Source organism: Tiliqua scincoides, chromosome 4 (genome assembly GCF_035046505.1).
Source record: "Tiliqua scincoides isolate rTilSci1 chromosome 4, rTilSci1.hap2, whole genome shotgun sequence".
Classification (NCBI taxonomy): domain Eukaryota; kingdom Metazoa; phylum Chordata; class Lepidosauria; order Squamata; family Scincidae; genus Tiliqua; species Tiliqua scincoides.
The window spans coordinates 185,709,234-185,817,362 of record NC_089824.1 but is presented as its reverse complement, the minus strand read 5'-3'; the positions used below and the strand labels follow the sequence as shown (position 1 = coordinate 185,817,362).

The following is a 108,129-nucleotide window of genomic DNA, read 5'->3' as shown; positions in this document are numbered from 1 at the left end:
ATGAGTTGTCTGCCATCTTGGGATTCCTCCGGTACAACAAGGGAGATCATTGGTCATTAAAGAAAAAGATTTTCTATTGTAGAACAACTTCTTCAGGAGGTGTGGCTGTGCTCTTCACACCTTGTGTTTAAGCAGCTACAAAAGGAGGCCTCTTATTAAGGAAATTCTTAGGGTGTAAAGATTTGCTAGAGTTTGCGTCAGGTCATTCTAGATCAGTGATTCTCAACCCACGGGGTCACCCAACTGCCAGGCATATGATGGGACGAGGCTCAAGATGGAGACATGAGCAAAAAAAAGGTTGAGAAACCCTGTTCTAGATCATTTTATTGCTGCACTTTATGACATTTTTTTTTGGGGGGGGGGTTGTAAGTGAAGACTGGAGGTCAGGTACATACTGCCTAGCAAGCAGCACCACTTCTCCATCCTATTAAACTGGGATGGTAGTTGAGGAGGAGCTCATCCTGTCATGATACTGCCCCCATGTGGTTCCTGAATCATTGGTTGAAGCAGCTGCTCAGATTGAATTGGCTCTCCAGGCCTGCGGCTATGCACCCTATGAGCTAACCTTCCTGGACTGTTTCAGGATGCTTGCCAATCAGAGGTCTCAAAATCTCCTCTGGCACCACCCACCTAAACTGTTCCACCTTTGGGAGAGATGGGATCTCATCCCTTATCTAGTCCCACATGTCTGTCACCCACATTGCACAGCTGGTTCAGCTGAGAGGTGAGCTTGTGGGGCTTTCTCCTGATGTTACAAAAGTGCCTTCATGAGGTGAGTCTCAGTGAGCTTTGGGTGAGTCTCAATTTGACCATGGCCCATTCCTTGAAGAGATCATAATCATTCCTTCCTGCGCGCCCCCCAACATTTGATAGCAACATTTACTACATCCAACAGTATACTGCAGCCTCAGGTGTTTCAGCCTTGGAGAAACCATAGTCTATAGTACTAGCAATTTTCAACCCTTTTCAGCACACTGACAAGGCACTAAAATTGACAAGGCACACCATTGGTTTTTTGACAATTGACAGGATATACTGCACTGCTGGTGGGGGGGGCTGGCTCACATCTCCCAATGACCTTCACCCAAATTGCTGCAACACACCTGTAAACCATTCACAGCACATCAGTGTGCCACAGCACAGTGGTTGAAAATTACTGGTCTATATACTATGGCATGTTCAAGGTTCAGCATGTCGGAGTCTGCATCACCCCCTTCACAGAATACAGGAAGCTTTTTGGCATCTACAGAGACTGAGGTGGGAGTGGGCAAAGATAGCCTCTATAGGGCATACGTAGTTCAAAATCAGGTGGAAAAATAAGATAAAATCGGGTTTTCAGCACAAGAGTGGTTGAGGTTCTGCCATTTAAAATACGGTAGTGTAAACCTTAGAAAGGTGCTGTAAAAATGGTTTCCATAACAATAATAAAAATGAAAACAAAGGCAACAGTCTCTTGTATTTGGAATGCTACTGGAACAAATATATTTCTATTTGGCATCCTTGCTCTTGGAGTGATTCCTCTCAGAGAGAGTATCTGAAGTAACACGGAAGTCTTGTTTGAAAAGACCCATGTAGAGCTGCATATCCACAATATTGAGATGAAAAGTCAGGATGCCTCATTGAGCGAATGGTCATGCAAGTTATCTGAACGCCATTCACAGTCAGAGAATGGTGCTGATTCCAAATCAAAAGCATACGGTCATGGTCATGATCCTGGCAGTACTCTCTTATCTGCTCAGGACCAACAGAGTTAACCCCAAGCCTGAGGTTTGCTTCACCTGTTACAACTAAGACTTTCCCTGACTGGCTGCAGCTTTAAATAGTCTGTTGCTTATTTCTCCACTCCTTTTAGAGTAGGAGAGTTGGGTTACAGGAGTGGAGATAAATAGTAAAATGAGCATTTGGTGGTTGTGCAGCTTTGCTCCTCCACTTGCCTGCCCCACAGTCAGTTCCTCAAGATTCCTCCAAGGTGATAGGAAAAATGCCGAAGGTAAAAGTTCCAGGTAGGTCTAACCCCCACCCCCATATAACAGTAGGCAAATGTGAAGCTCCGAACAGAGAGGCAGCCTGCTAATAGTTGCATCCTAAAATGAGTCCATAAGGAAGCTTCTTGCCATTTTTGAGGTAGTGGGGAAGTATCGAAAGTGGAAAGAATGGAAAGTTGAATAAGGAGCCAGTAGGTTCCAAAATGAGTAATGCAGACAGAAATGTCCAAAATGACTAATGTGGACAGAAAGTCCAGGCAGTGGCTGCTGTGTCAGATAGCCGCAGATGTGAATTGGGCAAGACCCTCAACTCAGTTCAGCAAACTCAGTCAACCTCATTATGTGAAAAATAAATTGGAGGTAGTGGAAAAATACACAGATCACAGGATATCAGGAAGGGCTTCCCTTATTGATCCTCGACTGATCCTCTGAATTGTTCAGACTTGCAGAAAGGTAATTTTAAGGAAAGGCCTGAACTTTATGTCTCTTGGTCCATTTGCAAATCCTTTCAGGAATATCTCAAGCTATTGTAGCCGAATGACAATATCTTTAAGGCACTTGGGGCAGAGTGATGAGAATGAGATAAGATTTATGGTATTGCATTTTGAACGAAAGAAAGAAAAAGAAAAAGAAAGAAAGAAAAGCATCTACATAGCTTATGAAATATAAATATAATCTTTAATAGAGACTCCAGTTTAAAGTCACATTCTTTCCATATATATCCCCTTTTATGTTGTGTCCATTTAGCAATGTTCTGTAGCATTGAATTACTTCTTAAAGTATTTTTGCCATTGTCCAGTATTTCAGAGTTGTTACCAAAGAGTTCAGCCATTTCACGCTAGTGCAGGAGTATGTAGGGCATAACCCTTTTAGCAGCTCATGAAGAAAAATAACAAAACATATAACAAATGCCTCCAAGTAATTGTCAAGGACTTCTATAATGTTCATGCCATGTGAACATGTCGTTTCTTGGTAGATCGGTTTTTGCCATCTCCCATTCAGGACTGTGGATTTCATCTTTGAGAATATTAATGGTGCAATAACTGCCCACTGAGTCAGATAGATATATTCAACAAAAGCAACTCTGCTTCAATTTGTATTTTGAAAAAGGAGAAAAGGGGGAAGTCTTGCTGTGCCGGTCTTTCAAGGGGCAAGCTTTACTTCCTTCTCTCAAGCAAACGGTGAGAGGAGATTAATTCCAAGAACAGACACATTCATACATTCTTGGGGCAGAACTGAAACCCCTGATGAATCTTTGCTTTATGAAGGTAGAAGTGCTGACTCATCTAGCAACTGCAGATAACCCACTTTTAGAATTGCTAGCATTCTTAGCTCAAACAGATTGTGTGTGTGATAAATAGATAACACCACAAGCAACTCTATAGTTACCCAAAGTGTGACAAGAATGGGGATATTGTTATTAATAGTTAACTGGTATAGTGTAATGGCTAAGAGACTGACCTGTACATCCCTTCCCTAGTGTGAAGCTCACCTCTGCCTTGCACTCACCAGAAGCCCTGCTCCATTTCAGTCTAAAATGCAATGAGAGGATCATAATACAGAACTTGCAACAGTACTGTAAGGACTGCATCAAGATAATGCATGTGAAGTGCCTTTGCACACACTCAGGAAGTGCTATTCATTATAATTCTAGCAACACTGTGCAATGACAAACATGTGCACATACAGTTAGAATGGAAGGTTTGGGAGGCTGCAGTCTTATAACACTTTCCTGGGAGTAAGCCCTGTTGCATACAATGGGACTTACTTCTGAATAGACATGCATAAGATTGCACTGTTACTGCCCAATCTGTTTCTCTGCCACATTATAGTATGCAGCCACGACAACAAAGTCTGCGCTACATGCTATGGTGGTGGTGGGGTAAAATAGCTACCCCTGGTAGGCTGCTTGATTGCCTATGGGTCTCCTTGCGCCTATATTGCTGGCAAGTCTGAGGAGAGCCAGGGGTGGGTAGAAATGCAGTTCCTCCCTCCCTCCCTTGCTCCTTCCCAGTTCCTCTCCCAACATGCCCTGTTACTTCCTCTCCTGGCCAACACCTCACCTCTGCTGCCAATTTACCAGTGTCCACATGGAGGGGAATGATGGTGATATGCTTACTTACCTCGCCCCAGCCTCCTGTCATTCAGAGGTACCATTTGTTATATGTGCAAGATCCAGAACACTGCAAAATGAAGGATACCATATTGTACATACAGGCAGCTACATGCCTGCAAGTGCCTATGGTGACTTCTGTGCAAACAATACCTGTGAATGTGTGGCAGTCAAATACTGGGCAAACAGGAATCTATCCTAATATAGTTAGTTTGTATAGTTGGTTTACATGGCTGGGGTTTGGAATATTGGAATAATATTTCTGTATTAAGATCACTTCAAGGCATATGGTCATAAAGAAAGAAAATTATTTATGAGATCTTTGTACTTGGGGAGAGAGAGGTCCTAAAGCCTGCTATGTGGCTGAAAGTAACTCTTCTGGGAAGAAGAGGGAGAAAGAAAGAATAGCCTGAGGTTAGTAATCTACGAGGTTAGTAATCTCGTACATATCAAGGAGAGCTTGACTGGAAAAATAAGAGGCGAAACATCCCACCTGGCTAGCTCACTAGTTCTATTGCCCTCTTCAAGATGCTTGTGCAGTGTTGTTGCATCTTTGTCCACTTCCAAAACCTATTGCCCCTCCCCATACATTCCTTTACACCCAAATCAATGTATGAAAAGAGCTGTTACCAATCAATCCCACATTCTAGCTTACAGCTGCTAAAACTCCGATATAGGATGAAAGGACTACAAACCTTTGGAAGATCAGTCAAGAGGCCTAGGCAAGCTGCCCCAACTCCTTTCTGAATTGTAATTGTTTCTCATTGTAGAGCTGTCTAGAAGCTATTGTATGTAATATGTATAAGTAACAGTTCTGATATTCAATCATAAAAATGTAATTGTTTGTTTCTCTGTTTGACTATGGACAATGAGTACAACCTCTGTCAAGTACTACGCATCCTAAGATTTGATGACATTTGTTTTATTTTATTTTATGTTTTAATCTCATGCAGCAGAGGAGAAACGTGAGTATTACTAGATCTTCCATGTGCCACCTGCTGCCTTGTTGAACAAATGATCATTGAGAATATACAATTAGATGAATGATCATGGCAGCCCAGGGACTGCTCATTTCTCTGCAGCAATTGCCAGGAGCTAGGGACACATTGGAGACTGACCTTGCATGGCAGAAGTGTGCCATGATGGGGCCAGCATAAAGTGCATTGTCTTCAAGAATCTCTGTGAAATGCAAGGATGCTGCATCACACCCAATATGTAAGGGAACTTCTCCTGAACTTCAGACTACAAATGAGATGAAGCTCTGTGTACCCTGTATAAACTTACCACTCACTCATGCATAAATATTAAAGAATAGTTATAATGTCCTAGGTTTAATTACACCATATGCTCCATTTAAGCTTGCATTGACTTCACCCAGGAATGCATCTGTGAAGCTGGAAGCTAAAATTCATGGGATGAAAAGGTGACTGAAATGTATCCTTAAGCCACTTGTTGTTGATTCTTCTTCATCTAGCTACTGCCTTCATCAAAGAAGATCTTTCAAGTTGAACAGCAAGATTTAAACATTGGCAGGGTGTGTGTGTGTCTGTTCATTTGGAGGTCTCTATAAAAACTTGGAACAGAAACATCCACTTAATTCAAAACAACCATCCCTAACTCCTAAAACCAGTAATGAGTGGCTATCCTGTACAATTCTTACTGAGGGCCCAATCCTAACATACCCCACTGCTGGTGCTGAGCTCTAGCACCAGCGCTCAGTGTCACAAACATGCCATAATGCATGTCTGCAACACCCTTTGAGGAGTCAGCTATGGCACCGGCCGAGCACCAGTTGACGCTAAGCTCAGTGCCAGACAGAAGCCACCCTGAGCATGGTAGGTGCTCCAGGCAGTGGAGAGGGCCGTGGGGCAGAAGGGAGATTCCAGGGTGGAAGGTTCCAGGGTGGGGAGAGGAACCAGGGCGGGAGAGGGGTGGGACCAGAAGAACCTGCTCTGCTGTATCCTATGCTCCATGTCGAACTGAAAAGCAAAATAGCCGGCACCGAATGGAGACCCATTGCTGCTCTTGCGCCCTCACTTGGGGAAAGGGGACAAAAGTTCCCTTCCTCCAAGAAGGCCTCCGGCAGCCCCGGCAGTACTGATGGGTGCATCAGTAGCCATTTGGGTGTTGCTACACTGGGCGGAGCCACCGGGGATAGGCTTGGGCTGCCCATCACTTGCAAGGCATTCTTCAAAGCTGGACTCAAAGAGAAACCTTCATTATGTTGTGACATTGAATTAAAAAAGAGCCCAAATCCTCCCAGCGCCCACTGCTATAAGCTGGATCCCTCTTCTCCAACACACCTTGCTTGCTAGGAAAGCAGGAACACAGTTGAATTTACCTGCTGATGGTAAATTCTCTCTGATCCTAAGGTTGTGTACTTGACCTCAGGTGTGTCTATTTCTTGGACTCCTGGTGGATTGCTGCACTTGAATCTGATAACTGGGCAGTGGCAGAGGTTGCACTGCTGAGAAATGGCCGTCTTGCTGAGTTGCCCAGCTTGATGCACAGCTGAGCATGAACCACTTTGCTCAGAAGTTCTTGTCTGCAAGAATGTTGCTGCTGCTAAATTGCCTCCTTGCGACAAGGTTGCTCCCTTGTTGTTGTGATCCCAAGGTCTGTATCAATGGCTGCTTTGATAATAACACAAAGAAAGTATCTCGTCTAAGCAGAAGCTGGGAGCTCAGAGATGGATGACCAGATTCCTCCCCTTATCACCAGCAGTCTAATCTGGTGTGGGCGTGGACCATTCCTGGCTCTTTCTCCATGTACGCTGTCTGTCTGGGAAGTGACATTGCTTGTACCTGTCATTAGCATGGCCTCAAAGCTTTCCCATCCTACTATCATGACATCCCATACCCATCCTGCTTAAACCACTTGCATACCTCCCGCTGAGTTGTTTCACGCTCCTGTTTCTTCTACGTCTATTGCAAGGGCAGAAGACAGCAGGTGTTCTTCTTATTAGTCCTGCCCATCACTGTCACAGCTTTTCCTGTGACATTAAGGCTGAAATTCTATGCCAACTATGCATACAATTCCAGTTAACTCACTTGGATTTGCTTCTGAATGAACATACATACAGATTGAAAGATCATACAACCCTGAAATGGAAGCTGCCTTGGTGGCACCTGAATAGTGGTGCCCAATTCCTAATTCCTTGAAGAGTCTCACACCCACCCATCCCCAGAGATTCAGAGTAACCCCTGGTGTGGCACAGATGTGTAAATGTGAGGTGTTTCCACCTCTGCCTTTCATGCAACTGTGCCTGCACACTCCAGCATTGCGGGCTGCAACAAGAAACAGAGTGTCATAATCTCAGTTCAGTGCCTAAGACTACAATGTTCCCTTCAGAAAAACTAGTACAGGTACGACCCTTCTCTCTAAGTAATTTGACTGCTTGTCAGTTTGGAACCCAGGCTATTGTGAAGCAGATGACTTACAGTACAATCCTATGCATATCTACTTGGAAGCAAACCTCCAATGAATTAAATGGGACTTACTCCCAAGTAAGTGTGAATAGGATTGCAGTCTTAGGTGCAGTTCACACTGGTCCTTGGTGGGTTGCGCAATGGTGATGTCATGTTCAGTTGCTGGGTGGGAAAACAAAGCCAATTCATCTCCATATCCCTTCATTCTCATCCTTCTTGTCATGCTATCCTATGCAATGCTACTGCATCAATGAGAGCCACACTTATTTCCAGGATATGGAGAAATACAGGCTCCAAAAATGCATCTATGTACCCATTATGTGTTGTGTGTTCTCCATCTCTCTTCATTTTCCTGGGCTTAATCTCTGGCATCTACAGTAAAAATAGGTAGAAATATTGAGAAAAATATCTAGCGTTCCGTACAGCCATTATCAGCTAAGGATGGATATTTACTATGCTTAGGTAGATAGGTCAATGGTATGACTCAGTATAAACAAACTCCTTCTGTACTTGCTGTCTTGCCTTCTAAACAAGTTCCATTTTAAATTCTAAATTTTTCATTTTCCTGTAGGAATTATGGTCTGAACTCTTTTCTGAGTGCACAGAGTTGATGTTCTGAGTCATACCATAGATTCCTTTCCCCCTGCCCCCCCAAGTGGTATTAAGCTGGTCTAGTGACTGTTTTCTCCCAACAGAGACAGATGAAGCCATACGCTCCTTCGCAGAGAAGGTCTTTGCCTCAGAGGTGAAGGATGAAGGAGGCCGGCATGAAATCTCCCCTTTTGATGTAGATGATGTCTGCCCCATCTCTCACCATGAAATGCAGGCACACCTGATCAAGGAGGAGACCACAAGTGATTCAGAAAAACGGTGAGAATGGGATGCGGGTTCATGGTGGGAGCATGGAACATTGGGGCTGAAGCAAAGGGACCAATGAAAGATAAAGTTGCAAAGAGATGGAGAAGATAGAACTGCATGGGCAAAAGTTGCATATTGGATATTCCCACAGGCACTGATTCCACAAAGAAATGGCTGAAGCCATTTTGATGCCTGAAGCAGAGACTTCAGATGGTATCTCCATCCTCCATCTCTAATAGTGGGAAAATATAACACACTGACTGTGCAGTCCAGCATAATTTGAGATTAGGATTGGGCTATAGGTGTCCACCAAATAAATACGTTGGTGTTATAGGAATGGCAGCTTTTGTGTTTCTAGTCATTGAATAGTTGTGATCACATATATTCCAGCCCTACTGTCCTCCCATGGAATGCAGAGTTTGACTGGTGCAGAGTTTTCCAGTGTTATCAAAGGGATGGCTAATTCTAGGTAGCATTCCACTCTAAGCAATTTTGATTTGCATCGATTGTCTATTTGTCCTTTGATTTCTATCACTGAGTCCATTGTCTTGGGCCAGAGGATCTCAGCACTGGAGCTTTGCTCTTATTGACTGGTGGTGGGATTGCTGTTACTTAATCCTGTCCAGGGTTCTACGTGTTTTACTTCACCATGGAAATATCCTTGGATTCAGAACGTAAGTTTAGTGAAAAAACCAGGGGAAGGTGCAAGCCATGTCAGAAAGAGAATGGATCTGTGTAAAGATACTTGCTTATGAATGTGGTGCTTAGCCCCCTCATTTGAGACCCCAGCGTGTCTGCCAACCTGAGATGTCAGACCTGAAATGTGGTTGGAGCCCCAAAACAGTAGCCATCAGAAGAATCTGCAGGGCCAAGATCTCTTGGCACCTGAGGTAGCATCCCAAATGCTGTTCCTCTCTTATCTGCCAGTATGCCAGCCACTGTCATCACTGCCTCTTCTACCTCCTGGATTTAAAAAGGAAGAGGGGAGTGAAGCCAGAAGTGTGGAAGAGAAAGAAGCAATGGGCTCGACTAGAGCATTTTCAGCACTCCAGCTCATCCTCTCCTCCTCGTTTCTTCTTTTGCCCTGTTTCACTCTTCATCTGAAGTGGGAGGGGCAGCAGAGGAGGCAGGCAGGCAGAGGCAGCTGCTCCTCTCCCAGTCTCCCACCTGAAGTGACTATCTCAGGCAGCCCCATGGATGAGCTGGACCTTCATGATGCCTATTATGGTTCCTACAGCATGGACAAAACTGTGCAAACTGGAGTTTGATGTTGTGTTGCTTCCCTCTTCTTCATCTAGGAGAAAGAGACTTCTGAGGCTGAAGACCATTGCATTGGTTGTTCCTCTTGTAGGAAAATCATCTACCAAACTATCCACCCTTGATGAGGTCATATCTACCACCGCTCTGTACCAAGCCGTGCCCAAATTCCAACGTGTGCAGATCACGGGAGACTATGCTGCAGGGGTAAGTAGATGGTGGTGCTCAGTCATTGCCTGCCAGGGCCAAATCCATTCTTCTGTTACGTCTTTCTCACCAGACAGTTGAGGTGTCTGCCCAGCCTTTATGCTGGGTACTAAACTACTCTTTATGCTCCGCATCACTTGAGTCCTTTTCAAGCAATTGCTGAAAAACTGGTCACTTTGACACAGTAATCCCTAGTGACTTCTCAGTAACAACAGGTCAATGTCCCATTTACACTTGGTAGCTGTGTAGAGTAGCCTTGTTGTGGGAAGGGGGTATTCATGTTATTGCTAGCCTGACAAATAATCTGGCTAGGTGTTCCCACACAGCAGCCACCTACTAAGAATGAAAACAAACAGTTTTTCTCAACCTTTGTCCTCCACCATACCACTTTACATGGTCCACCTCTTTGAAATACCACCAGAAGTATCTGGCAATGACATCATTGCCAGTTACTTCTGAGGTGGGAAGCCAGATGCAATGCAACAAACACCAGTAAGAAGCTCAGGGTGGACGGGAGGGTTTTTCCAAGTGCAGAAAAGCATGCTTTGGAGTTCTGCCCACTGAACCAAGCCTCCTACTGCTGTTTGTTGTGTCGTGTTCCTGGTCTCGCTGCTGGGCAGCAGGGGTCTCACAAGTATCACCAGGCAGCACCTCAAGTACCACTGGCGGTTCCTGTACCACTGGTTGAGAAACACTGCCCTAAAACTTAAGTTCTACAAAATGGCATGAACACTGCTGCAGAGTTGATGTGAAGAATGCACTGGGCGCAATCTTAACCCCTAACTTTGCAGCACTGACATAAGGGCAATGAAGCTCTGAGTTAAGGGAACAAACAGTCCCTTACTCTGAGGAGGCCTCCGTGAGTGACACCCAACTGCAGGATGCAGCACATGCTCCACTGGCACAGCTATGCCGGTGCTGGAAAGTGTCTTCCTTTTGTTTCCTATAGCAGTTGCCTAGTGGGGAAGTACAGAGTCTTCAATTATTAAATAAAATAAAAAAAGCCAAAATCCTTGGCAACAACAGGTTCACAAATGGCAAAGGCATAAGGTGGGGGGACTTGTGTCACTTCACAAACAGCATCCAATAGGGTCTGTGACACTCACAAAACCTTCCACATTCAATCCTATTATGAATGAATTGCTGTCTAGAGTAAAGGAAAGCTTTGCCTCAAGTGAAAATATTGTGACTGGGCTGCCTGGCAAAAGTGATTCTTCCTGCCTATACACATACACGGACCCACAAGCACATGCACATTTATGCACGCGTGCGTGCGCGCGCACACACACACACAGAACTGTCTTGAGAGCAGATAAATGGGAAACAAACTGCCTTGTACAATAAATGGAAACAAAGACACAGTTATCATGTACTAAACCTGATCATCCTTGGTAAACTACCTCTGCTTCCCAATCTTGAAATGGACTCTTGCTTTTCCCATGGTATGGAAGAGGGTGCAAAGGTTCTCCTATGCTCTCCCTTAGCTGTGTTGATTAGTGGCTGGATTGGTATTTTGCCTGGCCTAACTTGAACCCATGGGAAATAAATCAACCCCCAGGGTGGATTTGCTGGGTTAAGGGATATTGATGAAATCGAACCATTCTAGTGCTCAAAATAACTCCAGCAGTTGAGTCCTATCATAGCCCCTGATCACCTTTCACTGCCATCCTCAGACTGGGGGCCATTGGGAGAGATGGAATATGCCCTGTGTACTTGCTCCTTCACCAAGTGATTGCACTTGCTTGTGGGATCTATCCTCACAGCTGTTGCTTCTCTCCCATCTTTTTCCAAGCATGCTCAGATAGCACAATATATGAAGGTCTTCCAGTGTCCCCTCATCCCTTTCAGTACACATATCTTTGCATGCATGACTCTTTCTTCTCTGCTTGTCAGCTCTGGTCTAGCAATTTGAATGTATCCAACAGGTGACAGTGGAGGACTTTGAACTGGTCTGCCGAGGCCTGTACCGTGCCTTGTGCATCCGACAGAAATATATGCAGAAATCTTTCCAGCGGTTCCCCAAGACTCCTTCCCAGTTCCTGTGCACCATTGAGAATGAGATGTGGAAATCCAGTGACGATCTCTTGCCAGGTAATTATAGACAGTCTCTGGAGGCAGAACTGAATGGCCACTGTGGCGAAACAACAAGGTTGCCCAATCTGTGGTGAACAGGCTTGCAGAGGCCTTGGGGACTGGAGATACCATGTGGGGATACATCCACTTTGTTCTGCCAGAATTCTGGCTATGGAGAGACTTGGTGCTGAGGAGGCAGAACACTTTGGGATCTGGGATAGCGAGAGGGGCTTCTTACCAGTTCCTATTAGGCTTGTTGCTGGGAGGAATTTGCCAGTCCCTCTTTCAGGGAAGGACCATGGCTTCATGATAGTGCACCTTTTATATGCAGAAGGTTTCAGGTTTAATTGCTGGCGTCTTCAGGTTGGCCAAAGAAAACAGTCTGTCTGAAACCCTGGAGAATTGCTGCCAGTCTGTATTGACAATACTGCCCTTGAGGCAATATAACGCAGCTCCCAATGATCTTTCTTCACATCTTGATTTGAGCAGGTGTCAAATATAGCACCTCCGGGCAATGCACACCAGCGTGACCCCTCCACAGGCAGGCAGCCAGAACCTGGACAGCACACAGTCATGGCATTAGGCCTGTATTACTTGTGCTGGATCATATAAATATGCAACATGAGACTGAGTGTGGTACCATAGACCAGTTACCCCTTTCCATAATCTGGCTCCCATCTCACCTAGCTGATGTATTTTATTTCCAGGTGATTCCTTGTTTCAGGGTGCAGTCTGATCTAAATTATTCTATTTCAGTACTCATTATTACAGTATTTTAGCTTAGTCATTATTCTGTCAACATTTGGATTCAGGTTTGCCCATAATAGAGAGTTTGACTCTGGCTCAGACTTTAATCAGTTCTCTAGACTAGACTGTTGCCATTTGCCAGTCTTGTTCAGGCCTGTAAATCAAATGGGGGTATGATGCAGGCAATGAAAAATCTAGGCAGCCATCTGCCTGAGCTAGACAGGAGTCCTTGCACCTTTTCCTGCTACCCTTCCATATACTCTGGATTACCATATTATTTTGGGTAGGTAAGACTTCTGAGAATGGAGCAGAACTTTCAGATTTCCAGGTAAACCAGGAATAGTTTATTAAAAGATATTTTGTGAGTTTGCTTTGCATATATCTCACATTTAAAAAGTTATAGACTCTAAGCTGGATATCCATTTTTAAGAATAAACAGAGGATCTTAGAATTGCTACAAGCACCAACATCCAGCAAATACATGCATGGTTGGATGTCAAAGTTAGCCAGAAAAAAGAGACACAATTTGTAGCAAAACTTTCTGTTTTAAGGAACTTGATGCAGAAGGCTGATGGTGGGGGAATAAACACTGATACAGTTTCAGGCAATCCCAGTTCTTCTTTCCCAAGGTCAGGTGGTTTTCTAACTTCATTTCCTGGAGATGCAGAATTTAATTCTCATGGCAGCCAGCAATGATCATAGGATTTTATATAGACCTAAGCCTTTTCTGTTCCTTGCCCATCACCAGAGTGCTTCTTCTCTTACTTCAGTGTTCACTCCACCTGTGAAGGAAGGTGAAGATCCTTTCCGCTCTGACAATTTCCCTGAAAATCTGGGCTACCACGTACAAATGAAGGAAGGTGTGGTGTACGTCTATGCTGACAAAGCAGCAGCTGCCAGGGGTGAGCCCAAGGACCTGCCCTACCCTAACTTGGAGGTCTTCATTGATGACATGAACTTCCTGCTGGCCCTTATAGCTCAGGGGCCTGTGTAAGTGTCTTAGAGAGCCTTACCTGTGGTATGGCCTTTCCACACAGAAACAAGGCCTGCCTAAGACATGTTGGCGCTTGAGGCAGAAAATCCAGAGGGAGTCCACCCCTGCAATCACATGTAAAAGTAGATTCAATATCAGTTAACTTTCCTTTATTGACATCCAAGGACTGCTGTCTCAGGAGGCCACTACATTCTGTCTTGTGGTAGTGTTGACCCTGCTAGAATTGACGTGAGGGCTGAGTACACACACATATATATCCGTGCCATAATGGAGTCTGCTAACTCTGGTCACTCTGGAATGTGGCCTTCACTGAGCCACCTTGTGAGAGTAGCTGAGGTAACTCTGGTTTGTGGATGCAACAACATTGTCGGTGGTTCTGGCAGGTGCCCATTAATAGCTTTAGTGAACTTGCACTACATGGCTTATTCTGTGGCTTATTCTTTGGGAGGCTTATATGTGAGCCTGTCCTCTCTCTTTTGACTGTTCCAGGAAAACTTATACACATCGACGCCTTCGATTCCTCTCCTCCAAGTTCAGCGTGCATGAAATGTTGAACGAGATGGAGGAGCTGAAGGAGCTGAAGGGCAACCCTCATCGGGACTTCTATAACTGCCGAAAGGTGAGGGATCTGTCCAAAGAGTTGTCTTGTCATGACAGAAAGTATCATATCCTATCAGACCTAGAACCTGAGAAACAGCTCCAGCTGCAAGCCACCACTGGTACAGGTGGGAGAGCATATGGAGAGCCAGGGGCAGAAAAGGAATATAGAGCAGGACACAAGTGCAATGGGGTAGAGCCAACCTGTTGAATCAAGACAGGCGCTTCCTCCAGCTCCAGGCCTCTTAAGAATATCAGAGCATCTTCTGTGAGAACATTTTGTAACATGACACAGTAAGCATGACTGGACGGCTTCTCAAATGTTCATGGTTTGGTTCACGAGGTCCTTGTTCTTATATACTTGTAGTGATATAGCAGATATTGGAGATCATTGTGTACCCATTAAACTAATACTTTCAAATAACTTCTGCTTTGCATAATCTGAGGAAGTGCACCTTGAGATGTATCCAAGCCCTACATGAGCTTCAAAAGAGTCCAAATGGCACAGCATCTTCTCTGCCATATAGCAACAGTTCTCCAAAGTATTACTAAACTCTGCTACTTGAGAGCTCTAATTTCAACTGCATGTTTTCCTCAATATGCATTGTCTTCTTTTTTTTCCATTTCCCATAAAATTCCAAATTCTTCTGATCTTCCAAAACAAAAATGCAGAATGTATTATTGGTTGGTGTGTTTAGATAATTTCTAACAGCCCAAGGCTGTTGTCCAGGCTGCTGAAAGAGCCACCACTGTATCCAACAGGGCCAGTGAGGCAGTTGGAGTTTCCTTGAGGTAAGGGAACATTTGTTCCCAAGTCAAGCCCCATGTCAAGCCCCAGAAGCCATTATGGGTCTGTTCGATCTGGACCACCTCAATCACTGGTGTAGATCTGAATCAACCCATGTCGGGCTTTCAGGTGTGGGAGGGGGGGATAGGATGCAAGGCAGCCTCTGCTGTACTCCCCACCCCCCTCCTAGGCCTGAACCGCTCTCCTCCCCACGTTCCCCTGCCCAATTTTGCTCCTTCCTGCCTTCCCCCACTTTCCCCCCACCTTGGAATGCCTCCCTGCTACTTGGCAGGGAACTTACCACTGATGGCTCCTGGGATTCCTTTGACTAGTGCAGAGGCCCAGTACCTGCCCATACTGGCCTCCCTGCAGCAGCTCCATTGTTCTGGCTGCTGCGAAGTGCCTTATGTCACTTGTGTGATGGCTGAATCCTGGACAGCATGTGGGACACTGGTGCCGGCCCAGGATTGGATTGGTCTCCAAGTCTCCCTTTAGTAGAATACTCCAAGGGTAGCATACAATTCATAATAACATTACAACACTATAAAAAAGAAAAAAAAGATGAAGGGCGCAATCCTAACTGGCAGTTATGCCAGTATAGGTGGCCCTGGAGGGTCGCAAACGTGCCGTAAAGCACGTTTGCACCTTCTTAGGCGGGAGCTGCGTTGGCGCATTCAGATGCGCCGACATGCAGACGGAGGCAGAAGCCTCTGCCGCAGCTCCCATGCCGCCACTTGTGTCAGCGCACTCGCGGCAAAGGAAAGCGTAGGGGGCATGGGGAGGGGGCAGGAGAGGGCATTACTGGGTGGGGGAGGGCAGGCCTGGGAGTGGGGGTGCAGGGAGCCGGGGGCGGGACTGGGACCCGGCAGTTATGCCGGATCCCAACCCCTGTCCCCAGGGCGAGCGGAGCGGCTTCAAGCTGCTCCGCTCTTCTCGGACTTGCGCCACCTCCGGAGGTGGCACAGGTCCGAGGAGACTCATAGGGGCGTGCAGCCCTTACCCACAGGTAAGGGGAAGAGCTTCCCCTTTGGCCTTGGCTGAGATGCTGCTTGCTGCAATCCCGCGTTAGATGCAGCACAAGCCTCCTGGCTTGCCTGCTCCAGCGTGGGTTAGGATTGCGCCCAAAAGCACAGAAACGGCAGCCATCAGTAAAATCTAGCTGAGCTAGAATGTAAAACTTAAACAAGTAATAAACTATGCTTGAATGCCCATGCAAATAAAGAACAACAGGACTGGCAACAGGCAAACTTTCTTGGGCAGGGTATTCCATATATGGGGTGCCACTGCTGGAAAGATCCTCTCTCTGATCATTTCCTGTCTAACATGAGATATTGGGAAGATGTGAAGGATGGCCTCAGATGAACAGATTTGCCTGGTAGAAATCTATCCTCTAAGTTGCCAGGTCCTATGAGTTTCATTGATAGTAACCAAATTATGCCAAGTCATTCTATGCACAATGGCTGTATCACAGGTTTACCATTTTCTGAACAGAATTATAGCATTTTGTTTGTTTGCACATAATTCAATAATTCATAATTTCTGACCATTGTCTCCCCCAATTTAATTTCTGTGATGGCTTTGGGGTACAGGAATACCTTGCAATGACCACCCCCCCTTGGATTAACCTTTGTCTTCTATAACAGGTGGACACACACATCCATGCTGCAGCTTGTATGAACCAGAAGCATCTCCTGCGATTCATTAAGAAGTCATACCGGGTTGATGCAGATAGGGTGGTGTACAAGGACAAGGACAAGACTTTGACACTCAAGCAGCTCTTTGAACAGCTCAGCCTTCACCCCTATGACCTGACTGTGGACTCACTGGATGTGCATGCAGTGAGTGCCGCTTTTCCTTCTCCACGAATCAGACATCCCCATGTTCCCCACCCTTCCTTAGGAATCTCACAGTTGGGTGAGGACTAACCTTTCTGTCAGTCTATGCCCAGCAAGTGTTCTTTGTTATGCATCTAGCCTTGATCACTCCTTCATGTCACAGGGCCGCCAGACCTTCCAGCGCTTTGACAAGTTCAATGCCAAGTATAACCCAGTGGGTTGCAGTCAGCTGCGCGATCTCTACCTCAAATCTGAAAATGCCATTGATGGCGAGTATTTTGCCACTATCATCAAGGTTAGACAATATGGTATGCGAGTGTTTGGGCCTGTATGGATGGTGGTTTGAAGATGAGTCTGGTTCTTGAAGGGAGATTAGGCACAAGTTTTTCCTGTCCCTTCTGATTCTCAGGAAGTTGGCTCTGACCTGGAGGACGCCAAGTACCAGTTTGCAGAACCGCGACTCTCCATCTATGGGCGTTCACCAGAAGAGTGGCCCAAATTAGCCCACTGGTTCAACAAACACCGTGTCTATTCACCTAACATGAAATGGGTGATCCAAGTGCCCAGAATCTAGTAAGTGCAGTGGGTCAAGAGTGGGAGGGCCTGCTTACAAATTATATAAGAAAAGTAATAGGCCAGCAGAAGCTTGCTGGATTCTGCATATCACAGATATAAGATCGAGTTTCTGGGTTCTTTCTCTGTCACCATCTCACGTGATCAAGAGACAAGGGAAGATTGTGTGGATGAAGGAGTGTGGCTATGCAACTGGGGTAGCTTTGGTGACACTCAGTGGCTTCCTTTGATATCTTTGGGGCATAGAAAATGGGCAGCTACCTGGGACACAATTGAAAAGGGAAGAACCTGCTTCTTGCCAATACACTGGATTCATCTGGATTTGGGAGCAAATATAACCTCCTCTCAGGACCCCAGGTCCAATCAATGTGTTTTTTTTCCTTTCTCCTGTGATTCCCCATCCCAGTGATGTGTTCAGGTCTAAGAACTTCCTGCCACACTTTGGGAAGATGCTGGAGAACATTTTTGTGCCAATATTTGAAGCAACAATAAATCCACAAGCCAATAAGGAGCTAAGTGTATTTCTGCGCCATGTGAGTATTAGTGCCATGAAGACAGAGGGCACAGGCTCAACTTACTGGCCTTTGGACACTGGCCAAGTTCTTTGGAAATGTACAATGAAAATAATATTGGGCTACTTTAGACTGTATCGTTCCTTTAGATCCAGTACTGTTTGTTTTGGCTTTTCAGTATAATAACAGCAAGTTTACAACTTATATGACAATCCAGCATGCAAAACTATCAGAGGCTTGTCCTAGAATTCTAGTTGTGGTTAGAAATAATGTGGAACTTTGCATTTAATGGCTAAATTGATAAATTGTAGTAAGAGTCAATGAGAACAGACAAACAAGGTTTTAAGAAACTGGCTGCCCTCTGTTAAGTTCCCAATATACAATCCTTGTTTTTGACACTTTTGCTTTTATTTTTAAAATTATGTTTATAATGAGATAACTTCTAAATTTGTCGGTTTTCAATTGTGGCGTGTATTGCATTGTGTCTGCATTGCTGACTTAAAAAAAAAAGGCATTACAGAGAATATGGCTACTTCATGAGAAACTCAATCAGCCCCTTTCAGCACACCCTTAAACAGATTGGGTCAATCATCCATCTCTTCCATTATCCTGTTCCTGACAATGCCCTCTGACAGGTACGACACGTATGTAAAAGCATGCCTGACTCTCACTGGATCCAGCTGTTCTTTCCCAGAAAGGCAGCACCTTTTGACATTGCCCAAACTGAAGATCTTCATGGATGATGGGGATAACGGATTTTTAATGTCATGAAATTAGTTTGGTAAGAGTGGAGAGCATGCATTGGCTTTTAGATCTTGCCTCAGTACCAATTGTATGACTTTCAGATTACTGGCTTTGACAGTGTCGATGATGAGTCCAAACACAGTGGACACATGTTCTGTACAAAGAGTCCCAAGCCAGAAGAGTGGACACAGGAGAAGAATCCATCCTACACATATTACTTGTACTACATGTATGCCAACATCATGGTGCTCAATCACCTCCGACGGTGAGTCTCAGCTTGGCAGGGGGATTTGCTTTTGTATTACAGGTGTGCCCAAATATCCACAGGGATTCCATTCCAGACCCCCCCCCCCCATGCAGAAACCAGAAGCTGTGAATATGGGGAACTCTATAAAATAGTGCCCCCCTGTCCACCCAAGCTCCCATTAGGTTTACTTCTGATTTTTGTAGTTGTGCAAGTGTGTCTTGCTTTACTTTCTTGTTAACAGAGCCTACAGGCAACGAGCCTACATGCTACAGAAAAGAAACTGAACATTAACAGGAAGCAGGAGCTTCCTGTTAATGTTCAGCTAGTCACCCTCTAGTGTGCAGGCTGGTTGTCTGCACACTCTGTTCTTCAGTGTAATAAGAAAATAAAACAAGACAAAATTCACACTTGCAGCATGACTATAAAAATCAAAGGTAAATCTAATGGGCATGCAGAGGTGTGTGCACCCCCCTGATCCAGATACAACTGAATCTGGGGATACCAGATGGGCTATGGGGGCCTGCCCGTACAAGCTTTTATATTCCAAGTATCTTGTACTTACTCGTGGTCAGAGGAGCACTTTTAGATTAGGAAAGGCTAATGCACTAATGTCAGCAAGCGCATCTTGTATTGCAGACATAGGTGGTGCTATTCTTGGACCTGTTAGAGTTACAGTGTTGGCAAGTCTATGAATTCAGACGATAAGGTCAGAATAGCTGAGATGTTTGCTAATCTGATAATGTATTCAGCTATGAGTGTGCTCTGCATTACACAAGGATGTTTAATTTGAGAGACTAGCTCTATAATTTCTTCAGGGGATACAGGAGGCTTCAGAGGATACAGGGGATACAGGGTGGTTGCTAAAAGGTTTATAGTAAAAGATGCTAAGCCACTTTCACCCTCTTGGAAGTATAAGGTGGAGAAGTAGCGGCACTACTCGTGTGAGGAGATGACCATCTGAAAGTGAGGTGCAGTTTTCTGAGAAGAGTTGGTGATTATACCCCAAAATTGCTTAGAATTTTTATGTTCTATGGCAGCTAGTAGTTTATACCACAAGCACGAAGCATAATTATGTTGCTTTTCTTGAATCAATTGTTTCAGCTGCTTCTTCAGTATAAAATATGTATCTGGAATTTGAATATCCCCTGAATAGCGGTACTGCTGGTACTGCTGGTACTAATCTGGTTTTTGAGTTCCATACAATCCCTATCAAACCAAGGGGATATTGTTTGGGATCCCTCCCCTGTACCACCTTTAGCGAAGGGCATACTAGCATAGGAGACTAAGGTGGATGAAACCCTAGAGATTAATAACTCATATGTCTTAATTAGTTCTATCGGATCTGACTCATTTAAAAGTTGGATTCTATAGCTCTTATACAGCTCCGTGTAGAGCAGTTCCCTCATTTTCTGATTTATTGTAGTATTCCACAAGATTTTAAGCCTAATTAAACTAGGGAAAGCTCCTGGGCCAGGTTTGGTATTGCCGGAGATCCTGAAAGTGGACCCCGAATGGTGGGCCCCTATTCTATCCTCATTATTTACAGTGGTGGACCAAACAGGTCTAATACCAGCTGAATGGACAAATGCAACTATAGTGCCTATTTACAAAAAAGGCGACCATCGTGATCCCTCCAATTTTAGACCTATAAGCCTTTTATCAGTGGGGGGGAAAACTTTTTGCAAAACATCTTTTAAACAAGCTGCTATCCTGGATGGAAGATCTGGGCCTTCCAGGGTGGGATCAGATAGGATTTCGAAAAGGATTTTCACCAATTGATCACTGTGCTGTTTTAGCTCATTTGATTGACAAGTACACAAGGCTAAAAAATCAAAAATTATATGTTGCTTTTCTGGATCTTAAAGGAGCCTTTGACTCTGTTAATAGATCGCTGTTATGGGACAAATTAGTTAAACTTAATATAGACCCTAGACTTCTGATTCTTATTCAGAAACTTTATACAGGCACCACCTGTCAAATTAAATTTACGTCTTCAGGGAAATTGACCCCAAAATTCAGGTCGAAAGGGGAGTGAAACAGGGGTGCATTTTAGTACCCACCCTTTTAAATTTTTTTCTATATGATTTTACCCCCTTTTTGCTCCAGATAGATGGACATATCCCTAAACTAGGTTCACTGCATATTCCAGCATTGCTTTATGTGGATGATGCAGTGCTAGTTTCCTGTACACCTATTGGACTTAAGCGACTTTCAAATAGAACTTCTATCTGAAATGTAACAAACTCGAATTGAACTCTCAGAAAACCAAAGTTATGGTCTTTTCAAAATCATGGCGCCCAGGCACTTGGTCTATTAGAGGAGAGAAACTAGAACAGGTCAAAAGTTTTAAATATCTTGGAATTTAAGATACCTGTATGATACCAGCTCCTGTACGGGTGCCCTATCTGGATCAGTGCTATAAAACACACCCTTGAGAGTATCCAAGCTAAATTTTTGAGGGCTATCTTGGGTTTACCTAAATCTGTACCATACTCTGCATTATGTTTGGAGACCGGACAATCGCTCTTAGTATCAAGAGCATGGCTTTTAACCATACGCTATTGGTTCCAATTACATTATAATGTGAAACCAGGCAGTCTTCTATCCAGAATGTTATCTGAGTCTGGTTCTTCTAAATGGTATAGCCAAATTAAATCAAAAATTGAATCAATTGCTTTTTCATTGGATTTTTTAAGTTTCTATCCATTCCCTGGAGTTTATCAAAGGGTAAAGCAAAGAATGCTAGACATTGAGGCACAAAATCTCTTTTAACTTGCTTCTAGAATTTGCTCCCCTCTTAATTTCTCTATCCCACTTAAGTATGGCCTTCTGAATGTCGTGCAATCTCCTTGGCAAGATTCAATGTGTTTCCATCCAAGGTCACAGAAGGCAGATATAAGCAAATACCATATAAAGAACGCCTCTGTCCTTGTATTTTGGGAAATTTTGACTCATTCATACACATTCTTTTTTATTGTCCTCAGCACACTAGATCCCACCACACTTACATGACTCCACTTCTTGGCAAAATGAATGGTCTTTCGGATAAGGCAAAACTGAAGCGTCTCCTAAATGACTGCTCACCAGATGTGCTAGAGGGAGTTTCTAAATTTTTACTTTTAGCGATTTCTAAGCCTTCTTAATGTAATCTGTCAAAAAAATTGATATTTTATGTTGAACTGTAAATGTACTATTAGTAATTTAGTAACTTAATTCCGTTTTTGATAAACTGGATTAGAACTGATTATGTTTGCTTTTATGGTTTCTTTATCTATGCCTAATAAAGGTTTATTCATTCATTCACAAGGATGTTGGTTCCTTAGATGGAGGGATCCTTCTGGGTCAGTCTGGCTCTTTCCCTTGATAATACTAGTTGCACCTATTGATCTGGGCTCTCTGTAAAAGACTGACTTGTCATTCTCAGGGAACGTGGTATGAACACTTTCCTGTTCCGTCCTCACTGTGGAGAAGCTGGTGCTATTACCCACCTTCTGGCTGCCTTCATGACTGCTGATAATATCTCCCATGGCCTAAACTTGAAGAAGGTGAGTTGCAACATCGCAGAGAGCACCATTGTGAATCCATTTTGTGAATATTGCTTTACATCTGAAATGATAGTAAGAAGCCTTTTACCTGGAAGGACTGATGAAGCCTCTCCATGAGGAGCTTGTTTCTCCTCAGTGCTGAGATTCTGCTATGGTTATTTTCTTGGGGCCATAACTAGGAAAGCCAGGACTTGGTGCTTTCAGTGACTGCTGAGAGTGGCTAACAAATGGTGCAAGCAAGTCATGGATCTATTCTGTGCAGACAAAGAGACTCAACTCTCAGAAGAAGCTATTCTATGGTTAGGAAGAATTGGAGATCTTGTCTGGCTTGATCTGACCCAGACCTGCTGTCTCTCTTTTCAGAGTCCTGTGCTACAGTATCTCTATTTCCTAGCCCAAATCCCCATTGCCATGTCCCCGCTCAGCAACAACAGTCTTTTCCTGGAGTATGCCAAGAATCCACTTCTTGATTTCCACCAGAAGGGCCTGATGGTGTCACTATCCACTGATGATCCCATGCAGTTCCATTACACCAAGGTAGGTAGTTGGGCCCTTCCCTAGGACACCCAGTTGCTCTCAGAGGTCAAGCCAAGTTGTCAGGGGAAAGAAGTTGAAGTCTCTGTGATGGTCTTTGCAGTGTATTGCATGTGTGCCCTTTTAAACTTCAGGAACCTCTGATGGAAGAATATGCCATTGCTGCCCAGGTCTTCAAGCTCAGCACCTGTGACATGTGTGAGATTGCACGCTACAGTGTTCTGCAGTGTGGCATGTCTCATGAGGTATGCTGTTTGCTTGGATATCTCTAAGGGACATAGACTTGCTGCTCAAGAATTTAATGACTGGGAAATGCCTAGGACTGGGCAAAGAAAGGGAATATAGATGGAGAAGAAATGGAAGAAGCAAATGGACACTCCTTATGTTAAACTGAGGAGGTTCGGAAAAGAGTGGGATAGTGCAAGGTTGAGACAGGATGTGGGAGGCCTGTGGAGGTCAGAGGGTGCTGACATGCTCTTTGAGGAGAAAGATGAAAGGAATGATGTATGAAAAGTGGCCCTCATTCACTGCCTCACTTCCATAGGAAAAGCTCCATATTCTGGGAAAGAATTACCTTGAAGATGGGCCACAGGGCAATGACATCCGCAAGACCAACGTGGCTCAGATCCGGATGGCCTACCGCTATGAGACGTGGTGCTATGAGCTTGATCTTATTGCTGAGGGGCTGAAAGCTGTTGAATAGGTGACTCTCGGCACTGAAGCCAGCCGTATTAGATCCCTGCCAGAGCCACAGAACAGGCTTCAGACAGAGATACAGCAGTGACACCAGGCAGTTGGAGGGGACAGGTGACAGGAGCAGGTGGATCTATAGTTCCAACACTGTTGTTTCAAATTACATCGACGAGTGATCTAAACAAACTGTGTAGTGTGTTTACTAAGCTTTGTGTTTCTCCATTCTATAAGCAGCATTTACCTAACCTCACACACTAGATATAAATTCCTACTATATATCTTGTTAGAGGTGTCCATGTGCTCTTGCTCAGGAACCTAGTCCCTGTTTCTGTCCCACAGCCCTGGTATGGACAATGCCTCTGATGTTGGTGAGCTCACAAAACAGAGACAACACAGAGTTGCTTTGCCTCCTGACACCAACACTCTGTACCACAGGATTCTAAGAAGTGTACTGTATATCTAAAGCCATTCTAATCCAATCTAGGATTGGGCTGGTGTGCACAAGGCTTTATGACAGTAGGAACACAGTTCCGCTGTGGAACTGTGGCTGCAGGAGGGAGTGGATCCTGTGGTAATGGTGCACACTGGATCCTATCCCTTCTTTTTTAGCCTCCCTGCCCCCTTTCTTTCCTTGTTTTGGAGAGAATTTTGCTGGTGCAGGTCCGAGGAGACCCATTTGCGAAGTGGGTGGCTTACGGTGGGTAGTAAGGGGATTTAAATCCCCTTTCCCCTCCTAAATGTCTAAGTCTGCCCCTCCTTCCAGATGACTGCCCATTTTTTACATGGCTGAACCAGCAGGAGGCAAAGGGTATAACTGGGCTCTCATTTATTGTCTTGCACTCTTAGCTAAATGTATGTCAGAAGTCAATGCAGGTCATCACTGTAATTTACAATGTGTAAGCATACCAATTCCCATGAAGCTTGGTTATTTTCCACAAAGCTCCAGCTCCTAGAATCCTGTCATTAAAGCAATATCTGCTCTGGAAGGAAATTTAACTGCAGGATACCATATCACAGATGGAAAACTAAAGAACCGATGGGCCTTGTGCAACACAAAACCCTCATGAATTTGGGGCCTTCTGAGTAGTTAATGATGCAGTTTCCTGCCATCAGTCTTGAAAACTAGAGGGCCCCTTTTCTCATTTCTCTTTTTTTTATGCACAGCAACCTTGGACTGTTCAAGTCTGTCAGAAACTGGAAGTGAGGCATACCCAATATTATGCAGCTGAGCTCTCCTTTGCACTCTTTGACCTCACTAGGGACCATGTTCCTTCTTCACCAGGCATGGAGCTCACCCAAGGCACATGAAGTGACAAGCAAAACTCTGTAACAAAAGCCCATGCATTCCTGACATGCTGAGGTCCTACACTGGCCTACAATCAGTTGTGTACCAAGGGGGGAAAGGGGAGGTGGTCCACCCTAGGTGCCAGCAATAAGAGGGTACCCATGTCACATGCCTGTTGCTCTGGGTGCTGATTTGAACTTCAAATATTGGATAGACCTGGCCTCACCCAGGGCATCTCAAGCGGGAGGTCAGGTCAACCCCCTGCCTCAAATGGTGGTAGCCCAGGCATCCCCTGTGCAGAGGGATCTAGATGCAGAGGTCAAGTCTACCAATGGTTTTGAGTGACCAAGAGCAGGGCAGGGGGAGCTGTCTGAACTGGGTGTCAAATATGCTAGGTACACCACTGCCTAGTACTCTGGAATTTTCCATACATATTCCTTTCAGTAACAAATTCCTGCTACAGGAAAGTAGCAGGATGCTGGGCCTTCAGTCTTATCCTATCATCTGAAGAAATGGATTTGAGAAAATTTGAGCAATGTAAATGACAAACTGGAGTCACTGCAGCAGAGGATTTACTTGTGAGTATGTCAGTCTGTCTTTGGGGCTCCATGGGCAGAAAATGACAGAAGGTTCAATCCTATCCAATTTTCCAATGCTGGTGCAGTTGTGCCAGTGGGGTGTGCACTGCATCCTTTGGTGGAGGGGCAGTCACTGGGGCCTGCCAGTGACTCAAGGTATGGAAATATGTGTTCCCTTACCACGGAGCTGCTTTGTGGCTGCACTAGAACTGGAAAGTTGGATAGGGCTCTAAATTGTTTTGAGTGAAGTAGGCGTGCCATGGAACATGTGAGGAGCCCCAAGAGCTTTATGTCTGATACCCTTGGGAGCGTGAGTAAAAATGCGATTGATTTTTCCCCATCCTGTAGTGCACATTTCCTTGTGCTGCACTTGGAATATAGAGCAGCAGCACTAATCCTTCCTCCTCTAATCTATATGGCAGCTGTGTGTGTATATATAGCTTTTGTGTGTTCTCAATCAGTCTCTCCATTTCCCTCCCCTAGGGACATTGCTTATTAAAAATAATGGTAGGTGATTTCAGGATGTCCAGGGAAACCAAAACAAATTAGGTGAGAACTTAAAGCATCCTATAACTATCAGGAGTCAGTCCAATGGCATTTAGGTGAGCCTTTAGTAGAAAGAACAACAAAAACATCCTGAACTGATAGTCCACAAAAGTTTCTGCTGGAATGCATTGGTTAGTCTTTAAGGTGCTGCACAATAGTTTGTTCTTTTTGCTGCCACAGACTGACATCCTTCTGGAAATTGGATAGAAAGGGTTTTTAAAAACAACAACACTTATAGTATGTAGTATAAGTAACACTTATACATAAGACTTTGAGTCTCAAAGGGCAACTTCAAGACCCTCTATTCCTAGGAGCTGGTTGGCATTGGTTATCATTGTTCTGTATTACTATTAAAGGATTTTTATCTTGACCTTCAGTCCTTGAACTCCAAAGTCAGGTTACAATAACAGAGAAAAACAATTACTAAAATAACAATCAAATGATCAGTTGACAACTCTCTCAGCTTAGGCAAAGTTAACTGCCTGCCAAAATAAATAGGGTTTTGTCCCCTTGTCTAAAAGCTGTTAATGAAGGCACCAGACAGGCCTCCGTTAGAAGGGCAATCTACATGTTGTAGTTGAAAACCCCGATGCTGTGCCCACCCGCCACACTTCTGGGACCCTCACCACACTTTGTATGGGGGACACATATAAAGCAGGTCTTTAGTTATTGATCTGAGCACACAAGCAGGCTTATGTGGTTAGAAGTCATCCTTCAGATGGCCAGGACCCACACTGTTAGCTAACTATGAAAAGCGGCTACCTATTGGAGGTATTTATAACACCGTACTTGATTTCCTTTGACATATCTTGCCCTTCTTGCAATGTAATACGGAGTTTTGCTGAAACTTGAGGATAAATTTGCCCCCTTCGGTTTGCCACACTGAAAACTGGAATGTGTGATTGAAAAGCTATGGATTGAATGTTGTGATTGTTGCCTCTGAGTTGCTCCTACTGTATCATGCTGTTCTTTTCCCCATGGCTTTTCTTTTCCACCCACCCTGTTGCCAAAAGCAAGCTCTGCATTTCCTCTTTCCTCCACCACCAGATGATGTGTTGTGCAATCGTACAGACTCATTTGATGAGCCTCAGTGGTCTAACTGAGGAGGAATAACACAAAGCACAAAAGACATTTGCTTGCTCGCAGAGCTAAATCTGCACTTGCCAGAAGACAAGGGGGATGGGGGTGGGAAAGAACAACATATAAAAACAGGCTGAATGAGCATTTGTACACTAGATAGCACAAGGCTGGGGGTGGGGCGGGTCAGAAGCAGTCAAAACAGGAATTTTAAAAGCGATAGTGGTTCTTGCGTGGTCATAGTCATTGTGTGAAGTACCACAATTCTTAGGTGCAAATCAGCATGGAGCACTGAGTGAAAATGTGTAACAAAGAAAAGTGCTTTTATTGCACTAAAAACCAATGGCGTGGGAAGGCCCAGGCCCAGCCAGATCATTGTATTGTTCAAGCAGCTGCTGCCTTCTCTCTGCGCTGTCATCACCACATGCAGGCCTAGTGCCCCAGATTCCTGTCTTTATATTCACAGCTCTCTTAATAGAAAGTGGCTCTCTGAGTGGACTATTTCAAGAGAAATGTCTGCGATGGAAGCTGAAAACCTCAGTCAGAGAAGTGATGGTCTCATTAAAGTCCTGCATGGACAACGCAATGGACAGACAACAATGAATACAATGCAAAGAAGGTTAGGCCTTGACTCTCTAAAGCAGTGATTTTCAACCTTCTTAATCTCATGGCACACGATCGGATTTTGACAACTGGCAAGGCTCATTGCACTGCCAGTAGGGGGCTCACATCCCCCAATAGCCCTAGTAATAAATGCGCCTTCCCCAAACATTCATGTGACACCAGTGTACCACACTGGTTGAAAATCGCTAGTCCAAATCATTCCAGTCTCTGATATGCTGCATATTATATCTGGCATGGCACTGGTACTAGAACCAGCAGCATCTCACAACCCAAGAGTACAATTGCTGGGAGCACAGATAAAATAATATTTTATTTATTTATATTTCTATTCTGCTGTTTCCCCACTGACATGGGTGCCTAAGGGCCCCATCCTATCCAGTTTTCCAGTGCTGGTGTAGTTGTGCCAGTGGGGTGTGTGCTGCATCCTGTGGTGGTGGGGTAGTCACTGGGGCCTTCTCAAGGTATGGGAACATGTGTTGCCTTACCATGGGGCTGTATTGTGACTACACTGGGGCTCAAAAGTTGGATAGGATTGGGCCCTATGGCAGCTAACATAAAATACACATAACAGATTAAAAATAACACAATAAAACTACAATATACATAATACAACCAGTCAAGAAGCAGCGGATGATATGAAAAGGATATCAAAACAAAGGAAGAAGAGCCCATCAACTAAAACAACAATAAAAAATGAGGATCATAAAACAGCACACAAGATTAACATTAATGAAAGAGGAATAAATAATAAAATGTCAGCAGAAATGTTAAACAATAAAAATAGTAATAAGAATTAAAATGGCAAACAGTTTAAAAAAGTAGGAAGATAGGAATCAATAGAGGGAACAACCAATCACAGAGACACCAAGCGAAAAAGAAAAGTTTTAAGACTACACCAGAACATGTTTAGGGAGGAGGTAGTTCTCAAATCCAACAGTGTTCCAAAGCTGTGGTGCCACTACAGAGAAGGCCCTACTTCTGGTCGCCAACCCTAATCTCTGTCAGGGAGATGTTTTATTTCTTTCCCTGCTTTCCCCCACTGATACTTCATGTTGCAGTCTTATGCATGCTTAACTAGAAGATTGCCTAGGTAATGTAGTTGGGCTTATTTGCTTATTTTTGAAAAATTATTTAAAACTGAATTGAATATTGTGCCATTTATGTGCATTGCATTTTACACAGACAAAACACCAGACACACAGAGTCTTTGCTGAAGGTTTACAAATCAAAAGAGACACAAGGAAGACAACAAAGAAAGGCGAGTGAAGGGGCTGCAAAACAAGTCTGGAAAAGGATATGCCATTTTTTTCCTATAAATATAGAACATTTTACCCACACATTCTGGTGCGTTGAGAAGGCTCAAGGCAGCTTACAAAAGAACAGAAAAGCACTAAAACAGCTCAAAATTAAAATAATAAAGCAACAGCAATCAACAAATATAATAAAACAGAGCAGTCAACATAAGAGTCAAGAATCAGCTCAATATACATATAGCAGAAAAGAAATGGACAGCCCAACCCTATCTGGGATGGGCTGTTATGCCATTTATAACAGTGGAACCACTGTTCCACTGTTATGTATATAAAGCCATTTATAACAGTGGAACCACTTTTGTAAAACGGCTGCATACTGTGCTGCGTCGGCAGTCATTTTGGGAGCACTGCTGCAAAAGGAGGCAGTGCTCCCAGTCCATTGGCAGAACCACCTAGATCTACCAGAGCAGGTAAGGCACTGGCAGGGAGAGGGGGAAACTGGGCAGGGAAGGAGTGGATCTGGTGGCAATGATGGACTTTCTTGAGCTTCCCTGCCCCCTTTCTCTCCTTGGACTTCTGCCAGCTCTCCTAGAGTGGCATCTCTATAGAAGTACACTTGTGAACAGAAGCTCCCTGCCACACAGAGTGGAAAGGACAGGGTGGGGAAGCTTCCAGTAATGGAAGCATTACTGTGGATGCCACCTTATGTCTTTAAGGTGACATAAGAAACTGTGTTGTTTTTTTGATGCAACAAACAGCTTAGGCCTATATATGTTTATTCAGAAGGAAGCACTATTTTGCCCAATGCAGTTTATTCACAGGTAAGCATGCACAGGATTGCAGTGTGAAAGGACAATGCACCTGGATGATGTTCCACAGTTAAACAGCGCCATCTACCGACTGTCATTGCAGTAGCTCCCTGTAGTTCGCTATCAGCCCCATTCTAACTAACTTTTCCATGCTGATGCAGCTGTGCCAATGGGGTGCATGCTGCATCCTGCAGTGGGAAGGTAGTCAGGGAGGCCTCCTCAAGGTAAGGGAATGTTTGCTGTCTTCCCATGGGGTTGTAATGTGGCTGCACTGGTGCTGGAAAGTTGGTTAGGGTTGTGCTGATGCTGTGTTTACTTGCCTGCTTCAAAAAGTCAATTATCATTGGAGCTTCCAAAGTGCAGCAGTCCAAAAATATGAGGTTGGTATGAAACAAAAACAGTGCCAACAACCCACAGTTCAGGGATGAGCAACTGCAGGTGACAAGGCAGGAAGACCTCAGGGGAGGGAACTTTTGATGGCTGTTGGTGCAAGAAGAGAGAAGTGCTCTACCTTCCAGCTATCAGTGTTGTTGTTTAAACAGACTGAGCCTCCCTGCATAATTAAGCAAAGACCTTTTTGGGTCTCCCAACATGTAACTAAGGCAAAACAAGGCTGGAGTCAGTGTGAAAGGCAGTGTGTCCAGGATAGTATCCAGCAGGCTACAATGTGCTTTAAGGCAACCTGCACAAGGGACCCACTGTGGCATAGTGCTTAACGTGCTGGATGAAGACCAGGGTTCAAATCGCCTCTCAACTATGAAGATCAGTGGGTGACTGTCTCAGCCTAACCTACCTTGCAGGGTGGTTGGGAGAATAAAATGGGGAGGGGGAAGAACAATGCATGCTGCCTAAAACTCCTCGAAGAAAGGGTGGGATAAACATGGGAAAAAAATTATTCTGATCTAGTCCTAGTTGCACAGCAAAAAAAAAAAAAAAAGGGAGTCAAGTCATAGTTTGCGAGCTGTGTTCAGAACCCCAAAAGCAGGAAAAACAGGAAGTTTCCCTGTTGGCACTTACAGCATTGATAACCATCATCTCAAATCTCTATCATACACCCCACTCACACTGTCTGGATGGTGACAAGTTAGCAGTATGCCACTTCTGACCCAATTAAAAGGCAAACCAAAACTGGTTTACAAAGAACAATTCCAGCAGCGCAGCAGTGTTGGGCTATGGAAGACAGAAGGACTACAGTGCATCCAGAGACTTTCAAAAAGTATTCTGAGGCAAATAACATGTAAAGAGGTTTGGTGTAGCAATTATCAAACACATCAGTAAACACCAAAAACTAAACCCGAAAAAATAAAAATTATCTATAAAAGTAACATAAAAATGAAGGCCCAGGTTCTTGCTGCGATCCCTCTCATCTCCATCAATGGCAGAACGGTTAAGAGGACCCCTCTGATGACCTCAGAGGATAATTTGGATTATATGGCAGGAGGTGGTCCTTCAAATACCCTGGTTCTGAGCCATAAAGAGCTTTAAAAGTCAAAACAAGCATCTTGAATTGTGCCTGGAAATGAACAAGTAGCCAGGATAGCCACCGAAGGAACAGCCCAGCTGAGTCAAACCACTGAGCTCCTGCAACCGTATGGGCAGCCGTATTCTGCAATAATGGCAGTTTCTGGACAGTATTCAAAGGCAGCCCCATGTAGAGAATGTTGCAGTAAACTAATCTAGATGTCACTAGGGCATGGGTCACCATGGCCAAGTCAAGTCTGAGTGAACCAGATATGGCTGCAGCTGTCAGATGAGCTGAAACTGAGCAAAGGCTCCCTTCACCACAACCATCACCTGGATGGTTGCAGCTGAAACTATCCAGGAGCAGCTGTACATTCAGGATAACCCGTAAGCTGCAAACCTGCTCCTTCAGAGGGAGTGCAACCCCATTCAGAGCAGGGCGATCACTTTTCTTTTTCAAATGTAAGCTGGTTTGGAATGAAAATAGGCCTTTCCCAGGGCTGAAACTACCTGCAGTTCTGGAAGAAGGCCTTTGTGAATAATGATGGACTTATATACACCACTCCTTACCAGAAACATACTATACAAAGGGTTGCCAACCCTCCAGGATTAGCCTGCAGTCTCCAGAAATCAGCATCAATCTCCAGGTGACTACTGAAGCAATCCTGGAGATTTTAACAGGGCCTCTCTGGTTTAATTGTATCACAAGGAGAAAAAAATATCCAGGAATAGTTCTAGCTAGAGTTGAAAAACCTGGTCATACACACCTACGTGCTTCCAGCTTTCACACACAACACACAACACAATCTATTGTCCACAGCCAAACCAGATGCAACCATATTTGCTCCAGTTCATCAGATAGGGACTCACACCTGAACGATTCCTGAAACTACAGCATTCACCTAATGAAGTTAAGAAACAGATTAACCTGGCTAGACTGGAACCCAGGAACAGCTGAATACAGGACAGACCTAGAAGAAAAAATGACAGCACTAGTTGTCATCTGGGCATCCAGCTAAAACCACTCCCAACATATCATCAATGAGCTACAGCCCCTCTTAGACTACTTCATTCATTCATAAATGTATAGGCTAATGGGTTCTGAGCTGTCTGTGACAGATCCAGAGAGAGATCTTGGGGTGGTGGTGGACAGCTCGATGAAAGTGTTGACGCAATGTGCGGCGGCGGTGAAGAAAGCCAATTCTATGCTTGGGATTATTAGAAAAGGTATTGAGAACAAAACGGCTAATATTGTAATGCTGTTGTACAAATCAATGGTAAGGCCACACCTGGAGTATTCAGTTCTGGTCACCACATCTCAAAAAGGACATAGTGGAAATGGAAAAGGTGCAAAAGAGAGCAACTAAGATGATTACTGGGCTGGGGCACTTTCCCTGTGAGGAAAGGCTACGACATTTGGGCCTCTTCAGCCTAGAAAAGAGACGCCTGAGGGGGGACATGATTGAGACATACAAAATTATGCATGGGAAGGATAAAGTGGATAGACAGATGCTCTTTAAACTCTCATATAACACCAGAACCAGGGGACATCCACTAAAATTTAGTGTTGGGAGAATTAGGACAGACAAAAGAAAATAGAAATGGGCTTTGTCAGAATGCCAGATGCAAGGTAGGGCACCAGGATGCAGGTCTCTTGTTATCTGGTGTGCTCCCTGGGGCATTTGGTGGGCCGCTGTGAGATACAGGAAGCTGGACTAGATGGGCCTATGGCCTGATCCAGTGGGGCTGTTCTTATGTTCTTATGTTGTTGCCCAAATGGGCATCCAAAGCAGCTTACAGGAATATAAAAACTATCTTATAAATAATCAACTTCTCTCTCATAAGTCTTGGTGGTAGGCCAGTTCTTGCTTACAGACTGCCCCTTAATCTCCAAAAAGGACTCATCAACAACAGCAAAAGATAAAACAGACACAGATGCAGGAAGCAGACCCTGCTGCAAGCCCCAACTCCGTCCCCATATCTACTCAGGCAACACCACTATCAGGACCAGCAATTTCAGCTACCTACAGTATCAGGGGCTTCACTTATCTGTCCTCTGACATCACACATGCTATTATCTGACACACTGTTCTGCTGTCTACTTCGGATAAATAGGTCAACCTCTAAGCAAAAGAATAAATGTACACAAATATGACATTAGGTATGGTAGGGGGTGATATACTGTATTGCAATCTCCAAAGACATTCTGCTGCAGATGCAAAAGTGACAATCCTTCAGCAGAAAACCTTGATAGGAAAGTTAGACAGAGAACCACCACCATTGCTACCATGAGTGGATGGAGTCTGAATCACTAGAGGGGGTTCTTATCTCATTACATAGTTGGAGCCAAACTACATGGCATGTGTCACATGTGATGCAGGTATAGCTAAACCATGATGGAAGGAGAGCTATAATACCCTATGTAATGGTTCCGACTGGGAATGTGTCTTTGCACTCTATTTACAGAAGGGAAAAAAAATTTCAAAAAAGTCCATGGAAGCTTTATTTCCTTTTAAAAATGTACAGAAGAGAAATATATTCCAAATGGAAACCACAGCAGGTGCAAGTATTAAAACCCTCTACCCCCCACCATGATTTTGCTGCACCCTGAATGCAATGATAAGGAAAAACTCCCAAAGACAAAGCATAAGGTGTCATTTAGCCCTTCATTAATTTAGCTTAAGCTGCAGGAGGAAAAGGCTGCAATCCTAACCATGCTTTCCTGAGAGTAAGCCCAATTGAACAAAATAGGACTTACTTCTGAGTAGACCTGGTTAGGATTGTGCCCATTGTTTACATTAGATATCAGGACGAAATTCTTAGCAGTAAGAGCAGTTCAACAGTGGAATAGGGCTGCAATCCTATATATGCTTTCCTAGGAGTAAATCCCATTGAACACAATTTACTTACTTCTGAGTAGGCATGCATAGGATTGTGCCCTAGATTACGGAGGAAAGTGGTGGGTTCTCCCTTGTGGGGAGGGTCTTCAGGCAAAGGCTTGAAAGGCACCTTTGGTGATGCTCTAGAGAGGATTTTCCTACTTCAAGCAGGGGGTTGGACTAGATGGCCTTGAAGATCTCTTCCACTTCTAGGACTATGTGATTCTATTACTCTTAGCGTTGTTATGAGGTTTTCAGTAGCTATGGTCACTGTGCATATTGTCAGTTTTGGTGCATTTCCTTTTGCTGTTTAAAAAAAGAAAATTTGATACCCCTGTACACCTACCTGTCTACTGAAGATTTCACTTCATGCATCTGATGATGTGGACTGTATTCCACAATAACTTATGCTGAAATAAATGTGTTAGTCTTTAAGGTGCCACAAGACTCTTTGTTGTTTTCTCAAAAAACTTTGAGGGCTTCAGGGACCAAGGGCTCTGCCTCTGCTAACTAGTCATGCCTTTTGTGTTACAGTGTGACATCTCACACCCTTGTGCTAAATAGCCTTCCACAATATCTATGTTTTACAATGGCTTGCAGCCATTTGTTTCTAATTGGTTTTCTCATTTGCAGACTTGAACACAGCATGAAATATCACCATTGATCCCCCTACTTTGATCAACCCTCACACTTCAGTGTGAGAATACGAGAGAGCGTGAAAGGGCTTTGCAGTTCTAGTAGTGTCAGGTCTAGTGGAGTCAACGCATCTAAGTGTGGGGCACCTGATTCCCAGTGCATTAACCACAGCCTGATATTTGTAGATGGGCACCTTGCCGCCACAGCACCTGAGGATGAATGTACAATGGGCGAGTCCACAAGGTGTGTCATTTGTGGGTGTGTGGAGCAAGATTCCAGGCTGTGTCTGTCAGTGGAAGTTTTGCTCAGATAATTCCAGCTTTGCAACAAACGCAAATTTTTCACTTTGTCTTATGTCTCCTGGACATGTAGCCATTTATGAGTGCATCCAAATGAGGCTACTGTATGTTTGATAGAGCCATGATATTATCAGCAGCTTTCATTTCTCCTGTGGTATAAACGTCTAGGTGCTTGTGGGTTTATTTATTTTTTGTTTTCTTTTTTAAAGGCTGGGACATAATTAGTCTGTGGTTTTTTTGTTTTTTTTATGCTTTATGTTTCTCACCAGTAGTAACTGGCTTTGTAAAATGTGAACAAAGAATCTCATGAGTTTGAGACTTCGGACAGAAAAATAAAGTTGTGACAGTTGAGATAGAATAGAGAGATTTGTTAGTATTAATTCCAGACTGGTCAGTGCAATCAGAAATTCTTGGTTTGCCCTTACACCAATGTGCTGCAGAGGATCCTTGACTGAAAATATTTATGTCTGATTGTATACATGTCATCACAAGGTGACTGCACCAAGCATGCATGAATGGGATATATCACAGATACAACATCAGGTTCTATTTCCCCATTATCTTCAAGTACGTACAATCTGTGTACAGTGTACATGATTATTATATTTATCCATGTATGTTTCACATTCATATATCATATTGAATGCACATATTGCAGTACATGTGATCTGTCTTTTACATTTTGGAGGGGGGCCAGTCACCATGTTGATTTTTAAAATGAGTATACACACATACAATCATTTGGAATTAAATGTACGCGCTCGAACAGACATGTATACTAAGAAACTGCCCTACAGCTTCTTGTTTCAAACACAGTCAAGCCAGTCCAAACATTCAGCAGTGCCTCATCAAGTAGGAAAATTGGGTGATTATAGAAAAGGGAACAAGGCTTATATCCCACAATGTGTAAGCAGTAGTTACACATTGTGTAGTAGTAGTACACTACTACTGTAGTAGTATGAGGTGGGCAGGGTCAGTCCAGTCCTCCATATGAGTATCAACATACAAGATGCTCAGTAGTTACAGTCAGTTCTCTTTATATGTGAGTTTGTTTATCTGTGAGGGGCAGAATTGCCACCTACCTCTCAGTTATCTGACACACAGTTCTCATCATCTTCAAATATTGTGCTGGCGCACTTGGAGGGCTTGGAGTAGCTACAAGCAGGCAGGCAGGGACAAGAGAGGTTGCTGGGGGAGGAGAAGAAGAGACTGTAGCCTTCTTGTGAGCAGAAGAGAGCACTGGTGCTGTGCAGGGGGGAAGAGGAAGAGATGCCTATAGATTATACAGCCAATGGGTGAGGGGATTGCAGTAATCACGCCAGCCAATTATACTTGTTTTTTTAGAAAGTTGTATGCATTGGGTCAATTTTCCTTATCAAAAAGGCATTGATTCCTTATCAAAAAGGCCCCTGGAAAATAATTTGTGTCTGCTTCCAGACTTGCCCCACCATCTTGGGGACTCCAGCTGAACCTTCACAATGCTGGTGATGATGAGAGGTCGCTGGAAGGCTCCCTGAGAGCTGCTCTGGGGCTGGGACAAGCCCAGGGAAGGAACCAAGAGACAGGTGGAGGACAGGTGAAGCAACCCTCTCCCCACTGCTGAACTCTGAGGCCTCATTGCTGGGCCGGCACCTTCAAGGAATCAAGACATACCCAGCATCAGATGTTGATAAACCATTGCTATCACCCAGCCCCACAGGCTTCAAGTTAAGATTCCGGTTCATAAAGTTCATAGAGTGTATGGTGAAGAGGGACCCCTGGAACCTAACCCCATTTTCCCAATAGGCTCAAGTATCAAGATTCAGTATCTGCTAATTCATTATCCATTAGGTCAGTGGTTCTCAAACTTGTGAGTCAAGGACCCGCTTTTTAGAATGACAATCTCTTGGGACCCACCGGAAGTGAACTCAGTAACCTGGAAGTGATGTCATGGCTGTAAGTGACATCATCAAGCAGGAAAAAGTTTTAACAATCCTAGACTGCAATCCTAGCCTCACTTACCCAGGAGTAAGCCCCATTGACTATCATTGTTAAAAGCATATACATATAGCCTGTTAAAAGTACAGATCTCCCCAAATGCAGTCACATACCATGGTGGCATCAAGTCTAATATACTAAAAATAAAACATTGAAATGAATGGGAACCCAAGCGAAAGAGGCAGTTTGAGAAACAGTGCACTGTGTTTTGCAGGAACCAAACCCTAAGCACAAGATGAGAACTGACTGTGTTAAGCTGAAAAATAGCATGAGGTCTGCACAGTCATAGGATGCTGTGTGCCTGTGAGAAGAGTCTAGTCTTGTGTTTGCCACTTCAAACAGAGGGGGAAGCCAGATTGGGGGGGGGAGGGACAGTGGGCTGGGGGCACAATCCTATGCATGTCTACACAGAATTAAGTCCCATTGCATTCAGTAGGGCCCAGTTCCAGGAAAGTGCATATAGGATTGCAGCCTAGGACAGCCTGAAGAAGAGAAGCCTCGAATCTCTTATTACCACTGTGGCGGCCACCTACAGCCAGGCAGGCAGCACAAGCCTATGCATGTCTACTCAAAAGTAAGTTCCATTATGTTCAATGGGGCTTACTCCCAGGAAAGTGTGTTTTGGATTGCAGCCAGAGAGTCTTCCTTATCCACCACCCACTGGGACACGGGCGCTGAGCCAGGAGCTAGCAAGCAAGCGCCTGCGGGACCCCCGCTTGCAGCCTCCCAGCCAGCAGCAGCGCCCACGTGTACCTCTGGGGGGAACAAGTGGGCGCGGCGGTGGAGCAGCCAGGCGAGGCGGGCCTCTGTGCGCGAGCGGCGCAGGCACTAGCCAATAGGCGCTGCTCGAATGTGTCAATTCGGGAGAGCGCGTCTGGTCTGCAGCAGCGAAGGGCTGGCTGAGTTGCGATCGGGCAGACGGAGCCAGAGTGGCTGGGAGCGCCGCGGGGAGCGAGTGGGTGAGTGAGTGTTTGCGCCTGAAGGGGCGCGGGGGCTGCCCCCTCCGCAGGACCAGCTGGACCCACCGCTTGACTCCTGCTGGCCTTGCACGGAGAGTTTTCTCTCCTTCTGCCTGCGCGGGCAGGACGGGGAGGAGAGGCATCCCTGAGTCACAGTATGCCTGTCTACTCAGAAGTCCCATTATAGTCAATAGGGCTTACTCCCAGGCAAATGTGCATAGGGTTGTAGCCTTACTCATCCTGCGGAGAACTGAAAGCCCAATCCTATGCATGTCTACTCAGACGTCCCACTATACTCAGTGGAACTTACTCCCAGGTAAGTGTGGATAGCACTGCAGCCTGAGTGGAGTTCCAGGGTCTGCTTGGGCAGCTCCCGCTCCTGTGCCAGTCATGCTGGCGAAGCTTTGCGTGGGGAGTTGGTACCTGGTCCATTCCCCAGTTCCACATTCCGCCTGGGATCGTCTTGTGGGGGTGCTGCAGGTTGGAGAGCTGGAGCATGGAGGATCTTCTACGTCTGCTGTTGCTCACTCAGATGGAACTAAGGGTCATTCTCAAAGTCGATCCCTTGAATGTCAAGGATCAGGCCCGGAAGCGTGTGAAGTGTCTGAGCATGTGCAGAGTGCCTCCCCCTCAATGCTGGCATCTTGTGACTTTCAGGGTTCCTCAAGTTGCTGGGCTAAATTGTTGATGGCCCCTTGGCAGGTACTTGGGTACCTAGAAATCTAAGCTTGTTTGTCCTGTTGCTCTTAAACCACCAGTGTAATGGGGTGTGTGGCAGATGCTTTATGAATACCAAGGCTGCTACCAATGAAAGGAATAATTAGTTGTAATGGCTCAAGTCTGCGGTATTGCCTGGTTAGGACTCCATATAGGAGAATGTTCTAAGGTGAAGATCCTATCTGTCTTCAGTAGTCAGGGCACACATGTGCCCTACTAGCTTTTGTAGTGTGCTCTTGTGCTATGTGTTACTGCAGTTACTTCACTCACAGCCCAATACTATGCATGTCTACTCAGAAGTAAGTCCCATTGCAGTCAATGGGGCTTACTCCCAGGAAAGTGTGGATAGGATTGGGCTGTCACTTGCTCAGGCCTTGGGACCATGTTGTCCTACTGCACCTATCCTACACACGTCCAACCACTGATGGGGGCAATTCTGAGTTTTTGCTGTCGGTGCGGAAGGGTTCTTGTTCTTATAAACAAGCAATATCTGATTTTTCCAGGGTCACTTCCTTTATTTCCTACCTTATATTATAGTCTTGAACTAGGAATAAAAGCAACTCATAGCCTCAAATGAGTAGGAAATCACTACCTGCCCTTTGCTGTTCTCTTCTTAAACTCTCCTCTTCTTTGACACTTTTGGTCTCTAACGTTTTAACCAACATTTTAAGAGACAGAGACTGGATCTGCTTGCTGTCCAGGGTTGAATCTGGCTCTTTTGAGCAAATGCTGAAGTGAGGGTGGAGATGCTGAGATCCTACCAGTGCACTTGGAAATACAAATGCTGGTATCTCCTGTGAAACATTTGTCACCCTGGACTAGAAAGAGATAGATGGCAACTCTTTGGGTGAAGGTGATGAAAACACTCTTTGCTCTAACATCTGTGCAGACTTGGCTGTTTGAAAAAGTTTAGGTTGGAGGAGAATCAAAAGTGTCTATGTTGTTGATTTTTTCCCCCTCCCCTTCAGTGTTTTGAAGCAGTTTCACAGCAAAACCAGGAAATGGAGTAATGGTGTCCTGTGACCTTTTATTATATTTAGGAGAGAATGACAATAGTGCTTTTCCCAATAGAGAAACAAAGGGAAAATGCTGGATAAAGATTTTCAAATAATGCCACAACAGGCTGGTTGGGGTCAAAAAGGACAGGACTTCTATTGAGTTGTCAGTTTCTTCAGCTAGTTGTGGACCTGGCTGCTGCTGTCTTAAATCCTTGTGAGTTAGTGTGAAGGAGGGACAAATGGAAGCAACTGCAGTTTTTTTTGTGTTAGGCTGTTGTGTTAGGAAAAGTATATAGTTCCGCTGTGGGTAGCTCAATAACAGATTTTTCTTGACACTTGGAGCTTGTGGGGAAGATTTTGCAGAAAGTGGATATTTTAGTAATATGAATATTTATGAATACTCATGTATTTTGAATATTATGCAGATATGCTTTGTTTTCCTAGCATGTGTATTTGACCAGTTTTTCAAACTGGGAAAATTGTTGGGGAAAATTGAGCCTCTCTTGTATTGTTAGCATTGATTGCCAATTTTTCTGATGAATAATTTCCCTTCCTTTCTGATCTGTAGAGTATTTACTCTCTCTTCCAATGGGAATGAGACCAATGTCTCTCAGCCTTACCTGTCTCACAGATTTGTTGCGAGGACAAAAGGCAAGTAGGAACTATGTACACTACCCTGAGCTCGTTAGAGGAAGGGTGACAAAAATGTGAAAAATAAAATACATATTTTGGGAGACATCGTAGAGATATTCAGTGTCAGCAAACTGATTCAAATATTTAACTTATTTAGGGTGCAATCCTAACTCACTTTTCAGCATTAAGAGCATTGCTGCTCTGAGGAAAGAGAACAAATATTCTCTTACTTTGAGGAGTACTTTGTGACGGCCACCCAACTTCAGCATGCAGCATATGTCCCATTGCCACAGCTATGCCAGTGCTGGAAAATTGGTTAGGATTTGGGCCTTAAAAGCATTTATTGCTTGCCTTTCTCACCCTAAGTGACCACTAACAGTGGGGCCAAATTAGGATTATTAACCATTTAGATTGCAATTTTATGCATGCTTCTGTGAGAAATCAGTGGGACTTCTGTGTTAACATAAATAGGCTCAAGATGCAGAAAGTATTATAGTATTTAACTTTTATCTACTTACTGAGAGTGTAGGCCAATATTACTGCCATTTCTCTATATGGCAACTGAAAGTAACCTGTATAAGGTTATACAATGAGATTATCTAAGCCAGTCATTTTTAATCACTGCGCTGCGGCATGCTAGTGTGCATCAGATGTTCTGCAGGAGTTTGGGGAAAGCTCATTTTTTAGTAGGGCCACTGGCCCTGCCGGAAGTTCAGCATGCCTTGTCAATTGTCAAAAAACTAATGGTGTGCCTTGAAAATTTTAGCACCTTGTCAGTGGGCTGTGCGATGGAAAAAGGCTGAAAATCACTGATCTAGCTGAACGCTTTGCCTAATAGACAATAATGGGTGCCTCCCTCCGAGAATAAATAACCGGGGGACCTTCGATATGGACTGGGACCATGGCAAGGGCAAGTAGTTAGAGCCACTCCCCCCTCCAGCTTCAATTTTGAGAGAAATTTCAAGTATATGCTCATCATAATGTGTAGTTTGCCCTAACACTTTGTCTGGTGCTCTAGCACTAGCTAACTATGAACATTTTTGAAGCAGTCTGTGAAACATCCTTCATAATCTGAATTTGATTGTAGCTTTAGCAATACATTGTGTTTCTGCTGTGTAAGATGCCTCTATAGTTGGTTTGATTGTCTCTCTTGCTGGAGGACTGTTTTGTTTATAAAACTGCCTGAACAGCCACTTGATTATGTCTTCTAGTTGGTAGCATTTTCCAGCTGAGTGGCTGATGTTTCCTCCTTGCAAGCATCTTGAGAACAGTTACAGGTTTGTTGCACTTGGAATGGAGAGATTAGTTTCAAGGATGTGAGTATGAACCAGAGTGTCCTTTCTATTTTCACTTGTTTGTATACCATCTTTTGGGCATTCGCCTCTTAAAGGACTTTCTGGACAGTTACAAAACAAAATAATCAGGTGAGTGTGTGAGAGAGAGAAAATGGCAACAGTCTTCATCCCAGCCTGTGTGCGCTGGCTAGTGCTGATATCTGAGGTAAATAATCTACTAGAAAATAGTGATCCTACGGTCCTCTTCAAAGCAACCCTGTGCCCCCCATCAGGGGCTTGAAGTGCGAGTCCTTCTGCCTATGCTCCAGTTAAGCTCAAAGTTAACCATGTCAAATGCCACAGAATATTAGTGGCCCTCCTGGCTGGCCTGCTTTCAGGAGTTGGCAGTTCAGAAATACAGAAACTGCTTGGATTTGTCCCGCTATGAATTGCTAAAACATAGAAGTCTTGGCTGGACATGTGGCTCTTTAGTTAGTGCATGTTTTGCTGAGCATCAGTTACTGTGATGCCCTTTGGTGACATGGTAGCATAATTGCTGTGACTGGTTACAAAAACTGTGGGTATGTCTGCATTTTTTGCTAGTGTTTATTTATTCTCATACATGTGATATATGACATCCAGCCCTTCAGGACAAGTCATCTATTTGTGTGCATTTGCGTGTTGTTAACCATTTGGGGTGCCACTCTCTTTGTTTGTGTTTGCACAGTGCTGAGTGTTAAGCTCGCCAAATGCTGACTTGAAGGAGACTCTTCTTTGATACCTGCAGCACTCTTATGAGGGGAGGGCTCTCATAAGAACAGCCCCACTGGATCAGGCCATAGGCCCATCTAGTCCAGCCTCCTGTATCTCACAGCGGCCCAACAAATGCCCCAGGAAGCACATCTGATAACAAGAGACCTGCATCCTGGTGCCCTCCCTTGCATCTGGCATTCTGACATAGCCCATTTCTAAAATCAGGAGGTTGCACATACATATCATGGTTTGTAACCTGTAATGGATTTTTCCTCCAGAAATGTGTCCAATCCCCTTTTAAAGGTATCCAGGTCAGATGCCGTCACCTTGCTTCAAGAGAGGAGGTCTTTCTGCAAGTCCTCTTTAGGTGTGGGCTTCTATAGTATATTATGCCCTTGACCCCATTCATCCGATTAATCAAATGTACTGTCCATTTACTTGGATTTACCACTCGGATCCACTGTTTCCCTTCACTTTCCAGCTTGCATCTGCCTTCCTGTTTTAATGTTTGAGGGGAGGATCCCCCCCCCCAGACCACGTGGAGTTTGCATTTCCATAGGTATTTTATGCTTGCCTGTAAGATGAAGAACTCAGCCACATCTGCTAGGCAGATGGATTACTGAAGGCTGGCAGGATCACTGCTGCTCTGTGGTCGTCTTGGTTGATGCAGCTGTCATCCTGTGCTGAGCTGAAAGAAACACTCACTCCAGTATAAACCTCATGGATGCTATTAATGTGAACCAGTGGAGGATGATGAGAGCATCATACAGACGTTAAGCATTATTATCAAGTATGCAAAGTGCTTTACATTTATTATCTTGTTGTAATCCTTATAATAACCTTCTATGGTAAACAAGCATTATTATCCCTATATTGCAACTGAGGAACTAAGGCTGAGAAGGAGTGGCTTACCTAAGGCCACCTCTTGAGTTCATGGTGGAGGTGAGATTTAAACCATAGACTTTCTGTCTCATAGACAAACACTGTTCTACCCAGCCCTTGCTTCTGGAACTTCTAGGCACCTATGTCACTAGATCCTGACGTGGAAACCTGCACCACTAAATAAGTTCAAAGGCTCATGGCTCTAGTCTTGTCCTAAGCGATCTTGTGTGATATCCTTGCATGTGTGCAGCGGGAATGAAGATAAACTTATTATTCTCACCATGGCCCTGCTGTTCAAGTAGGCATAATTCTGTAGTGCAAAAGACATATATGGCCTGCATAACAAGCGTTTTTGAATTATGTTCCTAGGTATTATAGAGCTCAGTTTAATTGCAAATGAACATGTTATAGCAATTAAGAATATGCACATTTATTTGGAAAATACTTGGATTGGAACGTGGAAAGCTTCCAGAAGGGTAATAACATGAGGTGAAATCCCCTGTAGACGAGCCTATCTGTACAAGAGTTTAGAGTAAAAGAATACTCAGCAATATTAATTCAGAGGAAGTGAAACGAGGCCAATCATGTAAGAAACTCAAAATTATACAAGATAAGCATGATTATATTTCATAGTTAACAAACAATAGTTAACAATCTCATAGCAGTGATAATCAACTCTGTAATGTGATTTTTAAAAACCCATCTGAATTAAGACCTTCTCCTGTAATGTGTATTAACAGCCCAATCCTAAGCGCCATGCTGCCCTCCTCCCGGCCCAAAAGGCCGCACTGTTTTACCTTCAGTGACCTCGCAGTGTCCTCCTCCTGGCACTGGGCCAGTACCGGCGCTTCTTACTCCAAAGGTGTCATAGATGTGCTTTACGACACCTAGTGCTGGTGCTACTGGCCCATGGGATTGAGCCCTAAGTCTCATAAATTCTTATTTCTCAGTCTAATTTCTTTTTGAAGTTTTTTTTTCTGTTGAAAAGTTGTCGCTTGAAGATCTGCAGCAGTATGCCTGGAAGATAGACATGTCGCTCCCCTGGTTTCTGGATTTTGTCATTTCTGGCGTTTGATTTGTGTCCTTTTATTCTTTTGCTCAGGGGCAGACCTGTTTGTCCTGTGTATTCAACAGAAGAACACTGTTGTTGGCAAATAATAGCGTATATCATGCGATATATCAGGTGAATGAGTGTGTGATATTGGCTGTCAATGGGTTCTGTAATGGTGTTACCTGAGTAGATACGGGGATAGAATTGGCAACATGGGTTGTGGCAGGGCTCAGCCCTTGTAGTTGTCTTTCATATTGTTTTCTATTTCTGGTGAGTAGCCTTTTAAGATTAGGGAACTACAGTATCTGTAAGGAAGGATAGGCTTGCTACCTACAGCAGTAAGAAGTGAGATAGGATAGGCTGTGGATCATTGATGAAGATGGGAAACATGATTCCAATCTGGTTTTTTACTTTTCTGGAAAAGTCCTCACTGCTTGGTAAAGGAAAAATCTGTAACTCTGGAAGTTGAGGGTAAGGAGCATGCATGACTGGTGTTCTGGGCCAAACTACATGTGATGTTAAATTAGTCATTTTATAGTTAAAAGTATCCCTTTACTTGTAGCTACAGTAGTAAACTGTAGTAGCTACAGTGCAGCATTTGGACTGTAACCACGGTACAGAGATAGGAGGTATTTAAGTACCATTTACTACAACGCTGTAAAGCGTAGATTGTAAAAACCCGCTTCCACCTGACCACAAGCCCTATTGTCATGTTCTCCTAGACAGCCCAGCCTTACAAATCTATCCACATCTAGATTGCAAGAGATTGTTTCCCCAACAAAATGCTTCCTTTCTGTTTTGTGGTAGTTGTGGATCTCTGGGCTCTTTGCCAGAGTCTTAGCCTGAATCTGCCTTAGCCTGCTGGAGGGGGGAAAGGGTGTTGCTGCGAGCTACTCTTCATGTCACAGTTGGGGCCAGGTCACTCAGTGGTCGGAATTTCCTCTTCAGGAGGTGCACCACAGAGTGACCTCGGAAGAGAAAGCTTTTTGCTTTAATCCTTTGCTGTTTGTCAGAAATAGTATCTACATGTTCTGTTGATGTTTAGCATGAGGCAGGCAGGGGGGCAGCAAATAGTCAGACCTCAAACTCTTAGGTTTACTTGTGGTATTTGCTTCTTTGCAACGCCTCTCCCCCAATTTGTCTTTTCTGTATACTAGAATTCACATGTATTAATGTATTATTATTATTTTCATTTCTAAAATGTATTTTCCTCTTTTTGGTAAATAAAGGGGCTTCGGTCTCAGGGTGGCAATCTACATTCGAACAAGAAGACACAAAATCTTCCAAGACTTCTGTCTTATTCTTCTACTTTTCTGCTAGCTATGAGAGATAGAAATGGGAGCCCAACATGTGTTTCGTAGTATGAGTACCGCAAAGTAGTGTGCACAGCTTGGTTCAGTTCTTTTGGCTGCTGACACTGTGGATCGGGCTGCTGCTGTGCACCAGTATTGACTTTCTCTCAGTTGTGGCTCCATGGTTACCTGTGAGACACATGGCATTTCAACAAAGAGCGCTAGGCTTTGTCCTTGGGTGGAGGAAATGTTGGAATTCCATGCACGAGCCAGTTGTGAGGACACACAGGTCTCTTTTCCTCTTTCTATGGCAGCTGCAGGCAGGTGTTCCTCCGGCTCCAGCCCAAGCCAGGCAAAGGTCAAGTCTGCTGTTTCTGCTTCTGAACCAGTGACTTACTTTATAGATGGGCGCATATGCGCTCTCTGTGTGTGTATGTGTTCCGTTCCCTCAGAAGAGAGAGAGAGGAAAGCCAGACATGTAGTACCTACTTCTGATCTTTTATGGCTGCTACCTAGGCTGCTGATTTCCCCCCCCCCCCCAGTTTTCTCACTTAGGGCTAGAACACCCTTCTTCAAGGCTTATGCTATACCAGTGATTTTCAACCTTTTTTGTCTCGCGGTGCACTGACAAGGTACTAAAATTGTCAAGGCACACCATCAATTTTTTGACAATTGACAAGGCACACTGGGCTGTTGGTGGGGAGTTCACAACCCCATTGGCCCTATTAACAAATGACTCTCCCCCAAACTCTCATGGCACACCTGCAGACCATTTGTGGCACACCAGTGTGCCACAGCACAGTGGTTGAAAATGGCTGTGCTATACCCATAATCAGGAAAGGGAGGCTGTTAATGGCCTTGGCCATTTGAGAGAACTTTGTGAGAACTGAAAGAAAATTGGCTTCCTTGAGTTTGCATGCATGGTTTTTTCCAAACAATGTGTTGGTGTGTGATTCTGCTACTAGGTGCAAGGGACTGGTGGTCTCTGGGAGAAATGGAAAGCTGTGTGTGTGATAGAATTAGAGATGAGTGAATTCCCACCCACCTACTTATATCGAGTTGTCTTGGAAAATAAGTCTTGTTACTTTCCCTCAAATCAGAAATAGCTCAGTTTATGTTCCAAACTAATTCCCCATTGGGTTGTCATTCCCCCCTCCCACTGTTCTAAATTGCAGAATGAATGAATGCAGGGATGTCCGGGGTGTGGGCAATGGTGTGGGTCAGCATGGAGGGGCTTTGCTAGGTGACATGCTTCCTTTCCCCCCTCCACATGTTCAATGAATATAGGAGAATACTTTGTGAACTCTTTTATGTGTTGTGTTTAGACACAGTGAATGAACTGTGCTTTGTCCTCTTAAGCACAGGTTCCAGATTCCCCCCACTTTCTTCCCTTGGTATAAGAGAAACCATGCCACAGGCCTGTAAGAAGACCTCAGCAAGGAGCTGTATAGACTCTTTGTTAAACTCATTAAGGGCCCGATCCTATCCAACTTTTCAGCACTGATGCAGTCATGCCAATGGGACGTGTGCTGCATCCTGTGGTGGGGGCAGTGAAGGAGTCTTCCTCAAGATTAGGGAACATTGCTTCTCTTACCTCAGGACTATGTCACAGAAACGTTCCAGCACTGGTGCAACCTCAATGCAACCCCAAGGTAAGGGAACAAATGATCCCATGCCTTGAGGAGGCCCCTGTGATTGCCGCCCCACCACAGGATGCAGTGCACACCCCATTGGCATGGCTGCACCAGCACTGGAAAATTGGATAGGATTGGGCCCTAAGTCTCCAACACTTGTGGCATGCTCAGGCTAGTAAATAAGAGTTTAATGGACAACACACTGTAGTATTCCACATGTTGAATGGACCGTGGTGAAGAGGCAGCAACCCTGGGGGAGTGAACGGGGCCCTGCAGTAAGAATATTGGATGCAGGCCAGAGAAAGTTAAATGCTTACCACACTGTTGGGATCAGTGCTTCTGAAGTGAACTGTGAAGTGCTTATACTTAATAGATTTCCATGGGACAGTGGAGCTTGTAATTTTTTTTTTTTTTTCTGAATTGGGCTTATTCTGAAAAAGGAATTGAAGCAGGAAAAAAGTTAAAATGATATATGTGCTTTCTGTTTCTAGCACTGGTAGTTCTCTGGTATTTTCTGTTATGAAGTTGTGACAGGACTTGTGACTGCTAAATCCAGTACATCCCAATCTGTATGTCTAGGAGCAAAGACTGTCAGCCACTTGACAGACTGGGGGACTGACAGGTGATAGATTCTGGGAACTAAACAGTGGAACTGAAGCCGAAACTAGTTCCAGCCCAACATGATGCCCTAGATGAGTCACTCTTCCTTCGCCCACACCTTTGCTGGGGATGGGTGAAACAGGGTGGGTCTTGAGGGCTGACTATTTACTAACAATGAATGATATTTTTAGGTAAAGTAAAACTGTTATTCCCTCGAGCAGATCACCTCCGATGATGAGGCATCATCGAGCTCTTGGCACCTTCCCTTGGTTGGGCTTATGATGAAGGCCCAAAATGACTACTTGCTTTTTTTGGATGCATTCTAGAGATCATTTAGCCTAATTTGTGGAACCCTTAACACGCTAAACCTGCTATTTTCCCACACTCAAAAGTGGTGAAAGCATAATTAAGGAATGGATATATCTGTCCACCCTTTCAGTGCAGTGTCTTTTGCTATGAATGAATTACCTTGGAATGATCACAAGGTCATTGCCATAAATTATACATTCCGCCATCAAATGCTCCCTGGGAAAGTAGGAGAATTTCACCCTTTTTGCTCTTGTGTATTTTGTGTAAATGAGTGATGAGAAAAAGAGAAAAAAAATTTTTATGCTGAACTGTCATTCTTCCATTCACTGTGATCTTATGAATGCCCTTAAGCAGCATCAGGGACATTATTCTTTTCTTGGATGAAGAATGGAGGGGGAAGGAAGAGCAGGGCAAATCAGTGGCATTCCTAGAGGGGCACCAGGGCACCATGCCTTTGGGGCAGCACCACCTTCCTTGTTCCCCTGCCGCCACCCCCTATTCCAGTCCAGGGTATGGCCTGGGCACCCAGCCTCTCTGACTCTCCAAAGGCCCCTGGATGGGGAGGGGCAGAACTCAGTGTAGGGGGTAGCACCCTGCGTTCCTAGCCCTGGGTGGCACAGGGGCAAATGGAATACTGTGGGGAGGGAGAGAGGTAGTAGGGATAATTTGAAGTAGAAAAATGGCTGGTGGAAACAAGAAGTAAACACTGCCTTCACTACTCTCATGATAATCCAAACCTCAAAAACTGCTTTTACTGTATTTCTTTAAAATACCACCAGGGTGACTTTGCATGCCTCAGTATAAAACATCTAGTCTGAATCTGAAGTTTTTATGATCTTCTGCTTTGGTGACTGGAGTCAACTGAGTTGCAGTAGTGGAAAGAAGCCCTTGGAAGTCTTAGGGTTCCCAGGTCCTTGTATTCCACTGCCTGGAGCAAGAAGGTGGGCCGCTCAGGAAGGGCAACCCCTGGAGATGTTAATAACTTAACAATGATGTTTTGCATTGCTTACTGTCCTTTGTGTCATTGGAGAGGAAACAACCCAACAAAACCCTATAGAAGAGCAAAACCACCACTGTGCAATTTCTCCAGAGGGAACTGGGAGGGGGAGGAAGATGGTGTTTCTTTATGCCCTGTCCCTGCTTGTGACAAGTTGCTGATCTTTGGAGAGTGGTGGTTGATTAGTGTTCCCTTCATTATTGAGGAACTGCAGTAGTAAACATTCTATGATCCTCCAAGCTGCTATTTGTCCCATTACAGAAAACATCAGGGGGTATATGGACCCAAATGTCTGAACAAACCCAGGGGAGATGTCAGTCATCTGAGAAACTTGTGCAACTGCTGCACCTGACAATCGCATCTACAAATAGGAACACCCTTCCTCCTTTATGCCTTTATGCCGTTTCCTCTTGGGGCCTTTATGCCATTTCCTCTTGGGGATGTTCCCATTGGACAGTAAGATGCAGGAACTGTTAACCACGAATGCTGTGAATGGGGGGGAGGCCAAAGATCCAAGTGCAGGGCTTTATTCCAGAGCCTCTAGCAACTCACTGTTAGCACTGGAAAAACATGCAGATAAACTGCAGCTGGGGTGAACAGTGCTGGGGGAAGCCTCTCCCAGCACTGTGCTCTCTGTGCAGTTCTCTTCCCCACTCCACATCTTTCCCTCTTTAAAGTTTTTTTTTTCTAGTTAACATCTGGGGGAGGCCAAATCCAGATCAGAACTGTGGTATAGAGAGAGGAGGGGTTAACCCTTTCCCCTTCCAGCATCTTCTATGATTATTTTTCCCTCTCCCAGCTGCTATTTCTCTCATTTGTAAAAACAGACACACAGGCTCAGTGCCCATATGATTTTACTAATGGGGTAAATAATGGCTTTGTGCAGGGCTGTTTTTCATTGGGAAAACAGCATGGGGAAGTGTCCCAATCCAGACTGACCACTGCCTGCAGCTGTTGTTTGAAGAAAAAGCTTAAAGAAATGGTGATTCATATGTTTTCCCAATCAGATGTAGCTTGACACTAATTCCATATCCAGGAAAAATGTTTGATGTTACATAGAGTGAGAATCCAACTGAATCTTAGTTTCATTTGTTCTAGTCCATAAAGCCATTCTCAGCTCTACAAATGTCTTAGGTATGATAGAGTATGGACGCCTCTCTCTCTTGGGTGCGCACACACATAGAAATGTCTGCTTGTGGGTAAACCTTTAAAAATAAGATTTAGATGGAACACTCAAATACCAGTGGAATTTGGGAGCCTGGATTTTCCAAATGGTAGACTGCTTGAAATGTGCTAGTTAGTTTCATCAAGCCCTAAAATGTTTACTTTCTGGGACAGGTACATGCCTCCTTGCATATCTGAGAGAAACCTCCTGTGAAAGAACTAGTCCATACCCAAATTTTGTTCCTGAGTCTTCCCTAGCACTAGTCCCACTGATTTTATAGTTGTATCCCAAACTGAGTTGATATTCTCTCATCAGGCTGAGTGATTAGTACAGTCATTTCATGACTGCTGTGATGCAAGCCTCTTGTTCATTTAGCAATTCCCTGCTACTTGCAGTCTGAAGATTCATCACAGGAAGTGTTGTTTGGCTCTTGGCCTTGCCTAGGCTGGTAGAGTTGAGTACGTGCTTTGGGGTCGGCTTGGAGATCTAATTTCTGCTCCCTGATTCATCTGCAGCCAGTCATCCCTGACATTTGATTTCACTCTTTGTGTGGCCACAGAGCAGCAAATGTTCCATTGGGAAGGTCCGTTGATTTGATACCAGCTGAGGGTTTTACGCTGGGTTTGATGGTCAAAATAAGAAAATGGGACTTTTGTTCCTTGAAGAGGCAAGTTGGCTGACTCAGATATTGCAAGTGGTGGAAAGGAAAGTGTGTTCCTGAGTCTAAGGAAGATTCAGCGAGTATTAGATACCCTGAACACCCCTCCCCCACCTTGGACCTTGACCCAGTGAATGTTCTGGGAACATCAAATGCTGTAGCATTACATTTATCAGCCATTCAAGCCTCTGTTTTTATCCTTTCTACCATGATGGGGGAGGGGGCTGCTGTTGTAGCCCTAAAAGGCTGCTGTCTGATTTATGAATGCCAAGGGCTGTGGCTATAATTTGGTAGCAGTGCCCTCCCCAATTTGCAGCTTGTTTAACCCCTGATGCCTAATCTGCCTTGTCTGTTTTGCAACCCACCAAAAAGTAGCAGCTTGTTTAACCCTTGATGCACATAGCCTAATCTGCCCTGTTTTCACAACCCACCAAAAATTGGGTTGCAACCCACTGGTAGATCCTAACCCACAGTTTGGGAACCCCTGATAGACTGATCAGTGCCTGGATAGGAAATAAGCTCCATGGAACCTGTTCAGAACTGTTCAGAAGCATAAAGAATTAATGAGTTTCTTTCTGCTTTGCATGGGAGACTGACAAAGCTGGTGCTGGAGCTGTAATTCTAATTTAAAACATTGACTCGGCATCTTTGCTTGCCTTGTTTCCTTGGAGGAGAGAGCACTGAGATCTTGACCAGGCAGGCAGAGAAGGTGAACAGTTTAGTCACTCTATATATGAATCATTCTAATTGAGCTGAGTTTTGCAATGTTTTACAATCTATAAGGGGAATGTTTTGGGACCTGGAAGAAACTGTCAGGATCTTCACTGTTTATTGGGCTGGGTTCCATGGACAAGAGTAATTTAGTTGGCCCCTCTCTCCATTCAGGGACAGAATATCTTGTCACAGGGCCACTATATAAGTGTGACTTGAGGAGGCTGTTCAGCATGCCTGTGGTTTTGCCAGAGGACATTGGCTTTCTTGCGGTTGGCAGACCCTGATCATTCTTTCTCAATGAGAAATGGACAAATTACCGTAGATATCAAAAATGACATTTAATTGTGGTCACTGGGCCTCTTTCCCTGTTCTCTTCTACCAGATGATGTTCACTTGTACCATCAGACCATCTATCTCAGCATTGCCTGTACTCATGGCAGTGGTTCTTTAGAGTTTCAGGCAGGGGTCTTTCCCAACCCTGCTTCGAGATGCAGGGAATTAAATCTGGGTTTCCATATGTACAGAATTTGTGCTGCACCACAGCCCTTCCTGAGCCTCTCCCATTCTCTGAGCTGATGTGCAGGTATTCCAGGGTGAACAGCAGCTCTGCTACTGATGTTTTCGGTTTCCTTTGCCTCTCATAACAGTTGGATTGTGTTTGCAACAACACAAGTTGGATTTGATGCAACAAGCATCAAACCGGACAATTTATGTCCCAACAAATCTTTTTACATGTTGGCTCCTGACTTCGTACAAAACATTCAGGTTTCAGGTTCATGCCCTGCTGCATACAAAACACTTGCTGCTACATGTGTCACTTCAAAGTGCACAAGACATATAAAGTGCATTGGGTGTCAACACTGGGCTGTAGGCAGTTGTGCAGACAGATTGCTGAAGATATAAGCTCTACCGTGCAATCCTATGCATGCCTATTTAGAAGTAAGTCCCATTGTGCTCAATAGGGCTTAGTCCCAGGAAAGTGTGTATAGGATTGCAGCCCTAGTCTAGCAGGATTGGGAACGAATTTGGAATGGTCTGGGACAGATTCATGGAAGGGTCATTCCAGGGGCAGAGTCATTATCAAGAAGGGCCTGTAAAGAGAAGTCAAAGCTAAAGGGGCTGGAATAAGGATGCAGGGAAGCAGTAGGTAGGCTGTGACACCTTGAACAAGACTAGGGAGTCCTGCAGTCTGGCAAGGACAGAATCTGTTTGTTCCCCCAGGCAATGACCTGGGCCAAGTCAGAGGCCATCAGTGGATTTCTGGGTAGTGGCACATTCTGGGACTTGGGAAGGCAGTACTACCCCTTTTTTTCTACTTTACAGGCACCTGCATGCAGAGCAGCAGGCTCTCTGTTCAAATCTTGACTGATTCGGACACCTGGAATCTTTTGTATATAGGAGAATGACTCTTAATTCCTAAAGAAGATTCCTGAAACTTTGCTGGTCTCTCCTATGGTGATCAGCTCTGGTGCTGAAAGGAATTGCCCATGAATTCTTCCAGGTAGCTAGAACAAAACAGTCCTGTGGTCGTCTGTGAGCAATGGTGAAAAGTTCAGGAACTAGCTTGAAGCTGCTGGTGACCAGGGGAAGTTAAATATGAATGGTAAATTTCTGCTTCTACTCTGGTTGTTCTCGCATAAGACTTTCTCTACCCACAAACAATCCTTGCCACACACTCATTTGGAGAAATATTTTGCATGAATTAGTGTTGCACATATACAGTACACCCAACCATTACTCCTGTGATGACAACACACTGTGGTTGGGGAAAGGGCTAGTTTATGTTGGTCTTTCCTCTCATGTGTTAGCAGGCCTCCTGAGCCATCCTTGGGCTCATACAATATTTGCATGCAGGAATCTTAGAACCAGGTGAGGGATCCATAATTAAGATCTCTCCCAGTTTCTGCTCTGCTAATTGGCTGCCTGGTGATGCTGCTTTGGAGGCTGGGATGTAGCCCTCTGGGAGAGGGTATAAGAGAGAGAGGGAGAGGGGTAAGTCATTTCTCTTCCAAAGTTGCTATTAGTTCCATAGAGAGAAAAATGTAGGCAAAGCATCTGTACCCCGTTCTTTGTCCTTGCAGAGCTAAGGGGTGGGGGAGAATTTAGACTAGGAAGAGAAGAGATAGCTAAATGCTGTCTCCCAGAGCACTACTTACTTGATCTTCAAAGCAGCCCCATGAAGTTTCTAATTAGCAGAACACAAAACCACAGGAGATTATTATCTCAGGTCACATCTCCTTTGGAAGTTGGCAAGGGCTTACCACTATTATAAAAATGCTTGTATCTTGATATGGATTGCTCAGTTCATGCTTAAGGTCAACTGCAAGTATGAGTATGTAGGAGGAATATTATTATTATTATTAACAGTATTTATATACCACTTTTCAACTAAAAGTTCACAAAGCGGTTTACAGAGAAAAATCACATAACTAAATGGCTCCCTGTCCCAAAAGGGCTCACAATCTAAAAGATGCAAATGAATACCAGCAGACAGCCACTAGAACAGAAAGTGCTGGGGTGAGGTGGGCCAGTTACTCTCCCCCTGCTAGCCAGGAATATCCTGTGAGGGGAGATAAAGGAGGCTGAAGATCAGTTATTGCTCTGATGGGGGAAATCTCTTGTGGAATTTGTATTTCCTGGAGAGTCTTTAGAATTGAAAACAACAGTCTTGAGGCAACTTAAGGACCAACATGTTTATTGTAGGAAGTGCTTTCATGGAAGGCAGTCAGCTTTATCAGATAGAGTGAACTCCAGTCCATGAAAGCAATGCTACAACAAATGTGTACATTTTCCCGTTCCACAAGACCTTTTAGCTGTTGTAGGGCTGACCCTCTGTAAGTTCTTCTTTGCCAAATGGCCTCATTACAATCATTCTCCTTCACTTTGATGAGCAATCATGCATCTTACTGTGAAAGTGCGTCCCCTGAGGCTAAGGGCCTGACTGGAGGATGTGCTGGCAGTATGAGGGATGTGCCAGCAGCATTTCACACCTTGCTACTGAACTTCCATGGTGGAAGAATGGGAGTCCAGGTCCCTTGTGGCTATCATTGAAGATTAATATTTAGGTAATGGAGGAAAATGATTCAGGCCTGACATGTTATTGCTTCTCCTTTGCCTTCCCTTTTTCTGATCTCTTCTATCATTCCTCATTGGTGCAAGCGTTAAGGATTTTGAGATTGCTGAGTAAATTAAAGCAATATGCCATAATTTGCTGCTCAAGGTAAAAATAGTGGCGACAGGCATGCCTGAGAAGAGATTCCTATTTATTAAATTCAGTTTGCTCTGCTTTCTGTAAAAGTTTTGTTTTTAGTACATGGCACGCTTTTCCTCAGAGAAAAAAAGATGGTTTTGTTTTTGGCCTTTGTGAACATTCTAGGTTAGCAATCCAAGTTAACATGATTAGACTGGATTCTTACCTGGAAGTAACACCCTCCCCAACTCATTGGGGTTTACTTCTGTGTAGACCTGCTAAGTATTATACGGTTAGGAATGAACAGGCTTGCTTAATGTACAATAAACTTCCGATGTTTAAGAGGGGCAAGAGAGATGTTTAAGAGTCACATTGTTTAAGAAGCATTTACATTCTTAAACATATTTACTCATCATGAACATTAAACATATGTTTTAATCTGGTCGACTGTCGGTTTATATCCAGTAAATAATGCTTGAACATTTATTTAATGGTGATGCAAAAAAAGGATCTCAGCAAATATATATCCATTATTTGACATTATGTGACAAAGATCACTTTGTGGCTCATGAGCTGTGGTTTGGCCATTCCTGCTATATTTATCTGAGAGTAAGCCCTATTGAAGTCAGTGGGGCTTACTTCTGAGTATATATGTATGGGGGCTCCGTATCCATGGATTCACTTATCTGCAAATTGGTGCACACCCCCTCCAGAGGGTCCTCTGAGTCCAGCAGAGGTTTCAGGTGTCCATTCATGGCCTCTGCTGGGCTCAGACTGGGCCTTAAAGGCAAAAAAAGCCAGTTGTATGGGAAAAAACTGGATACTTCGGATGGATGGGGCTAGGCATCCCCCATACCCGTGGATTTGGGTATCTGCGGGGGGTTCTGGAATGGAACCCCCATGGTTATGGAGGCACACCTGTATAGGATTATGCTGCTTGTTTCTCTGTAAGAGTTTCCCAAAGCAGGCCCCCCAGACTCTATATTTGTGGACAGCATAATGGATAAGAACAGGTTGGGTGGATAGGTGGTATTTACAGTAGGGCAATGCAGAATGAGGGATTGTTTAGACCTAAACTTCTAAAGAAGACTGCATTTACAAAGTTTAACCAATTTTGTTCTGCAAAGATGTCTCTGTGAGGCAGAGTTCTCTTCTCTCAAACAGTTAAGAAGAATCAATATCATATTTGAAAGGGGAGTTTCGAGAAGTGACTTGGAAAGCTGACATGGTCACAAGGAATTAATTTGTGTGTGTTCTGCTGGCTCCTGCACTGGCAGCCTGGTAATCTGAGACGATGTGTACGTGTGTTAATGCTTTTGTTCTACCGGTCAGCTGTGATAGCAGGATTGCAGCAAGGGAGGTTCACGCAGATGCAGAGTGCTTTCATTGGGTGGGCTTGACCTCAACAATGAGGAGAGCGTAGATATCCAATAATGCTGGCAGTGCTCTCGTTTTGGAACTCATGGCTTCAGGAAATTGAATCCTGTTGGGAATTTTTACATGGAAAATGCTTAAAATGTGTTCTGTTTCTGTGTTGAAAAGACGTTAGACTTGCCTCTTATACAATAACTCCATTTAATGTTAGGAAAGGTGTTCTCTTCTTGAGGTATGTGGGAATTCTTTCTTGTTTTTGTGTTGCTGATCCATCTCCAACTTAGTGTCTAATGCAGTGGTTCTCACACATTTAACATCGGGACCTACTTTTTAGAATGAGAATCTGTTAGGACCCACTAGAAGTGATGTCATGATCAGAAGTGACATCATCAAGCAGGAAAATTTTTAACAATCCTAGGCTGCAATCCTACCCACACTTACCCAGGGGTAAGTCACATTTACTGTCATTGTTAAAAGAATATACATAGTAGCTTGTTAAAAGTACAGGTCTGTAACATTTCCCCAAATGTAGTCACATGCCATGGTAGCATCGTCTAACAAGTGGTTCTCAAACTGGTGGGTTGTGACCCACCAGCTTGTGTAAAGACGCCCTGTTCCATTTAAGGGGTGGGGCAGGGGGAAAGCAGCAAAGCGATCCCCAGAATCACGCCCCTGCGGGAAAGTGGAAGTTCCGCTTTCGTTGCGCTTGGAACTTTCACTGTATAAAAGCCGTGGAGAGCCCTGCAAGTGCTGCATGGGGCTCCCCACATCCCCTGGACCTTGGGAGCACATATGGTTTGTGAAAAATAGCCCCCCCTCCCCCCGCAGGGGTGTGATCCTGGGGATTGCTTTGCTGCCCCCGCAAAGACTTACCCCCGGAGTAAATCTCCTGGGAAGTTTGAGAACCACTGGTCTAATATATTAAAAATAAAACATTGAAATGAATGGGGACCCCCCTGAAATTGACTCATGTCCCACCTAGTGGGTCCCGACCCACAGTTTGAAAAACACTGGTCTAATGTATTATTGTTCATTGTTGATGCAGAGCATCACCATTCATTTGTCTTTAATGCTGTTCAGAATCCAGCAAACTGAAGCAAGCTTGAGAAAGTGCTGGGAAACCTGTTTGTTAAAGCTTTCTGGAATCATTTGCTATGCCTGACACTACAACACCAAATCCAAGGCAATGGTCATTTCAAGGCTCCTGCATGAGACTTTTCTCCTTGAGGAACTTTACTGCTCTTTCTCATTACTATGTTTCTGCTGCCACTGAGGAACACAACTGCCCAACAGCAGAGGCCAAAACCAGCTTTCATTTGCCATCAGCCCTCATTTGTTATAGTTTCTGATATTCTAGGTCCTAGGACAATGTCAGCTGCCAGCAACAGAGATGAAAGGGATGCAAAACAAGGTTCTCAAAGTTCCATCGATTGATTTGTATGTTTGTTATACATTGATATTAATTGATGATCTTGTTTTGAGCAGTGCTGTTAAATTCCTTGAACATGCTGAATCTGGTAGAGGGGGAGGATATATAATTTTATCAGTAAGTAATGGGGGGGGGGGAACTTTGTGGATTTTACAGGAATATTGAATGCTGCATGTCGTTTAAAGGCCAGATCACAAAACCCTGAAAATGCATTGACGTGTTGATTGATTGTGGAATGACTTTAAGTACGTAATAAAGAGTTGTAGGGGCCCTTGTGTGAGTGGAACTCTCCTGCTGCTCTTGGAGGAAACTTTTGTTCACAAAATGTGCTCCCATGAGTGGAAGTGTTACTGTGGATGCCACTCCTAGGTTTGAGGTATTTTTCCTTGCAGGAATAAGCTACCACAAGTAAAGAACCATATCAGAGTTGTTAGACTTTCTCAGGGCTGCAGTATTCTGAAATAAAGAACATGTTTGTTTGTCTGTAATTTTCTTAATTAAGGGACAGTGCTGTGTAAAAAAGGGTGTTGGACAGCCCTAGCCTAGAAATACCTGGAACACCTGCTGTTGAAATTCTTCTGTGGTGTTTCAGGAGGTCAATGTATTGAAGAATTCAACTTTTTAAATATATATTATGTATCAGATTAAAACCAATGCCGTGTGTTAAATCTGAACAAGATTTGTTAGGTGTTGTCTGCTCGCACAGAATCTGAGCAAATTCTCTGATTCTGGATGAGGGAGGAACGAAAGGAGGGGTGTGGAGGGGGCAAGGCAATAGACTTGCAGCATTTTGATGACTTGGATCAATTTGCCTTTAGTAGCTGGCAAGGCCAATTTTGGATCCCCAAAGCTTCTGGCAATATGCAATCTTCAGTGGGAAGGACATAATTTGACACTCTGCTTCTTACGCTCCCAGTTGTTCTGAAACTGGAGGAGTTGTTTCTCATTATCACTGAAAGAATTTTATAATGACAGGTGGGGTTTTCCCACATGGAAATAAATTTGGGAAACATATGATGGGAAAGTCCTAAATTAGGTAGGCCAGAGACGGAGTGCTGATGCCTGTATTCCTTGCCCCTTTCATCTTCGGTCCTCCTGCATGCATCTAATTGTGACTCAGGTTCAACCATGTCCCTGGTTCCAAAAGGACGTTGCTGAATGGTAGGTCAGACATGCAGTCTTTGGTAGCTTGCAGAGTTTAACGTTGCTCCTAAGAACCTTTGAAAGGTTATTACTGCTCGTTTCTGCCCTATAGAGGGGAGTTGTGGTGAACTGTGTCTCAGATGGTGTTTGGGAGAATCTGGATTGAATTCTTTTGATAAGGTTGTCTGCCAGCATGTACAGCTGTGTGTCACAATAGCAGCTCTCCTTTAGAAATAAAGACTGGGCTGGCAACTCTGTGTTAAACACCTTACCAGAACAGGAAGAAAGACTCTGCCAAAGCCAAGCTATCTGCCTCAATGGTAGTCACAGCTTCCTGGTTTGCAAGCCCGTGCAAGTGAAAGCACTAACATATTCTATTCTTCCCATTGGGCACAGATTTCATAGATACTTGTAAAGGGCTGTGCTGCAAACCAAAGGAATAGCCAACTAGTTCACATGGTTATTTTTCAGAGACAGAAGATAGTCAGAGTGTATTTGAACCATAACCTGTTCCAAGAATGTGTGGAAGATTACTAAAAAGTCTGCTCCAAGAAACTGTTTCATAGGGAAGGGGCTAAGTCTTGGAAAAGCTGAAGCAATAATACTATGCCTATAAGTGTTTCCGGAGTGCCTTTTCCTACTTATTGAGTAAGCAGGGCATGGTCTGAAGGCACCTGATGATTAAAACCTTGCTAATGCTGGGCAGATTTGGTTCTGATGAGTGTCTTGATAGGACGCTCTTCAAACTGGTGGGATATAAATGTAATAATAAATAACAGTGTATGATTATCGGAAAGGGGAGGAAGGTTCGTGACAGCTGATTTCCCCCTCCCAATCCTATACTGGTACAAAGCTCACTTTATAGGGCAGATGATGGGGTAGGCTGGCATGAGCTCTACCAGCTCTGTTTTTAGAAACCAGTCACTGTGCATGTTATCTGTAAAGCTGTTGAGATAGTCATAAGGGACTGAACTCATTCTAAAAAAGTGTTGACTGCCTGTAAGGGGAGTGGACCTGTATTGGTTCCCTGCCTTATGCAGCCCTGTACTCATGGATATGACTCAATACTCAGGACATGACACTGCAGAGAAATTAGAGCATAGGAATTTGCATAAGGAGGAACCGGTAAGAGAACCCTGGCTGGAAAGACCCTTTTGTTCTGTTTTCACCCTCACTCCCTCTTTCCAGCTGAGGCTGCTTCTACTGTACACAATCTCTTAAAGGAGGCAATATACACAGAAAATGCCATGCGAATAGGCTTGCCTGCACAACAGATGTAATTGCAATGGCTTCTTCCAAAGCATCCTGGTAATTGTACCTCTATGAGGAGCTTAAGACTGAAGACAGATACCCTGCAGGAAGAGGTCCCAGCATGTTCTCTAGCTACAAAGTGGCTCGCCTACCTTCCCAGGGTTGGGAGTCATTCAATCTATCACCTGCTGGAACCTGTAGGAGCTGAACCAGCTTTGCTTGGTGCTTCTGCTGCATTCAGGGACTCATAGCTGAGCTCTCAGTTTCCCACACCAGGCCCAGACAGAGAAAAACCAACCACATTGGTGCTTAATGCAGAGTAGCTAGCACAACTTTGAGAGAGAGAGAGAGCGCAAATTAGGAGCACCTGTACCTAGAATTTTAGCAAAATGTGTGCTCAAAATGATCCCTTCAAATGTGTGAAGGGATCTCTGGGCCACTAAAACCAAAATAAATTGGTTAGCATTTAAGGTATTGCAAGTCTTTTTTGTTGTTTTGTACTTATTATGAAGTTTGCTTCCTTTTGCATTTATTTCAGATGGTTTTTCAACCTCACTGGTAACAGTAAGAATAATATACTTAGCATTTACATTGGACCATTTGGTGTGCTTCACATATTTTATCTTGGTAATCTTTACAAGAATCTTCTAAAGTAGGTCAGTTTTATTATATCCCTGTTCCAGGTGGGAGTGGAGCTGAGACTGAAATTACACATTATCTTGGCAGATACATATTTCTGCTGAGACAATTTGGAGGTGGAAGGGATTGTTTTGTTGAAGGGAGGGGTGCTTAACTCCTCCTGCACCAGTAAGTTAATCCCCTGAAAATGTGTTCAGGCTTCCAGTTTACTTCCAATTTGGGAGCCTGGGTAGCTTCCTTTTAATGTGTTTATTATTATCAGTCAGTGTTTGCCTGACAGCAGAACTGAATGTTCATAGAATCTATACCAGGGGTGTCAAACTCATTTCATATAGAGGGCCGAAGTTAGCATTCAGGGCGCCCGCTGAGGGCTGGAAGTGATGTCATTAAGCAGAAAGTGACATCATTAAGCAGCTAATGGCCAGAAATCAGATCCTGTTCTCATATAGAAACTCATTAACTGCAAATGACAGAAGAGAAAGTACACAAATGTTGATCATATTTCAAGATTTGGGATAGCCCAGTTTTCATGTAGACTGCCATTTCAGCTGTAACACCTCAGCAGCTGAGAGCCTTATGTTTGACACCCCTGATCTATACAGTGCTATAATACAGTGTATCCTATACAGAGGATACAAGCGCACAGGGACTTTGTAGCCACTCTGTTAATGTATATACACAGAGTGGCCACAAAGTCCCTGTGCATAAGCTTGTATCCTCTGTTAATTATCCAAAAAAGAATGAAAAAGGATTGGGGACTGAAGCCATTTAAGCCTGGATATGTTAATGAGCTTTCTAATAGTGACTTGGTTACTTGCAGCTATTTTTCCACCATTGAATCAAGATGCAGAGTCTTTTTTTAAAAAGAAAATTTTTTGTGCTATTTACCTTAGTAATCAATCCAGGAATGTTTATTTTTGGTGCAAAGAAAACTGACATTTTTATGAGGAAATTGAGCAGCATCCTCCTTGTGTCATGAAATGGGCATCCATTTTAGAAGATCACTTGATTGACACTTGCATAGAAAAAATAGTGCCCTATCACGCTACTTATTTCAGCATACTTCAGATGTGGTTTGTTCCACAACTTTATGAGAGAAGTCTCCAGGCAACAGATTGGATGTGAATCTGATATGATGGGAGCTCCTTGAAGTCCAGGCTTAACAACATGTTACAATTCCCTTTGGGGCATTGTGAAATAAATTTCTCAACTATGTCTAACAAAAGGCAATCGGAGGCAGACACTGTACATGTAGGGATGAAGTGTTCAGAGAATCACTGAGACCAGTTAGTTGAGATAGACAGGGGCTTCTGATTCTGGGGGCCTGGAGACTGGTTTCCTATGAATGGCATCATTGTTCTTCATGCAGAAGGGGCTTTTTAGGGCTATGTTTGGGGACTCTCTTTGTCAGTGCTGAGTGTTTGTGCTGTTGTTTATTACCATCAGCCTGGGAATGGTGCCAGACTGGGTGCTCCTGCTGTACCATAGTTCTCCATATAGTTAGAACCCTGCAATCTGACATACTCCCAGGCAAAGGCTGGTCTTTGAGAGTGCCTGCTTATGGATTTCCATCTTATTCTCCTGCATCATATTCCTGCTGGCCATGGGGTTTTGTAACAAAACCTGTTTCATATCACTGTGTCGTTTTCAGGGAAGACTGCTCCTTAGTGTCCACATAAGCTTCCTTCTGTTTCTTCTTCAAAGAAACCCAGTTGCGGAATTTACTCTTAAATTCTCACACCCTGGTTTTGTCCTGGGATTTCAATTATACTTCAACTGTGAAGCCATTGCTTAGTCATTTTATCTGCAAAGGACCCAATTCTGGACTGCCCAAGCCTATTGATGCTTTCCTCTTGGTCTGGTCTTGTCCAAAATGTTCCTCCCAACCATGGGGTTCTAATCTCACTGGCTCCACCCACTGGCACTGGGAGTGGCATTGTAGAAGCAACTCCAAAATCGTACTGGGAATTGCTCTAGCTGAGTGTGTATAGATCAGCCTTCAATTTAGATGACTTGTGGTGCTGAAAAGGTAAGGGCTACCAACTACATGGAACATTAAATGCGTAGTTTGGCCCTGCATGCATGTTTTTTTTAACCCTTAAATAACAGCACATGGGACCTAATCAGGACCAAGGCCATGGTGTGCAGGAGAGAGGAATTAAGAGTTTCCCCTTGCGCTTCAACCTTGACAACAGTGCCCCTTTGAAGCAGCTTTGTGAGAGGAACTTCCGTTGGTACTGATGAGATCTTCTTTCTCAAGGGTAAAAGCACATTAAAGAGTGTTTTCTTTAGAACCACAGCAGGAGGATAAAGGGTTGGGACCCCTGGATCCAAAGGGTATCTTAGATGAGAAGGACTATCTAGAACCCTTCCAATCAGGCTTCAGACCAGGTTTTGGAACAGACTGCCAGGGTAGCTCTGATAGATTACCTTCGCCAAGGATTATATAGGGGTAATGCATCCCTGCTGGTCCTATGGGACCTCTCAGCAGCTTTCGACATCATCAACCATGGTATCCTTCTGGATCGGTTGACCAGACTGGGGCTTGGGGACACTACTCTACCATGGTTCCACTCCTTCCTATCTAGCAGGTTCTAGATGTTGATGCTGGGTGACACCTGCTCTGCACCCTGGCCCTTACAGTATGGGGTGCCACAGGAGTCTGTCCTATCCCCTATGCTTTTTAACATCTATATGAAACTGTTGGGGTAGATCATCTGGGAATTTGGTGTGGGGTGTCACCAATTTACAGGTGACACCCAACTCTATCTCTCTTTGCCATCCCACTCTGAGGAAGCTGTGGAAGTCCTGGAACACTGTCTGAATGCCATTAGGGAGTGGATGAAAGCCAATAAGCTAAACTAAATCTTGAAAAGACAGAAGTTCTCCTGATCAAGAAATCTTCAATGCAGGCACTGAATCATCTACCCACTCTGAACCGGGCTGCACTCCCTTTCCAAAAACATAAGAACATAAGAACAGCCCCACTGGATCAGGCCATAGGCCCATCTAGTCCAGCTTCCTGTATCTCACAGCGGCCCACCAAATGCCCCAGGGAGCACACCAGATAACAAGAGACCTCATCCTGGTGCCCTCCCTTGCATCTGGCATTCTGATATAACCCATTTCTAAAATCAGGAGGTTGCGCATACGCATCATGGCTTGTACCCCGTAATGGATTTTTCCTCCAGAAACTTGTCCAATCCCCTTTTAAAGGCATCCAGGCTAGATGCCATCACCACATCCTGTGGCAAGGAGTTCCACAGACCAACCACATGCTGAGTAAAGAAATATTTTCTTTTGTCTGTTCAGTGTGCAGCTTAGGAGTTCTCTTGGAAGCTCCGCTGTCACTGGAAAATCAGATAGCAGCGGTGGCTAGAAGTGCTTTCACTCAGCTTAAACTGATGCACCAACTGAAACCATACTTGAGCCATTTAGACCTGGCTATAGTGACCCATGCTTTAGTAACCTCAAGACTGGACTATTGCAGTGTGCTGCATGTGGGGCTACCTGCTAAAAACAGTTCATGAACTGCAGTTAGTGCAGAATGCAACAGCTCAAGTGGTTACAGGGGCCAGGCTTTCTGACTTGGCTGAACCACTGCTTCAGCAGCTACACTGGCTGCCCATATGCTTCCGGTTCCAGTTCAAGGTGCTCGTTCAAACCTGTAGAGCCTTCCATGACCTGGGTTCAGGCTACCTGAAAGACCGCCTCCTTCCATACATTCCAGCCTACCCTCTCAGGTCAGCTGAAGGGGCTCTTCTAGAAGTACCGCCTCTGTCCCAAGTGAGAGGGGTAGCAGCCCAGGGGCAAGTCTTCTCTGCAGTATCACAACAACAACTATGGAATGTTCTCCCAGGGGAACTGAGAACAACTCCCTCTCTCATGGCTTTTCAGCAAGAAGCATATCTGTATCATCAGGTGTTTGGTTGCTGAGGCCCATCTAAAGGCCCATCTAAGCCAAAGGCCCATCTAGTCCAGTTTTCTGTATCTCACAGTGGCCCACCAGATGCCTCAGGGAGCACACAGGACAACAAGAGACCTGCATCCTGGTGTCATTCCCTTGCATCTGTCCACAAGGTTTCACATACATATCATGACTTGTAACCTGTGATAGACTTTTCCTTCAGAAATTTGTCCAGTTAAGGCATCTAGTCCAGGTGCCATCCCCATATCCTGTGACAAGGAGTTCCACAGGCTAAATACACACTGGGTAAAGAAATAATTTCTTTTGTCTGTCGTAACTCTCCCAACACTCAATTTTAGTGGAAGCCCCCAGGTTCTGGTGTTGTGTGAAAGGGAAAAGAACACCACTCTATACCCTCTATCCATGCCCTGCATAATTTTGTACATCTCAGTCATGTGTTTTTTTTCTAGACTGAAGAGCCCCAAACACTTTCCTCATAAGGGTGGTGCCCCAACCAAGTCATCATTTTGGTCACTCTCTTCTGCACCTTTTCCATTTCTGCTATATCTTTTTTTGAGGTGTGGCAACCGGAACTGTACAATAATCCAGGTGTGGCCTTACCATTGATTGGCACGCAAGACCATTGAGTTGTACAATAGCATTATGTTGGCAATTTTATTCTCAATATCTTTTCTAATGATCCCAAGCATGAAATTAGCCTTCTTTATAGCTGCTACACATTGGGTCAACACTTTAATTGAGCTGTCCACCAGCACTCCCAAGATTTCTCTCCCAATCTGTCACAGACAGCTCAGAGTTCATTAGCTTGTATATGAAGTTTTGATTTTTTTGCCTTACAGGTGCAACCTTTTTATACACTGATTTTTTTATACACAGATTTGACTCAACAGGAATGGCCTCTGCAAATGAGAAGGAATGTGCTGATCCCTGGAGAAGGGGAAAAATGCATCCCTTTAAAATCAGTTTTTTAAAACTGCTTTTCCTATTGTTGTAGAGAGACAGTCACACAAGCGATCATTCCATCCTTCAGCTGAGCCAGGCAAAGGCAAGGAGTCCTTTGCATTTCTAGTTGCTGGCTGCCTTTCTAGTTGTAGCTCCTCTACAACAGTAAGAAAAGCTGTTTTTAAGCCACAGTTGTAAAGGGGTGCACTTTTTAATTTTTTTAAACTGCTTTTATTTAATACATTTTATGGTATCAGCAGGGAGTCCCAGAATTAAACTCCTGTGGATGTTGAGGCAAACCCTTACTCCATTAGGAGCAATGGAGAGGCAAGAAACCTAGAAGTTGTCTTTAAATCTATTTTTCCACTTTTTAAATCCATGGATTTTTTTATCCACTAGGGGTTCCGGAGCGGAACCCCAGTGGATAACAAGGAACAACCTGTGTTTTACACTTACTTATGTTGAAATGCATCTGCCATTTTGCTGCCCATTCTCCCAGTTAGGAGAGAGGTCTTCACTACTCAGAAATGTTTAGTGTCATCCAAAAACTTGCCCTCCTTGTTGCTTAATCCTGCCTCTAGGTCATTTATGAACAGGCTGAAAAGCCCTGGTACAAGGACAGATGCTTGGGGCAAACCGCTTTTCACCTCTCTCCATTGTGAAAATTGCCCATTGACACCCACTCTCTGTTTCCTGGCCCTCAACCAGTTCCTAATCCGTGAGAGGACCTGCCCTCTTATTCCCTGACTGTGGAGTTATCTCAGCAGCCTTTGGTGAGGGACTATGTCAAACGCCTTCTGAAATTCCAGATATTTAATACATGTGGGTTCTCCTGCATCCAGTTGACCTTTTTAAATCTGAAAGGTTTGTGAGGCAAGATTACCCTTACAGAAGCCATGCTGATTCTCCCTCAGCAAGGCTTGTTTGTCTATATTTTTTAAGATTTTGTCTTTAAGGGATTCCACCATCTTATCTTGTTGACCAGCCTATAGTTTCCTGGTTCCCCTTCCTTTTTTAAAGATCTGTGTGACACTTGCTATCCTCCAATCCTCTGGCACTGTGGTGGTTTTAAAGGGACAAGTTGCATATAGTCAAGAGATCAGCAACTTCATTCTTCAGTTCCTTAACTCTTGGGTGGATGCCATCTGGGCCCAGTGACATCGATCCTTAATTTGTCAATTAGGTTTGAAATCTCTTTTAACCTCTATCTGACTTAGGACACAATCCTAACCAACTTTCCAAGAACTTAAGGGCAATGCAACTTAGAGGTAAGGGAACAAACATTCTCTTACCTTGAGGAGGCCTCTGGCAATGTCACCCAACAGCAGGATGCAGCACATGGCCCACTGGCACAGCTATGCAGTGCTAGAAAGTTGGATTGTGCCCTTAATTCCTTAGTCAAGAAGGGCCAATTGGGCAGCAGTATCTGCCTGAGGTCTTCTGCCATGAAGATAGATGTAGAAAACTCATTTCTCTGCCATCTCAAAGTCTCCTTTATCTCCCCTTTCCCTCCCTCACCATCCAGTGGGCCTACTGCTTCTCTGGCAGGTTTCCTGCATCTGACATATTTGAAGGAGCTTTTATTCCCTTTAATGTTGGGGCCATACACTCCTCAAAGTCTTTCTTGGCCATTGTGCCATTCTGTTGCTGCTGCTGCTAATCAAAGCTGAATAGCGGGGGCGTAGAAGGGGGTGGCTTCCAGATGCTCAAGATAGTTTGAGTTTGAGCTATTTATAAGTGCTTCTGTGTCTGGCTGAAGAGGGCTGTCCTGAAATCTTTAGGAGGAAGGGAGTCCCAGCTGCGTATGGAGATCCTGCGAACATCCTGAAAGATCGAAGACGCATTTTGGCTACCAGGGTAGCTGATACCAAATGCTGGGTATGTCTGTGTGGGTGATGGCACTGGACAGCAAGCACTGAGATGCAGGCAGGCATAGGGTGCTGTAGAAACCCAGAAATGAATTGCAAGGCAAGGAATTCCTCCGACTGGAGGACTAGCTCCCAATTTTTGTGATGACGCCTCTCTCCATGGTTTAGGTTGTAGCATCCTTGTACACCTGCTTAGGGACTTTTTGTTTAGAGTCCCCATCTCAGTTTTCACCAGTACATGTCTTTAGCCCTCATAATTCCGGAGGAAAGCTTGGAATTGTTTAGACCGTTTCTTCTTGAGATTTTGAAAGTGAAGACATTTCTGCATTTGAACCATTGCTCAATGTTCTGCAGATCCCAGATATTTTCTGCAAATCTCTGATCTAAGAGCCTGATATCTCTGTGAGCGGAAAAAGGACTGGCAGGGTGAGCTGCTCAATGACTTCTTGTGGCTACTGGGCGCTGTGACTGTTCACTGTTTATTAGCTGGTGATAGCATGCCATGTCTCATAGTTATACTCTGCTTTTCAGTCAAAATTGGTCTCCAGAATGGCTTACAATTGAATTTGCATAGAGGTACAATATCATTAGCAGTATAGGGGGGAGAGACACACACTGATGGGCTGGGGAAGTTTCTTTTGGCCTCTAATGAAACAGTCTAGGTACCCAGCACTTAACTTCCAGAGAGAGAGGGGGAGAGAGAGAGAGAGAGAGCAGTTGAAGTTGGAATCAGGGACTAATGGATGGTGAAGAAGTCTCTTCTGGTCCCTGGAAGATAGTGACACAGTTCAGATTTTTTGGCTCTTTCCTCCAAAGAGAGGGAACAGAAGCAGTGGCGTCACTAGGGGGGTGCGGGCTGCACCGGGTGATGCACACGGGGGTGTGATGTGCACTGGTGGGGTGACATGCTAAAATTGTGGTGGTTAGGAGTAATACAGTAAAGTTATATACCGTTGGATGTGGAATTTCGAGCAGAATGCATTGCAAAAAACCACAGTGAAATATCTCCTTTCTATCAAAAGTTATGGCCAAAAAAAACAGGGAACAAAAAATGCATGGAGCCCTGTGGAAAGTGAAACTGAGCCGTAATCCGTTGCCTTAATCTATTGGAAAGGGCAGGCTAAGAGGAATCCAACTACACCAAAATGGTCCCGATTCAATGAATGCAGCCCCCCAAAACACCTGAGAAGATAGTCCCTCCAAGCAGACAAATATATGAGCCCTATGGAAAGCAAAACTAAAGCTCATGGTCGTGTTTACTTGCGATTAAGTAAACGTGCCTTGGCTGGTGGCCAGGCAAAGGGGAATGTGAAGCCACCAGAATGGTCCTGATCTGATGGAACTGGAGCTCAACAAATGCTCCAGAAGGCGTTGCCCCCCCCCCCCACTAAAAAGGATCAAAACAGAGGCTTCAGCTGGCAAGGTGAACTTTTTTGAGACTTGCAAAGCCAGGTGAATCCTGACAGTGATCTGGTTTAAACAGAAGTTCTGAAATTGAACTGGGCACTGGGTGGGGCTGAAAACCTTACTGATTTTGGAGGGGGGGGGTGTTATTGCACGCAGGCTACACAGGAAATTCACTTGCTGAACCAGGGCTGGCTTCTGCTTATTTAATTATTTGTTTTACTTTAATTATTTATACTTATTTATTTTAATTTCCCAGATGATGTCACTTCCACCATGACATCAATTCTGATGGGTCTTGGACAGATTGTCATTCTAAGAAGTGGGTCCCAGTGCTAAACGTTTTAGAACTGCTGCAATAAGGTGTTAGTAAGTTGACAACCGGGGTGTGTGTGTGTGACACCACTAGTGACCAAAATCACTAAAATCACAGTTTGGAGGAATAATACCATCATGTTGTATATCAGTCAATGTGTAATTTCATGCAGAATGTCTACCTTTGTTCTAGCAAAAGGTACAACCAAAAAACCAGTGGGGGCGGAGCGATGGTACATCACCACACCCAGCACCTGGGATGTTGCCCCGCCCACTGCATGGAGCCCACAGAGGCCGCACACATCCACCCACATAGCTCCTGTCCCCTTTGGAGGGTTCAGGTGGAGCCCAGTCTGGCTCAATGTGGGTCCAGAGGACCTGCATTATGCCAGATCTGCAAATGTAAAATCCACAGATAAACAGGCTTCACTTGTACCACTTTTCCCATCTAATAGACCCAAAGGAGCTTCTTGGACATTCTCCTGCACAGCAGGTGCTCTTGCAGTGGTGATGGGCTTAGGAGCAATACTGGGGCTGGAATGATTAGTGCAACTGGTTGGAAAGCACCCCATTGACCCGTCATCACCATGCAGGGTGTGGGATGAATATAAGCCTGTGAGCCCGGTCTCTTGGGTTCAAGCCTTGACTCTGCCGCCTCTGCCTTCAGTGACTGTGGGTGGGTTGCATCACTGTCTCCTGATTGCAAAACAAAGGCCTTGCTCATCTCTTTCCATGAGGGAAATAGTTGTGACTGAACAAAAAGGACTCTCGAGTTGTGGTTGTGGCAGCACTTTCACATCACGAACAATCCAAGAACCCTCCCCATGCAGGGTCTGACCTGCCAGTGATTAGCTGGAAGAGCCAGAGTGCATGGTCCAAGACAGCCTAAATCAAGACCAGAGCAGCAAGTGAAGTTTGGAGGTGCCAGAGGCAGATATGTGGTCTTGGTCAGCCTGGTGGTTGAATTCCAAAAGGCAACAGCCCCAAAGAAGTGAGATGACCCTGATTTGGGATGTGTAATGAGGAGTTGTTTAGACTGAGGAATCAAACCTGAATTGAGATTTATATAAGGTCAGCCAGGCCGTTCTTGGCTTCCTAAATCACCTGACTGAGCTGCATTGCCTGCTGCGGATTTATTGTTTTCCTGTCTGTAAAATGGGAGCAACAGTGACTTGCATTACACTGTTCAGCATGATGTACATTAAAAGTGCTGTATACACTTGCATCGCTAGGGGGTGCAGGGGATGCGGGCCACACCAGGTGAGGCGCCCTGGGGGGAGGACGCGCTAACTTCACGGCTTTAGGGGCTACCGCGTCATGCCATATACCTTTGAATGTGGAATGGCCAGTGGTGTGCAGTGCAAAAAACAGAATTGAAATAGCTCCTTTCGTTCAAAAGGTATGGCCAAAAAACCGGAAGGAAAAAATGCATGGAGCCCTATGGAAAGTGAAAGTGAGCCATATAGCGCGCTTACTCATGAGTAGGCATACTGGCCATAGTCCATTGGAAAGGGCAGACTGAGAGGAATCCAATGACACCAGAATGGTCCCGATCCAATGAATGCAGCCCCCCCAAAACACCCAAGAAGCTCTCCCCTCCCAGCTGTGAGTCTGAGCCCGAAATGAACATAAGAACAGCCCCACTGGATCAGGCCATAGGCACATCTAATCCAGCTTCCTGTATCTCACAGCAGCCCACCAAATGCCCCAGGGAGCAGACCAGATAACAAGAGACCTGCATCCTGGTGCCCTCCCTTGCACTGGCATTCTGACATAGCCCATTTCTAAAATCGGGAGGTTGCACATACACATCATGGCTTGTAACCATGGATTTTTCCTCCAGAAACTTGTCCAATCCCCTTTTAAAGGCATCCAGGCCAGATGCTGTCACCTCATCCTGCGGCAAGGAGTTCCACAGACCGACCACACGGTCGAAGCCATGTGGCTGCGTTTATTTGCGAGTAGGCGGACTTGCCTTAGTCGAGGCAGGCTGAGAGGCTCCAAGGTCGTCAGAATGGTCCTCATCCAATGAGTGCAGCCCCAAAAAATACCGGAGAAGGAGGTTCCTCCCTCTCAGTTACCTCTCTCCCAGTCTGTGCTGCCCTACGGAAAGCAAAGCAGCCTCACAGTTGCGTTTACTCGCAAGTAAGCAGACGTGCCTTGGCTGGTGGTCAGGCCAGGCAAAGGGGAATGTGAGGACACCAGAAGGGTCATGATCTGATGGAGCTGCTCCAGAAGGCAACCCCCCCCCCCAAAAAAAAAGAACAAAAAGAGGCTTGAATAGTAAGGGGAAAGTTTTCTATTTTCCACTTGCAAAACCAGGTGGGTCTTTATTCTGATGTGCCTGAAATAGAACTTTAAACTGGGCATTGGGGAGGGCTGAAAGTCTCACTGATTCTTTTTGGGGGGTTGTTATTGCAGGCAGACTACAGAGTAAGCTCCATTGACCACTATGGGACTTACTTCAGAGTAGACATGCATAGGTTTGGGCTCACAGGCTGTAATCCTGAGAGTAAGGCCCATTGACCACAATAGGACTTACTTCAGATTCACTTGGTGAAACAGGACTGGCTCCCCCTTATTTATTTTATTTTAATTTAATTATTTATAATTTTAATTTGCTTGATGATGTCACTTCTGGCCATGACATCACTTCCAATGGGTCCTGGACAGATTGTCATTCTAATAAGTGGGTCCCAGTGCTAAAAGTTTGAGAACTGCTGCAGTAAGGTGTTAGTAAGTTGACACGGGTGTGTGTGTGTGTGTGTGTGTGTGTGAGAGAGAGAGAGAGAGAGAGAGAGACTATGCAAGTTTTCAAAATCACTAAAATCAGAATCTGGAGGAATAAGACCATCATGTTATATATCAATCAATGCGTAATTTCATGCAGAATGCAATGAAACAAACCACATTGAAGTATCTGTGTTCTAACAAAAGGTACAGCCAAAAAAATGGTGGGGGTGGAGCGATGGTGCATCACCATGCCCACCTGGGGCGTTGCCCCGCCCACTCCATGGGGTGATGCACAGGCCTCCCTCACCGGGTGACGTGAATCCTAGTGACGCCACTGGCTGTATAATTGGCTGCTAATGGTAAAAGATGGCTAGGTGCTCTTTTGTTAAGCATAAGAGATTTAGTTTCACTTGGGTCCTGAGTGTCTGGATTTGTAGAAATAAGTGACTCATCCAAGGACAATCTCTGTTATAGGTGGAATCCTTTGTTTTTAATGATCAGTGGAATAATTATATGATGAACATGTCTGCAGGACCAATTCACACATTGTTAGGCATACAACAAAACTTTTTAAAATGTAATGTGTGAATGAGACAAACCTGTGTATCAAACAAATCCTTTCAATAGAGAACCAGAGTTGGCAGTAGATCTCCGTTAAATATACATTCAGTGACAAATTTGGATTTGCTGCCAAATTAATTGTGAAAGGAGTTTCAGAGTGACTCTTTTTTTGTGAAAACACATAATTTTGTAGTACCTTAAAGACTAACAGATATATGATGAACACTCCTGTAACTTGTACCACTTCTAATGGTTGTTTTGTGCCTCTTTCCTTTTGCAGGGTGGCATCAGGATGTGTTTTCCCTTCCAGACCAGAAGTTGGATTGGTCTGCAAAGTGGATCTTAATTTGGGGTTTGCTTTGGAATTACAAATCTCAGATATCTTGTGAGGGGCTGGAAGGTGGCATGCTGTGATGGGGCTGTAGTCAATGTAGCTTGCCTGCCATGCATCCCATAGGGAGTGTAGACACTGGCTTTTCCCGTTCTGCGGTGCAAACCCTGTCTCGTAGCCACTGTCGGAATATAAAGCAAAAGATCTCTCAATGGGAGGGTCGGACAAAAGGGAGCTGCCAGGAAGAAAGGCAGAAGCCCCAGGATTTTGGGGTCAAGTATGGCCATGACTGCAAAGTGCAGCCAGCAGGTCTTGCACATGGCAGGAAGGCAGAAGGGCTAGCAAACATCCAGAATCTAGGCTTGGATTTCCGGGAAAATTCTTACCTCTGTTCTGTGACTGAGGAGGAAGAGGAGGAGAAACTCCACAGTGCTCCCCAGAGCCCCGTGGCTGGGTCAGTCCCAAATGGTGTGATATCTGAAAGTGAGGATGAGGGGGAGGACTGGCAAGGGAAGAGGCTACCCCCCGGGAACTTCTACACCTCAAGGGACCTGTGGAAACAGGTAGAAGCCCTTCCCTCTGACAGAATCCTCTCTGTAGCTTTCGACTTGAAGCGGAAACGGGAAAGCTGTGGTTCAACTGAGAAGGAGCTGAATGTGGCTCCAGCAAAGAACTTGGAGAATATCTACTGTGACGTTGAAGGCCAGGAGAGGCCGCCAGTCATCAACCCAGTGCCCAAACCACGAAGGACTTTTCGCTATGTGTCGGATAGGGATCATGCAGATTGTTTTAATGGAGACCATATTGGGGGGACGGCACTGGCACATCACTGCAATGGTGGCTGCCCTGGAGCCACTTCCTGTGACCCTGAACAAAGAATGGCTGGCAGAGGAATTCGAGGCAGATCCAAGAGGTGAGTGCCGGTGTACTTGTTTGCATCAATGTGTTTGAGGCATTGATCCCCTGCCATTTAGTATTGCTGTTTCCAGGATAGGTAACTACATGGAAAACAATATAGCAATATAATCGGCTAATAACAAATACAGTGGCAGAATGCTACAGGCATAAGATTACCAGTAGCAAGATAAAACCAGATTTTTAAACATATTGAGAGGCCTGGGAAAAAGGAAAACAACAAAGGGTTTTGTAACCTCTTCAGAAAGTACCAGTTTATGGTTGTCGGGCCACTTTATCGCATCTCACGAAGCGGAATGCAGTGTACAGAAATGTTTGTGAAATAAATTGGTTCATCTATAAGGCACTACATGACTCTTTGTTGTTCTTGCTGCAGCAGACTACCTGTTTGTACTAAGGTTAATTGCCAGGCATCAAAAAGACGTGAGAGTTGTGCCAGGCAAGCCTGCCTGGGGGAGGGCATTCCAATGGCAGGGCTCTACAACTGTCACAGCTCTCGATAGTGCCCTGCCACTAGACACTATGGGTGGGGGCAACCTAGAGAAGAATGCCTGAAGATTATCTTAATACTCAGGCAGTTTTGACTTGTTTTTCCTGTTCTTCTTGTAAATAAGAACTTGTGCCAGATCTTCTATGTTGCAACCTGCTGCATTAACGTTCTAAATTGGCATAGTCTCCTTTCAGAAGTTCTGAGGCAGCCTCTCTGACAACACGTAGAGTTGGGGGTGGCAACTTTTGCCTTGTACAGTTTCATTGCATGCCTGAAATGTGACCAGTATGCTTGTCCTCACCTATGCATGTTACAGACTTGTGACAGAATGCGAGTAGGATAGGGGACAGAGCCTGTGGCCATGAGGCTACCCTCACCACGACCACCCCTGTGGAGTGAGCTTGTATAGAAGCAGCCTGAATGTCTGACAAGGGTTATAATTTCCCATCTTAAGGAAAAGCCAGGCATTTTCTTTTCTTCCCCCATACAAATCTCCTTCAGGAAAATAGAAAGGTTCTGCAGAACATGCAGAATCTCAGTTTAAAAGTGTTTCAATCCCATTAAGTACATGACACTGGAGTATAGGAATGCAAAACCTTTCTTGCATTGTAGACTTCGCTTCCACCATTGTAGCAATGTAGCATTATTGACCGGGTGTCTGTATTCTGCAAGTGAGGGGTTGGATACTGAAACAGAATTCAGCTCCTTGAAAATGGAAGCCAACTTTAAAGCAGAGAAAATGTATGGACCACTTGAAGATACTTTTGATGAGCTGCTGCTAATGCCCATGATATGTACAGCAGTAACTGATTCTGGGAAGGTGCACTTAAGTGTTTTGAACACTCTTTGATGGAGTGTGGCCTTTGGGTATGGATGTGAGATTGCATGGAACTGGAATTCTCATCTGTCATCCTTGTGAATCTATGTCTACTTTGGAATATAAAACCCTGCTTTAAATGCTTTAAGAGGAAAAAATTGCTGAGAGAAACAGAAATTTGAGTTTTAGTGGTTATTTCTTATGTACATAAGAGAGAAAATATAACTATTTCAGCCTGCTTTATCTAATCTGCAAACCTTCTAACAAGAAGCAGAAAATGGCGAGGCCATGCTGTATTCTTGTCTCCATTTGAGACACCTCGGTGATAAGAGTTCCCTCTGGGTTGCTTACAGAAAGTCCTTTGAATTTGAGGATATCCAAGGTTACCGAAACCGACTAGCAGCTATGGAGTACCAAAAGCTGCATGAAGAACTGAATGGCACCACAGCCGTCCGTCTATATTGCACCCAGTCAGAGGACAATCTCTATGAGGACATTATTGGTATGTTTCTTAATTTGCTTGGAGGAATGATACTAATTGGGGGAAGTGTCTTGGGAATTCTGGAGGTCATTGGAATGAAAGTGATGGTCACCTCATCAGTGAGAACACATTTGCTGGTGTCTGGTGATATCTCTGCCTAGAAGCAGTAGGTTGAGAATGGGAAAGAGCATGGAGGCGCTTGCAGTGCACGTTGCTTCTTTGCTTTCTGTCTGCCAACAGTTGGAATGAAGCGTTCCAATTTAAGCCTTGCATTCAAGTTCTGTCCCTCTCTAACAAGAGGTTCTCCCCCCCCCCAGATCCTGTTAAAGAGAACTTGTATGAAGACATTAAAGTGAAGCCTCTGTGGAGGATCCCGTCTGCTTGGAAGCTGCCTCCCTCTCGGAACACCTTCAAGCCACCCAAGGTGAATCCCCATTTAATACTATTTTTGTTCAGCCTCCCCACATAAGGCTGTTTTCTGTGCCCACTTCACAAGGATCACGTTTTATTCATTTAGAAATGACAGTATAATGGAATAGCTTCACAAGTGCATATGCAACACTCACCGGCGTCAGCTACAAGCAGAAAGTGTTGTGTTTTTGAGGTGATGTGAACACTCTGACCCTGATCTTTGTGATGTCATTCTTGCATGTTATCTCTTGACGGTACAGTTACTGACTGATGACCGTGTGTGGATGTATGCTGTGAACCTGCTCTTAGAACTGTAGTGTTGGCATCAGTTTAGTTTCTTTGTCTACACACTCTGCATTTCCTTCTCAGAGAATGAAAAGAGGAAAAGGAAGGGGAAGAGGAAGAAGTCCAAAATTAATGACCTCCTTGAAAGACTTTTCACTTTAAGAGTTCTAAAAGTTGCAATCTAGCAGCAGTTTCTCCACATATGCATTAGGTCCACTTTGGAGAGTGGACCTCTGTTGCTGGAGATAGAACCATGTTCACAGTATACAGCTCTCCCTTGTTTAAGATCAGTCTCGGCTCCCTGTTTTGATTCTAGTTTTATAACTAATGGCTCTGACATATTAGAACTGAGAATGTGTGTGCATTTCAGAGTACAACCTGGTTTAAATAAAATGAGTATAAATAAATATGAATTAATAGGCTGTGCTTTGGCACACACTGCCCCTTGTCCTTTCTATCCTGGAAGCATGGAGCTCTAAGACTAAGGACCCAGTCCTATTTCTGCCACCTGCACCGTAGCAGCCCGCACCAAAAAGGCATGTCCGTCTTGTGGTGGTGATGGCATTGGACTGCCTGCAGGAGGTGAGTAAAATCATTTCGTATTTACCTCCTGGTAGGCTGCCCAATTGCCAATAGGTCTCCTTGGACATATACCACCTACTTTGATGGCATATATCCAAGAAGAGGAAAGAGGCAGGGAGGTTTAAAAACAAAGGGATAAGTTCCAGCTTGCAACATTGCAACCAGATCCATCTCCTCCCCGCCTCCAGTTCCTCCCCGCTTCCCACCAGAAATGGTCCCTTATCTACCCAGGTCTTTGTTAAATGTTTCCACCATTGAAACCTGTACATTGTGGGTAGCACACCTTGTTGCTTGTTCTCTAACCCAAGGATTATTCCCATCCTTTGTGACTGCTTCACTGTCACTGCTAAGAACCAGGCAACATATTTGCAAAACAGTTTATCACTTGTCTGGTGTGCCCTCTTCATCAGGCATGTGGGAATTGCTTTCCTATTAAAGCCTTCACTCTCCACTTTTCCTTCAGCTCCCCCCCAAGCCGCATTTCCTTCATCGCAAAACCCTGGAGCTGAAGAGTGCACGGATCTGCCTGCGTGGGAAGCTGGCAAAGGACACAACTCTACCTGTTACGTTAACTGAGTGGAAGTTCTTCAAAGCAGGCGAGGCTGGGAGCAGGAAGAATCTCCCCCGGGTGAGGAATGACCCCAAATGTCAGTATTGTGTTAGTGGGCAGATGTTGTTCTTTCCTCGCCCACCCCAGTAGCGTCAGTGACATGAGCCCCTATTGACTTGTGCCTGCCATGCTGCTAGTGAATAGTGACACAACTTTTCTTTATTGACTATTCCAGAAACTTGATGCTCTCCATTTGTACCATTCATACGTGGTACACTTGTGAGCAGTGGTGTAGCTGGAGGGGGCGGTGTGCTCAGTCCGGCAAGGAGGCTCAGTGGGGCAGGCAAGTGACCCCTCCCTTTGGAGCCATTCCCAGCAAGGGGAACAAAACGGAGCCGTACGGCCCTCCCTGCTGAGCCCCCCTGTCGGGCTGAGCGCTCTGCCCCCCTCCAGCTACGCCACTTCTTGTGAGCATCAGCAAATCTATACCCTCCTTCTGCTACAATGCCTTGCTGTTTCATAAGCATTCATTTTATGCGTTCATTAGTCACATTTATATCTTGCCCCGCCTCCAGTGAGTTTACAGTATTATCCTTACATCATGCAGTAGATTAAACTGAGATAGTGACTGGCCCAGTGTAACCAGTGAGCTTCATGACTAAGCAGGGATTTAAGCCTGGATCTGCGTAGTGGAAGTCCAATGCTCTGATAAGTGATCAGATTATCTTGACCCTGTTTTGTTTTGTTCTGTGAAAACTGTACTACTTTCTGCTCTGGTTGAGTTTTTTCCTGAGCTTTTTGTTTGGTGTGGCACTTGCTTTGGGCTGACACTTGTTGAACAACCTGGTCACAGCACTAAGGCTGCAATCCTATGCATACTTCCCATTGAACAAAATGGGATTTACTCTTGACATGCATAGGATTACATTGTAAGGTCTACAGCGTTCAGTACAGTAATTGTAATCTAACCCCTCTTTAGGCCCATGCAATGTACCATATTTATTTTCTGGGTTCAAGATCACCCTTTTGGAAACATGGGGAGAGGAGTATTTAAAAGCACCAAATTAGGAGAGTCTCTGTAATACTGGTGTCCTGCTGTTTGTAGACAAAGCGTTTGTCAGTCTAACAAATAGGCAGGGGCAGTGTGCAGAAACATGCAGTTCGCCCCCATTCACATTGGGAGCTAAATTCTGTCTGTCGCAAGAGGGTGTTGTTAATGATGTTTGCAGAAGCTTAAAGTGACCTGGAGTTCATTCCCTCTGCCTGGACTTTCTGTAGCTTCTTTCTTGGGAGCTGCTTATTCCTCATTTAACATTTAACCTCCTGACTATTTTGTGGCTTAAAGCTGCTGAGCAACTTGTTAAGAATGAACCTGTTCCTTCAGACCGAAATATAATTTTCCTTATGCGTTTCCTGCCTCTCCCTCCTGTGGGTGAATGAATAAAAGGGATGCACGCATGGGGTAGTCAGAGAAGGAAAAAGCAAGTTTTGGGGGACTGCCCATGTGTGGGAGGAATTATACTCTCATCTCTGTCAGCTTCCATATGCTTGTATGAAACCACACATTCACCTACCAGTTCTCTTAGTGAGAACTTTGTAAAGAAGGGGACTCGATTGGTATCATAAGAGATGCTGACAAACTAGAAACTTTCATAAAAGGATTAGCCCAGGAGTGTCAAACTCGTTTCATACAGAGGGCCGAATAGCATTTGTGATGCTTTCTGAGGGCCGGAAGTGATGTCATTAGGCAAGAAGTGATGTCATTAAACTGGTCATAACCAAAAGTATGCACCACTTTTTCTCACTTAGGAACTCATTAGTTGCAAATGCCAGAAGAAAAAATGCACAAATCTTGATAAGCTTTCAAGATATGGGAAAGCCCAATTTTTATGTGGGCTGCCCTTTCAGCAGTAACACCTCAGCACTGCTCAGCAGCTGAGAGTCTAAGGGCCAGATAAAAAGCTTCCGCGGGCCGCACCCAGTCCCCGGGCCTGATGTTTGACACCCCTGGACTAGCCCGTTGCATTGCCCAGCAGAATCAGTTTCTGCAACTACACAGGGGGTTTGGAAGTGGAGGAAATGCTAGTATGTTCTTCAGATCAGGTTTGTTGCCTTTCCAGGCATTACATGTCAGCATTTCTTGGATTGTGCAAAAATTACAATAGATGCCCTGCCTAGCAGAATAATGAAATAGCCCACTTGTGAGTAGATATTTGTCTTCATTCTCAGACAAACTGATCCTGCCTAAAGACCCACAAACACCTCCAACAATGTGGGAGTAATTGACCAAGAGAGGAAATGCATGTTATTCTCTCACTCTGAAGTCCTAGGACTTGGCTATGGTTGCTGGAGTGATGCCCAAAAAGGTTAAGAAAGCATCTTAGTCAACCCCAGCAGAAAAGCACTTGCTCTCCAGCAGGGTGACTCCATGCCTGCAGCTCCCAACACCTTCTTCTTTGTTCTTGAAACTGTTGCCTATTTTATGGACACAGACCACTGGAATTTGCTGCAGTAAATGTGTGCAGTGTTACTCGGAGACATGTAGCTCCACACACACAGTGAACATATACCAGGAAGCCATGTACATTCCAGAGTTATTTGGGAACATGCAGCTCCCCTTTGTGCATTTTCCTTGACAAACAGTAGCATATAAAGTGTGAAGCAGCTCTCCAATGGGCAGAATTGGGATCAAGTCTGGGAAAACTCTGGAGGAGCGGAAGAGAGGCAGAAGGAAGCTCATGCAGGAAATGCAGTGCTTCCTGCATAAGGTCAGTCATGCCTTAAGGTCATACTGCAGTCCTCGTGTACCTCCTTAGCCCAAGGGCAACCGGCCTGGATCGCTGCAACCTCTTCTTCCTCTGTGTCCCTGCCTCTGTTGGGGTTGCCAAGGTCAGGGAAAGGGTTGGGACTGTGAGCGGATTTACCTGGTGTCTATCTTTTGCTTGTATGCATTATTTGTAGTGATGGGAACAACTGGACCCCACCCTGTTGCCTTTGCTTGGAATGTTTCAGTGCATTCTTCAAGCCGGGCAAGAGGAAACTTGACCCGCGTGCCATGTTTAAAATAGGAAAGCAAAAGAGAAGAGTGTCAGCAGGCTGTGACTTGACTTGCTGAGGCAAATTGCTCTCTGTCTGCCTGTGCCTTGAGATATGCGACACCTCACATAGAGCCTGCTGGGTTGGGCTGCTTGTGGCGTTCGTTTTTAGTACGTGGCCTGCTCTTGGGAATGAAAGAAGCAAGTCAGCTGCAGCAAGTTGTCCCCCATAACCAAGGGACAAAGTACATGTGACATGGGAGGTCTGTGATCTCATCCCCCTCCCTCTGTTTTATCAGTCAGAAAAAAAATAACCACTTAGGGGGGCTGTTTTGAATTGGGTTCACAGTGCTGGGGGAGGGAGCGCCTAACTATTATGCTCTTTCCCAGGGCCTAGGAGAGGGGGGTAAAGGGGGTAATTTGTACCTGGGCCCAGGTGAAAAGGAGCCAGGAGCCAAAGGAGGGGGCCCAGAAATTTCCTGGGATCTGACATTTTCCTATCAGACTTGTTGCCTGTATGGGATGCTCGCCTGTCATCGCTTTCCCCTGCTCAGTTTCAACCCTCCCTCTTTGCAAAGGGACCCAAAAGAAACTTCGTACCCCCAATAAAATTCCTCTTGGAGGCCCTACTCTTTCTCATCTACTTCCAGTCACTATTTACTGGTATTTGTATTGTTCCCCCTTCCTGGATAGTAGCAGCTTACTCCTTCTCCTAGCACCAGAAAAAGCGACTCCCACATGGCTGCTTTTAATGATGTTTGGGGATCCAGTCACCAGATCTTCTGCGTCAGATGTTGCTTGTCCCCAAGTTCCTGCCTGGCTGCCTAGGAATCTGTGCCATGTGCCCTTATTTTTGTTCAGCCTGTTTGTGTTGCTCCTTCCTTGTAATGTGTAAAGTAGCGCATCACTGGCCAAATGGATGTCAGCTTATCTGATGACGCAGCAAACTTTTCATTTCTGGAGAGAGAATCAGGCAGTTGATGGCCTTGGAAAACCACTCAGGCTCTAAAATCATTCATACTTACCAGCATACCCAGAGCCAAGTCTGCACAAAGAATTCCAAAATTTGCACAAGGAAGTGCATTGCCTAGACTGTGCAAATGAACCAGTTTGCATAAATGCATTGTCCTGTTTAGATTGCATTGTCCTGTTCACAGATCTTGGAACATTTGGGAGAAGATTGAAAAGTACAGGCAAAGAAAGAAGACAGGTGTATGCTGAGAAGGCAGGAGTTCAAAACAGTGGAGGACATCTGTGGAAAGAAGTCTTGACTCTCTGTTGGTTGCTTTGTCTTTGAGTGACTTCCTTAAGGTCAAGCAGTGATCTTCGGGGCTGAGTGGGGACTTGAATCCAGGTCTTCTTGCTTGCGTAATGTTAATCATTACATGAGACTGGCTCTCATTGCAGGCCCAGTTCTCTACACAAAAGTGTAGACAGAAGATAAAGAGAAGAAACAAGCAGAAGACTTTTAGCTGTTTAAGGGCCCAATCCTATCCAACTCTACCATCAGCACTGAGTTCCAGTGCCAGTGCTGAGTGTCACAAATGTGCCGTAAAGCACATCCATAACACCCAGAGAGGAGGGGCTGCCAGCATTGGGCAGCCTCAGCGGTGCCACTGGATACAATAGTAGCCATTTTGGCACCCCTGCACCCAGCAGAGACGCTGTGGATAGAACTGGGCTGTAAAATGGCACAGGCAGGCAATGGGGAGAGTACTAGGGATAGAAGACCTAGATTTATATCCAGTTGATCCTTTAAACACTGTGGGTGGCTTTGATTTTAAAAATGTATATCCCACCCTTGTCAGCAAGGACTCATGACAATTTGCAATGCATCTTTAAAAACAATAAAAGCAACCTATGATAATATAAAAGAACATCTCAAACACAACCAAAAGATTTTAAAAATGATTTAAAAAACCATAAAGGCCAGATTGAAAACCAGACCTTCAACTGGTGACACAAAATAAAGAGGTTGCCAACCACTATTTCTGGAGAAGGGCATTCTACAATGTGAGCACCACCACTGCAAAGGCCCTCTTGTGAGTTTGACACTCATCAGAATTTTAACAGCTGCAGAATTTGTAAGATAGCCTCCCTAAAATACCTTACTGGATGGAGAGTCCTTCAAGTACTCTAGCTCTAAACTGCTTAGGGCTTTAAAGGCAATAACCAGCACTTTGAATTGTGCCCAGAAATGAAACTGGCAACTAGCTGGCAGGTGGAATAGTAGAGATCTAGCATGATCGTAAAGCTTTGTACTTGTCAAAACCCTCACAGCTTTATTCCGTACCAGCTGAAGTTTCTGAACAGTCTTCAAAGGCAGTCCAATGTAGAGTGTATTACAATAATCAAGAATAACCATGGGTGTGTGTAACCATGGCATGATCCTCTTGGAACAGGAAGTGGCATGGCTGGGGCTCCAGCTGAAGGTGGGCAAAATGCACTGTGGACATCCAAGGACAAAGTCCAACTGTACTCTAAAGCTTGGATCTGATTCTTCAAAGAGAGTGCAACCCCATCAAAAACAGGGCAACATACCACACCATATGAACAGATCTCTTCCACCTTGTTTGGATATAATTTCAATTTATGTGTCCTCATTCAACCTTCCTGGTCTCCAGACACTCATTCAGAACATTCACAGCTTCTTCAGCTGGGGCAGATAATGACATATAAACTTGGGTATCATCAGGATATTGGCAACTCGGTGCCAGAGCCCTAGATAGCCTCTTCCATCGGCTTCATGTAGATGCTAAAAAGCACAGGGTATGAGACCAAACCCTGCGGGAATCCATAGGCCAAAGGTCACAGCATTGAGCAGGATTTCCCCCAGCACTACCTTCTGGTGCGAACCCTCAAGGAAGGACTGGAGCCTCAGCTCGAACAGGCATTTGGGAAGAATATCATGGTCCAGCAGGGATATACTCCCCCATTTGGTTCCCAGCGTAGGTCATCTATCAGAGTAACCAAAATTATTTCAGTCCCAAAACTGGACTGAAAGTTGACTGAAAAGGATCCATATCTTTCATTCTAAGTGGCATGATGTCTTAATGAAACCTACATTCCTGGGTTATTTTGAGGATTAAAAAAAAAAACAAGACTTGAAAAGCAATGCACTGAAAAGTTCTATAGGTAATAACAATGGTAGAATAAAGCTATTTAAGCCATTTCTGCCCAACGTTGCATATATGCTGCAGGGACCAAATTTGCACATCTGTGGGCTGGGCAAAAATGGGTTAAGTTAAAGTTCAGGATGTTCTCATATGCAATTCTGGAATGGTGCTTTATACTTTGTAGAATGAACACAACTTTGCAGATCTCTGGAACCCTAAATATATACTTATTGCTTGTGTCCAGTTTGAAATCTAAGCCAAGTATGATATAGACCTCTGTCTGGATCCTGGGAAGGCTAGGACTACCTCTGCATGTGTAGGCCTGAATGTATCCCTCCCTGAGCAAGACTCTCTAGATTCAGTAAATTATTGTATATTGTATTTAACAGAAGTTGTCTGTCTTCTATCTATCTGATCACTCATAGCACTCACTTCTTCCTGTGGTCTGGTACTGAAATCAGGTCCAGAGCTTCCAGCCAGCATGTACAGAATAGCAATACTTATTTTTTTCGTTCATTCATTTCATTCATTTTCATTCATATGTGTTGCTTAACATAAACTGAGATTTGCCTCTTGTTATCTTCCTTATAAGTTATGCTTTTGTATGAGGCTTCCAGCAGCCAGATTATTCCATTTTCTTTCTGGATTGGCAAGAGTGTCTGTACCATGGCTTTGGTAACAGCTCTTGCCATGCTTCTCATTTATAGCTCAGGTCTGCAAACTGCATGGCAGGCATTTTGATTTTTGCCTGGATGCTTGTGAGGTGTATGGCTTCTATTGATTTCTGTTTTTGCCTTTTGGGTTGTAGCTCGTATTGAAGATACAGGATATCTTTAACTCCAAACGAGGGAAGAAGAGGGTGAAGTTGGTGACCCACATAGGAAAAGACGTTTCTCCAGCCAGAGGTAGAGATGCTGAGCTATGCATGGTTTTCCTAGTTGGATACTTACAAGTTGGGAGGGAGGAAGGAAGGGATGTCTCTAATACTGCAGAGGCACTCTACAACTTTGAGAATTGCTCTGGATATACCATGGAGTTACATTCATTTGTGTGTTTAGTTACAACACTTTTATCCCATCCCTCCTCCAAGACCATACAGCAGCACACAAATGTCTATACTAGAATTGCAGAAAAATAACTAGAATCAGGTTTTAAAAAAAAAATAACTGTGAGTGTTTTCTGGTTACAGTTGTGCTGGCTCTTCTCACATTTTGCTAGTAATAGCCATACATGCTTTATGCATATCTGTTGTCTTGTGTGTTCCCTGAATCATTTGGTGGGCCACTGTGAGATACAGGAAGCTGGACTGGATGGGCCTTTGGCCTGATCCAGCAGGGCTCTTCTTATGTTCTTATGCAACCTGCACTTTGCAGATCAGGCTGCCTGATAGTATGAAATAATTATGGTGATGATCTTGCCTCAGTCCTGCGTATTGCACAACACAGAAGATGTTTCCTGGGACCAAATGATGAGTTTTACTTGCTTTATTTAACACATGGTGTGCCTGTGTTGTATCATACTGTTCACCAGTGGTGGCTTTTGCCTGACCAGGCAGCTATTCCCAGTTTTCAGTGCTGATGGAAATTTTTTGTCTTTTCAGGTGAAACCAACGGGTATGACAGTGAACCAGAGAATCTGCCAAAAAGTGAGTGAGCGTGTGAGTCACTGGGGTTGAGCCAGCTCCTAGGGCATATTGCAGCTCTCAGGGCACTTGCTTACACACTTAATGTTGGGATGCCTGAGCTCCACCAGAGCACATCTTTTGCTGTGGCATCATGTGGGGAGCTTTTGAGACTGTGAACCACTTGGACGATAGGGATTTTCTTCTGGGAAAGTTGACGTTCAGTGCATATTCAGTGTGCTGGTGTTTTGGGCACAGAGCATAGACCTCCCAGGACTGGGATGGCAATAGCTTGCTTGGCAGCTGCATGTGCTAAAGCTTGGGTGTGAGGACTGTATTCTAGGACCCCAGTGAAGATAATAAAAGACTGGAGCACAGGACAGGCTGCAAACCGATCCCATCCACAACTTTTCCTCTGGTGCTCTTAGCAATTGCAGCCTGCATGTCCATGAGCCACCCACCTCCCCTTGATGGGAACTCAGCAGTTACAACTGTGTATAGACATCCTGCAGGAGAGCCAATAACTGCTTTTTCAAATTGAAGGAAAGATGAAAAGGAATGGAGCAGGGCAGATTTGGATGGAGCATGGTGGGCAGGGATGGTAGCTGTAAGAATGGGCAAATTGAAGAAGATGCCTAAAGCAATTGTGGAATACCCTTCTCCAGAAGCTAAGAAAAGTCTCGGTGAACATTTGTTCAGGGTGGAATAGTCTAGAATAAGTGGTTCCCAAACTTACTGTGGACACAGCACCCTTCTTTTTTGGTGGCTTCTATTTCCCTGCTCTCCTAGGCTCCTCCATCTTGGATTGCACATGGTTCTCATGAGATCTCTTGTGATCCAGGATCACCCAGGGAACAGCACCCAGGGAAACTGGGGATGGCAGGGGCATCCTGCAGTACTCCTGCGAATACACTGCAGTGCCCTCAGATGCCATGACGCACAGTTTGGGAACCACTGGACTAAATCAAGGGAGTTTTGCCACTTCAGAGGTTGCTGTACAGTGGGCCGTCCATATTTGCAGTGGGTCTGTTCCAGGATCCACCGCAGACACCTGATTCTGTGAATAATGCAATTTCGCCTGTGAACTGGAACTGCCTTTCAGAAAAGGTCTCCTCACGCCTCAGAAGACCTTCCAGACGTGATTGGATGGCACTTCAAGTTACATTCTGGAGGTATGGAGGTCCTCTGAGGCTCTCCAGCCACAGGCTCAGCACCCAGGGATATTTAAATTCATGGATGCTGAGCCTGCAGATGGCCCATCGTAGATGACATTTGTGATTCTTTCCAGCTCCATGACCAGAGATTATACACTGTGTAACACAGAAATTGTTTACGTTGAATTTTTAATCTTACTTATACAATTCAGAGGTGCTGATTTCACTGGTAGTCTTAGAGATTTTTTTTGTATCATCAAAACTTTTTTAGTTACCTTAAAGTCTGTGTTTTTTTTTAAATCCTGTTGCCTAACGCATTATAATACACATTGTATCACACAACTGTGTAGATTTTGGAATAGTAACTATTGATACTAAGCCAAAAGTAGCAGCATTTTTGAAATCTTTGCACCAAAATTAATAAAGAAGCATCAAAATATTCAGCTATTCAGACATGGACATGTCTGGATTTTGTTATAGTGTTATCACAGTAAAGCATAAGAACAACCTTTTTTTCTCTCTTGCTCACATGTTCCTCTTTGGATCATCTGCCTCTTGAGAACTTCTTGCTGAAGTTGTAGCTTAGTCACTTCTGTACTCTGTATGCTCCTGCAAAATTGTGAAACGCCCTGTGCTGGGAAAAGGAGAAACTGGAGTGAGATTACAGTATACATAATGAATTTGGCCCTTTATCCTGGGCTTGCATGTAAACACTGGAGGGAGAACAACTAGAGCAACAGGCTCCAAACTGGCTTTGCATCATGACTCAACCGGCCTAGTTGGCACCAATGGCTCTGGACACACCAGCATTTCCTGCTCCCTATATCTGGAAGCTGTCAGAGCAAAGCTTTGTCTGTAGCCTAGTGCAACAACACGCTACTACTGTCCATCAGCATACAGCCAGCCATGCTATTTCCCTTGCTGGCTTCCTTCCTGCTGACAGTGTTGTGCAGGTGGTCAGATAATAGCACCCTCTTTAGATGCTAGAAGTGGGAGGGGAGACGAGGCACTTCAGTTTAAAATAACTGAGTTGCTTTACTTGGTACAAACCCACTAAACCCAAGACTTCCGCAGTTGCCACAGCTTTGATGCAACTGCACTGTAATAGTTCTGGCTCTGTGATAGTTTGCTGTGGTGAAAAGGAAGAGACCAGTGCTGTCCTGGTGTTAGGTATGGCAGTTTGCTGATGCTGGTATGTTTCTCTTGGATTGGTAGCATAACTGACAGCCTGATCCTAATGGGCAGGCCCACCACTGGAACACATGTTTTGCTGGTGGAAATTACATTCTGCTGGTGTGCACAATGAAGCCACCAGTGCAGATGAACAAAGGCATTGTATGTGGACTGGCAGGGAGGTCTCCCAAGCATATGTAATCTGGCTTTGCAGACTGGGGGATGGGAGGAATGGGGGAGGAACAGGGAAGTTTCTGGACAGGAAGGGGGCAGGGAGGGAGGTGAAATGGGGAGGAGGTGGTTACCAGTGAACACTCATATGTGCCAGTAGCTTGAGCATCCCCCTTCTTGGTTCTGTGCCAGCAAAATAACTGGCACAAATCTGAAGAGTTCCATTGGGATAGAGGAGGCTTACACAAAGTTAAGGGAAAGGTAATGTCTCCTCAAGGTAATGGAGTTCCCTTCAGATTCCCACTGCCACCACCACCACTGGATACAGCACATACTCTGCTGGGGCAGCTGCATTGGTGGGAGAGGCTTTCGTTAGGATTTGGCCCTTAATAGGCTCCCATGCCTCCATATTTCCATGCCTGTATAGCTTAACCAGAAACTATATTTTGAATCACTGAGTATGGTTCTATCAACAATGTAGCTATGAGGTTCTGGTATGCAGAACCTTTTCCCATACCCAGGTCTGTCACAGACCTGCTGGTGACCTTGGACTAGTGCTTAATCCCTGTTGTGTTGGTGGAGTGGAAGCCATGCTGCCTCCCTTTTCCCATTCAAGATGGGAGATACTGTAGCAGTTAAAACCTTCATGGAGTTCTTTGCCTTCCATAGGTCGACATAAGCGCTTACTACAAGTGCAGGCTCAGTCCAAGAGGAACCCACACTACCAGACACTGGAGCGTGACCTTATAGAGTTCCAGGAGCAGCAGCTCTTTGAGCTTTTTGTGGTGGTGTCACTACAGAAGAAGCCATCGGAAGCAACGTACAGCCCACAGATCATACAGCAGTTTCCGAGCAAGGTGGGTTGCATAGAACTGCTTGCCCTTCTCCACTCTCTGAAAGTTAAATATGTATATTTGTGCTGTTGTTTAGGTGGAGTATTAGGGTGTTTGCTAATATCTTAATGAAATTATATTTTATGAATGGTAAAAGGAAAGGGTAGCTGAACACTATTCCAGATGTTCTCTCTGATTCTTTGAATGCCACAGAGACTGAAGATGGTCCTACACTAGAACCTTTGAGTGGCACTAGGGCATTGCCGAACCTTTGAGTGGCACTAGGGCATTGCCTTCCTGCAGTTAACGAAAAATGTAGGTGTTCAGACTCCTCTAGAGAATCCAGAGCTGTAGGATTTCTAAACTGTTTGCTAGAAAATGGGAAAGCAACTTGCCTTGTTTCAGGAGAATATGCACCCGTTTCTAGCGCCGCATAGGTGAGGGGGGTGAATGCAGAAAGGAACTGCAGCTGATTTCATCATCATCCCCAACGATGTGCTGACTTAATCCAGGCTGCTGTTGATAACAAAAACAGGTTAAGGAAATGTGTTGGCCAACATTTATGCAGGAGACACAGTGAACCATGTCCCTCTGCATCATGTCAGTTACATAGCACTGTTAACAAAATGGATGGCCTTCTGCCAGTCTGTTCTGCCCTCTGCCTGCCTGGGAATGTTCTGTAGGATGTTAACAAGATCTGTGCAGGAGGGTCTTTCAGACTGGGACCTAGAAGGAAACATCGCCCCAGTAATTAGGGAGCAATGATTATACCGTGAGCACAGTGATTACAGACTGTCACCAACTCCAAAAATAGTGCTGCTTCAAAACAGTATGCCAGTCCCTTCCATGCAGGGAAGGCAAGTTCCTGGGAAAGCTTTACAGATCTACCCAGCAAGTAAGACTGGACTAGTGCAAGTACGCGCTCAACAGAAAGCTCAATTAGGGTCAAACCATGCATTTCGTGAAGTATGTCACTGACCCTGTGTGTTAGTTTCTAGGCTACTGTAGCAGCTGTTGGAGGAGGGCGATCAGGACCACACTGTATGAGGAGGAGCATTTAACCCTTTCTGGCACTACTGAAGTCCTGATGAAAATGGCATCTCCCAAATTGCTATTATTGCCAGGAGGGAAGCTTCCCCAGGCACCAAAAGAAACTTTTCTTCTATTAGCTGCTACAGGCTAATAGCTTTGCAGGCATGATTTATGTTGGGATCATAGCACAAAGGGAAAGGGTTGGATGCCCTCCTGATTGCCCTCTGCCCCCTACAGTTGCCACTTCCTTTAAAAATAATAATAATAATAATAATGAAATGCCAATGATGTATGTCAAGTACTGTAGTGTGTTTGTCGCATACACATGAAATGGTGAGTTGTAAAACTTGCATGCTGTGACTTTGCAGTTGATATTGTCATTCCTGAAAACTCTTATTTGGCCCCTGAAAACATCTAGATAGAAGAGCACAGAAATCCTCAGAGTTGTTTTTTTTTTAAAAAGTAACTTCCTTGTATTTGATTTAAATAACAAAGAAATCACAACACTCAAATATAAGCAAGCCATGGAGAAAAGAACAGGGTGAAGGTAGTGTGAAAGGTGAAGAAGCAGTATGGTCCTCATCTCTGCATCTTTACTGGCTGGTTGCACACAAAGGAAAACATTGCCTGCCTCTGCTTGTTCATTGACACATGCCTTGTTTTTCCTCTGCAGCCTGACAGCACTATTCGGCAATCTAAGGACACAGGGGAGAGGCTGAAAGTTATCCCCAAATTCTGTTTCCCTGACCCTAAAGACTGGGGTCCAACATCAGAGTCAAAGAGGTCAGTTATTAGAAAAAAGACTGCTTTTCTCCTCAACCTTAGTCCTCTCTGAATGGGAGGCTTGGGAATCATCCACTTTCTATAGCATGTCCTGAGTTGAGGATTGAATGATGATACTGGGCATAGTAGAAAATGTCCAGAAAGTAGCTGCCTACCTTGTAGAAATAAATGATGTCTTCCTTTTCATACCACTGCGCAGCTTTCAGGCTCAGGGTTGGATTGGAAAAGGTGCTGTTTTGACTAACTACTATTTAAAGCAACAACTACTCAATTGTGATACTTTATTGGCCTTTTGCTCTTCCTGTCACTTAGGTACTGCTATTTCACTATGTTCTCATTGTGTCATAAATGCCTCCTCTTGCTTACCTATTTTGGTGGGATCCTAAAAGGTTCTGATCAGAAGGTCATATCTTGGCTGTCGGTTGTGGTAATTTGTGGCAGGGCAGAGGCAGCTGCCTTTGCTGGAAGGCAGTGAACTGCTGAGATACCTGCTGTAAACAGTCAGGCCTCTGAACAGTCTCTGTGTGATAAGAATGAGGAGAGAGCTGTGATGCTTATATCCAGTAATAATTCAAGGTCACGACTAGAAGGCCCTCTGCAGGGTGCTTTAGCTGCTGTCACATCTGACTCGCTCAATCTCACAAATTATTTTTGGTGTCCAGTGAAACCTTTTCCTTTGTGCTGACGGGTGAGGATGGAAGCCGCTGGTTCGGATATTGCAAGAAGCTCTTGGTAAGTAGCAATTTGGTGTTAATGTGGAAACTGTACAATTGCAGGTGAAAGGGTGACTACTTGTCAACAGTCCTGTGAATTGAGTGGAGTGCTGCTGAGATGGTTGTTGGTCAGAATATCTATAAGCAGAATGGAGTTTTGGAAAATTCCAAGTGGGACTTGCAACTAATTGTTGGACTCTCCTCGTGCTTTCCAACTCTGATGCCCACCTCCACAATAGGGGCACAAGCAGCACACCATCTTCCCCATTGTCTGTTAAGTTTTTTTCCAACAGCCGTCTCAACATTGCATGGCTTCTGAGGAACAATGGGCATGCTTGGTTTATATCAGACTCTCTCTGTGTTAGTTTTTCAGCTTCTATCGCTAGAAGTGCTAGAGAGCGGTTTTTCCCCCAGCATGCTAGGGTCATGTTTGTTTATCACCTTCTAGTACACTTGCCATGCTAGCTACCTTTTCTGAGAGCTCAGACTAGAAAACATGGCCACCTCCATGAATAATGTTATCCTATTGCTATGAGTGAACTGTCTTCTGTTCCAAGGAAACTGGGTGCAGCCATCTTGTACGTCAAATAGGGGAGGCAGTAGAGGAGGGGATTTTGAACTTGGACAAAGAGAGTCTTCTGTTCTCAAGATTTTAAAAGCATTGTGCAGAAGTGAATACATTTAAAGTATTTTTAAGACAATGATGAGAAGTCGAGAACACCCTGAAGTACGTTTGATCCTTCTTTTTTTATGAATCACATTTCTCGCATTCTAGAGGCATACTAGTGATTTTACTTCCAGGTATTTTCTAACTGAAAAACAAATGCAGCCTTTCTCTCGCTCTCTCTGTTTCCTCTTAATTTACAAATCTTCTGGTCTTCTTCCATGCACCTAGGGAGGGCCCCCCCCCCCCCCGTTGGGGTATGTAGATATGGGATACTGTATTCTTTCTAATTATTGTTGTAAGCTGCCTTGGGTCTCTTTGGAGAGAAAGGCGGGATATAAATGTAATAAATAAATGGATACTACTGGGGTGGGTAGCCCCCTTTCATGTACAAAGCCATGCTTCACTCTTGTTATATACAGATATGACCTGGGATTCAAAGATTTTTTTTTTTTTAAAGATCCATTTTAAAAGTTGAAACCTGGGGAACTCAGACTGCAGTGAGGTGTAAGATATTTAGCAGTCTGGTTATCTTGCATATTCCTTAAACCATTTCTGCCCAGCCCACAGGTATACACATTTGATCCCTGTTGCATATATGCAGTTTTGGGCAGAAAGATGAGCTGCTGTTGTGTAACTGCCTGCTCTTATCTTTTAGCCAGAAGGAAAAGGGAAGAGGCTGCCAGAGGTATACTGCATGGTAAGCCGCCTAGGCTGCTTCAACCTTTTCTCTAAGGTGAGTGACTGTCTTCTATTTCATAGCAAATTTGATTCCTTAGGCCTCAAAATGTAGTTATGGTGACACTGTTAGCTGTTCAGACCATGTTCAGACTGCACTTGCCACCAAGAGGATGTCAGATCAATATCTCAATATCAGATTTCAATTCATGTCTAAAATATATGAAAAGATAATTGGCCTGGTTCTTTATCAGTTCGTTCTCCTCCTCTTCCCCATGTTCCTATCTGGAAAGGACTGATTTGGAATCTTGAGCCAAGAGACAGGGTCATTGTTCAGAAAGAGTCTGCTTCAGTATCTGAGATCAATGCTTTAGAGCCCAATCCTATGCATGTCTACTTAGAAGTAAGTCCTATTAGAGTCAATGGGGCTTACACCCAGGAAAGTGTGGATAGGATTGGGCTCTTCGTGCCCAGGGAGATGCTTCAAACTGTAGCCCTGTAGCTCACTCATGTGGGGAAGCCATGCACAGATCCATGCAGTGGTAGACTTCCCCAGCCCCATGCCCAGGGCAAAGTTCTGCAATGACGCCCCCACCCCATGCATGAATCTGTCCCCTCCCCACTCACCATTTGTTATGAAGCCTTGCATGACTCCAGGACACACTGAGGCTTCCCCACAGTCTGTGCTTCTGGCACAGAACTGTGCTTCTGGCAAACTGGAAGTATTTCAGTTTGTGCTTCTGGCAAGCTGCTTCGGGAGCCTTGAAGAGGCTTCCACGTGGTCCTAGAGGCGTGTAGCGCTTCGTGCCTGGGGCATTTGCCCCATTCAGTGAATGGCAGGTCTGCTACTGGATCCATGGGTCCTTCCTTCTTGGCCTGGCAACTCCTAACAATCTGGGTTTTTTTTATAAAACCAAAAGTTTACTCCTAAACAATAAACCAAAATGCTAATCAATCCACATAACCTCCCCCAGACAAACTGTTCCAAGCTTCCTTGTGTGTGGATGGGGGGAGGGGGTTAGGAAAATGCAGAGATCACTAATGGAAAAGAAATGTATGTACTACTAGGCAATAAAAAAAGGGGAGAAACTGCTAAAAATGCTGAGAATAAACTTGAAAATGGTGTATATCAACTAGAAAAAAATGTTGGTATGAGGAATGGAGTGAGTAGGATAGCAAAGAGAGCATGGAGGTGTGCCCTGCTTGAGCAGAAACCGCCCACTGGTGGTGAAACTGTGGCTGACTCAGTCTCAGGTGAAATCACTTGAAACACTGTTTTTTATGGAAGGTCAGGCTGCTACAGATAAAGAGACATCTATATTGATACTGCAAGCATCCATACACATTACACCCACTGCATATTATATAGTATGCAATACAGTGTAATATGCATCCTGCCTCCAAGCAATGATGCCATCAGCTGAAGTGTGTGGAAGTGCCACTTCAGTCCCTTCCAGTGGCATCGCTAGGGGGGTGCGGTGGGTGCGGGCCGCATCAGGTGATGCGCAAGGGAGGGTGACACGCACTGGGGGGTGACGTGCTAAAATCTTGGTGGGTAGGAGTAACCCTATCATGTTATATACCATTGGATGCAATGCAAAAACCCAGAGTGAAAAATCTCCTTTCTTTCAAAAGTTATTGGCAAAAAAAGGAAAACAAAAATGCATGGAACCCAATGGAAAGTGAAACCGAGCCGTATCATGCGTTTATTAGCGATTAGGTGAACTTGCCTTAGTTCTTCAGAAGGGGCAGACTGAGAGGAATCTAACAACACCAGAATGGTCCTGATCCAATGAATGTAGCCCCCAAAAAACACCCAAGAAGGAGGTTTCTCCCTCCAAGCTGGTGAATGTATTGAGCCCTATGGAAAGTGAAACTAAGCCATATGGTCGCGTTTACTCACAAGTAAGGAAATGTGCCTTGGCTCCTGGGCAGGTCAGGCAAAGAGAAATGTAAGGTCACCAGACTGGTCCTGATTTGATGCAACTGGAGCTCAACAAATGCTCCAGAAGGCAGCTCTCCCCCATAAAAAGAATGAAACAGAGCTTTGACAGGGTAAGGTGATTTTTTTTGTTTTAGGCTTTGTTTTAGGCTGCAATCCTATCCACACTTTCCTGGGAATAAGCCCCACTATAATGGGACTTCTGAGTAGACAGGCATAGGATTGGGCTCTCAGTCTTGTAAAACCAGGTGGGTCCTGATAGTGATATGCTTGAAATATAAGAACTTAAATTGAACTGGTACTGGGTAGGGGTACTGATTCTTTTTGGGGGAGGGGTGTTACTGCAGGCAGGCTACAGAAAATTCACTTGGTGGAACAGGGCTGGCATCCCCTTATTTAATTATTTGTTTTATTTTAATTTAATTATTTATTTTATTCTAAAAAGTGGGTCTCAGTGCTAAAAGTTTGAGAACTGCTCCAATAAGGTGTTAGTAAGTTGACACCCTGGGGGGAGGTGACACCACTATTGACCAAAATCACTAAAATCACAATTTGTAAAAATAATACCATTATGTTATACTCGTATATCAATCAATGTGTAATTTCATGCAGAATGCAATGAAACAAACTGCGTTGAAATATCTTTATTCTATCAAAATAATACAGCCAAAAAACCAGTGGGGGGGTAGGGCGATGGTAGATCACCATGCCCACCACCTGGAGTGTTGCCCCGCCCACTGCATGGGGGTGACGCACTGGCCTCCTGCACCGGGTGACGCGAACCCGAGTGACACCACTGCTCCCTTCTGCCTTTTCCAACTTGCAGTGTGGCCAAGAGGAACCAGTCCAGTAATGCTAAGTTCTGCTTTTGCAGATTTTAGATGAAGTGGAGAAGAGACGTGAGATGTCTCCAGCCCTGGTGCACCCATTCATGCGCAGCGTCATGGAAGCACCATTCCCTGCTCCTGGGCGCACCATCGCTGTGAAAAGCTTTCTGCCAGGAGCAGGCAATGAGGTAATAGCAAAGTTGTGGTTAGTGTGCATCACAGCAGAGGTGTGTTGATGACTGAGGAATGTTCACTATTTTTATTACTTCATATTGCTCTTTTTACACCTTTTAACTGCTCCACCATCATTTTAATTGGTTTTTATGTTGTATGTTTTATTGCATTTTTATTGTTGTACACTGCTTTGAGCATTGGACAGTATGAAAACCTTTTAAATAAATTAAAGCCAATCCTATGCAGTGCTGGCACAGTGGGGCTCTGTACCCAGCGCTGCAGTTGAGCAGGTGGGAGGTCTCCCAGGGGTAAGGGAATATTTGTTTCCTTATCCTGTGTTGAGCCCCAGCTTGCTCAATGGGGCTAAATTGCTGGCCCAGAACCAAGAATCCCTGTGTAGGGCTTTTAGGTCCAGGATGGGGGTTAGGATGTAGTGGAGGCCTCTTTTGCCATCCCCACCCCTTCTCGGGCCTGAACCACCCTCCCCCAACCCACAACACCCCTCCCCACCTCCAGAATGTCCTCTCCCTGGCCCTCCATTGCACAGCACTTACCGGCCCGGTGGCTGTCAGGTGGAATGCGGAACTCGCAGGATGACACATGAGTTCCTATCTGCACCACTTTCTCACATGGTGTCAAAAAGCACTTTATAGCACTTTTACTACACCCAGTGCTGGTGCTGCCCAACCATAGGTTCTAAATGTGCTTTTACATTCACAACCAGAATGAAGCACTAAAAGAATCAATTCACATATAAACTCGTTGTTGGCACTCTTTGGGTCCAGTCTCGTCCAACTTTTCAGCACTGATCCAGCCTCAATTCAGTCATGAGGTAAAGGAATAAACATTTCCTTTCCATGAGGAGGCCTCTGTGACCCCGCCCCCCCCCACACACATACCCACACTGCAGGATACAGCACATGCCCCATTGACACAGTTGCTTCGGCACTGGAAATTGGTTATGATTGTGCCCTTTATCTGTTAGAACTGCAGTTTTCAAACTCTCTGGGAGTTTGAAAACCTCAGTGAGTGCTTGCAGGAGAGGGGAGGGAGGCAGCAGGAGCAGAGGCCAGGCCCTTAAGGGGGCAGAGGCCAGGGCCCTCAGGCTGGGGCATCGCAACACCCCAGTCTGAATACCACTGTGTTTGAACATAGTTCACAGCTTGCCAAGTTGCTCTATGGAGCAACCATCAAATGTTTTGATCCGAGGGGCAATGAATAAATAAATAACACAATCCTTGTCCATGTCTTTACCCTCAGGTGATTGAACTTTGCCGTCCGCTAGATTCTCGATTAGAGCATGTTGACTTTGAATGTCTGTTCAAGTGCCTTAGCATCTCAAACTTGATCCAAGTTTGTGCTTCTCTCCTGCTGGAAAGGAGAGTGATCTTTGTTGCTGACAATCTAAGGTAAGTCGGACCCCATGGTCTGTATTCCTGTTTTGGCAAAGTCTTGGCTTGCTTTTATTTTAAGCCTTATGTAGCACACAACTTTCGTTATCTGTGGATTTCATATACTGACAAATGTCCCATGCTTTCTTTTCTCCATATAGCACCTTGTCAAAATGTGGCCATGCTGTGGTTGCAACACTATACCCTTTCACCTGGCAGCACACCTATATCCCTGTTCTGCCAGCTTCTATGATAGACATTGTCTGTTCTCCTACCCCATTCCTTATTGGCATTCTCTCCTGTTCCTTGACACAGCTTCAGGACCTGCCTATTGAAGAGGTAAGATCTGGGAAAACCTGAGAAGAAATGCAGGGGGGAGTAGTGTCCTGTTTTCAGGAGCATGAGTCTTATGGACTGTAGCAGTACTCGATTGGTCTTTAATTGCTGGAGAATTTGCTAAATTTCTAGGAAGGACTTAGCATATCCTCTAAAAATGAACAGACCACACAAGCACAATACATAGGATCTTATAAATGCACACACTTTTACTCCATCATGACATATTATCGCCATCAAATATTGTACAGCAGTGATATTCAAACTGCTGTACCCCCCACCCCCGCAAAGACTTACTGTGGGTTTCAAACTCCCGGAGAGTTTGAAAACAGCAGCTGTACAGGATTGCTAGATTGCATGTGACCCAGCTGCTAGTCCAAAGACTTTCACCCAGTGAACTCACACCCCAGTTTTGAAAGAGAAGCTGATCCCATGCCATTTCACCTACAATTGATGAGAACCTCATACATTTGAGAAGAAAGGCTACACTGGTGAGGGCTGATATGTGTTCGCTGTTGAATTTGTTATCCCTGCCCCATGCAGGTAGCTCCATGCTGAAAGGGTTTATCCTCAAAAGACACGTCTGAAGCAAGACAGTCAGTGCAGTAGCACTTCCTCACAATTTTGTTATGGTGCTGGTGTCCAGAACATCTGACAGAGGGAAATACAAGTCTTTCAGTTCCTCCTCTTGTTTTTCTTAGGACTTGCATGGTCCTAATTCCTTACCACAGTATTGTTGCCTGTGGCTTCATTTGATGACAGATGAGACACCTCTTGCATGTGTTTCCCCATGGCTTGCTTACCCATCTCTCTGGCACTATTTTGACCCCCAGCACCTGGGTTCCCTGCAGCCCATCATCACCAGCCCCTAGTTAAAGGCCTCACCCAGCTTCTTCCCAAGTAACTCCCTTTGAGATGGTCTTTGAGTCCTTTGTTTGTTCCTGCAACTCATTGGTGTGCAAATGAGGCCTGGCACTGCTGATACATTCAGTCAGGCTATTGTCCAATAGTTTTAACTATGGAAAAACTTGGGGCCCAATCCCATTCAGTTTTCCAGCACCAATGCAGGTTCAATGCAGTTCTGAGGTAAGGGAACAAACATTCCCCTCACTGATTGTCGTCCCCCCCCCCCCACTGCCGGATGCAGCACATGCTCAGTTGGCATGGCTACATCAGCACTGGAAAGTTGGATAGGATTGGACCCTTGGTCACGTGAATCAGCATGGGGGACAGGGAGACCTAAATGAAGGGCCCAGGAATTTCATGCACTTCTGTATACATGCAATAAAGCATGTCTTTCTGTCTTTCTATAGGTACTGATTGTTGATCTGTGTGCTGATACATTTTTGCAACAGGTGAGTCAAGTTGCTTTGTCTACTAACTGGCTTTTCAGGAAAGCAGAGCAAAGGATTTCAGGATGGTTAACAATCGGGGTGCGGGAAAATAACTGAAAGAAGTCTAAAACTTAAACTCCATAATTGAAAATTCATAATTGAAGCTGCCAGCTTTATTTTTTTTAATTTTTTTTAAGACTTAAGGTAGTCATGGTATGAGTGAGAATTGAATCATGGCAGTACTGGGAAATGAAAGGTTTAGGGTCCAGTCCTAAACATGTGCACCGGCTTATCGCCGGTGCGCACGGTTGCAAACATGTCATGAGGCACATCTGCATCCCCAGCACTGGTGCTAACTCAGTGCTAGCTGGTGCTGGGCTAGCACTGGTGGATCGCCACTGCTCTGCCGCTCTGTGGCAGCCTGAACTGCTGGGCAGCAGAGAAGGAGGTGGGGGCATGGGGGGAGGCGGGAAGGAGGTGTTACAGGGCAGAGAGGAGGTGTGCTGACAGAGAGCAAGGCGGGAGGGAGGCAGGACTGGAGGAGCTCTGCTCCTCCACATTCAGAATCTCCATGTCGGGCCACAGGCTTGAAACAGAGGCTCTTGATTCTACAGCAGCACAAGGGTTGCCACAGGATCTAGTAGCCCAAGTGCGGGATGACTTGCCTCACCCGAGGACTTTCATCCCCTTCCCCTGAGGAGCTGCTGGCGGCTGCCTTGTTGTGTATAGAATGCTGCGGCAGCTGTTTTGGTGCCACGGCAGTACCATGCGCAGCTCTGGATCAGGCTGCCCACCCTTTTCCTTGTTTCTTCAGTTTAAATCTACCCCCACCGTGCCTGAATTAGCTATTAGCTGCAATGGGAGAAACAAGACTGCTACCCATATTATACCTGTCTCTTTTTCTTTCCCCTCAGCTGCTAATAGCAACTTCAGGGAGGTGACTTAAATTGCAGAAATGGCTTGTGGGGGAAAGGATTTAAAAACAACAACCCAGTGCTGTGATCCCATCCCCGACATACCTGCTTTTAAATATCTAAAGGACAAAATTAGTAATCATGGATCTGTTGCCTGACATCTAGTTTGGCTCTAAATCAGACCTTGCTGGTCTCAAAATTGATGGTGGTGAAATCTGGACAGTAGGTTGCTGTTAATGGAGAGGGAACCATTCCCTCAGCTTCCAGGGGCAACAAGTCTCTCAAGATTCTTGTTTGGTCTGTGCATTGGTCTGGTCTGGGTGACCACAGGTGTGTTCTGTGGGCTATAGTGATTTTGTATAAGGCAGTTGGAACCAAGACGCTGAGAAAGTTCTTCTTCCTCTTGCTCTCCACTCCCCCCCCCCTCCATTTTCTGCATTTCCTCTCCACAAGATTTCTTCTTCTCAGTGTCTAGACAGTCAGCCTTTCCTGTGGACAGCTATTCTTAAAATAAACTTTCATTATGTCATTCTGTTGATCTTCATTGTTCCCTATAAACTAAAGGTACTCCTGCAAGCAAAACAAGTAGAGATTCACAAACTGTTCAACATTTAGATTCCCCAAAGCAGAATTAAAACTGGGTTTGTATTTTGTGGTTTGTGGCTGTGTTCTGAGTTCATGATTAAGTTTAAGATTTTGGGTGCTTGTACTTCATTGCATCAGCTAACGAACAGAATGTTGGAGGAAGATTTGCTAACCCCAGATTGTTGTTATTGCAACACCATCAGTCTGCATAGCATTTTACAGAGCAACACAATCAAAGGACAGTCCCCTGCCCAGAGAAATGTAGAGTCTAAATTTAAGCAGTGGATGGGGCAGAAAGGGAGAGATGGGCAGGGGGAGAGAGAGAGAGAGGAAAGAATAGAAACATTGAATGAGAGCAAATGCAGGCCCAAGTACTTGTGACGCAATCCTTTGCATTTTTATTTGAAATTAAGTTCCATTTTGTTCAGTGGGATTTATTCGTGGTTAAGTGCCCACAGGATTTCAGATTAAGCTTTGTTTCAGTTGGGGATGAAGATCAAGAGATTATGGAAGAAGTGAATTTTGAGATGGAACTAGACAGAGGATAAATAGTACTACATAGAAGTGTGGCTGTGTGAGTGTATGCAAAGTCCAGGCATATAAGGCATAATGAATGGATGATCCTTTAAAGTTACAAAAAAAAGAGGGATGAATGGAAACAGTTTAGAAATTAACCTAGGAACCTATAACCTCACTGTCTGTATTTGGCTGGAGCTTATACATCTTTGCTCCTGGCAGTTTCAGTATTTTTGATACTGAATTCTAGTCCTTTGACAATGCCCTTCATAGCCCAAGGGTGAAATGTGAGGAACACCTAAACTCAAGGAATGTGGTCTTAATTCCCATGGAAAAACACTGGGGAGTTTAGAGACTGTCCCATGAAACAGAACAAGGAGCAATTTCCTGGGCAACGGTACACACGTTTGCTATATCTGATGGTTGTCAATCTTGAGCAGTCTCAGGTGATTGCTATAAATGGCCTCCAGAGGAAATCTGTGCTTCTACCACCTCTTGTATAATGCTGGTGTCTATCTGCTCTGTCCAACATGCTTTCTTCTTTGCCTCACTCTTCTGTTTTGCATTGTAGCCAGCATGTGGATTCAGGTAGCCAAAGGTATTACGACGATTGATCCTATGCTTTGGTCTTATGCATTACTTTGGCTTTCAGATAGATTATTTTTGTTTAGGTTTTGTTTCTTGTCACCAAAGCCTAGAGCTATGTAATGGTTGTGTCATTTTCTGCAATTTAATTTTGATAGTCCATATGTGGAATCTGCTTTAAGTATCTATTTTTTTAACTGGGTTCACACTTTTTAATTCTGTATAGTCATGAGGCATGTACACTGATATTGCACACTGATTTCATATGATCACATGGCATGCACACTTGCATCACATGCTGATATAATCCCTATGATGACCAATAAATTTGCTACATGCAGTTCTTTAGTGACATCACCATTTTTAAATGCCCTAAGCTAACCACTGCTTTTTTTTTTTTTTTAAGGTTTCAGATGAGGATGAAATCCTACCTCACAAGCTCCAGTCTGCACTTCTACAGATCTTGGAGGAAAGGAATGAAATCTTGTTTCACGAGCGAAGTTACACACAAGGTAACAGTGAAAAGTTATGGATGAGAGTCCTTTGCCTCAGCTCTTACAATTAGGGGCAGGAACCCTGTAAATTCATGAGTTTAACAGGTCCAAGATGTATTGAAAAGAGAGAAGGTAAACTTTCTAAAGACATGTGCTTTTTAAGACCAGTCTTGGACTCCTAGTTTGGGGCTGTAGCACAAAGACACAAGCAAGGGGAAGGTCCCAGGAAAATACAGGATGCCCTTGTCATTCATGAGGACTAGTTTCTGCAAAGCAGAGTTTCATGAAGAGAAAGGATGGAAGTCCCATTTGGATAAAATGAGGCATTTGGCAGCAAACTGGGTCTGGGTACACAGGAAGCTCCACCACAAGGCTGTGCAGAAAGTGTGAGCATTTGGTGGGGGGAAGTCGCTGAAGAGGATATAACCAAAAACATGTGCCTGGGAATTCCAGTTTGTGGGAGGGCTGTTGCAAGGGGAAAGCAGTTTTTGGGACAAGAGTAAAGCACACACATAAGGCCCCTGCTTTTCCTCCCGAAAACTGCACACATGTCCTGTTGCTTTGCAGCAGAGAAACAACAGCCTGGGATCCCAGACCTGGGTTTGCTGCCAGATGTCTGGTATTTAACCATACGTTATGATGAATGTGTAACATGGCCCTATCTGTTTTGGATTTTTCTGCTAAATAGTGGGTGAAAAGCCAATGGGACCTTTTTATCCATTAAAAATAGCATGGAAGGAGTTGCAGTCGGGATCAGAACCACAATAGGGGCAATGTACTAAAGCCCCTTGTCACCATTTCACCCCTCCTCATGCAATATTTAGCAAACAGAAAAAATATAGACAGAATAAAGCAATTGGGACATATTACACATTTGTAACAAAAACTTTGTTCTTTAGAATGGGAATGTAATTATTGCACCAACAGTAATTACTGGCATCCTGAGCTACTTGTCTGTTTTTCTGCCTCGGTTTAAGATAGCTAGACATTTGACCTAGCTAGACATAGCCTTTGACCTAACCAATGGGATGAGTAGGAAGAACATGAAGGAGGTTGGTTTCTCCAGCGAGGAGATGTGATTGCTTTGTGTGCCTCTTGGCAGGTGATGTGACTCTGGACTCTCTAGTATCAGAAGCTTTTGTGCGCTTCTTTGTGGAGATTGTGGGACACTACTCCTTGCACATGCACGTCACTGAGAAAGGAGAACGAGTATTTCAGCGAGAGCCCTTCCGCAAGTCCCACACCTCCCGCAGTATACGTCATTTCTTAGACATCTTCATGGAGACACAAATGTTTGCTGGTTTCATACAAGATCGAGAGCTCAGGAAGAATGGTGTTAAAGGTGAGACTTGCTAAATCCAGTCCCGCATCCTGTGTTGTGCAGAACAAAAATAGTACAAATTCAGATCTGTTTTATGCCTGCAGATTGCAGACTATACCGTCTGCACTCTTGCTGGGATCTGTAAGATGCTGTTGCCTTCAGATCTTGGAATTTGTCGCAAACCCTACAAGTTCAACTCCTGGAAACGTTGCTAGTTCATTGCCACCACTACCTAACAATCTTTGTTAATTAAGAAAGAAAAAAAATGGAGGTGCCTGAACCATGCTGCTTGTTTCTTTTAAATGCATCTTCTACAGGGTAGCCACAAAGTCCTGATGCATTAGAGCAGCGGTCTCCAAACTGGAGACCGTTGCATTCTGGGAAAGGCATCCCCGGCATGAACAGAGCATTCCATTCTGCTGGGGAACCTCCTTACCATGCCACAGATCTCTCCCAAACTGCAGGCTGGCCAGGCATGTTTGTCTGGAAATCCAGGTGCAAAGCCTGCTGAGTCTGGCTAATGTGCAGTTTGGGGGAGATCAGTGACACGGTAAATAGGCTCCCCAGATGAATGGAATGCTCCATTCACCTGGAATGCTCCATTCATACCCCGGCCATGAGCTGGGGCATGAAGAGCCCTGCATTAGAGTGTGTGGATTTGGAATTGAACCTATTTAAGCCTGCATACGGACTTATTGGTCACCTTGTAGACAGACAGCACGTGTCAGATTATTTGCTAGGCTTCAATTCTTGCCAGTTGCACGAATTTCTAAGTTACTATAGATAAGTGACCTTGACTCTTAAAATGTGTATGCATCAAAATTCAAAAACACCAAATGAATTTGTATTAAGTTTATTGATGACCTAACTAAATAAAGGTTAGTATGATGAACAGGAAAGGAGATTCTTCCCCTTTACTGAATGCCTGCATGATGCTTCCCTTTTCTAGGCTTGTTTGAAGTCCGCGCTTTTGAGTATTTGGAAACCATTCCAGAATCTGAGCCAAGTGGAATGAACAAAATCCTTCGCAGTCTGGGTAAATAAATGCTCAGTTTTGTTCTTGTTTCTTGCTTGTCATTTGTAGAGCTGTCTAGTCAAGCAGGGCTGTCTATCTTGATAATATTCCTCTGCTACTGGGAACGGAATAGCCCGATTTTGTGAGTTCTGTCTTCTTCCTTTGTAAATCTGCTTCTATGTGAGCGCCTGCCCCTCTTTAAGTTCTAGCACCACTATGGTTAGTGTAAGCTGCTTTGTGCTGAAAATGCTTCAAGTGATGGTCCCCCTTCCAAGGCTTTGTCAGCCTTGCACGCACAGTGGAGAAATAAGAAATGCAAAAATATATTAATCTTACAGGTCTTGTGTTTATATCTCTTTTCTTTTATTTCCATTTTAGGTAATAAAATGAAGTTTCTGCAAAAGAAGTGAGATGCCAGAATTGTTACTAAGGGTGATTTTAAGTTCCCAGCTGGCCATAACAGAGTGGGTCTGTGTTGCCCGTTGCTGAGTCAGAATGATTCCAATTCAGCTGCCGTGAGTGTCAAGCAACTGGAAGGAAGTAAATCATATCTGAGTGGAATTCTTGATCTTTACCCTGTCCAGCTGGAGTATTACAGGAAGAATTGGAACTTCTGCTTATCCATTGAACTGGGTGGCAAAGAGAATTTCAATCGACTGTGTGAAGTGTCCCTGTTTATGCTGCTTGGCCTGAAGAGACTACCCTTCATCCTCCTCTTTTAAAAAAAAAATTTCTGCTCAAAGCAATGCAAGGACTATGTTGATACTTTTCAAAAGATGAATGAACAGGAAAGAAGAGAACCTGCTGTATACCAATACTGCACTGCAGAAATTTTCTGCACAAAAAAACTTCCCTAAAACGAAGTGCAACTGCCATCCGTCCTTGTCTTATCCTGCCAGCGTGTCAGGTTCTCAGCCATGTTCTCTCGTTGACTGTTGATTACTTATGTATTGCAAAGCTTTATATTTTGCAGATATTGGAAGCTCAATGAGAACATCTGCTTCTTGTTTGCTCTGTTGGTTTTATATTGCAAGCCTCAGCGTACATTAGATGTTGTGAATATACACATACTTTGCCTTTCTACAAACCCAACTCTGCTACATTGGAGGGGGGGATATGTCTCGCCCAAGAGGGGTGTTTACTTGCCAGGAAAATGCCATTTGATCCCAATTGGGAGCAGGAAGGTTTCTTTATTTATCCAAATGGTGGAATTAAAATCAACTAATTTTGTTTGAAATGGAAAAAGTACAAAAGACAAGTTGAGTGTCTTACAACTGCATTTGTAAGTACTGTGAATGTGAAATCATACTGAAATGGGCTCTTCACTGAATACATAGTTCCATGTTTTTATCACAGCTGCACATCCATCAAACATTGTGTTCCTCTTAAAAGTAGGCCTGTTTGCTATCTGCTGTTTGAAAATAATGACTTTTCCTGATTTCCACCATTACAGAGATGAGACCAACAGCATAGTGCTCTGCTTGCACTATAATTGTGGCCACCTCTTCTTACTTCCAAGGGAGCAGCTTGACATCAGTGGGGCTGGGGTATAATGTACCTGCCCTGAGTGAGAGTCCATGCATCTAAGGGGCCTGCTGTGTTGCATATGACTAGCAGAACACAAGGAAGAGGGTGTAATAATCCAACAAATTATGAAGCGTGGTACACCCACCCTGTTGTGCCCTTAGCTGACTCTGGTTTCCTCTGCATAGTGAGCCCTCTGATTATGGAGGACCACTTCATTGATCCAGGGTAAAGGCAGCCAAGGTATCTGATAGCCCAACCTAGTTGGTGCTGCAGGAGAATGCTAGAGTTCCCAGTGCAAGGGTCTTCCTGATCCCTAGTGGGTGCTGGCCTAGTGCCAGGTGGAAACTCATGGACCAGTGGATTGTAGGCTGCTGTTCTCATGATTCTTGATCTTTGCACCCCCTTTTCTCCTCCTCCCTTTTCCTCCCCACCTGTTCTCTCTTTCTGTCCTGTTCTCTACTTTTCCCTGCTCTTCTTCCTGCCAGGCTTTCTCCCTCATTTCATCTTCAGCCCCACTTTCTGCTCTTTTCTCACTTTATCTCTTTCCTATCCCCTCTCATGGACTACCCGCACTATTCCCAGCCTCAACCCAGCTGGGCTGCCTCCTTCAGCTGTGGCAATTCCGGACAGAGTCATTGTCAACACCAAGTGATGACATCACGATCAAGTGCCCCCACACTCTGTGTTGCTTAGTCAGGTTCTAGTTTGCTGGGTTTCTTCAAGCAACAATGTAATACAGCACGCCATTTACGATAGCTGCTCGGGGTTTATCATGACAAATATTAGTATCATGTATTGAATCAAATGATATTTTCTTGACAGCTTTCTTCAGTTCTGTGGTTGTGTCACATGTAACAGCGGTAACTGTCTAAGGAAGCTTTTCCATTTCCCATATGTTTATGTGTAGCAAATGGTACATGGGACCATGCAACTTTGGAAGTGAGTAAAAAATTTGACCAAACAACAATTCCTGTGAAACTTTGAAGAGCAGAGTGCAGTGGTCTTTTTCTATTGTCCATCCAAATTGATCTGTGGATTTGAATGAAACATTGATTTGGAGTCTGCATGTGAGGATTATCTGCAAGATGCTGCTGGTGAGATTCTAAATATGTGTTTGCTTGTAGCACACAGATATTACTGGATGCAGAACAGAAGATTTTAAAAAAATTATGTGATATCAGAGATCTTGTAAAATGTAATTTCTGAATTCATATCCTTGCAGTGAGGCATCTGCACTTGTTAGTAATGCCAATTGTAATTGAAGAAAATGTGCTTTCCAAGTCCAGTTGCATGAGACTTTTTTGCATGCGTATTGAAAAGTGTGTCCCATTGAATTTAATGGGACTTATTCCGTAGGCAGTGTGTTTAGGATTGCAGCCTATGCATACTTAGGGAGAAGTATCATTCAATTCAATGGTGCTTACTTCTAAGTAATCTTGCATAGGGTATGCTATTACAAGTTGGTCCCACACACAAATAATCTTGTCTGGTTTCTTTAGTCAAATGCTTTAAATACTATTGACTGACCTAGCTTGCTGCTACTGATCTGTTTTGAAATTCCCGTGGCTCTTACAGCCCTAGGTGCTTGTTAAGGGGAGGCAGAACTAGACATTCATTTGCAGTATTTTTTTTTTCAGCACTTAAAATGATTGTACATGATCCAAAGAGCAGGAAGAAACTTCTGAATGCTCCTGTGATTCTGTTATACTTCACTTTTGGAAACAGGTCAGGTTCATTCAGCTGCCTGGGATGTGTAGCCCAGCTTTGTAATTCTAGTCACACCACTGCACACTCATGTAAGAGAAATACGTATCCTTCCTTCATCTCCATGGAAACGTGTTCCTTTGGGCCTTGTGTACCTGTCAGTGCTGGTCTCCTGCAGTGTGGTGCCTTTGTGGTTAGCAGCCAAGTGTTGCTCCTTCTGGATAAAGCCATAGCCAGGGGTGTATAAGTGAAATTAAACCTATGTGTACAGTAACAGAATAAACCAAGTCCCTTCAGGAACTGGTTCAAATAAAATATTGATTTTTGTGTACTGGATCTGTTTTTAAATTATTAGTTGTTGGTGTACGGTCTGGGTGGCAGGGGCTGTCAGTGCTGGCCACTTGGTCAATGGTGTTGCTGACAGCAAGGTAGAGGCAGCCAGGGTGGAGACTGAGGATTGTGCTCAGGCATGCACAAAGGAGCCCAAGCAGTCTCAGATGTGGGCAGGGGAGGGGGTGAAACCACCTGGCTTCATCTTCATCACAAGCAGCCACTCTCACAGAGCAGATACCTACCCTTTACTGAGCTCCTCATAGGCTGCTGGGGAACCTTTATACTCCAGCGTCTCTGGTCTTCACCCTTCCCTTTCCTTGGTGTAAGTGTTGCTGCCCTCATAGTTCCTGCTGCTGAAGGAAGCCTCTTCTCCCTGCCTGGTTCTCCTGCCACCTCTGCTGACAGGTCTCTGAGGCTGCAGCTGTGTGGCCACATTGTTGGCTGTTACCTGGCAGGAGTGGGGCCATCTGCAACACAGGTGCCTCACAGCAAGCACAGGGGTGGTTGCTGCATGGAATGCTGAATCCGGCTGGGCTTGTGCAGCGGGTCCAGCAGCGACTGTTGCTGTTCGGGAGGGGGGGGGGGAAACGGGACTGGACGCTATGCCCAGAAAATGCAGGGATGGGCCCAGTCAGGCTGTGGAAAATGTCAGCTTGAGTTCTGAGTGTCGCAGAACCACAGCTTACATGTTGGTTCAGGGAGCAGGTGAAGAGAGATGATTCAGCAGAAT

The 108,129-nt window shown here is 44.6% G+C and overlaps 2 protein-coding genes and 1 long non-coding RNA gene across 6 annotated transcripts; 2 read left to right on the top strand and 1 right to left on the bottom strand.

Moving 5' to 3' along the window:
- Positions 1-1,981: 1,981 nt before the first annotated feature.
- On the top strand, positions 1,982-23,759 carry AMPD1 (adenosine monophosphate deaminase 1). Of its 2 annotated transcripts, XM_066626577.1 has the most exons (16): positions 1,982-2,003; positions 5,052-5,063; positions 8,222-8,396; positions 9,683-9,848; positions 11,774-11,939; positions 13,439-13,658; positions 14,152-14,281; positions 16,690-16,884; positions 17,045-17,176; positions 17,291-17,454; positions 17,861-17,987; positions 18,812-18,975; positions 22,382-22,502; positions 22,866-23,039; positions 23,171-23,281; positions 23,581-23,759. In XM_066626577.1, the coding sequence occupies exons 1-16, from the start codon at positions 1,982-1,984 to the stop codon at positions 23,737-23,739; spliced, it is 2,238 nt and encodes a 745-aa protein (XP_066482674.1). In that variant the 3' UTR covers positions 23,740-23,759. The 2 variants fall into 2 exon arrangements, with proteins under 2 accessions (XP_066482674.1, XP_066482673.1); XM_066626576.1 differs by lacking the exon at positions 5,052-5,063.
- A 14,298-nt stretch (positions 23,760-38,057) lies between these two features.
- DENND2C (DENN domain containing 2C) lies at positions 38,058-107,362 on the top strand. The gene is made up of 19 exons (XM_066624913.1): positions 38,058-38,112; positions 72,847-73,810; positions 75,473-75,621; positions 75,918-76,024; positions 77,342-77,506; positions 84,388-84,484; positions 85,180-85,224; positions 88,368-88,555; positions 90,237-90,346; positions 91,009-91,078; positions 92,382-92,459; positions 95,218-95,358; positions 96,605-96,753; positions 96,897-97,074; positions 98,385-98,426; positions 101,412-101,517; positions 102,602-102,841; positions 103,770-103,856; positions 104,214-107,362. The coding sequence occupies exons 2-19, from the start codon at positions 73,011-73,013 to the stop codon at positions 104,243-104,245; spliced, it is 2,784 nt and encodes a 927-aa protein (XP_066481010.1). The 5' UTR covers positions 38,058-38,112; positions 72,847-73,010; the 3' UTR covers positions 104,246-107,362.
- Positions 86,527-90,850, bottom strand: LOC136648709 (uncharacterized). Of its 3 annotated transcripts, XR_010794346.1 has the most exons (4): positions 90,713-90,850; positions 89,911-89,977; positions 88,927-89,047; positions 86,527-86,988 (listed from the first exon to the last, which is right to left on the bottom strand). It is a non-coding gene; the product is annotated as an uncharacterized lncRNA (long non-coding RNA). The 3 variants fall into 3 exon arrangements; XR_010794344.1 differs by lacking the exon at positions 89,911-89,977; XR_010794345.1 differs by lacking the exon at positions 89,911-89,977 and having other exon boundaries at positions 86,527-86,983.
- Positions 107,363-108,129: the final 767 nt, after the last annotated feature.

Excerpts from the sequence above, each read along its gene's own strand:
- DENND2C (XM_066624913.1), top strand. The coding sequence starts at position 73,011 with ATGCATCCCATAGGGAGTGTAGACACTGGCTTTTCCCGTTCTGCGGTG. Across the intron at positions 77,507-84,387 it reads GCAGGAAGAATCTCCCCCGG|CTCGTATTGAAGATACAGGA; the intron begins GTGAGGAATGAC and ends TTTGGGTTGTAG. Across the intron at positions 92,460-95,217 it reads GCTTCAACCTTTTCTCTAAG|ATTTTAGATGAAGTGGAGAA; the intron begins GTGAGTGACTGT and ends CTGCTTTTGCAG.
- AMPD1 (XM_066626577.1), top strand. The coding sequence starts at position 1,982 with ATGCCGAAGGTAAAAGTTCCAG. Across the intron at positions 22,503-22,865 it reads ATGGCCTAAACTTGAAGAAG|AGTCCTGTGCTACAGTATCT; the intron begins GTGAGTTGCAAC and ends CTCTCTTTTCAG. Across the intron at positions 23,040-23,170 it reads TGCAGTTCCATTACACCAAG|GAACCTCTGATGGAAGAATA; the intron begins GTAGGTAGTTGG and ends TTTAAACTTCAG.